General features: G+C 37.0%; 2 protein-coding genes across 4 annotated transcripts in view; both read left to right on the top strand.

The window, feature by feature from the left end:
* The window catches only part of LOC149793663 (uncharacterized), a 17,082-nt gene extending 16,500 nt beyond the window's left edge, over window positions 1–582 (top strand). The window contains exon 9 of the mRNA XM_089967649.1: window positions 1–582. This exon is cut by the window's left edge and continues 1,635 nt beyond it. The gene's annotated coding sequence lies outside the window, so the exon portion shown is untranslated.
* A 42,048-nt stretch (window positions 583–42,630) lies between these two features.
* LOC149793662 (uncharacterized) lies at window positions 42,631–119,495 on the top strand. Of its 3 annotated transcripts, XM_089967646.1 has the most exons (11): window positions 42,631–42,723; window positions 52,058–52,130; window positions 54,759–55,118; window positions 59,292–59,413; window positions 65,209–65,392; window positions 78,757–78,861; window positions 79,793–79,855; window positions 84,145–84,567; window positions 88,730–88,792; window positions 95,374–95,436; window positions 112,649–119,495. In XM_089967646.1, exons 2-11 carry the CDS (start codon window positions 52,076–52,078, stop codon window positions 112,888–112,890), a joined length of 1,680 nt encoding a protein of 559 aa, XP_089823772.1. In that variant the 5' UTR covers window positions 42,631–42,723; window positions 52,058–52,075; the 3' UTR covers window positions 112,891–119,495. The 3 variants fall into 3 exon arrangements, with proteins under 3 accessions (XP_089823772.1, XP_089823774.1, XP_089823773.1); XM_089967648.1 differs by lacking the exon at window positions 54,759–55,118; XM_089967647.1 differs by lacking the exon at window positions 78,757–78,861.
* Window positions 119,496–144,179: the final 24,684 nt, after the last annotated feature.

The following is a 144,179-nucleotide window of genomic DNA, read 5'->3' as shown; positions in this document are numbered from 1 at the left end:
CAATGTTTCAATGCTTCAATTAGAAATCATTATGTTTGATTCAAGTGACCTGAAATTTTCAAAGCAAAAAGAGAAAATATAACTGTTATGAAGAGAAACAGGTTTTAAAAGCAATATATATATGTTTTACAGAAAATAAAAGGCTAATACAAAGTGTATTATTTTCATTTCCGATGATTTATCAGATGTGGAACGGAATATTATATTGTACAATACTAGTCAATTAAAGGAAGCAAACAACAATTCCAGACAGAACTTGAATATCGACATGCAGTATTGACGAAAATCAAAGATTTAAATTTCTTTATGTATATTTATTATTTTATTCTTATTTTCATTTTGTTCTCGTGTTTCTTTACTTGTTCTTTAAGCAACAGCATTCCATTGTGTATGCTATAATGTTTGTATTTCTTGGATTGTTGTTATTTGCGATACATAATTCATGTAGGTCTGCCACTATTAGTATCGGTAGTCTTGTCATCAATATGGTACAATGACCTTTTCTATCCCAGATCGCTTGACAATTCTGATTACATATTTTAAATAAGATTGCAGTAAACATTAAAACATGTGGGAAATATACTTGCGTCAATTTCTTGCAATCTTTCAGTCAGCTGGCATATTATATGTATATAGTATCAACCATTACTTTGATATTTGTTCCTTTTCTCTATATCACTCTATTTATCTGCCCCTCAAACAATCGTTTCTGGTGGCCAATCGGTCTAATGAGCTCGCCTTTATCGATCATTGCCATCTCACCTCAGTTTGCTTAGTTCTGAGTCTCGGGCTCGGGCCAATATGGGTATGTGAAATAGTTGCCAGTAGCTTCCCGTGGGTCAGTTATTCTTACCGGGACTTTTCCAGGTTCTTTCTCCACCAACTATACTGGCCGTATTGTATGGCCTGCGTTGTTGAGAAGGAAAAAAATGGTTGTAAACCGTAAAACACCAAACAACAAGAACAAATATACCGTTATTCCTGCGTCGTATTTGTATTTCATCGCGCAAGTCCTCTCACACTTCTCTAGCTAAATTTAAATTTATATCTTCTATTTACCTCCCTGCCTATCTTTATCTCTGTCGTTATCGCTGGCTACAAAGGTAACAGAGCACGTGTCAAAGCGTCCAACTGCATCTGGACTAATTATGAAACCAACTGTTTTGCAAATACGATGATATTTATTCAAGGAAGAAGAAAGTTAAAACAAGTGTAATATCAGTAGACCCATTTTAAAAGCTGAAATGATTTTGATACCATGTGACGTACTTTCTACCGTATGAAGTAGTGTTTGCTCTCCGGGATGCTTTCAGATCATGTGCACATTTATCGAAGAGCAACATCCTAACAATTGCGTCAGAATGAATAACTGAGTAAAAGTCTTCACTGCGCATGTGTAGTTGTATACTTAGACTTCAATACAGAAGATTCAAGACAAAGTCAAGACTGTAGGAAAACCAATGGATTTTATGCGAGTTCGCATTTGCAATGAATTTTATTTTAAAATTGTGTCGAATAATTGCTAATTTTACGAGCCTTTGCGAGCAAAAGATGGAAATTAGTGGGTGAGTGTCATTCATTTCAGTTTAAATTAGAACTAATGTGAGATTATATGTATCGCATAACACAAAATAATGACTAAACCGCAAAAATGTGCAGAATAATGATTTCGAAATACATTCAGATGCCTCGTTATTTACCCCTTGCCTTCGTATGACGTAAAGAGATCTTTTGTATCATTTTGAGGTATTAAAACATGTGTTACATGTATGAAATCATGGTATATTGACATTAATTCCACATAAGGCATATTATAATGTAGAATAATAGTAGAAGAGGAAGAAAAAAATAAGAGCTTCTCTTTACGATGATAACAAACTCATAGATATATTTAAATCTTAACTGGTTTTAATGACATAATCTATTACATGAGATGAAATTAAGTAATCAATGTATCCGAATGATATTAGGTTAGATATTTAGCTTGACTTCACCGTTCTTATAAAATATATGGCCAGTTTACAAAAACGGTTTTGATTATCAATATTTCTAATGGTCACAAAACAAACATCTCTGCTTAAAATCACTTGAGACTTATTTTAACACCAATTTTATGTCCCTATTATTTATCAATAGAGGTGTATGATCTAAGCAAATCAGACAGACGCTTTACCCGCAACAGGTATATACGAGCATGGTTATTGTACAGCAACATATAAAGAAATGTGCTCGTAACATAAGGAAAAATGCACAGGATAGAAAGAAAAGTGAACATTATGTGACTAAAAGCAACGGATAATAGTAAAGAAAAAACGCAAAACCCTAAAATACAAATTAACAACATTTAAAGGTAGTGAATGACCTGAGATGCATGTTTATATATAGACTATCACATCAGAATTGCTTTGCGTTCCATTAAACACGGTTTAAATCAATTTGAATAGAAGACCAATTCAAAACTTTAAAGGTAGTGAGTGACCTGAGATGCATGTTTATAAATAAAATACCACTTCAGAATTGCTCTGTGTTCCATTAAATACGGTTTATATCAGTTTGCATAGAAGACCAATTCACAACATGTAAAGGTAGTGACTGACCTGCATGTTTAAAAGCTATCTGGCAAAATTACCAATAAAAATTCAACACAGTCCGTTGAAACATTTTGGTGACAAAATCTATATTATGAAGAAATATTTATAATAACTGGGAATCGCCTAAATGTCCATAGAAAGTCCTCAAAATACAATTCCGCCACGGAAAAAAGTCCTGGGATTAATTGTGTAATTAAGTTCAGAAACAAAAATGATAAATATCTTATGTGACTAGCAAACACGCACAAACCATTTGTACCGAATAAACTCAATAATAAGTCACATGTAGAAAGGAAAGCTCATACAAACAAATATACTAATTTCACTCTGCGGATAGTACATAAAAAGCACGCTAAAAAATCACTATGTTGACAGCATGCGCAGACTACAATGGACGATTAATAAGCGTAAATGAAATATCTACGATATAATATTTTTCATTTGACTGATTAATGTGAGTGGCATAGTTTCGATTTCCCTCAAGTAAAGATGTCAGTGAAATGACAATTTCAAAAAAGTATTCAAAGTATTGATTACCAACATTTAAATGTCGTTTCTCGAATGTGAACTTAATCTTCAGAAACTAAAGAACGAATTTCATTCATGGTTTGTTTGACTCTCTTGGGTTTGTAGTGGAAGTAGATAGTGCTGGTCAAGGTTTATTCTTGGTATCTTCAAAAGTGTTACCATGAACTTGTGCTAATACTTCACTTAGCGCATGAGGTGACACCAAAAGTCGTTGTAGTCTCTTGACTTCTTCCTGGTTTGTCATTGGCATGGTGTGATTATTTAATATTGAACTAAACTTTGATTTGAAGACGGTTTGCAGAGAGATCCGCTCACCATTTAAGATATTCTTCTTTAGCTATCGGTTTGTGAATATGAAACAATCAAAATAGAGACTTACATAACGTCATTCGAAATTACACTTCCAGCAAGAATTCGGACTGCTCCATTCGATAAAAAAGTTGAGATATCTGATATATCTGTCAAAAGAAAGGCTCAGAGTATCAGTAACGTCAAAGAACACGAACCACTAAGCGATGAGAAAAGAGAGACAAAAGTAAAGATAGCTGTTATCAATGTTAATAAATGAACATTGGCCCGCATAATGACCCAAAGTAAAAAGAACGAGGAACAACAGCGTTCAGCAGAAGAACACATACCTGTAAATGCATTCAAGGATACGAGACACTTAGAAAGATGAAAAATACGAAGTAGAACAAGCTATACCAGTAAAACAATTCACAAAAGAAACAAAAAATTAAAGGTATGAAAGAAGATATAGAAAATAAACGTACGAAGGTGAATATTTGTCGTACGTTTTGTCTATTAGTATGGATGCCATTTTCACACACACACACACACACACACGCGCGTACGTGCACGCACACACACATTTTTGATCATGGAGTGATTTAGGTTTCATTAGATTTGGCAATCATTGAATATTATCTCTTTCGAAGAGATATAGGTCGCTATGAAATGAACCTTTGGACCTTTTCTTTTGTAATATAAAATATGGACTTAACATTGTCAGTCGTAAGTGTACTAGTCCTTTTCCACGGCCATTGCCTACTCATACTGCATTTGTTCTGCTGATGATATATCAGTGGTGGTGGTGAACGTCAGTGCAGTCATATAAGTTTTAGAAGACTTGTGTCCTGAATGTCCCTTTATCATAGACTGTATTATAGAAGACTGATTCACTCAGATGATTTAACTCAACCAAACTGTCTTGTAACAGACATCGCTTTTCGCGTCACTCTTTATTTAAAGCGCACTGTTCAAAGTTTTCCTCTTGTGATTGTTGTATTTCTTATTTTCCTCTTCTTCTTGTTATTGTTGAATAAACACTTGTTCTTCTTGCTATCGTTGTAAAACTCCACCGTAACTCGTTCTCCTGTTTCTTCCTGATATCATAATATACTAGTAGAGTTGGATAAGAAGGTGAAGATGGAATTACCGCCAATAAACATGCTTGAGGAGACGATAGGAAATCGCAGAAAAGCTAAACTGAAGTCTTTCTCACTTGGAATAATGTTCGCTACAGCAACATTAGCATTCGAGGAGTAGTCATACTATCATGCTGGCAATACGGTTTATCCGCGGCAGGTGCACCACATTAAATAGTCTTCATTTTATTAGCTGTGGTTATTATACTTAAACTCCTCCTTTATGGTAAATCATAGGAACGCTCATGCGCCACGCGTCCGATTTCTTTATATCGGACGGAAGACAACATACCCTGACTAAATTATGTTACACGCTATCTGATTGGTGGAACATTATAATCCGTTCTGATTATGCTCTAGACTATAGATAAAGACGCAATGTATAACATATTCATAATACAACCTGACAATATATGAAGAAGGGTGGAGTCGCCGACAATTGTTTCAAGTGTGCTCTACAATCCGGACTTTCTGGTATATGTCGAGGAAGTGTACGGTGTTACCAGGATGATATATACAACTCTATGAAAGTAAAGAATCCATGTAGAGAGGCCACTGTGCCTGAAACATGCATTACCCTACCAAGCGGCTAAGAGGAGAAGCTTTGCTGAAAAGAACTCTGACGCGGTGTGGTATGCGTTAACCTTCAACGTTGATTAACAACCCCAGCTGCCATATCCAGGTCCACAAGTATCTCTAAAACGATAGTCCTTCTTTTTTTGTATATTTGTGTATGTGAACTTGTGTGTCCTTGTTTGCAAAGCAAATAAAAAGCCTTACCCATATCTTACGTTTGTGGATATAGTGTGTCTATAAACATTACATACCCTTAGGTGATAATATGCTTGTGTGGGTATATTGTGTCTAAAAACACGCCAACCCTTGCTTGTATATGATATTATGTACGTATTAAAGTATATGGTGTATATAAATACGCCTACCCCCTTTACTGCATAGGAGGGTGTGTATTTAATAATAATCATTCAAAGCACATGTATTGGATAGTATATCAAAAAGTCGTATCTTGGATCATATCTTAATTGTTTGTGTTATTATCTATAAATTTTAACATTATACTCGACATTGATTTCGATATATTGTCTAATATGGATTCGGTCTATAACAATCACACATTAACAAAGGATTTTCGGTATATTTACCAATTCCCCCACATGTTACACCTATGGACCATTTTTAACATAGTATTTAGCGTATAACCCGATAATTATTTGTTTCGACGTAGAAATAACCTAGAACAATTCCCAACTTAAAACGGGATTTCCCATAAAGCCCTCAAATACCCCCACCCACATGTTAAACTATGGCGCGATATTAATGTTTTGCAGATCCCTCAAGTGGCAAATATTGAGGTCGAATCTAGCAATGTAACGGTATAGCCCTATTTAAGTCAACCATGTTTTACAAGTAGCAATGCAACCTCAATAATAAACCTAAGTTTGAAAATAGTATTTTTATTAGAGTTCCCAAGCGTCTGACATTTTAACATACGACGTATTGTAATGCCCCCTTCTGCACTTAAATGCCCCTTATTTGTACTTATGTTGCAGTAGGAATGTATACATTCCAGTCGAGAAAAGAGTGCAGTTGCATGCAATTACTTGAGAACTATATTCTGAACTAATATCGTTCCCATGGAACAATATGGTGGCGGAAGGAGACAAAGCCACATTAGCTACACCGTCATCCTTTCCTGTCGTGACATGTGATACGCCATGCCAGTCTAACCATTAAACACATAAAAATTCGTATGTATTCATATAATTATTTCAGAGGTTATTTCACGACCTGACGGAAATGTCCAAGTGACGTTCTGATCGACTCGTGTTGTAGTGCTTACTGCTAGTGGTGCGTGCTATATGTATACATCATCCTTGTATATAACGAAAATTATATATTTTTTTAAAAGAACAAAAACTCGCAAACACCGGATCTCATCGAATAAGCTATCCTTAAAAATTGAGGTATAATGTGTTAATGCATATTTAGATTTCAACCCCTGAAAAAGGCATGATTTTACCACCATATATATAAAAAACAAATATCTTAAAATATTAAAAAGAGATGATGATGATAATTTCATAGACAGCCATGATGAAGCTATTGTTGCTATTCATGATGATTCTTCATAGAAACCCACTCGTTTCATTAACATTAAATCTAGCAGTAGCAGTAGTATTAGTATTAGTAGTAGAAGTAAGAGTAGTAGTAGTAGTCGAGGAATTTAGTCTGTCGGCTATTTCCAACCCAAATATATATTAATCTTCCAAGATAACAATTTACGAGTTCCAAACATTCACACGGTCGTCTTAGTGTACAATAACAAATAAGCTATATATAGTAAATTGTAATAAAGAAATCAATAGATGATGAAATCACAAATCTAAGAATTATATTATTCAGTAAACGAGTTGTGTTCAAAAAATGTATAAAGTTTGTTATCTGTTACTGTAAACACTGAATGACTAAAACTAATGCACGCATACATTATTATGATTTTGAACAAAACCTGCCAACCAAAGACTAGGGTAAACGTATCCTATTTTGATCATATTAATTGTTGAACCTAAATTGAAATGCATCAAACTCTAGGGTATCTTCATCGTCCTAACCTGTGTTTCAAAGTGCATAATGCATATACAACTGCTGCTTTATACATTGCAACTGTATCTATACTGGATATATAAATTGTATATATCCTTTCTTTTTAAATGCTAATAGTTTTAATGTTTCTATGTGTTCCGACCAAGGCAATACTATTAAATGAACTGGTATATTCTGAAAATGATAACGAAGGTATGTGTTTAATATTACATCGAACATGTAGCTTTCTTGGAGTGTCTTTATATATATATATATATATATATATATATATATATATATATATATATATATAGATATAGATATATATATAGATATATATATGTATATATATATATATGTATATATATATATATATATATATATATATATATATATATATATATATATATATATATATATATATATATATATATATATAAAGACACTCCAAGAAAGCTACATGTTCGATGTAATATTAAACACATACCTTCGTTATCATTTTCAGAATATACCAGTTCATTATATATATACATACATATACATGCATCCGGAATAACTATGTAACATTCAACACATTTCCGAATTCATTACAAAATGTGAAAAGTGGGTCTTCATGCAGTATGGCACCATGACCATGTATAGGCTTCCCCATCGACCATTTTTTTATTTATACGAAATTAGAAATCATTAGTTGCAACAACTGTTCATGCCAATATATATATATATATATATATATATATATATATATATATATATATATATATATATATATATATATATATATATATATATATATAATGCATTTGTCAATTCAAACCCGAACCATCCGTCTTAGAAAGACCTGGTAATTTTTCATAACCCCAATGGAAATATTCAAACCTCATTATATATTTTGTTTTAAACTACATTTTCTAGGGCGACGTATATGCTACAAGTAGTATACGGGGATACCCTAGCGACAATGGGAATTAGCATTACAGACCCCCTTGGGACAATCTGGCGACAAGGGAAAATTAACATGGGAGAAAAATCGTGGGACAATCTGGCGACAAGGGAAATTAACATGGAGAAAAAAATCGTGGGACTGTTGAGCGACAAGGGAAATTAACATGGGAGAAAAATCGTGGGACAATCTGGCGACAAGGGAAATTAACATGGAGAAAAAATCGTGGGACTGTTGAGCGACAAGGGAAATTGACATGGAGAAAAATCGTGGGACTGTTGAGCGACAAAGGAATTTAAACAGGTTGGGACTGTATAGCGTCAAGGGAAATTGAACATGGGATTTTTCTTAAAAAAAACAACATTTTTTTGAGAAATGTGGGTGGCCCTGAAAAGGGCCTTTGGGTTTATGTTAATATTAATATTAACATAGATGGTATCTGTCACATCTTCTTTTTCTTCTTAAATTCCTTCTAACTGCAGGTCCATACACAAGTACTCTCTTGAGACATCCTTGCCTTTCTATGTAAACTCTTCTCATCCATAGACTAGTATCTGTCCTATCAACAACAGTCCACTTGGACCGGACATACATGAGCATGTCCGTCCTAAACATCATTGAAGACACAAGGGTGGATGATTCAACTGTGGTCCACATCTTGAAGCGACGAGAACAGGTGAATCAATGCAGTGAACTGCACTTATTTATAGGTAGAGGAAGGATTGAAACGGATTGAGTTCATTCACCAATCCTAACACGCGTTACAAAATTCAGTCAGCCCGCATCCAATCCGAAGATAGCAGTATGTGACGTCACGTGGTCTATATAGATTTGCTAGCGCCTGTGTGCAGTCAGTCTATGCGATAGTGATTCAACATGACGGAAACTCAGAAAACGATCCATTAGGGTGCACCAGCAGGGGAGACCGCCCAAGGGAACCCAGACTTACTTTCAGAAGAGGTAAATTGGGATTTTGTAGATTTTCTTACCTCGCAAGAATTTGTTCCAGAACCTTCGTTACCTTCTTCATTACCGCAATTGGAGAATTTTAGACAGAGACAGAAAGAAGAATTGAAGAAATTTATACAACGACAAAAGGAAGCGGAACAAGCTTTTCTCCTACAGCAACAGCAACAGCAAGAAGAAGAGCTAAGAAAAAAACAACAACAACAAGAAGAAGTAACAGCAAAGAAACAAGAGGGTGGAAATCAAACGGTCACGGTACTGTTGGACATTTTAGCGGAGTTAAGGAGTCTGAAACAAAAGTATCAGACTTCTTTATCACGACCGAAGAGAATACGACCTTCCCGAGCTAAACACGCCAACCCTGTGACTAAGCCTACCGTACCACCCTTAGTGATTTCAACCCAATCATCATCATCAGAAGTAGGCCTCGGCCGTGGCAAAGGCTTAAGGCAGTTAAAGTTGATTGCTCAAACTCACCCTACACCAAAAAAAGGCCCTTTTCAGGGCCACCCACATTTCTCGAAAAGAAATACAATTTCAATTGCCAGTAACTCAAAGAAAATCAACCCATTTTACCCCTATAGTACGTGTCTGTGTATGAGTGCGTGGGTGTACGTTCTTATTTTAAAATCAACACTCAAAGACACTTAGCTTATATAATTAATTTATTCTTTTATCCATTGTTACAATCCAATTCACAATTCACAACAGATCACTTTAAAAAGTTCATACACTTCTTCTGTCTCCTTGTTTAGTCTCTCTGTTTTTTTTAATTGCTTCACCGTCACACTCTTTTCCTCTTCTTCCTCCTCGCTTTCTTCCCTTCTTCTTTTGTTCTCCTGTTTCTTTTTCTTCACCTGTCTGCTTTCTTCCTCTGAAAAATCCCTCTCTTCTTCCGAAGAATCCCTCTCTTCTTCTGAAGAATCCCTCTTTTCTTCTGACTCCTCTTGTTTCTTTCTTGGGCAATCTGGAGACCAATGCCATTTTTCTTGACAATAATAACAGGTATCTTGACTTTTGTCTTTTTTAGCCCCTGTTATTGTTCTTTTTTGACGGTCTGGACACTCTGAAGACCAATGCCCTTTCTTCTGACAGATATAGCATGTATCTTGACTTTTATCTCAAAAGGAAGGAGAGTAGTCCGTGGGCTGGTCTGAAGAGAATTTTCTAATGACCCCTCGCAAAGCTCTGATGAAACGTTCCATCTGGCTAGTCTCTTCCATCGTTGTGCTCGGTTAGAGAGTGAAATGAATAGTGAAAGGACAAGACACACACCCTTTTATATACGCTGGTCTGCCATGACTATAAATTAGTCTATGGTGTTTAAACTTGAGTCATTTGACGTTTTGCACTCAAGATGAAACGATCCTATTCATTTGAGAAGAAAAAAGAAGAAGAAAGTAAGAGGCAGAAATGTGATCTATCGTCTCGTACCAGAGCTGAAGTCTTGGCACAAATTCATGCCAGTGATTTTGAAGAGGACATGAGTGAACCAGAATCCGAACCCTCTAAACCAAGTTCGCCACTCTTAGTCAACCCTGAAAAATACTATTCCATTCGTGAGACGGAAAAGCGCTCCTCTAGAAAATTTAGAACCACGGCTTACAAAGACACAGTGAAGTTTAAAGATTTCAAGGCTGAAATACCGTTAGAGAAAGCGGAAGGGTTCATCACTGAGGTGTGCGATTCTTTCCTCACCACACTCAAGCGACAATGTCAACCCAAAGAAGACGATCGCTTGAGACGTTCCATACAACACGACGGTTTGAAATCCCCTGTTTGGATCGAGTTTAGCACCCCTGCAGAATTGACCACTTCCAAAGTCATGGACAAAATTCAACACGTACAACAATCTAATGATCAGTTTAACATCACCGATGGAAAAGCCACACTGGACATGACCCACGTCTCTCCTCCTCAAGGGACTGGACGCAAAAAGATATTATTGGTGGACGACCTTCGCAACACCAAAACAAGTCTCGTCCGAATTAACAACCCTCAAGACCAGATGTGTTTAGCCCGTGCCATCGTGGTGGGACGAACCTATGCCAACAGGAACGACACGGTAGAATGGAAAAGAACCTGGAAAACTATTCAACGATCCGACCGAGCCAAACAACGAAATGAAGCAGAACTCCTGTTACAACAAGCCGGACTGTCCAAAGACACACCCTGTGGCATTCCTGAGATGCAAAAATTGCAAGATGCCCTAGCTCCACGATACACCTTGAAAGTGTACCATCAAGAAGTGCGCGGACCTCTGTTGTTTCGAGGGAAAGACTTTAAGGACAGAAAATACATTCATGTCTATTATCACGATGACCATTTCGATACCATTACCAGTATCACCGGATTCCTAGGATACGGTTATTACTGTGAGAAATGTGACCATGGTTATAATAACCGAGAGCAACACAAGCATTGCGGATTGAAATGCTCAGGATGTTTGGCCTCTCCACCCTGTCTGAGCGAAGGACCAGTGCCTTGTTCAACTTGTCTGCGCACGTTTGTCAGCCCTACCTGTTACCAACAACATTTGAAGACGCAAGGTTCACAGCAGAAATGTGCTTGTCAACTGCTGAGATTGTGCCCTACGTGTGGACAAGGCATACGTACCAACAGTGCCAAGGCACACGTATGTTCAAGAAAGAAAAAATGTCACATTTGTCATGACATCGTGGACTTGGAACATCAATGCTACGTGCAAAAATACCAACCCCCACCAGAGAAAGAGGACGGTCACAAGAAGAAAGGCAATTTCATCTTTTTCGATTTCGAATGCATGCAAGAGACCGGCATTCACATTCCTAATTTCTGCGTGGCTCATCGAGCGTGCGAGAAGTGCATTCAGGAACCTATCTTCAGTCATTGCCCTCACTGCAGCAAGATTCCTGGAGGGCGTGAAAAAATCTTTCGAGGACCGAACACGCTAGTCGATTTCGCCCAATGGGTCTTAGATCCCATCGACAAGACGTGGAGCCAAGAGGACATCGAACGTTACGGAGATTGTCATCGTCATGCCACGGTGATGGCTCACAATTTTTCCGGATACGATGGACAGTTTCTTTTGAGATACTATACGGAACATGGCACCGAACGTCCTAAAGTGACTTTGAACGGAGCCAAAATCATTTTCATGCAAGTGGGACAAGTACAGTTTAAAGATTCGATGAGCTATTTGGCCATGCCTTTGAGTCGAATGCCTAAAACATTTGGAATGACATAAATGGCTAAAGGGTACTTTCCACACTTTTTCAATACGGAAGCCAATCAACACGCCGTTCTACCCCATTTACCTGAGGCTCACTATTACGACCCCGACAACATGGGTACCGAACAACGAGAAGCTTTCTACGCTTGGTACCAGGCTCACGCCTCGGACCCTTTCGACTTTCAGGAAGAAATGCTAAAGTATTGTCGTTCCGACGTGGACATTTTACGGCGTTGCTGTGGAAAATTTCGAGAACTGTTCATGGAACACGGAGGGGTCGATCCTTTGAAAGAAGCTTGCACCATTGCCAAAGCGTGTTCCTTAGTGTACCTGCAACGATTCATGCCTGAAAACACCGTAGCTGTCATCAGTCCTCAAACGACCCACTATGTCAAACGTCAATACTCGGTCAAAGCCCTACGCTGGTTACATTACTTGTGCGACAAGGAAGACAAGTGGATTCAGCATGCCCGCAACGGAGGGGACGAAAAGACCATCGGAACGCATTCGGTCGATGGCTGGGACTTAGAAAACCCCAAGATCGTGTACGAGTTTAACGGTTGCTTATTTCACGGATGTCCCGTCTGTTACCCTGATCGTAGCACTAAAAATCAGTTTTTACAACGAACCATGGAAGACTTGTACCAGGACACTTGTCAGCGATGCCTAAAGTTGGAACAGGAAGGATACCAAGTGGTGGAAATGTGGGAACACGAGTACGATCACCGTATGAAAACCGATCCCGAGTTTAAACGCCTCGTGGAAAGTTACAAGCTGATGGACCCCCTGAACCCGAGGGATAGTTTGTACGGAGGGTGGACCAATGCCACCTGTTTGCTGTACCAAGCCGATGAAGAGAAAGGAGAAGAAATCAAATACTTGGACGTGTGTTCGCTGTATCCCTACGTGTGCAAATATTGTCGCTTTCCTGCAGGGCACCCACAATTGCTGACGGAACACATCGACCTGAAAAACATTCGACAATACGAAGGTCTGATCAAGTGCAAAGTTTTGCCAAGGCAAACTGATGTTTTCTTTGTGCCGTGCTTGTGCCGAAACCTGCAACCAAGACCAGCCTTGCCATCACACCCAGGAAGAACGGGCCTTGACGGGGACGTGGGTCAGCGTAGAATTGTTCAAAGCTCTGGACATGGGATACCATCTGTTAGAAGTGTACGAAATTTGTCACTTTCCCAAGACACAACAATACCACAAGGGTGACCAAACACAGAAAGGCATTTCGCCGACTACGTGGATGCCTTTTTGAAACTGAAACAAGAAGCCAGCGGCTATCCGTCCTAGTGTCACACTCCCGACGACCAAATAAAATTCAAAGAGAAATACTATAAACAAGAAGGCATCTCTTTAGACTACATCGAGAAAAACGACGGCAGGCGATCGTTTGCAAAAGTGATGTTAAATTGCTTGTGGGGTAAAATGGCACAACGTCCGTGTTTACCCAAGACGGAATATTTGACAGAACCTTCCCGCTACTTTCAAATGATTCACGACAAAACCAAATACATGAAACACGTGGACGTCGTTCGCGAGGATTTGATCTTGGTCAATTACGAAGAAGATCTGGACTTTGTACAAGACGACCCCTTTGGAAATGTCATCATTGCGGCTTGTACGAAGCTTTAGAACTGTTTGGGGATCGCGTCCTGTACTTTGACACGGACATCGATCGACCGGGTCAGCAACACCCTAACATCGAAGGAGACCGTTTAGGAGCTTGGACAGACGAGCATCCTGACGACAAGATTCTAAGTTTCGCGAGTGGCGGTCCTAAAAATTACGGCTACGAATACCGGGACCCACAAGTAGAAGTGCACACAGAGTGTAAAGTGAAAGGATTGACTCTGAATTATCGTACCAGTCGAGTGGTCAACTTTGGGGTACTGAAAGAAGCCTTGCAATCGGGAGAGGATGGAAACTTTAAAGTGACCACTTATGAACCGAACAAGATTGTACGTTTACCCACTCACCACATCGTCAGTCGGCCCTTGGAAAAAATCTATCAAATCGTGTACCAGAAGCGAGTTCGACTTCCCAATCATTTCACCTTACCGTATGGACACGTCGGTATTGGTCTGTATATAAAAAGGAACCCTTGGCAAGATCGATAGTTCATTGTGACTACCAAGACCCAGCGAACAAGATGAATACTTTCAGAGAAACACAAAACAAGTTGTTTAGAAAGGCACAATTCAAGTGTGGGGCTTCTGAATTGGAACGCGATTGTGAGCCTTGCGATGGGTACGATGCTGTACGTTGTGACCTTAGCGATGCCGTAAAGCATCATGGGAACTTTAGTGTCACTACCCCTATCATGGAAAGTGATGCTGTGCGTGTCAAACCTGAGGGATGCGAAAGCGATGCCACTCGTCCTCTTGGACATTTTACTGGGTTTCGTTTTAAAGGGGAATGTCGACCTTCACGTTTACCTCCCTACGGATGTCATCCAGCCCTGAGCAAACTCCTGTTCATGTCACCCAACCCTCATCGAAACGAACCTGTGAAAGACGAATATTCGTTTCCTGTGCGTTTGTCGGAATACTGCGACTTTGAAAATCGTCTTCAATCGTTCAAAGGAAAATGGCCTAAGTATCTGGGAGGACCGACCCCCGAAAAATTAGCCAGAGCCGGATTTGTCTACTTGGGCGAAGGAGATAAAGTCAAGTGCTTCAGTTGCGGTGTGTCACTTCACCACTGTGAACCGCAAGATTCGGCCTACGTAGAACATGCTCGATGGTCACCGAATTGTCATTACTTACCCTTAGTGGGACCGAGACATTAAAGTAACTTACCATGTCGTTGACGAAGAAGAAACCAGTTTGGCTAGGAGTTAAATGTTGGACATCACCGAGACCAGTATTTAAACTTCATTTCAAAAACGATATTGAATCATTACCTAAAGAACTGCAAGAGAAGATTTACAAGGAAGTTTGGCAGGGACTTGCCAGAGTGAAATCTCAATGGGTGACTGTAGAACTTTTGTGCCAAGAAATTCACAAGAGGAAAGTGAAAAAAGTCAACCAGTGTGTTAGATTTCTTTGGGTCAAGTGTGCATTCGTCCTATTGTATTACTCTAGACCGTTTACATCAAAAGAGTTCAGTGACATTCTTGGACGTTACCCTGAATGGCAGTGGTCAGAAATTACTCACTATGTGGATTACTTTTGCTCTAGGAGAAGATTGTGAATTGTACGGACTGACCTATTCATGGATACTTTGCAAGAGAACATTCGTGCTTTGCCTGTGGAATTGAGAGAACGCATTTACCGAGAGCTGGTCAAAATACAAGTCGAAGATAAAGAACAGTTGCATCCGTTACGTCACCAGATCTTTAACCACTGGTATCTGAATGGTATAAGAGAACTGATTCGTCAGAAATTGTTTCAATGATCAGACCTTGTTCAATACTTCCAGGCCCCGGATGATCCACGTGTTGATCATTTTGGTTACTTCGAGATTCACCTAGTGCAACACATTGAGAAAGACAAGGTAAAAGATTACCGACATATTTTACATGGAATCTACTTAGCGGAAGAGGAAACTTCCAAACGAAGTCTGACGTTTCGGTTACAGTATGCAACATTTAGATTCCCCACTGGAGAACGAAGATGTCTGACTAGAAAGTACGTGTATTGTTTCCGAAACATAGAGACTATAAAAACAGGCTGCCATGCCACGACTTATGTCGTATGTAATCCAGCAGATTCCGTGGAATTAACTCAATGACCATATTCAAACCGTGGATCATTACCATCGATTATTACAAGAACTGTATCCATTCAATTTGGGTCGACAAGTGGTGTGTCTTAGTGACTTGTTTTCTGGGATTTCGTTTACCAGCCGATTCCTTGTGGACTCTTTACGAACAGTACTTACCACCACAATGGCCTTAAATGGTCACGAAAGACTCCTTTTGCTCAAAGCCTTGCGGTTTCATCTGGATACTTCTCGACCTCAACAGGAAAAAAAGATTCGTTAACTTTTAGTTACCCAAGACGTGTATGACGATGTGTGTGTAGCTTGTGACTTACACCCTCATTGGACAGATGTTCGTGACTGGAAAGAATGGGGTTTTGAGGCTTGGACCCAAGAAGTGGCCCAGTATGCACAAGAGTTGTTCAAGGAAAAAAGTTACTTTTCAACCTGTGTTAGTGACAGTGCCAGAAGAACCCGTCACCGAGAACAACCCCTCGCTTCAGGACAGGACTCTCATGGACATTCCTGAAAGGTCATTCCGGGAGGACACTTGTCTGACAATACCTCATGTAGAGACTGTAAGAACATTACACACCGTCCCTAGGACATCTTGGTTACCCAAAACATGTTGTACAGACACTTGTTTATATTCCACTTTGATCGTTTTGATGTGTTTTTTATTCCTGTACATCACTATTTGGGTTTTATGTATTTTTGTCTTTCGTGTTCATATTTGAAACATTCAATAAACGTGTTCTGAAAAAAGTATATAAACTCTCGTCTTATTTGTTTTCGTGTCACAAGTGACATTTCTCACACTATGGCTACCTCTGCTGTCTCTGCTCCCTCTTCCTCTACTGTCAAAGTCATCGACGAACACTTAGATCGTGCCAGTTGGGAGGCTTTGTATCTTCGCCATCCTTTTAACATGCTCATTGCTGGACCTAGCGGTTCAGGCAAAACCGAATTCGTCAAACGTTTGATCGAACATAAACATCATTTGATCGATCGCCCACCTCAAAGGATCGTGTGGTGTTACAAAGAGTGGGAATCAGCGTACAGCCTCTTGCGAGAAAGTCAAGGCGATTCCATCGTGTTTGTGGAAGGCATTCCTAAAGAAGACGACGGCATCGTCTCTGACTCCCGTCAAACCCATTTGGTCATTTTCGACGACATGTTAGGAGAAGACGAAGAAGAAATTAAACTGTGGTTCACGCGCAAAGGGCATCACCGTAATGCCAGTGTCGTTTACATCACCCAAAATTTGTTTCAACAAAGTAAAGCCCATCGCACCATCAGTCTCAATGCGCATTACGTGGTCTTGTTTAAAAGCCCTCGAGATAAATCGCAAGCGCAAAGTCTTAGCCAAACAGTTAGAAACGCCTTGGCTGACTCAGGCGTACGACGATGCCACTCAAACTCCAAACGCCTATTTACTCGTCGATTTGAAACCTACTACCCCCGAGGATTTGCGATTTCGTACCCACTTGTTTCACCACTGGTGCCAAGACGGAGGGCCTGTCCTTTACACGTCTCCGTCCTCGACTTAATTTCACTCCACATAAAAAAATCTATAAAATCCTTAGACCCTTTTCGTCTGTCTCACACACATTTTGAACATGACGTCCCTTCAGTCGCATCTTCCCGTCAAATTGATTCGTGCCTTGTATGGCATCAGTCGAGAAAAAAATCCACAAATACGAGCTCGTGTCTTAGAAGCTAGTCTCAAAGAAGTCTTACGATGGTTCACGGTGACGGCACGTCAATTACTCCAAGGAATCATTCAGATTCCTCATCAAACCAAACGCTTCTTTGATCGAAACAAAGTCGCTTTGGTCCAACTGGCCGATCTCCGCATCGACACTCAAACCAAACCTGGAGGGAGCGGTACTCTAGGAGGGGTCATCATTCGCTCTCTCTTAAGATGGGATCCTAATGCCCCCAAACTTCTCCCCAAGGAAAAAGTCGAACGAAGCCCCAAGAAGAAGAAAAGACCAGGTCCCCAAGGAGAACTTCTCCAGTGACGGGACCCACCTCTTACCAGACGTCACCCCAGAAAAAGAAAAGAAGCCCACAGAAAAAGAAACAGAGAAAAAGTCCCCAGAAAAAGAAAAATCCACAGAAGAAAACTGGTCGCAAGAGAGGCACTTCGGCCAGGACGCAACTTTACACTCGCAAACCACGACCTGCCACGGCGGTGACCGCGTCTCCGGCAGCCTCACGTTCATCCACTTCTCCGTTGATGACACCAAGAACTGAAGAGTACTTGGAGACGTTGATCACACCAAGAACTTCTCCGTTGATGACCCCAAAAAGAACTTCCCCAGTGGCAGGACCCTCCAATTTAGTGGCAGTGGCTGCTGCTCACAAAGTACCTTCTCCCAAAATCAAAGTTCAAGAAAGATCGGGCATGTTACAAAGTTTACTGGATTTGTCCAAGCAAGAACTGGCTCGATTTAGTCCGTTGCGTACCCCTGCACGACGTGTCATGCCTGTCCTGAAGTTGATACGACGTAAAGACAATCAGTGGCGACGCGTTCCAGTATAAAAAAAAGTGTGTGACCAAGTAGGGTATCAGTGTTTTTTTGGTGCTCCTGAAGACTCAAAGATGTCACCCTCCAGAAAACCCCAAGGAAAGAAAAGGAAAGGACTACCACCACGTTTAGTCAAACATGGGGACATGTTATCTGTCCTGTCCAAAGTTTCTCCACCTCTACGAAAAAAACTCATTCAATCAGCCTCCAAAGAGGTCATCGATACCGTGTGCGAATGCTGTTTGAACGTCTTGAAAGGCACGATCCCTTTGTCCAAACACCAGAAACAATGCTTAAGCAATCATCGTCACGTTCTTCGCCAAATGGTTCAAAAGAAAATTCCCATTCGTCAAAAGAAGAAGATGTTGTTTCAACGTGGAGGCATTTTACCCCTATTGTTAGGCCCCATACTGAAAGGAGTCTTGGGAACCATGTTGGGGGGACTGGTGGGAGCAAGATATAAAGGTCCTCTGAAGTCCCAAGATCTCAGAATCGACCCCTGACAACCCCATGGAAGGACGAAAATTAGCTTTAGTGCCTTACAAACGATGGATGGAATACCATCGGTGGCAAGAACAACGCACTCCGCATTTACCTCCCAATCCCAATTTGAGCGAAATGTCCCAGTTATAACACGAATTGCAGTCCTTGATGGATCGCCAAGATTTGTCCGAAACAGAAAAATCGCAAAAGTACGGTCAACTCTTGCAACGACTGCAACTCTTTCACCAGAAAGCTTTAGACGAAACAGATCTACCCACTCTGAAAGATTTTAAGACCTTGATGAAAAGTCCAACACCATCATCATCATTACCACCGCCACCACTACTACCATCCCCAGGGGTCACCAGAGATACTACCCCACGAAGGCCTGAGGAAGAAGAGATGCGAGAAGTGTTTCAAACACCGTCAGCAGCTCCCATTTCGAGTAAGATTGCAGCATCCTTGTTGACCCCGTCCCCCACACCCCAACGAGAAGAAATGAAAGCTTGGGTTAAAAAGATGATGTCCACTCCTCCTTCGAGAGAAGTGAAAAAGAAAGAAGGGAAACCAGAAGTGAAAAAAGAAAAGAAAACCAAAGCCATTCCATTGCCACCTCCACCACCACTACCTTCGACTTCTACTCCCGTAGCCCATCGGACACGTAAATCCGTTTCTAAACCACCCTTTCGACCCACCCAAAGTAGCATCACCGAAGAGTGGGTGACTTATTAACACACCAACAAACACAACAAAAGAAAAACGGAAAAAGTCTTAGCCAGCATTTACTACGATCCCTCCCATCCTGCAGGTTACGCAGGAGTTCAAAAATTGTATCGTGCTGCCAAAACTCGACTGAAAAGTCTCCGTTTACCTCAAGTGCAACGATGGTTACAAGAACAAGCTACCTACACTTTACACAAACCCATTCGACGCAAGTTTGCCAGAAGTCGCACCCGAGTGGAAGGCATCGATCATCAATGGCAAGCCGATTTAGCCGATGTCTCTCATTTGGCCAGCTACAATCGTGCTACAAATATTTGTTTTGTGTCATCGACGTCTTTTCCAAATTTGCCTGCGTCGTGCCCTTGACTTCCAAATCGAGCAGCGAGTTAGTGCGAGCCCTGCAACGGGTGTTGAAACAAAGCGGTCGTCACCCTCTTCGATGGCAAACGGACAAAGGCACCGAATTTCTGAACCAAGCTTTCCAAAAAGAATTAAAGAAACGTGACATTCATTTTTTTACCACCGAGAATCCCGAAACCAAAGCCAACATCGTGGAACGTTTTCAACGTACTTTGAAAGAACGCATGTGGAAATATTTTACGCATCACCACACTCTGAAGTACATCGACATCTTACCGCACGTGGTGCAAGCGTACAACCAATCTTACCATCGAAGCATCGGACGTGCCCCGCAAGAAGTGACTCGCGACAACGAAGTTCTGGTGTTTGAGCGCCTGTTCGGTACCTCCCCGACGAGGGCTGTCCACAAGAAAAGTGGAGAGTTGACCGTAGGAGATTGGGTGCGCATTGGCAAAACCAAACGCACTTTCGACAAAGGTTACTTACCTAACTGGACAACCGAATTGTTTCGTGTCACTGGACGAGTGCATGGCCGTCATCCTGCCGTCTATAAATTGGAAGACGTGAACGGAGAAGTGCTCAAAGGAACGTTTTATTTGCCCGAGTTACAACGTGTCACCAAAAAAGAAGACGACGTGTACGACATCGAAAGCATTCTCGAACGCAGAACCCGTAAAGTGGGCAAACGACGTGTCAAAGAAGTCAAAGTACGTTAGAAAGGATATCCACCCAGTTTTGATTCTTGGATCGACGCTTCGCAAGTCATCGACCATAAAAAGAAGTGACCATCATGCCCTTTCACACAGACGCAGCTACGTCGACCACTCCTTCACCTAGTTCTTCTGTGCAAGATTTACAAAAACAACCCTTGTGGGTGTGGTGCGGAGAACGTGTGCCTGAAACGCAAATCGTCTTTTTCTGCCAAATGTTCGTGGTGTATTGTGTCATCGGTGCAGCCATTGCTAATTTGAGTTTGCAACAAGGAGACAAACAATTGTGGACCATTTTATTGAGCAGTTGCATCGGTTACCTGCTTCTCAATCCCTCCCTGAAATTCTCTTCCAACGGGAACCACGGGAACCTTGTGTCCAGTGCCAGTGCCAGTCACCACTCCAACAACAATCACAACCAGAACCCCATTTTGGGCGGAGACACGCCTCTGACGTCCAGTAACCCCTCGGACAGCCACAGAACTCTGGAATTATGAGTCACCAAAACCAATTTTACTTAACCTTACCCAGTGACAGTTCCATGGAGGTGTTTCCCCACATCACGTTGTGCTGTTACACGGCCAAATTACTTCAGGCCATCCCCTTAGATCATGAAGCTCATTGGGAAGTGGCTTTGGTAGAAATGATTCACCCAACACAAATCAAAAACATCACTGAAACTCAAAACACTTTTGACGTGGAAATTCTGGACCCATCAGTGCAGCAACACATGACGAACAGTCCTCATGATAGATCACATCTTGCGAACGACCCAGTACCCCGCAGCAGCAGTGACACTTCTCCTCCTCTTTACGTTTATCACTTTAAAATTAACTCAGGCCATTATTTTAGTGGTCAACATCTGGTGGAGGCCATCGCTGACAAATTCTATGCAACATTTGACAAAGTTCTGACCGGACTAAAAAAACGTGTCACCATGGAGTACCACAAACAGTCTCACCGTCTACTCATCAGATTCGAAAGTGAGGAAAAAAGTATACGTATTAAATTTTGCCCTGGATTGTATGACATTTTGGGTGGAGACCTCAATGTGGTCACGGATAAGCAGACTAAAAAGATTCACATCGCAGACATTGACAACAGCGGGCATTTTGCAAGGTATTTTCGTTTCCCGGTAGAACTGAACCAGGGACTGAATTTGATCTTTGTGTACTCCGATGTGGTGGAGTACAACGTGGTGGGACACACCTCTGTGCCGTTACTGCGTGTCGTTCCTTTCAAAGTAAATTCTGCCACGGCCACTGACGAGGAAGGTGGAAACACTTATCACGTCCACCGCGAATTTGTACATCCTCACTATTTGCCTGTCAGCAAGTCGTATTTGGACACGGTCAACATTGCTATAAAAGGAGATTTGGGACAAAATATTCCATTCACCAAAGGAAAAGTCACGGTGAAACTCCATTTTCGAAAACGGTTATTTCACGATTCGTAAGTCATGTATCCAGTGTACCGAGGGGTTGCTCGACAGCGAGGACACGGTTTAGGAGATATGTTAAAATCCGCCTTTCGTTCGGTGGCCCCGGTGTTGAAACCGATGGTGACACGCGGATTGCAGGCCTTGAAAGATGCGGCACTGACACAAGGCAAAGAATTTCTCCAAAATGTCATCATCGACAAACAAAACCCCAAAGAAGCCTTCATGAGGGCAGGCAAAAATGTCTTGCTGCAAACGGGTAAAGACCTTTTGGGCCGACGAGACACACCTATAAATGCCCTGCACGCTACCGAGTCAGGCATTCAGCAAGGACAAGGCAGAAAGAGACGACGAAGAAAACATCCTTTCACCAGACTTCACACGTCTAAAGCTAGAAAGGCCAAGAAAAGAAGAACCGTTCGAGACTTAGACGTTTTCGATTATTGAGACACAGCAACAAAAAATTTGATGCACCGAGAGTCTTGTGCCTGTTCCAAGTCGGAACTGGATCTGTTTGCCATGACCCCCACCATGATGACCATGCAAGAATCCCAATGGGTGGAATTTCATCCCGTCACCTCATTGACAGATTCCGCTCCCATCGAGTTTGAAATCAAGGGACAGCCCGAAGATTACATCGATCTGAATAGCAGTTACTTGTACTTGAAAGTCAGAGTTCTAGATAAGGATAATGGTGTAGTAGAAGACACTGAGAATATAGCTCCCGTCAACAATTTCATGCATTCCTTGTTCAGCTCAGTGGACTTGTACTTGAATAACAAACTGGTCAGCAGCAGCATCGATACTTACCCTTACCGTGCCTACCTGGAAAATCTCTTGACATACGGAATAGATGCCAAGAATACTCATCCCAATGCCTGTGTGCTATGGGAACCTGACGAAGCGAAGGAGTTTGACACATTAAAAAAAGACAATGACAGCTTTGTGGAAAGTCAAAACAAAATCCTAGGTGGAAAGAGTTTAGAACTGATGGATCGTTTGCATTTGGACATGTGGTTGCAAGAGAAATATTTGCTGAACGGGGTCAATGTCCGCTTGAGACTGAATCTCAGCAGTGCCGCTTTCCATTTGTTGGCTGATGAGGATGCTACTAAGACTGGCACTCCTAAAAGCAAAATCGAGGAGGCGAAACTCTACGTACGAAGTGTGGAAGTGTTACCCAACGTGGGAAACGACATCAGTCAAACGTTGAGCAGAACGACCGCCAAATATCCCATACGACGCGTGGAAGTGAAAACGTTCACCATTCCCGCCAGCCATCATTCCATGATCGAAGATCATCTGTTTCAAGGACAGTTACCCAAACGTTTAATCCTTGGTATGGTCTCGAATTCAGCCTTCAACGGAGACTTCGAAAAAATTCTTTCAACTTTCATCACTTTTTGGTGAAGAAAATCGAAGTCAGTCGCGATGGCAAGACCTTGTGTACCCGACCTTTTGAACCTGACTTTAGTAACAAGAAGAATTACTTGAGATCGTACTTGTCCCTGTACGAAGCCACGGGACAGTTAGGAACCAACACCAGTCACGGCATTACGTACGAAGATTACGCAGAAGGCTATGCTTTGTGGGCTTTCGATTTCACTCCAGACCAAGGCAGCGACGAGGGACATTTTCACCCTATAAAATCAGGTCAGATTCGTGTGGAACTTCAGTTTGCAGAACCACTGAAAGAGACAGTCAGCGTCATCCTGTATGCAGAATTCGATAATACCATAGAAATCAACAGTTTGAAAGAAGTCATTCTAGATTATTAGAAGCCATGGAAGACTGTTATCCCTCTTTACCTAGTGGAGAAACTTTGGACATGGAATGTGAGGAGACCGTGGAAGGAGAATCCCAAGACAAAGACGAAGAAGTTGTCATGATGAAGTCGAGATGGCCAGAACAAGAAGCCCATTTAGTCTCCTGTTTTGCCAAACACTTGGTCGAAAAAATGACGGAATTGATCAAGAAAGAGTGTTATGGATGTCAAAACGATCATCCCAGTCAAATTCAACACGATAAATGCCTGATGTTGACTCAAGAAGAAAAATTGGACAAGTATCTGGACTCAGCTTGGAGTCTCATCTCGGACGAAGACGTGTGGCACCAGTGGTATAAAGACTTGCGTGAACATTCTTGTCCACCATTAACCACTCAAGAGATCCATCGTATCGAAGCTCTCCTGAATCAGAGTGAGGAGACGAAACGAAGAAACGGTTATTTGTCAGACATTTTCAACCAAAAAGTCAGGATCGAATTGATGTCATATTATTACCTGTGAAGAAGAAGAAAACGCACAAAACAATGGATACCTGGGAACTTTATTACCTTTTGAACCACAGTTCGTATACGGCTTCTTGGAATCCTGTCGTCTGTGCTAAAGATGAACTCCCTCATCGCAAACCTCAAGACCATCAAGCTTATGTGATCAACACGGACGACAGTCATCTCCCAGGAACCCACTGGGTAGCCGTCTACTTTCCTCAAGAAGGATGTGTGGAATATTTCGATTCGTACGGATTGCCCCCCTTTGGAAGACGATATGAGAAGAAATGCTCAGACCACCCGATTCAATAATGTGAAATTACAAGGCACAGATTCCTTGGTGTGCGGACAGTACTGTGTGTATTTTCTGCATCATCGCAGCCTGGGCTATTCCTTAGAACATTTAGTGACTCATTTTGATCCTCGTTCTTCTTCTAGAAATTATGTGAAAGTAGATCGATGGTTTTGTGACCATTATGCTTATCTTTTGTCTCAAGCTAGGAAACATAGTGTCCATCAATGTCCTAATGACTTCCATCAGTGGAAATCACAATTTCATTCACAACGTTGTCAGCCCTGTTTAAAGTAGAGTGTGAATTCAAAAAAATGTTTGTGATTAGAAAAAAAAAATGTTTGATAGTGCTGGATTATTGTTAAAAATGTTAGAGTTGTTGTTTAGTGTTAAGTGATTTTTGAATAAAAAATGTTGAGTTTTGAAAAAATGCCTTTGTCTTTTGTTTGGCTATAAGAATGTTGATTCATGCTCTTTGACTTCTTACTATCCCTCTCATGACACTCATTGAACGTTCCGGCTCGAAAACCGTGGAGGGATGTTTTCCTTCACGTCCGCGCTTTGACTTTAAGAACCGGGGAAATTTCCAGTCTAACCATCCATTGTCGACTCATCCTCCTACGAAGATGTGCTCCAAACTAGCTAAGCTAAACGAAGCCTACGTGAATTTGCATAGGGTCAGACACAGTCTGATACCGAAGCCAGAAGAGATAGAGAATGTGAGAATGTTAAAAGTCACTGAAGACCTGATAGAAGAGCTCTTCAGAGAAGAAGTGAACAGGGAGAAAGAAGAATGGACAGAGAAGTACAGACTTTAGAGACAGCAGCAGCAACAGCAACAACAACAACAGCAACAACAACAGCAACCTGAACCTGACAGAGGCTTTGTCGATTGTCGTATCGACACCAAAGAGTTCTTCTTCTCTTTCCGAAGAAGCAGACCTATCGCCAGAAAGTCCATCCTCAGAGGACATCGCATTCTTAGAAACTAAAAGATTGCCATAGCAAACAAAAAACAGCCCTTCTCAGGGCTACCCCAATACTCTAGAAAAGAAATAACCATCAATTTGCCAATGTGTGTAGGTAGAGTAGTGTGAATATAAACACTAACTCCTTTTTATAGTGTGAGGGTATGTGTTTGTGTATAGGATTGTGTGTTTGTAAGTGCTCAGGTACGTTGGTATGGATAGTAGATTAAGATTATATCTTTATTTTTGCTGTTAGAGGTGTGGGGAGAGTAGATTTAAGGTTAGATTACTTTGCGTATGTGGATAGAATATTGAAGTGATTAATGAAAAGTTTTTTTAGAATAGTGATGCGTAGTATAAAAAAGTGAGTGAGTGTTTCTTTTAGGTCCGCGCGTTGTGTTGGTCATGATCTAGGTAAGATCAATTTTATGTTTTTAGGGGGATGTTTTCCTTCACGTCCGCGCTTTTAGTATAAATTGAAACTCGTTCGGCAGTCCAGCTACCCTTGTTGATTGATCAACACCAGAATGAACACCAGACTAGCGAAACTATTGGAACTTCATATGCATCTGGAATATGCCAGGCGCCTGTTGAACGAACTGGCCGCGGAGGCCATTGTAGAAGAGGGAAGAATGAGAGAGGAGGAGAGAAGAAACAAAGAAGAGGAGGAAAAGGAGAGAAGAAAAAGAAATTTCAGAATCCCAGAGACAGAAAATTGGGATTCTGAAGCTATTTATCCTGCCTCTGCTCTCTCCCCCAAAAAAGTAAAAAGTAACTGGGGAACAAGATGTGTACGTGGCGCCAGGCCTGGAAGGTGCCACCATTAACCAGGTGTCCATGAAGTTAAAAAAAAAAACAGCCCTTTTCAGGGCTACCCAATACTCTAGAAAAGAAATAACCATCAATTTGCCAATGTGTGTAGGTAGAGTAGTGTGAATATAAACACTGACTCTTTTTTTCATAGTGTGAGTGTATGTGTTAGTGTGTGTTTGTGTTTGTGTTTGTAACTGATCACGTAAGTTTGTGTGAATAGTAGATTATGGGTTTGTTCATTGTTTCTTAGAGTATGTGGAGAGTATAGTTTGGGTTTTATTATATGAAATGAGAAAGTAGGGGGATGTTTTCCTTCACGTCCGCGCGTTGTTTGGTCATGATCTAGGTAATATCAATTTTTATGTCTTAGGGGGATGTTTTCCTTCACGTCCGCGCTCTAACTATAAGAACCTACAAAGTTCGTCGTTCGCACCATTCTACAGAATAATCTAGACAAGATGAGGCAAGTGACTGATTTATTTAATCAATTGAGGCATATCTATTTCTGGATGATTGATGCAGAGTATGCTATAGAAAGGATACAAAAGGAATGGAAGTATGAAGATAAAGAACACTTGGTAACCAGTCAAGTCGAACGTCTAAAGGCCGCCAGACATATAATAGAAGGAATGATAGAAGATGAAGTCAACAAATCAAGAGGATTTATTGACCCACCTTATGTCAGAGTGGGGAGTTTGAAGGAAGCACTGGATTATGTCATCCAAGTCCGGTGCTTCCTAGAACCTATAGTGCATTGGACGGAGTTGTCATACGTGAAGAGGGGGCTGGACAGGTTGAAAAAAGGAGAAGAAATAATGAAACAAGTGATGACTGAAGAGGTGAAAAAGATAAAAGAAAATGGAGTCAAGAAAGACAGGATAAGGAAACAATAAAGAAGAAAGAGGCCTTTGACAAAGTCAATCAAAATTGGATCAAGATACAAGAGAAGTTCAGGGCTATGGGTCACCCAGACTGGTTACCAGAAAAAGAAAAGAGGAAGAACAAAGGAATTTGGGGAAAGATTAGGGGCTGGATGAGGAAATGGAGGAAATAGAAGAAGAAGCAGAAGAAACCCAAAGGCCCTTTTCAGGGCCACCCACATTTCTCGAAAAGAGAATGACTTTCGATTGCCTATCCCCCTTTTAAAAAACAAAATCCCATGTTCAATTTCCCTTGACGCTATACAGTCCCACCCTGTTTAAATTCCTTTGTCGCTCAACAGTCCCACGATTTTTCTCCATGTTAATTTCCCTTGTCGCCAGATTGTCCCACGATTTTTCTCCCATGTTAATTTCCCTTGTCGCTCAACAGTCCCACGATTTTTTCTCCATGTTAATTTCCCTTGTCGCCAAATTGTCCCACGATTTTTCTCCCATGTTAATTTTCCCTTGTCGCCAGATTGTCACAAGGGGGTCTGTAATGCTAATTCCCATTGTCGCTAGGGTATCCCCATATACTACTACTACATGAGGTTATGGCATATCTAAATACTATAAAAAATCATAATACAATGCCTAACAAAAAAAAATCTTGTACACAGACGTTTAGATTTATATCACAACGAATAAAGACCTTTGTCTTAATGACCACGGTAATGACAAGGAAATGAGTACAAACAATGTAAGAAGAAACGATAAGACTAAACAATAAGAATACAAAATCCGTTGTCAGCTGGCAGGACATCCTTACGAATATTTTTCCCGTAACATGTATCGGTGTACATCGATTGTAACGAAAGTATATTGCATTGTTTTTGTAAACGGATAGCAGTAGACGAGAAAAGGTCAATTATGTTTGAGACATGATCTTTTTACCCTATTGTTTAAACTCCTAATGTATTATGGGTTTTGCTTTCCGGTGGACTGATTCATCCCTCATAATCACATACGATCAGAAATGTCATGATCCCTTAAATTGTTATTGTTTATTGTGAATTTGTAAACAAAAACATTCATCTATTCTGCTTTGCTTGTTTTATCACGCTATGTTTCTGACATCCAACTGCAGCGAAAAGGGAATGAATGTTGAAATCCGATTCCTCTCCACATAAAAAAATACTCAAATACAAGTTACTGTAAATGGGAAATGCACATCCAAAATTATGAATGCGAGTGACATAAATTTGATTTTAATGATGTTGTTACTGCAGGATAAAAAGGGAAATGCACAGCCTATCAGTAGCCTGAAAAAGCACATAAAGAAAATGAAAATGATGAAAATACAACAAAGAAAAACGAATAAGACGTGCAAAAAAGAAGAAAAAAATACACAAAGTAATGAATATTGCAGTTTATGCAAACGTATCAAAGACGACCATGTCAATCAGCTTATGTGTTCCATTAACTGTGGTTGTAATATAGTTCACCTGGAGAAGCGTTTATATGTGAATGAATTATGCATCCTATTATGGTGAAACTATCTTCCTCTGAGCAGTAAGGTGAAAAATAATTTAAGTTGAAGTTCTGTAATAAAAACTACTTTCAAGTCGCGTTTCAGTTTGACAGCGATACGGAAACAAAATGGGTCAAGCAACTATTAGTACTATATATCATTGTTTTTAATTTAAAAAAGCTCATATGGTTTAGATGGGCAGCATACGTGATCATAATTTTGACTCACATGACAGAGAGAAAAAAACCAGGAACAGAAAGAATGATTTTGGGAAAATTGTCCTAATCAGCACTATAAGGCTACAGTAATGAGAGCTTAAACAACGATTCATAAACTGTACGGTCCAGGACCATACTTCACTTAATTTCACTGTTTTGTCTTTTCTTCAAATCTACAATATCTTATTTAATTAGGATATCTTTCTATGATATGTCTGACAATATGGAATTTTTGTCAGAGCTATAGTAAAAAGAGGATAATGCTTGACCTTACTATAATGGTTTAATTAGCTGTGATGGTAAATTGTACAGTAATTGTTTTATAGCAAACATAGAAACCGCATACAATGTCTCGCCTTACCATCAAATATCCCCTCAATCTCATGGCTTTCTTTATAATAATGTTAACATCATTTGTTATAATTGGCATTATTCTGACGCTTGACCATTTTCGTAACCTTTCACAGTTGTTGTTGTTGTTGTTGAGTTTAATTATAGTGGCGTGTGCATCACTGTGCATGTGCTACTTTTTTTCTGACTGCACCGCAGCCTGCTAGTTGTTCCTAGGGAAGTGCCACCTCCCCCAGGCTTTTATGGGTTCAAGGAACCCTAATAGTTTGGCCTCAATCTGTGGGTCCATAAAGGTCCCTTACAGTTGAATGGTTGGCTGTCATTAGTGGGAAGGAGAGCTCGGGAACGGTCCTGCTTGCTTTACATCGCTGGTTTCTTGCTGCATTTGCCTGGTGCTTCTTGCGATATTTGTTTTTATTTTTCAATTTTGTTAAATATATTTTTCCAAAATGTTCTAAAAACGGGGGTTGGGTGTCCTATGCTGTTTATAGAGGTTGTTAGTAGAAATCATGTATGAAGAGAGATTTTCAAGGTTATTATGGTATTACTAGTCGAGGTGTTTAGTGTGTGCTTTCTACGTTATGTTATTTATAAGTTTTTAGATATTGCCTCCTTAAGTTATTTATTTATTAATGTTTTTAGAGACTGAATGTTATTTATACTTTATTTAGCAAGAGATCGGAGTCCTAGCCGATTACACGGTTCGTTAAGGACATCTTGGACCGGAGTCCTAGCTGATTACTCGGTTCGTTAAGGACATCTAGGACATCCGATTTTGCGGTTTCCTTAGTTTTTGATAGGTGCTTCGTAAGTGAATCATTTATTATTTTTATAAAATTGAATGATATGTTATGGATTTTAATGTGGTGGCTTCTAAATTTATTTAGCTAGTTACTGAGTCTTTTGGTTTTGTGGGGATAGTAATTATATTTTGTTCGTAAGTCCTGCCGAGTCTATGAATTTATTTATATTTTTATATGCTGATTGTTTATTTTCATTAGAACCCGTAAGTAAGTCTGGGCATGTGTGTGGTGATCCAATCTCTTTTTGGTTTTTGATAAATATTTTCCGAGCGGGTTGATATTTTGGGTATATATTGAATACGTGGTGTAGATCTTCGGTGGTGTGGCAGTTAAAGCAGTTAATGGTTGTGGTTTGGGTCCTATAAACCTTACAGAACTGATTGCTCGTTAAGTTTTGTCCAGTTATTATCCTGTTTATGGTTTCTGTTCTAAATAGGTACCCTTAGGTACGTTTCACAGGATTGTGGACCTAACTGTAGCGTCGTTTTGAATGTCTTTAATGGAAATGGTTGACTTTACTGCAACGGTAGCCCTTGTAAAGACTTATCAAACGGGTCGTGGGAATAGGGATAATTTTAAAAGGTCGATCTATAATAATTAACTAAATAGTGTAATTTTGGCTTGCTATTAGCTCATTAAATTTCACCCCCCCCCCAAAAAAAAAAAAGACTTGTTTTATTTTATACAAAGAGCTTACATAGGCGTGGTTCAATCGTTCGTGGTGACATTATTCGAAAAAAAGTTTCATAAGCTCTTTATTAAATTATGACCCATTTGAGATTCTGTATATCACTTAGCTTTAATGTTACCAGAAATAGTTTGGAGAGAGTAAGGAATAATTTCGTTCATCTTAGGCTCTAAACCTGAAATTTGTTGCGCTTAAATATAATCCTAGATGTTGGCTGAGTTAATAATGAGCAGTTCTATAACTAGTAACATTAAAAAAATTTCAAAGAGAAACTTTCCTTCCTAATCAATAGAACATTTGAAACATACATCATTTTCAACACTGAAGCATTTATGGAAATGCCAGTGATGTAACATAGTTGACTCGGGTTAGGTTAAGCGGTGCCGTATGCATTGATTTCAATGAGAACGTTTACAATGTTTCCACCTGAAGTTTGACAATTGGACTAATAGGCATTTCACTTGTTAGTCATTCATATGAAGGGATGATTGCTGAATTTCCAGACCTACTGTAATCTGTGTGTGACCGGGTATTTGCCTTATTTGATTTGCAGATAATAGATATAGACAAATGTAATTTAGAGTAAGATTTCCATCACATACTAAGAAACAGTAGTTCGTTTATCACATAAAAATGATGCGGGGAGACCGGCATATGACCACATTCTTCTCTAAATAGAGGTGAATGTATTTTTACTCTGATTTTAACTTTTGGATTATGCCTGTCATAAGATGATTACATGTTACAGGTTCAGCCATCTAACCATCTGTCCACTGACAAATGCCATTAATTTTATTTGTAAAATGTCATTGTGAGTTAAACTGGCCATATTCCGACATACATAAACTTGATCCTTTTTGTTAATCGATTCGCCACCAAAATGTTGTTATTAACAGTGAAAAGAAAAAACAACAGAATTATAGAAGGCGGGATACGGAAAATTCACACGGTATGAGCCAGTCAATCAGTAAAGAGAGAACCAAACACGAATGCCATGGACTTATTTGGACCAATAAGTCTCACATACAGTGATAAGTTAACATATTATCATATCAAAAACATTAAAATTGCACAAACTGTATATAATGTGTACTAACTACGTGATACACGTTGGACTGGAAGTTTGAGTAGTACTACTGGTAGTGGTATTGACAGAGGCGGATTAAGGCTCACTGGTGCCCTAAGCACTGACAAATCTTGGTGCCCCCCTCCTTTCCACGTACACCTGGGAAGATAACCCTAGGGTGCACCATGATCAAGAAACGGAACATTATGATCAATTTGCACTAGTTTTATCATTTTTTTTATACAAACCTACATTCGTTTTTTTTTTCTTCTTTTCACCCTTTTCTCAACTTTGTGGTGCCCCCTTTGGCCCTGGTGCCCTAAGTACGTGCTTAGTCTTCTCAATGGTCAATTCGCCATTGCGTTTTGATAATATCTGTCCTGGTGGTAACAGCTATAGTAGCGGTAACAGCATCGACATTTGTTTCTATTGTTTTGTTCTAGTGATTAGAGAAACAAATATCATTATCACAGCAGTAGTTAAGAATAAGAAGAAATTATAGTAACAGCAATAGCTATATCAGAACTAATAGCAACAACAGTGATGGCAGTGTTGTCATTATATGACAGGTATAAACAACACTAGTAGCTACAGCAGGAGCCGCATGCAATACAGTCTTACGATATGACGATATTTTTGAACAGCTAAAGCACTCTGAACTTTGGGTTTATGTATGCCATGCAATACATATCTTCTTGGATTTTTAAACAATGCATTCTTTTTTTATTTATTTTTTTTTACATTTTTATAATCGGAACCATACCAGTACTATTTAAGAGCTTATCACAATGTAAACTATTAGTGTTATTTATTGAAAGGGGAAACAATATGTTTTGTCTGAGAGTGTGGAATATGTTCTCTAATTAATTAGATACCGCTTCTTTTGAGACCAATATTAATATATTTATTTTTTGCAACTTCGATGAATCCTTTTACACTGATTTAAGAATGTTCATGTGAACAAAACCTCGGTTTCTAATAAATTACAATGTTCCGGAAATAGTGATTTTATATGTAACATTCTGACTCACGTAGCCCCATGTGCTGTATCTATAAGTGTCTACATGTATGGCTCATATATATCGATAGGTCTTTTCATCTACTGTGATATAAGCAGTTAATAGGGCATGTTTCCACCCCATACACCCTCCAAAATCAGTAGTCCGATAAATCTACCCCCAAATCAGTGATGATACTGATGGAAAATTGTGAGTCGAATGCCACTTATTTATTAACATGTGCAATTTTGCTGCATGCGGATCTTTCCGGGACACATCTGTGTACAGCGTAGACGCAATCCAGTATATGGTAATATCCATATCTAGCGCGAAATTCAATAAGGGCACATTACAGAGTGTTGTGCTATTCCACATGGATTTACAAGTCGCCAAACAAAGGATTTGGTCCGAAATAGTATGTACATATCGCCAAAAGAACGCGTTAGCTTATGGAAGATAACAGCTGCGCAGAATACGAGACGGTGTATCAAATGTGCACCCATGCCTGCAGATTTTTGCACGTTAGAATAAACAGGCGATGTCAGCCCCTAAAACCCTAATCAATATCATTAAAATTGTAAGAATTATTGATCGGCCTACTAAATCAATAGTGTTTTTGACATTTATTTCGGTACCCATTGCGCTAAATTATAATAATGTTATCGTAACTTTGGTAAGACAGTATGAAAAACGAAGGCATTAATACAAGCCCTTGGCCTTTCTTTAGCATAGGGCATACTTGATGATGCTGCTAAAGCTTCTACTGCAATGCCTTTTTTATGTATATAACTTAGTATCATGCTATATTGTACGCAGTAGTTATACATATGCCAAGTCTGATGACGAAAAATGGGCGTACGTTAAAAAGTTATTGAATGTTCAAACAAGTTAACAAAACCCCGAGAATGTCACCTCTTCCTATTGCCAGTATACTTTGAAAAGAACAAAGAAAGTTGCAAAAACCGAAATAAACTTATTTAAAAACTTCACAAGAACTACATCGCCGAGACATTACATTAATGACGTGCAACTCGGTATATAACTATCCACAATTGTGAGTTGTTAAGACTGCTTATAGAAACTTTATATATATATATATATATATATATATATATATATATATATATATATATATATATATATATATACCTTAGGATTGTTTAACTCATAAAACTAATATTTGTTTTGATTCGTCTTGTAATGTCTATTTGTATAATGAATAACAGCAGCAATGATTCCATATGACTGCGAAAACTCACTCAAGAGTGAATAAAGGACATTTAATCATGGCCTGAATACTATACGGAAATGTCGACAAAACAACTCGTATGCGATTAAAGAGCGTTTAATTACGTTTGAATAGCTATTTTATACTGCTGTGACAACAATATAAACCCGAACTAAATCATAAATGTTTGCTTTTCCCGCTTTGCTCACACGGTCTTCAGGGCCGGATCAGGTCAAAGTGTTGTTGTTGGTGGTGGTGGTGGTGTCCAACATTTCAAAAGGGCTCTGACTTTCCAAGAAAGGGCACCAAAGCAAAAGTCTATGTGTATATTTACTCAAAGTGTGCATAATACCCAAATACACGTGCATAGGAATAAAACGATGGTAAAATTTCAAGTGACAAATCACTCTGTACGTGTGTTTGCCGTTTTATTTTTTGGCGGAAGAGGTCCGCCCCCAACTCCCTGCCGCTATGTACGGGCTATATGTTTGATGAGACTATGTCTCAGTAACTGGGCCGCTAATTTATAATCGGCACTTACGGAACATACAACCATCATCTTCTTTACTGAATTATCTGAGCAAAAACGGCGCTGATAAAACTCCCCGAGATAATGAACGATAATGCTTGCAGCCGTAACACATTACATACTAAGAGTTGTGTTTCTTGATTTCTAAGTTGTGAGAAGTGCATTGATGACTACTTAGTGCCAAGTTTTAGCATTTGGTACCTCTTAGAACTTTTAGTAGTTCTTAGCGGTATTCACCAGGACCGGAATGAACTTTAGGGTCATGACCTGTGCGTATACTATTCAGTAAATTAACATATTCTTTTAAACCAGGTATGGAATGTTATTTCCCAAATGATTCGGAATGAAATTAAACTTGAGTTTAACCTCCTCGGACTGCTGTTATTCATTCTATTTATCAACGACGTATCTTTTATAATAGGAACTTCAATTTCTTCCACTGACCTCTATGCAGATGATACTACACTGTCTGAGATGAGCAAGACCAAAACGGAACTTGAAAATACTTTACAAGATGCTCTAACAGACTTAAAGTATGGTGCAAGGAAATAAGTATGATCATAAATGCAGAAAAAACGAAAGCCCTACTGGTTACAGCGCAACAAGAACTAGCAAGGCCAGATAGCGACAAACTCCAGGTTGTATTTGACAATGTGAGCTTTAATATGACCTCTCATTATAAAATTCTTGGTGTTTTCGTAGATGACAATCTTACTTGGTCTATTCACATTAAACATGTTTCAGAAATGGTTAATTCTTATATGTGACTACTGAGGAAAATCAAAACACACATTCCTCTTCAGTATAGGGTCATCTTTGATAAAAAGTCACATTCAGCCGTACCTGGAATATTGTAATATAATTTGGGGTAATACCTCTAATTCAAACATAACAATACTTTTTATGACTCCAAAACAGGGCTTGCAATTTAATTCTAGATAAAGGTATATACAGTGTCCAGGATGCAATGAATAATATAAAGATTTTAACAAATACACGAAGGAATATTTCTTAAAAAGGCCAAATTGATGCATAAAGTATCCAGAAGTGCCATTCCTGCCATTCCTGTCTATCTAAGCAATATCTTTCACCAATGAGATGCTGATGGTACTCCAAATTTGAGGTCCATAAGAAGTAAAAACTTACATCATACCAAGGCCAAAGAAAGAATTGTTTAAAAAGAAGTTCTCAACATTCTGGTCCAACGATGTGGAACAACATTCCCGGTGACATAAGGCAGGTTCCTAGCATTTCTTCTTTTCGTAATCACTGTCTCAAACGGATGAAATCTTCAGACAATTGAACAGTTCTAATAAAATTAATACCGCCTGCTTTCTGTAATTCTGTATCATTTTCACAGTATAATTTTTCAATGCAAGATGATATTTTATATTTTATACATGTTTATGTGTTCACAGATACCTGTGCATATGTTCCATGTTTGATACTTTGATTTTTAATATCACTTAATTATTTAGTGTCAAGCCAGATTTTACAAACCATGTTAGATATACTGTACATATTGTACATAACATATAGAAGGCATCAATGTAGATTACTTCTACGACTGAGTTACCTTCTCTAAATAAAGCCTTTATGATTATGATTATTATGATTATTATTATTATTATTATTACTGTTGTTTTTGTTAACTGTTTTTTTTTTTTTTTTTTTTTTTGTTTTTTTTTTGTCAGGGGCTGGGTAATTGTAGTGCACCAGTAACCAAGTAACGAGTAAGGTGGCAGGGTCCAGTTTCGTAATTTGGCCCCTGGCAAATTTCTTAACTTAAGGCTATGGTGTGACTTTTTCAGCTATTATTGTTTACTATTTATAGATATGGATATATTTGTGAACTAGGTCTTTTGGGCTTGTGTTGTTCTTGAAATTGATGTCAGTCATGTACACCTTCCATAGTTGCTCTGCAGTATGTTGATAGTGAAATACCAATAGTTGGCTAGGAAGAAGAGCTAGCCTCCCATAGCAGTAGACACGTGGGTCCAAGGCAAGCCGAGTATCTCAAAAACGGCTTGGATGACAACTATTCTGAATTGCATCAAACTATTTAGTAGACAATGTTTTTCAAAAGTTTCATCCAGGGAAAGGGCTTGCGTTTGCACTGTGAGTACTACATGCTGTCAAAAATGGCATTTGGATGTGAAAAATGCAGGTATAAAATAGGGGTTGGGGTGCATAAACCTCTTCTGCTATGAACTGCCATTGACTTCTCTGGTCAAGTAAATACTATTCTTATGCTCTGTTTTAATATAGGTATCTAAAAATATGGACCTTTTTGACCTCACTTGTGTATTTGATTTTTTATGATTTTTTATACTAGGTCACTGATTGCGGCATTAAATTTGTACATAAAAACTGGACCCTGCCCCCTTAAGGAAAATTGATCATTTTTTGATGGTGCAGTCAGCCACATCTATTACACTTTTCTGTTTCTTTGTGTATATTTAAATAATTTTTATGCATTAGCTTTATTATATCTCCTTCCTTTTTCCATATATTACATAGTGTTGTGTGTGATGCTCTTTGGAGAGGGAGGTAACTGTGTTTTGTACCTCCATGTGAGGACTGTTTACATCATGACAAAGTAGCATATTTTGGATATAACTTACTAAATATGGGAACAAAATGGTAACCATAATGTATAGTCTTGCACTTTCTGTAGCTGTCAAGGTTTTGCACCTCTATTTTTATGAATACTATTCACATTTCAATACAGACACACCTAAACAATTGCATAGCATGTCAACATGTATTCTTTAAAGTAATTTAACTCCACAGGAGCAGATAGAATTCAGAGGAATCATACATAAACATACTGTTGTGAATATTGAATGTCACCAGTGGAATAGTCTTAGAAATAATGATGCATATGGCATATTACTTGGTATATTTTGGTGAGAAGAATGAAAGTTTTAGCACACCGACATAGTTTCTACCTTCATGACCCCACTCTGAAGTTGACATAAGAGATTCATATCTCACACTTGGGTGATAGTAGAAAATGTTTCAATGTTATGTATATATCTTGAAATTTCTAGGTTCAGTTAACAAAGGGGGAAAAGCTTAAAATTAAGTGGCAGCTTCATGCATTTGACAATGCACATACAGTTTCTCCTCTGAAAGTCTTATGTTTTCACTGAATGTTAAAAGTACATCAGTATCACTTGTTTCTTTTCTTTTTGCAGGTGTCAGTTTGCATAGTGAGAGATTAGGATTAATCGGTTAGTCATGCTGAAAGAAACAATAGCTTCAATCTCATCCAGATAGTCATTCTGATCTAAGTGCACAAGAGAGTGACTTTGACGGACAGACTTAGCTTCTGCAGTTGTTTTATGGTACGTGCTTATCAAAAGCCAAGCCGGTGATATGCTTTTTACCTTGAACTGGATTTTCCACTATAAATATTTGTTCTATACCTTATCTTATTATTTACTATGATTTTGTAAACTCCAGAAAACATTAAAGTCAGTTGTAAGTAAATTAGTGTCTGAGAAGAAATTTCTCTGTTAAACTGTATTGAGTAATTTGTATATGTATGGTCAATTTCATTGGCTATGTATCAATGAATTTATTTGATATGTCACTCCTTGTAAGTTTTAGGGTCCTACACATCAGTATATCAATATTCCAGCATTGTCTAATGTTAATTGATTAAACTTTGACTTTTCCATACTAGCTAGACTTGTGTTGCGATTACCCCCCCACCCCCAATATACACTCACACAACACTGATGTTGCTATTAGCATCTCCAGAATGATAATGAAAAGTTAGGGACCACTTCTTTTATATCAGTCTAAGAGTACTTCTAAAGTTCATGATTTACTTAAATGTGTGATTTCTTTAAGTTTGCTAGAAGAGTTTAGAGAAACTTTTCACTGCTGTCACTGACACCTAACATAGCATTTCTGTTATTCCCTCCTAAAATGTATAACTTCCAGATCTCTTCTTGACATTCATGAAACATTGTAAAGGAATTTTGATTTTGTACTGATGCTATGGTGGTAAACAAAGACCAAGAGCATTGTAGGTTGCAAACAATTTGAAATCTTTCAAGAAATGCAGTCAGTCATAATTCACAATGTAAATAATGCAGTGCTTTTTGCCGCAAAGAGGTAACTTTTTTAAAAGCATAATACCATTTTTAGTTTTGTGCACAAAAAGTTTTCCTTTATACCATTGTACTAGATAATGTCTAAATATGTGATATGTACACAACTTTTGACATAAACCATTTTGAGCCAAACCCTTAAGGTGGCAGGGTCCAGTTTCGTAATTTGGCCCCTGGCAAATTTCTTAACTTAAGGCTATGGTGTGACTTTTTCAGCTATTATTGTTTACTATTTATAGATATGGATATATTTGTGAACTAGGTCTTTTGGGCTTGTGTTGTTCTTGAAATTGATGTCAGTCATGTACACCTTCCATAGTTGCTCTGCAGTATGTTGATAGTGAAATACCAATAGTTGGCTAGGAAGAAGAGCTAGCCTCCCATAGCAGTAGACACGTGGGTCCAAGGCAAGCCGAGTATCTCAAAAACGGCTTGGATGACAACTATTCTGAATTGCATCAAACTATTTAGTAGACAATGTTTTTCAAAAGTTTCATCCAGGGAAAGGGCTTGCGTTTGCACTGTGAGTACTACATGCTGTCAAAAATGGCATTTGGATGTGAAAAATGCAGGTATAAAATAGGGGTTGGGGTGCATAAACCTCTTCTGCTATGAACTGCCATTGACTTCTCTGGTCAAGTAAATACTATTCTTATGCTCTGTTTTAATATAGGTATCTAAAAATATGGACCTTTTTGACCTCACTTGTGTATTTGATTTTTTATGATTTTTTATACTAGGTCACTGATTGCGGCATTAAATTTGTACATAAAAACTGGACCCTGCCCCCTAAGGTGTTCAGCGTAGAAGCACTTGGCCTCAGATTGCAATTATTTTTCATACTTGTCTCCACTTTAATTTTTTAGTACTGAACTTTTCACTGTGTACCACTCCTAATAAACCACATGTTAATCAAAACTGCTTTGGAAGAAGAACTCGCTAAAATGCTTTAAAAGTTGAACTTGTGGTGAAGTTCTTGTCGTAGGTTATCTTATTGTTTTTTTATATTTTATTTTTATTTTTTTTTATTTTTGAGACTTAACTGTAAACAGATCAGGGTACATGTGGTCCGAACACCGCTCGGTCATTTCCGTCAGATCGTAAAAGAATACACAGTGTTTGGTGATGAGCCTCTGAGGAAATACACCACATATACTACCACAGCAAAGAGATAGGATGTTTAGATTCACTCTATATTTCCTTCCGCCGCCGTACTGTTCTGTGCGAATGAAAGAACATGTTGTCCAAAGTATATTTCCCGAGATTTCTTTCTTGACTTGTCGGAAAATACCGAAAAGGTCCGATTGCGCGCAATCGGTCACAAACCTCATGTCAGTATCTGTATTACTCAGCGTGCACTATCGCCGAAAGAAAGAGATATCCACATCATAATGCTCATATTATAAAAATAAGCAGTTAGCAATAAATCAGTACCGAGAATGACTATATATAACTCTTTGATCAATACCAAAATAATATAACAAAAAGTAGATCTCCGCGGAGATTAGTCTGGTTGCCTGCTTAGTATGCTCCCTCCGTTGCGGAATGCAAGGCAGAGAGCATTCCAAGCAGGGAACCAGACTACGCGGAGCTCTACTTCTATATTTACACCAAAATGTGGGGAAAATAGTCTAAAAATAGACTGGCTCTTGAGCTACAACTTAGAATAAGCCACTTTTTGAGAAATGAAATGCAATTAAATAAAGTGTGCGTGTGCGCGTGTGTATATTCGTGCTTTGAAATTACATTAGGTATAAAAATAAATAATCTTTACAAAATAAATTCGTAGTACTAATCTCACATATCTAATTAATTCATATTTGTTTTCAATGGATTTATATTTTTTATTTAAGAGCTGTTTATTTAGTCAGATCTTTTAATCACATAATTTTTGAAAATACTTTGCTTCAAATACGTATTTTAAACATTAATATAATTAATAAAATAATTTATTACATTTGTTATATATTTATTTATTTTTATACATTAATATTATTTCTTTTGTTTTATATTTGTAACATATATAATTCCATGTTTGCTGGAAAAGACTGAATCAAAGCATTCTGCCTAATAGTGTTGCATATAACTAGTTGTAAAATAGATAATCACTGACGAAAGTGTTTCTGATGGTAGTGACATATTACACAGTAATGAAGGTTACATCTACCTGTTAAATGATGTTTTAAGGAAATTTCAAACTTTCGTCCTAAAAAGTAAAATTGAAAGCTGCATGCATCTAAAGGGACCATTACCAAGGTCCTGTGTACTAGATTCATGGATATAAAACCTACTACATAATTGTTGCATGGTGTCTTAAAGAGAACTGTTTCATGAATATTATGTCTATACTTGGAATATAAAAAGAGAGCAGTGATAATTTAAAATGTTCTAACTTTTAATTATAGCAAATTAATTAAAATACTGTATTGGTTATAAAGTATCATTCTACTGTACCATAAAAAGGTAAAAATACTGTCACCTGTGGGGGGTTATATTTCACTGAGCTCCTAAAAATACCTCTCCATCTCTGCAACTAAAAGCTTGCATTATAAAAATCTGAATGTTCAAAAAGTATGAAAGACATACATGGATACAAACATTCATATGTTGTAAGGTAAAACCACTCAGCAATGGAGTGAAATGTTTACAGACAAATAGACTGGGGGCAATTTTTCCATTCTTAAGGTATTTTTAGTACAAGTCCTTAAAATTATGTAGATGCAGGAATACCAAGAATTATCTCGTCAAATGATGGCAACTGTACTGGTACTCTAAGGAAGGGGATCTCTTCTCCAATGGATCTTTTCCCTGAGTAGCCCAGCCTTAGCCATGAACATTACTTGGGCTGTAAATAAAAATCATTTTCACCCAAAGTGATAAAAAAAAGTATAAACATGTTTATTGCCTTATTATGATGATGTTCATCTAGGACCCAAAAGTCACTGAATATCTTATCATCTCTCTTTTACATCGATTCATTACACTTAGGACCCAACAGTCACTGAATATCTTATCATCTCTCTTTTACATCGATTCATTACACTTAGGACCCAACAGTCACTGAATATCTTATCATCTCTCTTTTACATCGATTCATTGCACTTCATCAGGCATGCCAGTTTTCACAATCATAAATAGTAGATCTATGAGTGCAACTAGCTCCATTTTGATCAAACAAATTAGACTGTTGACATGATATTAAAATTCACCTGTTGCCATAATTTATTTTTATTCTCTTCAACAGTGTTACAAACATACATCTTGCTTAACATTTGTCTGTACTTGATTTCTAGCTGAAAAATATTCGTTGAACAGCAGCATAATTCATTCATTCTGTTCATCATACAAAAGTATAATGCATTTACTAGATATTGTGCCTTAATTTTGCAAGTTTCACAGACAACTATCTTGTAAAAACCTAAAACATCTCTAAGTCCGCCATGCAAAATATAAAATACATTATTCACATAAGTCCTAGTCATGGATTTATCTATTATTGTATTAATTACTTATTTATTCCTGTTAAATAAATGACACATGTCTATCTCAACATTCTCAATTGTAAACGAACTTGAAGAACTATTTATATGATTTCGGCAGTCATGCGATTTCTATAGAAAGAGCACAATAATTTGGAATTCCGAATTCTTGGTTATTCCAAGTTGTAACCCAGCAGCTCCAGGTAGACGAGAAATAATGAAGAAACTCAGTGGCTTTTAAAAAATATCAGTATGGTACTTAAATCATAGATGAGGTAAGGTTATGGTCTGTCTTCTTTACGGTAGCGTATATGTGACTAAATGCACAGACGGTATTAGAAAACTTGTACGGAATCATTGCTCGATGACCGAGACTGACACCAGCTGCATATTCAGCTTTCACTTTTATAAAGTGACTTTAGATTTAGTTGTTGTATGTTTTAATCAGTGTCGTAATGACAATATGTATATCAACTGTTACGCGCCGTTTCTGATACTTTGAAAATAGTCTGTGCAATGGATGTTTTATTTTGTACCTGTGATTGGTAATGGGCAATTCAATACAAGTAGGTGGAGGATGGCACTTTGATTTTGATCATGAAGAAATGGCTAAAAATTATTTTCAGTTAAGTATCCTGCAACATTTAGCAGTGAGTGTGTGAAATAATAACCTACATTTAAAAAAATTCATACCATTTTATCCACAGACTTTTATGCAGTGTGCAGCAATATAGAGTCGGTATGTAGTGAATTTAAACTCCAATGACACTTATTATAGTGAAAGTCACACAGCTCATGTAAGCGCGTTTACTGATATAAATTTAAAAACTAATTCTAGTTTTAAAATTTAATCATAATATAGTTATAACAGAGTTGATTCAATCGTGATTTTGAGGGATCAAATTGTCATAACAGTTATGTCATAACAACAATTCAAAGGAAAATTATCGATCACTATGGACTTTTACTGGCATTTAGGCTTTAGACTAGGTATAAAAAGTTGATATTGGATTGAACTATTACTAGTGTGGGAGGAATTCCAGGTTTTGTCTTCCTATGCTTTGTTTATAAATGACGACGTCATGTCTGTTTATGTTTGTAGTACAACTTCTTCCCAACTGCAGGCAAGTTTCCTCTAACTTCATAGCACAGGACAAAAACTAGTTCAAACAGGATCACCCCACTTGCTTCACTGCCTAAATTGTCGAAGTATCATTGAATTTGCCGTTAAGCATTTTAAGTGGAATTTATACAATAATCTTCAATTTAATTTTGATGGTCAAGGCACAAAATGAAGTGAATGATTGTCATTTAAAGGCATGTGTAATAAAATTCTCCAAAAGAAAACCACTCCAGTGGCCTAGTGGTTAGAGCATCTGCCTCGGATGCGGGAGGTCATGGGTTCGATCCCCGGCCAAATCATACCAAAGACTTACAAAAATGGTATTAACAGCTGCCTTGCTTGGCATTCAGCATTAAGAGGTTAGTGTCAGGACTGGATGGCCTGGTGTCAGTATAATGTGACTGGGTGGAACATCATGCTACAAGTCTGCAGCATGACGCCCCATTGCTAGACATCACTATAAACTGCCACACTGCAGAAATCATAGCGATATGACTGAAAAATTGTTAAAGCTATGTTAAAAATCCAAATCACACACACATCAAAATGAAACCTATAGCTGCAAAAAGTAACTCAGAGTGCTTACATGAGCTATGTGAGTTGTGCTATTCAGTGGCAATGAGAAGTGGATTTTGTATTAAAAAAATTGGAGAAATTGAATATGAGCTGTTTTTCAGCACATAATGTTTCAGGGATTTACACATTTTATAAAAGGCAGCTTACCTGGGTCAAGCTGACTGGAAAATTGAACTTACCCTTGGAAACTTTAAGCTTGCCCCAAATATAACATCCCAACATGAGTAAAACAGCATAAAACATGGTATATTTTAAGGAATTCTCATTATATTTATTGAAACTTTCATCTCCTTTGTATCTTTTTTGCCACCTAAAAACCATATACATGTACCAATAATTAAAGTTATCCAAAATTATGTATGTAAATATACTCATACATGCAGAGTGAGAGTTAGAATGCTGCTATTGTTTCAAGAGCAAAAGCAGAATTTACATGTAATAATAAATAATGGGATTGGTAGAAAAGATTTTTGAAACAACTTCATTTTACTTGCCATGCTCAAGGTATGTTGAAAATGTACATTTTAAGGAGAACCATTAACCTTTTTAGATTTACTGGTATCTCATGATTACATATTTATACTCCACACCCCCCCCCCCCATAAACCTAAGATATTAAGCCAGGAGCTGACTAAAATTGAAATCTTAAAATAGCATTTATTCAGAGTTCCTGGTATTCAGAGATCAGCAGTTTTCTCATCAACAAAAAGGAATATGCAAACATGTTAAAATGCAAAACCATTTTTTTATAGTACCTTAAACTTAACATCAATAGCTTACTAGTGTCTTAGTGCCATGATCTATTATGTGTAAAATACAAAATCAAATTGCCTATTTTAGCTCATATAGATAAAAAGATTGTCCCTGAACATTTAAATGTTTTTTAAGTTAACAAGTTTTAACTTTTCACTTATTATGTACTGTTCATGATACTTGGCTATACAACACCCACCCACCCTGTTAAGCCTATTTATATTACCATTAGCACTTAAGATACACATGACATATTATATAATACTTAGAGAGGTCTGAAGGTTTTGGAAACTTTACTGGGTACCCATTGATCCTAACGATCAGTTACCCTGCTATCCATATAAAGGGAAATTGTATTAAATGTGAACCAGAACTGCTTTGTTGTATGTTCACAGATGCCAACCCCCAAGATAGGTATAATCATAATTATTACTAATATAAGTGGCAATAAAAAGTAATCTGAGCATAAAAAGAGCAGTCTATATATTACATGCCATAATTACAAAAAACTCTATGAAGAATGTATTTTTTTTCACATTTATCTGGATCTGCAGTTAAAAGTTTTGTCCCAAATCGGCTAAATCCATGTGGATTAGTAGTCATTAACAAGATTTTAGACAAGAAAGGAAATTGTTAAATGATGTATGCATAACACTTACTTTAATTAGTCTACATTCATCATTTGTCGTAAAGTCCACAAACAATGACAGTTTTTATTTTGTTTTGTTTTTTAAAGGGGACCTGGTTGTCCATTTTGTTACCTGGGTTATTATCAACGGGCAGGTACCCAAGTACCCGGGTACCAGTTGGTATCTTTAATAATACTTTTTATTTAACCTTAAAACAACTTTATTACGTTGAAGAAAAAGTATGTCCAACCTATTGGTTCTTGCTTATCTGTATCAGAATTCATTCCAACGTGACAATATTTTCGATTATTCAGCAGTATCAGAACCAGATTGTTTGTTTTTCAGTATTTTTAAGGCTACTGGTGGTAGACTAGAGAATATTAATGGGATTATATTTTGTCCATTCTTTGTTTGCCTATCCATTAGGACATACAGTCTAGCCACTACGATAACCCTCTTGAAAATCTTGTTATTGCTATTCCTTCGTAATGGAAAGTCATATTGATAATAACATTGGGTTTTCACCAGAAGACCCTAATCATTAAGGGTTATGCTACCAGACAAAATGCACAACTAAGTCGCCTAAAAATGTTAACTTCACTATTTTGTGTTTGGAACATAAAAACAACTTTGCCCTGTGATTGTTTTAGATGTACATTGAGTGACTAGTGTTTTAGATGTTTCCTCACACTAGCCAGGTATTTCCAGTGTTGTATGTAGCTCAAGGTGAATTGTAGGCATACATAAAGTCATCAGATAGATGGTGTTGATATCAGTTGTGCCAGAAAACAAACTTGTACATAGTTACAGGCATATGTTTTGATAACTTATTGACCATTAACTCTTTCATGAGTAAGTTAGGATCTATGACTGCCTGATTTATGTAAGTTATTATTTGATAATAAAGCCATAAAAACATTGTTTTGAAACTTAAACAATAGTATATAAATACCAATTTGTGTTTTAAGAATAGAATTGGTGATCTGAAGATTTCAACTGCCACACATGCATTATTTTCTTCATAAAATCAGTTTGAAATTGTAAGTGAACCTGTCACAGGGAAATAATGGCAGACATCACTAACTGGGAAGTACTGGTACCACTGTTTTAGCTTGTCTGTTTTTGTTAACAATTGGGCACATATATTAAAGGAAATATTCAACTCATAGAATGCAAAGTCTAAGTATTGTGTTATTGCGGATTTAGAATAAAAATGCAATTATGTTGCTCACAAATGTGGGGGACAATGCTTTGTTGTGGTATTTGAAAAGTGGATTAGGTCCAAGATGTTTTTACTCATTTTTTTGAAAATATTAAAAAAAATGCAGCAAACACAAATACAATTAACCCATGCCTGACGTTACTACACATATGTAGACAAATAATGAAACCATACTTTTGTAATACTATCCATAAACTGTTGTAACAAATCTAGAATGTGAATGGTTACATTAAGAAAACCACTATTTTAAAAAACAGTGCACTCACTTGCTGACTGTTTTGATTCAGTTGGAAAGAAGGGTTCATATCTCAAATGCTTTTTCATGTTCTGAATAATTACAATAATGTGTTATCAGCAAAAATGAAATTGGGATGAAAAGTATGGTATGTAGACAAGTGCATTTTGCTCTTCTGTAAATGTTATGAGGGTTGTTTCAAACAAGTTTAGAAATCTTTTCAACTGCCATTTTATTAACTTTTATAAGGCTAAAAACAAGTCTTGTTTAAGGGTAGTTTATTAGGCATTTTTACTAACTTGCAATTACAATACATAATCATAATCTGCACAAACAAACAGAGGCACATTTACATTCATACACCTTCACATACTTTCATATTCAGATGCATACTTTTCATATTCAGATGCATACACACATTCACATACACACACATTTACATTCATACACATTCAGATAATTTCATATTCAAATACGTACTTTCATACTCAGATGCATACACACATTCACATGCACACACACATATTTACATTCATACACATTCACATACTTTCATATTCAGATGCATACACACATTCACATACACACACACACACATTTACATTCATACACATTCAGATACTTTCATATTCAAATATGTACTTTCATACTCGGATGCATACACACATTCACATGCACACACACATATTTACATTCATACACATACATACTTTCATATTCAGATGCACACACACATATTTACATTCGTACACATACATACTTTCATATTCACATGCACACACACATTTACATTCATACACATACACATACTTTCATATTCAGATGCATACACACATTCACATACACACACACATTTACATTCATACACATTCAGTTACTTTCATATTCAGATACGTACTTTCATACTCAGATGCATACACACATTCACATGCACACACACAATCACATGAAACTGAAATTGCTGAATTAAATTAATGGTTTACATGATCAATCTACATATACATTACACAGGCAGGCCAGAAAATGTTATCAACAGAAACAGATCTAAACCAGTCACATAGATGATGGGTGTAAGGATGACACTTGGACGTACAAGCTTGCAAAAAGTACAATCAAGATAGATACAAATTTTGTTTTGATAGCAATCGATGTGTTCTCTAAATATGCTTTGGAAGATGAGTATGAAATAAAAACAGGGAGATGACATACACTATGCTATCAGAGAAATATTCATAGAGAGGAAACCTGAAAAGATATAATTTAATGAGGATAAAGAATTTCTCAACAAAGTTCAATGAGGTAAAGAGATTTATAACAAAGTTCAGTGAGGTAAAGAGATTTATAACAAAGTTCAGTGAGGTAAAGAGATTTATAACAAAGTTCAATGAGGTAAAGAGATTTACAAGATAGGTTAGGATTTACCAGCAAAGAAAACACTGCATACCTTTCACCTTTTTCAGACAATAATTACAGCATTAGCAGTGAAAAGGTTAAACAGATCCTTAAAAGATGAGAATGTTGAATTATTTCTCATAAAAGAAAAGCAGAAAATGGGCTGACATTCAGCCAAAGCTAAGTTATTGACACAATAACTGATTGAAATGAGCAAGGAAGTAAAAAGATTAAAAGTACATGTATCAATATATTTGGCTATTCAGCTACTGGTACATTTGGTCCTCCAAAATTCTAAATTGTTGAAACTGTCAAATATAAAAAGATATTTGCACAATGATAGCTTCCTAAACTTTTCAAATTAAATATTTAAATTCTGGTTCATATTCTGTAACCCAGTTGTTACAAACTGAAAGTCCCACAGAGGGTATTTTTTATGAACAAGATTTATTTCTACATGACAAAATATATGACATACAAAGTTGGAAAGATTTTAAAGATAATAAGAAGGAAATGTACAAAAGTATGTGCTTATTAATGGATGTGACTAATCATTTAACAGTTCAGAAAAACAGCAGAACAAATTATTTTGTGAAAAGAAATAAATGAAACACAAAAAGAAATAAATGAAACACAACATATACATATAAGTATTACTATAACAGTATTCAAATGAGTTTCTGAAAGATGACATTTTTTACAATGAAACAGTACAGTAGAAAGTGAAGGATTTAAAGCATTGTATGTAATGTTATGAAAAACAGAAATAAGTACATGTACATCCAGGATCATATGTAATGTTATGAAAAACAGAAATAAGTACATGTACATCCAGGATCGTCAAAGTTTAACAAAATCATGACAGACATGAAAATCATGACAATGCGACCACAGCATAGGCATAAGTGACATCACAGAAGAAATTAAAAATTAAAAAAGGTAACATTCATAGAAATGATTTTTATACTAACTTCATCTTGACAAGAGTTGCATGATTGGATTGACACTGCTGGGTAAAAAGAATTTCCATGAAATAAAGATAACACCATTTCTTCCTTTTAACTGCCGAGTGTTAAAACCATCCTCAGCATTCTTCAGTGATAAGAGATATTTTTAAATAAGGTGCTATCATGGACATACTGCATGTCATATTGGCACCATTTATTTAGTAACAAGTAGATATTATAAAAAGTCTTTAGGTGAAACATTCAAGTAGAATAGTGACCACAAGAGTTTCAAGACAGCAGTTGTGGTACAGTAGTCATATTGGACTTAAACAACCACTATTTTCATTTAGGACCAACTTGGCATAATAATTAATTTTGGTGAAAACCCAATATTGAAATAACCAACGACATGGAAGTAGTAGAGATAACAATATTTTCAAGGCAGCCACCATGGCGGCCAAACTTGTTAACAAATGTACATTATCACTTGATACTGATATTGTTACTTTAAACTCATAAAATATTTATATAGATTGTCTGAAAACTGGTACAGTATAGCTTGGTCTTCAGCAAACTTAAAATTTGCCATCTTTTTAAAGTTCAGTCAATTGATTAAAATACAGACTAGGAGTGAAAATGTGTTGATTCTGTTTTAGAAATTATAAGTGTTCTAGACAGGGTTTTGAATATGTTTAAACTGATTTGAACCAGTTGACTGAGAAATTTATCAGTGTTCTAATTTGTGTTCTCATTATGTGTTTGAAACGAGAGCCATTCCTCTGGAATAACCTTGTTTAGAGGCATTAAGATATTTAAACCAGCTTGAACTGGTTGCTGTGTTAGAACATTCTTCTGTATGGGCATGAGAATGCTTCAACCATTTTTAACCTATTTCAGAACAATCAGATATTATATACCAACAGGACATGTTTCGTTTAGTTACAGCAATGTACTGTGCGGCAGCTGTTTGATTTTTATAGGTGAGAACAAGGCCATTATATGTAAAACATATACTATTGTCACTCTTGTATATTTACCTACATTTGTGTGCTTTTCCAAGTGCAAAATATGTTTATGACCTACCAATTGTACTAGTTAATTATAAAATAAGTTTGATTGTAATGTATTTTGTCAAAGAACTTTGCTAATTCATTCCCAAGATAGTTTTGATCTGTTTGATTACAATAATGAGATCAATGAACCTGGTGTTCAAATGAACACTTAAGCAAACTCAGAAAAAAAAAAGAAAGTGAATACTACACAGAGCTTTCTATACATAGTTAAAATACTATCTTTAATTCACACAACTATTTTACATATGAGAATAGACATGTGGAAGTTTAATAAATGAACATTTGTATATCATATATCATGGGTAACTTGTGATTTAAATGTCATGAGGAAAAAAACATGGAGCATTTAATTTCAGGTTCATGCAATAAATGACATTCATCATTTTAGTGAAGATACATCAAGAGTAATTATTCAAAAATATATAGTGAATTGTCTGTTTTATTACAGTATATTATATGTTATATATAAATGTTGCAGAGTAGCTCAGGGTTTTTCCTTGACCCATACTCCTGGGTTTAATAGCATCGGTTTCATATTTTACCCGGAACTGACACATACATTCACTACTATGTGTCATTTTTACTCTCTGGTAATTGATGTAGACATCAACTTGGCTCTAACATTTTGAGATCGGAAGATAGATTGTTTGAGTGGCACTGATTAAGATAATGGGAATATAGAATCTCTTTGTAAAGTAAGATTTTGAATTGCCTGCGATGACTGGAAATTATGAATGGTGAACAGAAGTCAAAGAGAATTGTTTATTTTGCTGTAATATCTGCATCATTTGATCAAATTGTTGATGTAAATTGATTCTGGTTGCACTTGTGACATGTAAGTGAATTGTATCATATTTGATCATTTCCACTGTTACTGTTACGCTATGTACATCATTCTGTATTATTGATTGCACAACATCACATCAAGTCAGATTAATAAATATAAATACAGTTGCTTATGGAATATTTTGTCTTGTTTCTCAGGGATATGTCAGCAGAAGACTGATTCAGACTTTGAGGATGAACTTGAAGACAGCACTTTTTCACCATGACAACTGAATTGAGATAATGAGTGATCATGGCAAATTATGCATATTTCTTTTTTTTTTGAATAATTGAGGAGAGTTCAGTTATGAGTGACTTCAGTGTGAAGCAAGGTTTTGAAACAATTTGAATGACAAAAAGAGTAAAGGAAGTAATTCATTTTGTGAAGATTTGTAACTGTAATGTTTTTCTATTGTGCCTAGTGAATACTGCATTTCACTGTAATGTGCGAAGTTCAAGCTTTCTTTATGGTTTCCTCTGATTATTTTATGTTATAATTGTGTTGTTATGTAACAGAGAAGACTCTTTGATGCAAACTGTGCTTGATAATAACCATAAACTAGTTTAAAAATATGTTTTCTGTGTTGTTCTCAACTCATGGGTTTAAGATTTTTACTCATGGAAATTTTAACCTAAGAATTAATGACCCTTCACTTTCATATCCTGAATGAAACTCCGAAGCTGTTTGTTAGGTACAATGAGATTTCATGTCTGACATACTCTTGTATTAAACAGCTTTGTCATCAGCATAAATGGAAGGATGCTGTCTTTTCCTATGTGCACAGAAAAATGATAAAACAGTTATATTAATTGTAACAATTTTTATTATTTCAGAGTTTGTTTTGGGATGCAATGTGTCTCAGAGGAATTATATTGACCATCATCCTTCTAACAAATGGAACAGATGGTAAATAGAACATACCATTTCACTTGTTTACTTCAGTTATCTTATAGTATCTTTAGAAAAAGAATTTGTCGTTTTCATACAAGGCCATTGACCCAAGAACAAAAATATATAATGAATAACACACACACACACACACACACAGAGACATATATATATATATATATATGTGTGTGTGTGTGTTTGTGTGTATATAATTGGCGTAGAAACATGAGTAAACTCTAACAATGTGCATGGAAATTCCATTCTTTGTGTTTTTATGACGCACATAGATTTGGGCTGGAGTATCACTTATTTACTTTTGATTCGCCTCCAGCTTAATTTCATTACAAATTTATTTTATGTGACTGTGATTGGCATTTGCATGACTATTGTTTAAATCTTCTCAGTCAATGCATGTATGTAAAATAACTGAACTGGACAGAGCTAACATATCTCAGATGTCAGGCATAGGTGTGGATATTTGAATGAAGATTAGATTGTTTTGAGATTATCTTCAATGATTATTAGAGTTAGAGGAAGAGGAAAACAATTTTAGCATGAATGGATTAACATTTGATCCATTATAAATGTTTGTTTGATCTTGTCCATTTTTAAAAAGGATCTCCAGTACTCAACCACAACCAGACCTCCTGCTCCTTTTGCATTCCTTACTGACTGAGGAAATATCATAGAGGTTCTCTACAGGACAAAGCTGTGTTCGACAGTGTAGAGGGGGATCTGTTCCTCCCAGTACCTTGAGGCCTATGGTCTCTGCCTCTAGTTACTGGGTACATTCCCTGAGGTGGTCAATTAAGTCTCCCTAGTTGGATACAGATGTGTCTAAATTGGGTATTACAACTGAAGACTGGGCATGCCTTCCCATTAAAACAATTCAAGCCATTGAACAGAAAGTCCAGCTCCTGATCACCATACCTTCCCATGCTGACTTCTTCTGTGGTACTTTGTTTAGTTTGCGAAGGATGCTCTGAATCCAGACACATTACAACTTGACTTGGAAGCTGTGGCCAAGACAATTCTTGGTATTATGTGTTTGGGTCATGTTTGTGATGTGTTGCATGATGAACTGATTTTAGAGGATGTGAGGATTATTAATGGACTGTATTTGGGGTATTTCTGCATTTATAATAAGACACCCTCCAGTTTGCAATGACTTGTCTTGAGGAAATAGGGAAGACATTGACCTGAAACTAGCCTTACGCAGCTGTTGTTTTTTATTCATTGGGTTGTGTGACTCCTTGCATGTCACATTATTTATAATGTACTTTAGAGATGGTTATGAGGTGTTCAGAGGTGTTATGGTTCAAAAGCATACCCTATTATGTACTCATCTGAGTCACAGTCTGATGATTTTCAAGCAGCAGCAAAAACTCAGATCACTTGTATTTATTTTATGTAAGTCTGACCAAATCAAAATGTTTTGAAATTATGCATTTATTATGAATGCTCAGTAATCTCACAACCAGTCAGCAACTGTATGAAATATTTTTATAAGCCTCATGTTGGGTACTCCTTACCATATTCTTGTATGATGAAGATCGCATGATGCTACACAAGTGGTGTGGTCAAATGAGACAAGAATGTGGCACTTGTGTTTGCATGTGGCCATCAGCTTACACGATTACAGTCATAGCTGTTCCAATATGTATACTAATGTCTTGTACACTATTTATAGAACGGCTTTGCTTAAGCAAAGTTGAAACTTTGATTTTTAATATCAATATAATCCCAAATGCTATAAATGCAGTTTTTGGATAAGAAAGTTGTGTCTTTTATAAGGACATGAAATTCCTTGAGTTTTTACGTTTCTAATATTTTAGAGCAATTTTCCTATAAAAAATTCTCGTTTATGATGGATATCCTGAAACTGGACAATTCATAATGACAATCTTCAAATTGCCTTGAAAGCAAAAGTATGTCTTTGGATCAGTGAAGTTTGTAACTATGTGCAAATATCTAGAAACAGGCAGAGAGGAGAGAGCAAGGGAGAGATTGAGTCAATGGCTGCTGACTGAATGCAAATAGAGTCAGTATACATTTTTTAACATACTGACAAACTATATCGTCTTTGTATGTTGTCTTTATTTCCATCGGTAATGAGAGTTTTGGGTTAAACTTTGTTTCGATGTATTCCCGATATGAACATTTTTTAAGATTTGTAGTCAGTTGATCCATTGTAGTCTGTTCCATTGACCTCAATGCATCATTGTATGAAGAAAACCCCCACTGATTATCACTTCTGAAATAGTTTTTGAGGTGCTTGCTGTTTAGACATACCATTTTACAAAGTTTGAGATCTTGTGCCACGTCAGTCACCTCCCTCACTCACCTCCCTCACAAGTGAGACAGTCCTCTTGTGAGTTCCTTAATCTTCAAATTTATTTTATCTTCAACCTAAACTACTTTAAAATGTGAATAGATGCCTCAGTATAACTGAATGAATTACTCACTGCTGAAAGTATTCAACCTTTAGTACATTCCCTACTTGGAAGCAAAACTTGAATAAAGGTTATTATAATGATCAAAAATCAGTTTGTTTTAAACCATCTATTATTCAGTAATAATAGAAAAGTTTATTGTTTCTTAGTCAAATACATTATGTTGAATTTATTTGCTTTCTGCCTAATACAGGATCACGAATGACAGTACTACCCAAAATAGGACTACAGTTGACAAAGACAGAGGAATGTGAAGGGAAAGACAAGCTATTGTTAACAGAAGATCATTCAGCTACTGAAGACATATTAACTTATGAATGGGTCTATAGCATGAAAAATGTTTTTATCGGTACTCCTAACAAAATATTATGCCAGAAGACATCAGGTGGATTTGAGGTGAACCCATCTTACCATGGCAAAGTTGAATATTGTAATGCATCAGGAATACTTCTTAAAAATGTATCTATGAATGAGTCCGGATATTATAAATTGCAACTCTTGAGAGATAAAATGGAACACAAGGAAAGTCAGATGATATTACTTACAGTTTCAGGTCTGTAAAATATATTTGTCATCCTGCTTGCCTTGCTTACAAGTTAATTGTTTTTCAGATGTGATAAGATTGGGTTAGGAATTATTTAAGTTATCAATAAGCCCATATTATGAAATAATAAGCTTTCCTTTTTGATACAAAGGAAATTTTGTAATGAAAAATTTTGAGTCATAAATGAGTGAATATTTCTCAATCAAATACATTACCTTATCACAGTAACACTGGATTACTCTCTGCTACTTTTAAATCCAGCCCTTCTTGAGAATTAGAAAAACATTTTTCCATCTATATCAAATCAGGTTAAGGGAAGTAACTCTTACAGTTACAATTCTCTTTACACCGTCTAAGTGGCCAAAAGTATCCCAGATGTAACCTTTTTCAACTTTTACTTGCTACTGGAAACTGACTTCCTTGAATAGATCTAACACTTAATTTCATATATCCACGTATCCTTTTATTGGTATAGTAAGTCAAAATGCTATATACTGTGCATGCAACATACATGATTTCCAGTAAATTTATTTGTATTTCTGCTTTTTTCATACTGTTCATTATTATTCTTCTGATGGCAGATGGTAACATGCAGTTGTAACCTTTGAAATTGTTGCACATTATTACATTTAAGTTATTGCACTTTTTAAGTCATTCCTTAATAAGAATTATTATCTCCACAGTTTATGCACTTGCTGTATGCATTTGTTTATATATCTCTTTTCATAACAGAGATGCCAATCAAGTGCGAAAAGTGCGAACGGTTTAAGATTGTGGAGGACAAATACAGGATGTGTCTGGCTTGCACAAAGTACTCATCATCACACATGTAATGTGTGTGCAACATTTTAAAAAGGCAACTATAGGGTTGTGAAAACTGAGTACACTCAAAATCAATGAAGCGGGAAAATTTGAGCCTCCACCCCACTTCAGAATTGTTGATAATTTTGTTGATGTTGAGATGCCACCTCCATGAAGATACCAAAAACAGCACTGGTGGTAACTGTGACTGCAAATACAATCAAACCCATGACAAGTGAATCAAGTCAAGCATTGCAATCATGAACGATTCACATATTACAACACAGTTTATCTTCGAAAATGTTGCAGAGTACATTTCTTTCCCTCACTCGCAGTTTTGAGTGGATAATCATGGTAGAGTTGCTGGACCTTATCCCATGGCAACATTTTGTCTGTCCAGTAAGGTACAGAGCTCTTAATATGTTTCAGTCTGGTGTATCTTCCTCCCAAATACATCAAAACTCACATTCATGTAACAGAGAAGGTTTCAACCAAGACCTTTGTCTCAGTGAGCAAACTGATCATCTTCTTGTCCCTTTCAGTGCAGTGGCCCACCTGTTACACTTTGGCTTTCTTTACATGCACCCTGAACAGGTGCCCCTTCTGATGTAGTGGCATCTGATCTTGGATTGTTTAGATCATCATATTAAGATGTTGACCAAGATGAAACACTCCCTTTTTGATATAAGAACATGTAGTGGCTAGTGGCAGGAACATGCTTAGAAACCCCACAACCATAAATAACAATCTTTCCAGATGTTTGTTGGTTTGGGGAGCATACTTGCTATCAGACTTTATGAAAATCGACAGCCAGTATCAACAGCACATAGACACTGAAAGAGAAGGCTCATAATGTCAACCTTTTGGAAATAAGGTCGTTCTCAATGTCTTCTACACTTGGGTGGAATGTATCCAAGAAAAGACATTCCTGATATGTTGGACATCTAGGTCTTATTGAAGTATCTCTTCAGGCAGGGGGACAGGATGAAACCATTGGACCTTTGCCTCAAGGTATGGAATTATCTTTGTTGGTATTCCTAATATCAGATAAATATTTAAGTCGGTACATTCCAGGCAGACCAGTTGTCCTGACCAACTCATCAAGGAGAGGGCAACAGCTGCATAAAGCATGTTCACTCCATCCATTTCTCTTACATTGAGTCTGCATCCTATGTGGCAGATGGATGCTGGACCTATTGGTGATGAGGTGGAACAGCAAACTGCTCACCTTCATCTCCCCATTTCTGGACCGAGAAGCATGGGTCATAAAAAATGCAGGTCACAGACTGCAATTGGTTCTGATTGCCCCTCTATGATAAGACAAGCCTTAGATAAGTGATCTGCATGTTCTAGTGACAGATGCACCCAAAACAACTGTATCGACTATCCAGCTCAAGCACTTGAGGGACCACAATTCCATTCATGTCTGGAGAGATTCCTCCTAAATGCTTGACTCCTGTCAGGGATGCTCTGAGCAAATAGGAGTTTAGAGCTTCAGTTGTTGACTGGATGACAAGAGCAAGAAAAATCACCTCTCTGACAGCATATGATGGGAAAGGAAGTCTCATTGATGTCAGAAATGTTATACCACTTTCAACCTCCATTTCTCATGTGACTAGCTTCTTTCTCTTTCTCTTCAAAAACAAGATGTTGGCACCTATCACAAGGGATTCTGATTCGTGATACTAGACATATTCAGACGTCATAGAAGATATGATATTGGCTGCACAGCAACATAGACCTTTCTGACTTGCTGTCCAATTTCAATATATCCAGACTATGATCAATTACTCACCTTGTTGTCCAGATGGAATCTCTTCCTGGTCTTGGCATGGGTCAGTTTGTCTAAGTTCAAGCACCTGTCCTCCACTCACTGAAACAGCAAAAATCAAGCAAATCTTGCTTCCTGAGTGAGCTACATGCGCCCTTATTGGAGCTGAACTATGTGCAGTTCCATACCATTGGCTCACTCAATCTAGTGACACAACCTGGCTTGATTTCTGAGAACAGGTTGTTGTCACAAGGCAACCAGACAAATAACTGTTCACTTTCTCTCTCCTGGATCGCCTCACTGAGTGAAGCGAAGCTGCAGGACACCTGCCTTCAGATACTATCTTAGTTACATGGATAATATTGCAGTGGCTATAAATATATCTACCACTTAAGGCAGGAAAACAAGATGTAACCCCACAAGCACTGGCCACTTGGATAAAGGGAGTTATTAAACCAATGTTCTCTGAACTCTCATAGAATCAGGTTTGACTAATGAAGATCTCTGCTCATGAAATACAAGCAATCTTCATGAGCCTCTTCTTCAGATGTAATGTCTAATAGCGACTGTAACACCCAGTCTGTTTTCTACAGTTTCTATTTGTGTGACCCTGTCACACAAGGGAGAGAACTGAATCTTGTCAGCAACGATCCCTCTAAGCTGCACGCGCGCGTGGCCGTGCAGCTGCTCAGACATCTCCATGCAGCTGAATTGTTCTTCGTGCAGCAGATCAAAATTTCCAAATGTTCTATTCAACATTAATGCTCAAGTCACTGTAATGCTTGCACAATGCAGCACACATAGCGCGCACATCTACCATTCACTTAGAGGGAACGTTGCTTGTCAGCCCACTGGTTGCTGCCCAGACAATTACCGTACCCCATTCATGAAAGCACATTTTCAGACCAGGAATGAATTTGCTACTTTTGCTGGAATTGCTTGGAAATGTTTATTGGTAAGATTGTCGCAATAATCAGTGTGGGATCCCACAGGGATTTCCCTCTCATATGTATAAACACCTTGCTTTACTTTTTGATGAACTAGCATTAAGAAAAGTTCATCCTTTCAGTAGAATGATGATAATCTTATTGGTGACACAGATTACCCCTCCTCTTAGCTATTCTACTAAATGTTGATGTGATCAAGTGATATATATTTGACATAGAAAGCAAATTTTTTGTAATTTTTTTTATTTCTAATAATACTTACCAGATCATATTACTAAAATCCATAACACCATTCCCTGCAGTGGGAGCTTGCAGTTAAGTATTTTGCTGAAGCTGGTTACATCCAGGAAACTGGTGGCCACCTTGCAAGTATGAGTTTACCAGTAAGAGCTGCTTTACTTTGTGTGTAATGTTCTGTAGATGGAAAGACATTTTTACATCTGTCAGGGAGGGCTGGATTCTAAGGAAGCAAAGATCAGTTCTGATATTAATGTTATCAGGTAAGTTGTATTGAAGCACCATAATTTACTAAAATATTTGCTTTTTACAATCATCTTAGTTAAATGTATAAAATAAGTATCAAATCACATCAGAAAACTTTAAATTCTATTTTATGTTTATGTAATAGAAGAGCTTCACCTACTTTCTTTCCCATTTTCACAGCTACTCCAACAGAACAATGCAGGCCAGTCATTAGAAACCATTCTGGAAATGTGTTAAACTGTACAACACATTGTGGATATTTAGACCTACAGTGGATACAGAATAAAACAGAAATTGTTGTGGTACGTTGGCATGAAGACTGTATAAAAAAATAATTACAGAACATGCAATTTTTTATTTGCCATACATTTTATCTTATAATTCCATTTTTTGTTGTAGTGAGATTACTGGTGAATGCCTATTAAGATAAAATAAATCAATGTATTGAATTAGTTGTTTGAGTAGCCTACAGAAAATAATTTATTTGCTGGAGTAGTCAAAACTGATTGTATTATGAATTTCCAATAAATCTCATCAATTTCTCTATCACAGTGACTGACTTTTACATTCTGAAATATAATAATTATTTATTTATTTTATGGTAGACACTGACACTGCCCCCTTCCCCCCATGCTGATACACACACACAAGAGAAGTGTTGCAGTTTTAGTCCAAATTTGATACAAGCCTGATTAAAATATTCTTTACATGAAACGTCTTGTAATTTAGTATAATTTAGGGTCGACACAATAGCTTCTACATCAGTCCAGTTATCTATACATAGATTGTTCTTGAAAAGATTATTTAAATCAGTAATTCATGCAGGTGAAAAATTTCAATCCTTGTAAACGCATGTCACATTTTATCCATGAGTGGTTATTCCCAAAGAACAACATGGCTAAAATTATATAACTATTGCTTGAAGCACAATTACTAATGAAACACTAATTATACTAATTACTGTAGAGTATTGAAATTCAGATTTCACTAATTTATGGACAAAGCCACTGAATCAGCATCTTGCCAATAAATATGCTGCTGTACACAAATCTTTCGTCAGGTAAATAATGCTGAAATTGTTGATTTAAGTAAGTCCAGCATTTTTTTTCATGTGAGCCACAATTACCAATCAGCTTGCTTGATAAAGTTTTAAGTAAAGACTAGTGATTGAAGTTCATTTGCACATGAGACAAGCTCAAACAAAGGAGTGATTACATTGTTTTTCAATTTAGTTAGCATTTTTTCACTTAGATGGGCTCGGAACACATCAGATGTTGACACTGTTTGCTAATTTTATTGAGCAAGTGGCAGCTGGTTACATGTTTGATTCTTATGTGGAATGGTTACATTATTTGAACTGCTTTGGATCTAAGTATAATTTTACCACTTTTATGCCACTGATGATCATCAGAAAGTAATTGTGGTCAGTGTTTTATGGAAAGACAATACATACACAATTACTTTAATAACTGATTTATTTAGTTTTGATAGCTGCATTGGTTCTACGAAGTGTTGATTATAAATGATTTCTCTTGACAGGTGTTTGATTTGTGCTCATACATGTGATGGTATTGTTTTAACCTTGCAGTGACTACCAATTGTTATTTGAATGGTTTTGTTCTTTTTCATTCTTTTTTTGTGGAATTTAGATTTTAATCCATGAAATGAAACACCTACAAATAGAAAAACTTTGAAATGCAAAACCATGCACTCAAGTACCACAAAAGCACCTTTCATTACGAAACAACGAAAATTGATATCCACAAAATAAATGATACTACAGTAAGAAAATGCAAAAATTGTAACCTTTGACATGTTTATATGGAATGTTGCAGGGCCTCCCTTGGAAATATTTTTCTTTGCACCATGAAATTTGTCAAATTTTTTAAATTTGGAGCCACTATTCAGCCATGGGAGCCATTTTATGCCATGATGCAGGGACTTAAATATATGCATAATATTATATTGGCCCAATTTGTAATCTATACAGACATGACAATAAAACAGTTTTTACATGTTTTTGTTACATTTCAAAGCACAAGAATAATTATTAATAAACATAACAATACCGTTATATACTCATTAAGTTCATTGTATAGCATATGAAAAGCAAGAATGAATAAGAATGTTTATAATGGATAATACAAAATACTGCTTAGTCTTTATGAACAATGTTACTGACACTTCATAAATATGCAACTAATTTTTTTCCCAGACCATTTCTTGAATGCCTTCCTGAAATCAAAATTCGCAACATTAGGCCCATCAATAGAAATTCTCATTAAATGTTTCAGAGTAGATATACCCATAGAATTTCATAAGTTTGTTTTGATGAGATTCTGGCAACTGAACCCCCTCTCACAGTCTGCAGTAGAAATAGGGGCAACAAGTAAACCTGGCAGCTGCCTCAGATGCATCAGGATATAAATCCTTGTTTTTTGGAGCTAGATTAGCCATATTCTTTGTGCTTGATACAGACTTGTTACCACTGTCAGGTAAAGAATGAGCATAACTCATGAAGCATACTAATTTATCTTGGAAGCCAGCTATATCTATTGTACCTAGATAGTTGGTAATTACTTCAATATCGTCATATTTTAATTCTTTATTAACTAAAGGATTGAAAAAATCACTCATGGCACTGAGTAGAGCACTATTATCATTGTCTGAAACTCTGTCATTAAGACTTCTAATCAAGCCTAGGACTGGTCACAAGCACTGACGGCCTCTTGCCTTTGCTTTTCTCCATCTCTGATTGTATGGCCTTCAAACTGAAAAGTACAAAGACTGTCTGAATCTAGTTCTGGCTGTAGTGGGACCTTAATCAGGAACTGGGTCAGCCTGGTAGCATTTTTGTTGTCCCTGATTTCTTCAGGATTGTCAGTAGTTGACCTGAGCAAGGGAGTAAACTCTGAATAGTCCGAGTTGGACTTTTTGGTACATTTTAGACAAAATGGCCAGTGGTTTTCAAATATCACTTAAAAATGTATTTCAGAGAGAAACTTGAAGCAGGTTACAGGCTTGTTTAAACTTTAAGATTTGCCAGAGTTTTCCTCCAGAAACACTGAAATTAAATTACTGTAATTGGTCACCAGAGCTTCAATAGGCCCCTCAAAACTAAGCCACCTAGTATGAAAATCTTCCTTAAATCTAGAAATTTGACAAGGGATTGAGGCCAGAATAGTTTCGAACATAGCCATATTTTTAGGAGATAAGTGGAAATACTTGTACACACTATTCAAAATCTCACAAATTATGGAATGGAAGCTTGCCAGTAGCTTCTCGTGGGTCGGTGGTTCTTTCCAAGGTTTTCCTAGGTTCTTCCTCCACCAACAACTATTCAAAATCTCACAAATTATGGAATGGAATCAGCACCAGTACAGCAACTTGGTGCTAGTCTATGTGAAATACAGTGAGTTGCTAAGATACAGGAGACATTAGGATTCAGCCTAGTAAGTACACCTGATTTGTTACCAACCATTACAAGCACCATCAGTGCTCACACAAGAATGGCCTGCCAAGACTATTTTTCATCAAGCATTGAAATGGCCTTACTATATATGGTTTCTACATTTGCTTGTGGGAGACTGTCTATATCTAGAAAGTAAGTGTGGGGCTCAAAGTAACCTAGGGTGTCTGACTCTAGGTTGTGAATGTATATAATCAGATTTTGATGTACATAAATGTCAGTACTGTCACCAAACAATAAACTGTATTTGGCACTCAGTTTCATTTTCTTTAACATTTCATCCTCTATCACAGAAGCTGTTGATTCTTAGAAGTTGGCAACAGATGTTGAATGTTGTGTTGTGATTGACTTTAAGACGGCAAGTTGGGTCATACCCTGTAAAATAAGCAGTGCAAGCCATAGGATTTATTTAAGCTAAAATAAAATATAATCTCCTCTTCTCCCTATTCTCTCAAGAAAAAATAAGTACTGCACTGAATAACATTAGTGTCATTCATTAAAAATACTTATGTATTTGTGTAAGCATGAAGAAATATACAGATATCAAGTTTAAATAATAAAATGAAAATTTCACCTCCCATACTATATTTTTGATTATTTTGGATAAGAATCAAGCAGTTCATGACCTAACCAATAAGGGTAGCGACATTTCTCAGTTCTGAAGATTTAGCAAAACAAGTATTTTGTAATGTATTTGAAGCACAATTAAGAACTGAATAATGCTCAAGTGTCAGTCTTATAGTAAATCACTTACACTAATTATAATATTGAGTTAACATTATTCAATAAATATATCTCACTTTCTTTCAAATTCATACATGTACCTGATACAACATAAATTCATTTAGCTTTGGGGCCAAAGAACTTCCTTCTTCACCAGGAAGTATACATTTGCCATGGCTTTCATAACTGCAGTCTCGCTTTTCCTTAGTGATGCTTGCCTTGCTACTTCATGTTAATGCATAGTTTTGCAGCCTCAGCTGCTTAAAGTATAAAAGTATGATCAACATATAAATAATTTTTTTTAAAAATTATACTTATATGACAATCTAGAATGCTAAATTGCCCATTTTACACATTTGTGATCACAAAATCCAGTAAAGATATTTTGTGCATCACAGTGATACATTTTTGTGCTTACCTTTAGTAGAAGCATGTTTTGTCATGGATTCTGTCTTATACACTATGCAGCCAAATATTTTAATTATGTGCCTTCAAACAGGCATCACGAAACATTTTGATTTGGCATCAAATCTTAGCCAAGGTCTTCCAATTTTTCAGCTCTCTTTGAAATTCCTAACAGGTGAATTCGGTATTTCTGCAGTTTTTGAATGAGGAGATTCACATGAATCAAGGGCATGCTTTCTGCTGGTGAGGCCACTGTGTTGATGAATGATGAAAATAATTTGAAAATCGTACCTTTTGTATTAAAAATATGACTGCTATTGGTTAAATCAAACTATTGCTCTTATTCAAAGCTATTATGTTTTATTACCTCCTTTTACAAAGAAACAAAGCAAAAAACAATTACTTACCATTGTCTTCATTTGCCTTTGAGGCTGATGATGAAAGGGAGTTTAAGTTCAGTTTTTGTATATCCTAAAATTGTTACACGTTAGCTTACTAGTTTCATCTTGTTGATCCCTTTGCAATCAGTGACTGGCATCCTTGTGGCCTCATCCTGTTTTACTCAGTTAAATTCAGAAAAACGTGTTATCTGAGTAAATAATCCCTGAAACATTAAGCAGCTGAAGTGTGTCTCACACTTACAATTTGCAGTAAACATATATTAACAACACATGCAAATAACACAATGTTTTTGCCGACCTGTTCAGCAGTAGAGTATATCCCCAAGTCATTCCTCATTTCCTACTAATCACATTTAATTGCTTCTCGAAACTGACTGAGAGCTTGCAGTTAGCTGCAATCATGTTTGAATAATGTCTTATTCATCATCTACGGAGATGATCCACTGACTGACCCAGATAGTGAAAACAGGTATTAAGTGGCCAGAGTGACTTATATCAATGGAAAGTTAAAAATTTTAATTTATAAAAGTTTCTCTACAGTAAAAATTAGCGTTAATTTCTTTCACAGAAGCCCTGATGTTGAGAGAAATCTTATGAAAAATTGCAGTGAGCTGAATAATGTACTCACAAACATATTATTATTAATATTCTTAAATAATTTGAGAATATTAATAGATATACTGTACATGTATGAATTGAACACCAAATGAATTGCATTATCTCATGATTGTAAAAGATCTTGGTGGTTGTTAGTATAAAAATGTATTGCTTAGCTTCCTTTCATTTCCTAATGATAATATTTTTTGTTTTTAAAGTACCAATAATTAATAATTGATGTTATATAAATAACTAGAATGGTCTGTTCTTTTTGTGAATAAATCTTGCTGTAAATCATCACCTTTTATAACAGACTTTTTGGTCATGTTCAATAACTATTATACATCATTTATCACCTTGTGCAGATGTCATTAAAATGGCCGTAAGTGTAACTTGACTATTTATTAAGTTTATAACTTCTAAATATGTATTTATTTATTTACCTTCAGTCTTCAGCATTGATTTTGACTTGAAGATTATGGTTGTGGTTGTTTAATTACAGGGGAATCAAAGTGTTTTACCAGTTAGTTGTTTATGGAAGAATGAAGTCATCTTGTGCTGTCTACAAGGCCAGGCTATGGGGTGCTATAATGGGAGTCAATATGACTTGTGTACACCTACAATACCTAGTTCCTGCATAGAAGATACACCTGGAGATGATAGCTCTGATATCCATACTGTTAAAGGTACTGAATGTAAATGTGCTTAAAAGTTGGTGAACAACTTGGTAATGCTTTAGAGAGTTATATAATGATACCAATACAAAACAATTCAGCTGAAATATGGCATGATTTAGACTATGAATTTGCACCACAATGGTAGTGGTTTTGATTCACAGGTCTGACACTTAGGCCAAACTAAAAAAATGTGTTTCAAGTCATTTTACCATGTTTATCATTGCCGACCCTAGCACTTTTTTCCCCATGGTATAACAAAAAAATTGACCAGCCTACCCAATTTGTAAAACCAGTGCAATAGGAAGCATACATACACTTGGTTGGGGGGGGGGGCTCACAAATTTCTTCAAACTTAAAAAAGGCTATGCTTAAGCATGTGAGCCAAAGAAATACTGCTCAGTATTCAGGTTGAGCGTCATTTTGCAGTCAGTGTAAATTAAAGTGTCAGTGTTTGCTTACATGACTGCCATGACAGAGAAATTGAACTTTTGGACGGTTTATGAAGGTAAATTTTGCATTCCCCATCATTTGCTCAACTTGAAGGTGCTGAATAGATTTTTGTTGTCTCCAAAATGTATTCTGACCATCTTTAGGAGAAAGCTAAATGGACACTATTTTTAGTTTTCATTATGACTGTAATCATCCAGAGGCATCAAATTTATTCCTTCTATTGGCATTGCTGCTTATGTTAATGGTTAATTTCAACTTTGATCTGTGGTTCTAAAGATCACCGTAGAGATAATAGTTATTCAGTTCTCTTACTCAGTGATTCTTAGCTAATGTACTGGTGGGTCACTTAGATTGCTGCATTGTGATGTATGTGAATGATTACTGATTTCTCATTTCTTTCCTTAAGTTATTAATAAGCAGTTTGAATGTATCATTGGTATAATGGTGAATTCAGCACTAGATATCTCTAGAATAAAACCCCTTACAGCCAGTTTCATTAGCATTCATACATGCTCTATAAGATTGATAGTGTTCAAGTTGTTACATTTATCAATATATTTCATCTTAAAGTCTTACAAGTGTTCTTATATGTGATTGAGATACATGATGTTCAATGGCACACAATTCTTGTCTTGATTTTGTTTCTAACATTTTTAAAATAAATTTAATAAATATCAAAAACCTCCACAGTTTATTACCATCCCAGAAATTTCATAAAATATTCTTGATATTTTGACCAAGATGTAAAAATTCTTGAAATTAAGAGTTTCAGATATGGATAGTTTGAATTTTGAAGAAAATTATATTCACTCAACTGTCACACACAAATATGGAATTGAATAAGCATGATATACTCATCCAATGATCAACAATTTATATGGGTAAAATAACAGTGTGTAAAGATGCACTGGACTCAGTCAGAATAAAACAGATTAATAAAATGACTCGTTGTGTATAATTGACTGGAACTCTGCAAATTTAGCATGTAATCTGCTCAGCACCAGTCTAGCTTTAATCTTCATCAATCAAACATTTGTCGGTTTACCATATGTTCAAGTCAAGATTTTATGAGTTTGGCAGAAGGCAAGAAACAACCACAGGGAATTCATCTGCACACAAGATGTGTTCCATTGCAGGTCTTTAAAAGTACTGAGTCTGAAAACGAAGAAAATTATAACCCAAAAAATTGTTATTGGACTTTCCACGATCAGTGGAAAAAGGCTTGGCCATTGGGTGAGTATGATGATATTAGGTTGATAATATTTTGCTCAGCATGTAAAGCATATTTAATCAGTCAGTTGTTCAAGTGCCTTATTCAGAGGCACTTATAATTGTATAACTGGTCCATTGATAGCATGTGTAACAAGCAAAGAGCATATTACTTGCACCACTTGGGCTGTTGATAGTAAATAAACATACTCTTCTCATCAATAAGTCCCTGATTCTCTGAGCCTCTGCAAAACTGAGTAAACATTGAATTATTCACCGTGTTAGAGGGACCAGAACTTAGTCTAGTTGATTTCTGTCCTGATGAGACCACTTCACACAGACTGCTTTTATCTGGAAAAGCTTGAGATTTGACTGCATTCTTTGAGGGCCAAGGTAAAGTTCATCTGAGTTTGAGCACTCTATACAGTAGTCATCAGTTTTCTCTGACCTTTCCTTCCCCATGTTAGATATTTTGACAGCAAAAATGTTAAAGTATCTAAAATGAGGAGTGAAAAGTGAGAGGAAACTCAGACTCTCTGCCAGCTGAATTGTTAATATTGGGGTTACTGACTGCATACAGATTTAATTTATGGGTATTTTCCTTTCTGTTTCGCTGAAAGAGCTTTGAATGGCAAATGTGATTATTTTGTTCACTGTTTGAGATCTTTTATTTTGAGAAAATTTAGACTTGAAGTTTTAGTTACTACTGCGCTGAGATTCTAAGAGGATCCTACTATAGAACCCCTGCTCATGTGATTTGAAAATTTTAAAATGTTATGGTTAGTAAAATATTTCTAGGATTTAATAAAATCACTGGAATCTGTGTATCGTCTCCTGCTACCCAATATCAAACTGGTATTGGACAGGTCCGTGATTGGCTCCCACACTATTGTACCATTGTTCAGACTATGTCAACAAATGATTCCTGAACTCTATGTCCATAGATGATTGAATGGGTGAATGCAGAGAGATGAGAGCCATGTCCCAGCATGGCAGGGCCACAGATTTTATTCATCATTCCACTGGCTCTTCATCCCATTCATCACAGGAAGCACCTCTCATTCCACTCTTCTGTGGTTGAAGGTTCAAGCTCAGAATCTTATCTTCCTTTATCAGTTGGACTCTGTCCATAAACATGCATTGATTGAAGCGGTTAATATACAGCTTTTGCCACCTGACTACCCTAGCATTGGTTGCCTCTAAATTTTCCTTCTGGTCCAGAGAAACTGGCTGGCATTCAAACACCTACCCAAATCTTTTCAATCACTGACTACATTGTTTTGAAATGCAGTTTGAGAACCCATGTGTGAACAGATCTTTCCTTTCCCACAGGCAACTCCCATGACATTTTAACATGGCTTTCTAGGATACTTTTACAGACAGATTGTTCATGACCCAGTTTTTCTCTCTACCATCTGCCATCTTTCAGGAAGTTGTTATGCTCAACTTGTCCTTTTCTGATCTTTCATAAAAATATAGGAAAGTTGGTGAGGCAGACTCGGTCAGTTCAGTGCCATATTTACTTCTCCTGAAGGTTTGGTTTCACACATGACAGCACCTGCCATCATTGTAAAGAAAAGCCTCCATTCATTTGGAATCAGACCTTAATCTTACATCCTCTATTTATCTTGCTCGCTTCACTACTGTAAAGCACAGGCATCTACAGAGCAACATAAAGGCTCAGAAATGGTATCTAAAATGAACTGTGCTAATCAAAAGTGGGCAAATTTGCTTGTTCATATCATAGGGCTTGAAGATTTCACTTTTAACTCACTGTTGCAGCACCATTTGAGCTGCTCAGATCTGCATAAGCCAAGGACTGGTCCAAAAGCTATGTCAGTCATGCAGATATTTGTTACTGTGCATTAACATAAATGAAAGATGGGAATATATAACTAAATGAATGCGTCAGAAGATTAAATAATTACTTTGTGCTGGTGCCTTCAGGGAACAGGCTATGGAGTTGAGGAAAGATGTTCAACCATGACTGTTAATGTAATTTTGTCAGAAGTTGGATAAATTCATAGGTAGACAAACTCAGTGTCATCCATTTAGAAGATGTTGTAAACTGATACTCTTGATGATTAGTTAACTGTGGTTGAGAACAGACAAATATTTGACTGATGAAGATCAAGCATAGTCTGTGATCCACATATTGCATGCTAAACTTGCCAAATTCCAATAAAAATTGTACATCCCAGTCTCACACTATTGATTGACTTATGCTTGCTTTGGTGAACTTTTATGACTCAGGATTAAAAGGAACTTTTTCTTCAATTTGTAAGAGCAAATAAGAAACATTAAAGGTCCTGCTGACATATGACAGGTCCAGATAAAAATAATAGTTCTGGACCTTAGACTTTCGTGATTTTCAGGCTATCTAATTGTTCCAGATTAAACAAAAAGTGCTTATAATAGTTAGGGCTGTTCCAGTAAAACATATACCCCCCGGGGGGAAGGCACTTTCAAATTCAACCAACCCGCAACAGAAGCAGTTTAAAAAAATTATGATTCACGTCAGATGTTTTTTAATCAAGAAACACTGTCCCCTACAGAAGTACATTTTTTAACATCATTTCTGGCTATGGGTTAGTGGGCGGTAGAAGTGATTTTAATATTGGGTTGGGGACAGAAGCGATTTAAATGACAGCTGGCTGGAGGTAATCTACTGAATTCATATACATCATATAATCTACTGCACATTTTTTTTGTATTCATTCATTATAATCAGTCTTTTGTCCTTTTGTTTGTTTGTCTGTCAGCCAAGTATGTCTCTGATACTGTGAAATCACAGATTTTCATGGTGGCTTATTATAAGTAGATGTCATTGATCAGTCCCTTAATACCTACTAATTTAACATCCATGAATACAGATTTTATAATAGATATTTCTATTCTAATACAGAAATCATGAATTTGTATCCTTACTAAACTCTGTGTTTCCTAAAGTGATCAATATGTCTTGCTATTTTTCTTTGTTCTCAGGCATACTGCTTTTGATTAGAATAATAGTTAAATATTGTATTGCTTTAAATGTGTGGTCAGATTCTATGATTCATTGTTATTATTTTTTCCAATAAATGTTTTGGTAAACTTATATGATTTGTCAGAAGAAAAAAAGCAATGATGCCTGTGGAAGTGATGTTGCATCATTTGTCTACTTTTGCACTATATCATTTCTTGTAAGAACATCTTTTTCAGTTACCGATGTCTTACTTTTACGCCTTGTTGCAAGACTAATATAAAGTGATTAAAAAATATAGCAAGTCAAACATTTGTATATCATAGATTTAAAAAAATGGATGAAAGTCAAAGAATCATTTTTCCTAGAGCACTCATAAAATCAATGTCATTGCAGTTAACTGTATTGTCAACAGCATCATAATCGTCACAGATGGCCTAGCAGTAACATTCTGCACTTTCAATCCAGTTGTCACAGGTTCTATCTTCCACTTCTAGTCTTTCATATGAGACTTATACCTTTGGCCTGAGGGGCTTTCATGGCAGAGTGGTATAAGATGCTTGTCTTGTGATACAGATCTGAGGGGCTTCCATGGCCGTGGTACAAAATGCTTGTCATGTGATTACTTGCCTCCAAAATGTAAATGAGAATGTTGCCAGTTACTTGTGGAAGGTCAGTGGTTCTACATAAGTGGTGTTTGGTGTCTCAAAAGGACTTTGATTTTCTTCAGCAGTAAAACTAGCTGCCATATATAGATTCTCTTCATCTGAAAATGGTGTAAAGGCCATAATGATCTACTGAAACCCCGGAGATCTCATGTCTAAAGGACTTCAGCTGTTGGAGATAAACATTAAATCAGCAGAGGCTCCATGTGCCCAAGTGTACTAAGGTGCTTGCTTTACATCACTTAAACATCTCACAGAGTGAGTTTGTGTCACAGATCAACCAATTTAGGTTGGTGGTCTTTCGGGGTTCTTCCTCCACCTAATATATTATTTAAAAGAAATCACCAAAAAACCCAAAATCAAACCACACTGAATCAACCAACTAATCAACCGTGGCCACAGCAGCAAAGGTACTAGTCTGTCATTTTTGCCACAGCAGTACGAGTTTGACTAAAGTTATTTTTGCAGACCTTAGAATATCGTCAATTATGCCTTTCTGACAGTTACCTAAAAGTCATCATCAGTAGGTGTAAATGAATTTTTCATGGTGAGCATACGAGATGGAAAAGTCTTGAGCAATCCTGCATCACACACTGCTGAAAGGTTTACATTTTAGCTCACTTAGATTTTCTCTTAACAATGTTCATTGTTCCAACTAGAACTTATAACTTATTCAAGCTATATTCACCAATATCTGATGATATGCATCTGTAATAAATATTTGTAACAAAGTATGAGAATGCATCAATGTTTTTCAATAATGAATTTGAATTGAGCAACAACCACAATCAACAAACCAAGAAATAAAATTATTCACACTCTCTCAGGCAGAAGTATAATTATAATCTGCCAAAAGTTTTTTAATTTTTTAAATTTGCCAAATATTTTTTCCAACCATACTGATTCAGTGGACATATCATCAGAATGGAAAAAAACAGACCAGAAGATTAAAATCAATTTGATACAGCTTTTAAGTAGCTAAATTTATATTGGTTTAGTTAACTGTATACCCTTTATTGTCTTCCTTTTGATGAAATTTCTTACTGAAGCTGAGAAAATAATGTTGCACACAAAAGAAAAAGAGGCACACTTCTACTCATTATTGTTTTTATTATACTTCTCCATTCCAGCCTGTTCTTATGATCTTGTCCTTCCCCACATACTGTTTGTCTTGTTTATGATATGTATCTAAATTTCTCACTTTTCCTACTTCTATACAAATGTTCTGTGAATATGCATATCAGTGTGAAACACAATGGGGAGACTAAATCCAGGATTTAAAACCTCTACATTTCTGGATGTATTCTGCTTGGATTCCATATTTCTGCACAAAACTCGAGAGTTCAGGACTCTGCACTAATTCAGTTCCCACTGTAAATTTGTGCAAACACCACGATATTAAAATTCAGTAACTTTAAATTTTGAGTGCTTATGATCAAATTTATATTAGTATAGACACATCTATGATGACAGCTTTTGTGAAGAAGAAAAAAACATAACAGCCCCACCATTTTCTGGATCTATACAAATTTGAAATGTGTGCTTTCAATACTGTACCAAAGTGTCAGCTGCTGATTTCAGTAATGAGTCGTCCAAACTCGGGGCTGTAAAGGGATGGAAATTATGTTAATAAAACAATGTCCCTCACTTTTTTCAGTTACAAGTAGGACAAGCTCTCAAACGATTGCTTTTACTAAAACTTACTTTCATTATCAACCAATCACAGACAGTCAAACACATATATACTCTATTTTATCTTCACTGATTCTTAGTATGGTTCTCGTTCTTTCACATCTGTAGTGATGTGAGTCCTTAAACAACTCTCAATGGTTGTAAGCCTTTTTCGACCATGCTGACTGAACACAACGTAAGATAATGTTCAATTAACAGAAATACCATCGGATAACGAGATACCAAAAAAATTGAATAGTCAAATTATCTCCTGCAGGGATGCTGACAGGATTTCAGGATGTACTCTAAGTTTTGTGTGTGTGTGTGATCTCCAATGAGGAAGTGGTGGTGGTGGGAATAGCCATTGTTAAATATCTCCCTAACACTTAAATATCTGTCACTATTTCTTACTGTTCCACTCTGTTACAGCTCTACTGAAATCAAAATTCTCGAAGAGATGTCATCTCTAGTTGTATAGCGATTATTACTGTGAGGTCATTGGGCATGGTCATGTAGTTTTGGTGGGGTCTTGGTTGGGATGGCATAAAGACTATAGGCTTACTCCATAACTGACAGCTAATTATGATGTTGTCAAAAGAATTAAATTTCTTTTAGCAATTCAGTTGAACTCGGATACTTGATTCATAGTCAATGAACAGGTTCTAAAATTGATGTATTTATTTTGGAGCTCATAGTGTTCCTCCATCACATTCAAGTTTTGGATATACCAAAGGTGAAATTGGTACAGTTGCATCCTAAACTGCTATCGTGGCTACTTCAAATGTTATTTAATGTGAGACTCATAGCTTCAGTGATTTTTGGGTTAAAAAAGTTAATTTCTTCTCAAACAACTCAATTTGGTGCAGATTACGTTGTTTTTTAATGATACAGTGAGATCTTGATGTGTAAAAATTGCACAAGGAATGATCATCAGATCAGAAAATTACTACCACTGGGAAAATACTGATACGAATATAAGAAATAACAATATAATTATTTAAGTAGAATATGTGGTGACAATACAATCACTAGTTCTACAACTTTGTGCAAAATACATCTTGTACAACTATTCTGTTGTTTCTAACAGCATTGTAATATGGCAGTAATTTCTGTCCACTTTTTACTTTAGTCCCTTGCTAATTAATAGTTTTAGATTTTACAACACTAAGCACATTTTACCTTTTGACAATAACACATCATTACAATTATTTAGATTGCAAGAAAATAGAAGTTACAATTTTATTAAAAGCACTGGTACCAGTAAGACTAATGGTAAGACAAAAAGAATCATGATGAACAGATTAGTAGTGTAGTAAAGGGCATCAAGTATTTTTCCATCAATTTCATCATCAGTTAATGATAATGCTTAAAAATGTATTGTACTAGATAATATACATTTTTTAGTTATCCATTTTGCAATACAAATACCAAATGATGGCTTGGAACTAAGTGCCAAAAGGTCTGCAGAAAATACCACCATGATCAAAATATACATAGGAAGAACCAAACACAAACAGGACAAATTTTTATCCATCTTGCTTCGAGTTTACACAGGTCAGTCAGTCTCTTATGTTTAATGTCATTTAATTTTTGCACATAGAGAGCATGTACATCATTTGGTCATACATCTGCATGATACAAAAGTTTGTCTTTCTCTTCTTTTGTTGCTCAGTGGTTCTGCCAACTTGAAATCTACACAAACTTAATTATGTTGTATGGGGATTCTCTGATGTTCCCTACGAGCATAAATCTGTTAATTGTTTTTGAATTTAATATGATCCTTCTCTTTGGTGTACAAATATTATTCTGTGCTGTGAACTCCTTTCCTTGCCTGCTGTCTGAAACGCATATGCATAACTAGCTTGAACAAGTTACTGTTCTTTATGATTGTGCAATTTTCAACATCTCACATGTATGGCCCCATGGGTATTCTCTCTTGGATATCTCTGTCCCAAAAAGAAAAGTTTTGAACCAGAGGTCTCATTAGGATTTTAAAACTAAGTGTCCATGGCTCCCATTTTGGTTTAGAGTTTAATTTCTACATTCTTTAAAACATTGACATAGCTCTTGCTTGTCCATCAGAGTGAGTCTCAACATGTCATGATTCCGAGGTCACGTGCACTGCTTATTCCGTTACACTCAGAAAAGAACACAAGAATGAAAGCTAAAGTTGTTTATTTGATGTACTGTTATAAATGACCACATGTACATCTCTGGGTATTTCTGCCTCTGAATTCAAGCACTGTAAATATCAGTAAATTTTCCCACCCAGCTGCCAGTCAAAGCCTTTGATCTCGCTGCTTAGCTATTGCAGCCATGTTCTTTTGATGTACTCTTATAATGGTGACGACGGGGGTGGGGGGTGGGGCGTTCAACCACTAAATTCTGTCATTGTAAATATCATCACAGCTAACTGATCAACACATTTTCCCACTATACAGGTACACTCGGAAATGAACACAAGAATGAAAGCTGAAGTTGTTTATTTTGATGTACTGTTATAAATGACCACATGTACATCTCTGGGTATTTCTGCCTCTGAATTCAAGTACTGTAAATATCAGTATATTTTCCCACCCAGCTGCCAGTCAAAGCCTTTGATCTCGCCGCTTAGCTATTGCAGCATGTTCTTTTGATGTACTCTTATAATGGTGATGGTGGGGGGGGGGTCGGCCACTAAATTCTGTCATTGTAAATATCATCACAGCTAACTGATCAACACATTTTTCCACTATACAGGTGACTGAAGCAGGACTGGCAAGACTTGAATTTTACCGCCCACCTAAATAAAAAAAATTGGCGTCCAAATACACGTGATTATAAGCGTTTCCGAGACCTCTGTCAGTTTTCACTAACATGAACCCTGCCAAAGATTCACTTCCTTGAATCAGTGTTTTGCTGCCTCTTATGCCATATTTTTCTCTTCCATAATGCTGTATTAGGGTTTTAAGTCCAACATTCCCATAGTCTGCTTGTTTAGACATGGGTATATTTAATAAATGTAACCGGTATATTGTCCATCCAACACGTACATCGGACTCGCACTCAACATAAATTTTAGGCTCAAAATCACACTCTGGTATTTCCAGTGAAATTTTTCCAATGTCCAACAGCCCGATATACATGAAATTCATTGTCATCATAGCTATCACCAGCCAGTATTTGCCGACGAAAACTTCCGTCTGAAGACATACCATGTTGTGATTCAACCATTTTGGTTTCCTGTGTGGCCCTTATTGGAAACACGCATTTGTAAAACTTCCACGATGAAAATAAGGCTAAAACTCCATAAAATGCTTGTTCCTGGGCCAAAGAACGAATCAGATTTAGTTTAACAGCCATTCATGTCGAACCGAAGTATCCAAATATCTGGATGTTGCATCAAGCGATGTGAGACAGCTGCAACAGCGCCAATTACGTCGCGAAATGCACTTTTAAAGTTAAATTTTAAAGTTTAATAAAAATTGCATACTGCGCAAAGCACTTTTTTTATATCCGCTGCGTTGACGTAATTTCCCGAACGTGTATCACTGCTTTAAAAGTACGCATTATCTGACCCAATGTTTTATTCACGTTAGACCGCTAGGAGAGGGTAGATGCAATTTAAATTATATATTCATTTTTTATTATTATCTTCTTTCTGACAACCCCACTAGCGATTTCTCATTTTGTTAGCACAACCCACAACAGAAGTTGTTTTCCTAACCAACCTTCCACTGTCAGAATCAAAATAGTCCGAAACACATCCTCCTACAGAAGTTTTTTTGAAGTGCTGTCCCCGGGGGGGGGGGATATATGTTTTACTGGAACAGCCCTTATTTAATATTTATTTGTATGTATACAAAATCTGCAACATAAGCATAAATAGTTGTGTAGGTGTACTCACCAGTTGAATCTGTTTTTATCCATAATAGTAATTCCATAAAAAAGCACATTTACATGGCTGAAAATTCACATGGAAGATCAAAGGTATTGACCTCATAATGCTTTTGTGTAAACTCTCTGAGCTGAGTGATGAGAATTCAACAGGTGTATGTGTGTACTGTACACATAAAGTGCCTGAACCCAGTCAGGGAGTAAACCTTTCGACTGTAGTTTAGAGCAAGTTCCTTAAAAAAATGTTGAGTCATTCTCTAAAGAACAGAAGAAAAAATAAGTTAACCCAGTATTCATTGAAAAATTTTGTTTATAAGCAAACATCATAGAATAGAATATTTGATTATACTAGCCAATCCCACAACCCCTATAACTTAAATGGTTTGTTCCAATCAGTGTTAACACTGGCAGGACAGTTTACTGTGTATGTGTGAATGACTTGAAGCTAGAGAATAAAAGAGTTAAGATGGAGGTGGAATTGACATGCGTGACAATGACCAGGGCTGTTGACACTTCAGTCCATAAGATTTTTTTACAGCAGATATGTATGATGGTTGATTGAGCTGATATCAGTACAGTAATCTAATATATAAATTTGGGTAAGAAGTCTTGACCACCACATTGTTTGCTTTACTTGTTAACACTAAATTTTGAATCTAATTGCATTTTTTCAGCTTTGGATTTAGTTCTGCCCAGGACTTCACACTTGAACAGTTAAAACTTTACATTCTGTTTCCCGTTATCCACTGTAAATACCCGATGATTAACACTTTGACCTATTTGTTTGAACTAAGAGAGCAAGAATAATTGTCATTAAAGGAACAACTAGGTCATTTTTTATTGGAGATGCAGAATAATAATCACTGGTCAGCTGACTGCAGGACAATTAATTACAACACAATGCAAGTGTTGGCAGCTGTGTCATTTTTTTTAATTTTATTTTTATTTTTTATAAATCATTGTCCCATTGTTTGAACAACCTTTATTAGTGAGATTAACTCTGATGATTAGCAATTAACATAATTATTTGAGTTACAAAATTGGATGAGAATGCACAGAAGAAAAATGGAGAAGACTTGCTAAATTTATTATTCATATTTTTAATCAGCTGACTTTCTTTTAAAACTAAGCTAATCTTTTTTTTGAACTTATTCAGGAAGTTGGTGAAATTATTGTAAAATCATGTGAGCCATGTTATGAATTCATGTATGATCTCTTCCCCAAAATGATCATGTACTTTTTCACATTAGATTTTGTGCTTTGAGTTGTTTTTGTTTTTCATGAACGAACAAATATACAAATTTTCAGGAGCCATACTATGATCGTGTTATATTCAAACTCGTATGTGATTTCTTCCCCAAAATGATAATAAACATTTTACACATTATTTCTCGTAATTTGAAACATGTACAAAAAAATATATAAAATTTCGGGAGCCACACCACAATCATGTTATATCTGAATTCATGTTATAATGGAGCATGCTATAGCGGGGTCACACTGTATTTATGAATTGTGTTGACAGTCTTCACGGAAGAGTTTATTCAGGGTTCCTTCTTGCACTTCCTGCTGACTATTTGATGAGTTTACAGTTGGTTTTGTTCATATGTCCATAAATGGAAAAACTTTACGTGGAAGACATGGTTACCATTTCTACAAAGTGAGGATATGCCAAGTTGACTCCTCATCTGTAATTTTTTCTCTCACACAAAACCTCTTGGCTTGATCCAGAAACAACAAAACTAATACTTTTGAAGGAAAATTATAATTATTTATTAAGATATAGTCTATTTTATTTGTTTTCATTCAAGCCTTTCTAAATCCCATAGGCAGGTTATAGATTAGCACAGTGTCTCATCCTTTGAAATTTGATAAAGGTTCATATAAAATTTCTTTTCATTTTTTGTATAATTTTTTCTGCCTCAATCAAACCTATGCTATTTATGTCACAGCTGGTAATGTTAGCGTCTTTAATTGGGTGGACCTGTGCTTTTAAATTCCAGCGAGTCAGCAAGTGGCTACTGATGCTTTTTTCCCACCATTTCTTTCCAATGTTCAATCCCTATGAGGTGACAAATGGGGAAAGGGTAGCTTGCTATCTAATCCACTTTTATCACTTGCATATTGTTTATATTTTAATTTAAAATCCTTATGTACATTACAGGTGTTGTTTATTACTGGTAGATTATGAAAATATTTCATACACAAGAACAATATTTGAAGTGGGAGACTTGTATCATTTCTGGAAGAAGAACTTGAAAACAAAAATGCTTGCCAAACAATTTCATCGTTTTTAAATATGAATGCCACATAAATCAATGTTGTCGTGTTGAATGTGTAGAATATTTGATGGTCATGATTGGCACGAAACTTTGACAATGAATAAGCACTTTTTGCAATGTGTAACCCTTTTTAACATCTGTACACTTTTGTTTATTATCACTGTTCAATCTTCCAAGCAGTGACTGATGAGTTCTTTGTTAGTATACGAAATTGATCTAATTTTTATAAAATTAACCAAGCTATTTTGTCTTTTTCAGCTCCAGACAAGTTTGACAGTAACCTGTTGGTCCTTCTGACACTTGTAATAATCCCATTAATACTAGTAATCATGTCGATTTTTTATTGGACTAAAATCAAGTCATGTAAGATATCTTTCCTTTCATATACACAAATTTTATAATTTAAGGATTTTATTTACCTCAATGCCAGTTTTATTTGCTTTCATTTAAAGTTGAAAATAACTTGATTGAAGTTTTTGGTGAATTCAAAGTTCAGGTATTTTCAATCCATACCTAGACAGCTCAATACAGCATTGGCAGTTCACTGCATTTACAGGCAGAAACTATTGTCAACAAACATGCCGATATTGGGTTCAAATTCTATATATAATAAAGAATTTATATTTTCCATCAATGGATAGTTCACATTGAACTCACTAAAATGTAATATCATGTGCTATTAATGTTTTATTTGATCAAACATGCTTTCTTGTGAAAGAGAGAGAGAAATAATAATCTTATATTTGCTGTAAGTTTCCAGTATGGGCAGCAGGTATTAATTTTACCAAATGTGTGTAAGGCAAAGCTTTGGCTGTTGTGTACGTTGTGTAAACCTTTAGTGTGCCAGTTGTTCACAAATGTCCACATTTGAGTGTTCAAATAGTTATGGTTCATGAATGATACATGTGTGAAAGTTATCAGTATAGTATCATTATCTGAAACTTTTGATGAGGATTTCACCGCTAATTGATCGAAGTGTTTCGTAATAAAACTTAACAAATTGTGGACTGTCATGGATTATGGATGAGAATGAAGACAGATGATATTTAATTTTGTCCAAGGAAAACTGTTTGGATAATAATATTTAAAACTTTTATATATGAAGATCTGTAGCATCTACAGTCTGTAAAAAAGATGGCATTATTATTGTCAGTGTAGAAGAATATGGATTCCTGAGGCACTTTGAGCTTACCACTAACCTTTTGAAACTTTTCTTTCTTTCACATTTAAATTTTTCACTGCCTATCTGTCTGTTTACATGTGTGCATTTACATTTTGTTTCATATTATTCCAGGGATAACAGTGTGTCACAATAGAAAAAATAAATCCACGCTGAGCGGTCATGTGAATACACAAGGTACAGTTTTATTTATTGTTTTTCTAAAACAAACGTGTACCATAATCTCTTTAATTCACAAATATGAGGGGAAATTAGTTTGATATGTGATAAATGAATTTGATGCACAACATATAAAAATATATTGAATTTCATCAGTGTTTTGAGTTTCCTAAAGCACAAGCAAAATAGAATATATCATGTACAGTAGAATACACCCCCCCAACTGCTTTATTATATATTTTTTTTAATTGTATTAACCTTTGATAAATACTGAAAGCTTTCTCCAGTCTTCATAAAAAATATTGTGCATTTTATTTTAATGAACATTGATTTAGTGAAGCAATCATTCATCAACTTTTAAAGCCAGAAAATTTAAAGACCTTGAATCAAAATCTGCATAAAAAATAATATTAAAATCATGAAAATTATACTTTGTTTTTCTAATTCCCTGTCAAATGATAATTCATTTTCGTGGTTATCTGTTAAGTATCCAAGATAAATATTTAGAGAACTTTAATTCTCTGATCACCTGGCTTTCCCAGTTGTGAAACCACTTCCATCTCTGGAGCTTTATGAATAAGAATAGACGTTGGGGGTCAATAGTAGCATGCTGAAATATGAGTATTCATTTTGTGTATTGAGTAGGATGTAAATAGTTCTTGAAATCTCAATAGTTTCTGAGTACCCATGGAATAGATACATTCCCTAGGGAGTATATTTGTCAGTACAGACTTATGGAATAAAAGGATAAGTTACGGAAGTATGATTGTTTACAGTAAACTCTGGATAATATCATGTCTGTATTTGATTTGGAACAGAGCTTCATGTTCTATTCAGTAGAGTTAGTTAGGGAACAGACTAACTTTACTATGGTACTTTAGATGCTTTAAACTGCACATATTTTGTGCTAAAACTGTCTGCATGATCAGGCTTTTGCTTATTAGTTTTATTAATTTTTTATTTGTCAAATGGCATCCTACAAGCGACAGGTAAGAAAGAAAGGGATAATAAACCTCTTAAAAAATTGTTGTAGAACAGACGAATGAAATGGAACATTTAGATTCTTGGGGAAGAAAGCAGGAAGGAACAGTTACATTTAGTGTATATCATGTTGATTTGAGTACGTCACTTGGCGGGAAAGATGCAGATATTTTATTTTGTTATGGATTACATCAAGTTGAGACATGAAGCCACCATTGAGCTCCATAGCGTTTGGAACTGCAGTTTGTGAAACTGTACTGGAAGTAATTAAGGTTCAAGTAAAATTTACCAACTTTTGAAATGAACGCGATGTTTGCCTTGGCTGTCAGTCCTGAATAAAATATTAGGACTTTTCAGTGCATGTTTTCCAGCTTGACAGTATTGGCACATGATATTTTGTTCCACCTTTTTGAAAATAGGTCCAATTTATGGAAAAAATTTGACTGACTTACTCAGAATGTTTTTTTTAAGGGTTGGCAGGCCTAGGGTAGTGAAATATTTCAGGTGAATAAGTAGGTCAGAAGCTAGTTTCCCAGGGTAGTGAAACTTTATAGCAGAATAAGTAGGTCACGCTATGAAATTTAAGTATTAAATCTTACCCATCAGATGTTGTGTGTATTAGGTAAACTCATTGGTCTGACTAAGGGAGTATCTGACCCATGAATTTAATGGGGAATTAGAGGTTTAGACATAGTGTCTTGAAACAGTTGAAAAAATGATTTTTGTGAGGATTTGATGGCTCTCTCCCTCTCTCTCTCTGAAAATAAAACATCAAGCAACTGGAAGGAAACCCCAGAGAATATCAGAAACATGATTGTGAAATTATTCTTCTTCTTCATCTTAGCATTACATACTCAAATGTTAGCAAATGACTTTCAGAATGCGTTACAGTAGATATGTGTCGATATAATGTTATACTTTTTGACCTTGAACACAAATTTCATCTGTCAGTCTCTCTTACATGGTTATTATGGCAGCAGTAAGCACTCATGAGTGAAGGTTATCCTGAGATCCGTATGGTACAAAATCAATATAAATAATCTGTTTTACACATTTTAATTACATCGTTTAATCATGAAACACTTTTGGTATGTTTAAGAAAGCCATTTTTGTTTCAAGGATATAAGAATACCCCTTTTGGATACCATAATTCCTAGACCTTTTCACAGGGGAATGCCCAAAGGTGCTGAAAAGTTTGGCAGATAAAGTACAATCATATCCCCATCAATGACTCAAGTTTGAAGTCTCTTGCTTGAAGAGTGCATGTGTGATTAGGAATATTTCACACCTACTTAAGTGTCTACGAAGGTACAGACAGAGTATGTAATATTATTTTCTGGCTTATTTTGTTTAACTCGATATGCATGTCATCTCCCATTTTTGTTTTTCAGCCCAGGTAAAGTCGAATATATATATATATATATATATATATATATATATATATATATATATATATATATGTATATAGAGAGAGAGAGAGAGAGAAATATTCAACATTACTATTTATGTCATTTGGCTTGGATGTCAAAAATGTTTAATCCATGTAACTATCTTAAACCCTTGATATAAACACTTCTTTTCCCTTACTGGGATAGCTAGATTGTTAAAGGAAACAATGTTACAATTTAGCACATGTTACATTTTCGTCATTTAGAATTTATTTTACTTTGCAGACACATTTATTCCATGGTATAGTTGGCCCTAAATGAAAGTGGTGTCAATATGACATCCATTATGGCTACCATGACAGCCATCTTGAAAATCTTATTATTGCTGTTCTTTCTGAATTGGTGGTCATATCACAATGGGGCTTTCACTAAAAGATTTCTGATGATGTCTAGGTTGTCTGATTTCCAGTTGATCTTAAACAAAAATGGTACTGATCTGATGTCCAGTATGGCCACCACAGCAGACGTCTTGAAAATCTTGTTATTGCAGGATGGTTATATATCTTGAAAATATTGTTATCTCTACTCCTGTCAGCATGGAGTTTTCACCAATATATTTCTTATGTACTAAGCTGAACCTCAATGAAAATGGTGCCAGTTATACATCCAATATATCTGCCATGATAACCATCAAAAAATCCTGTTATCCACCAGAATGGATGACCATTATGACAAGAGGTTGTCATCAAAAGACTTCTAATAATGTCTGCTTTGACCTAAATGAAAATGGTGACAAGCTGACATCCAATATATGTACCACAGCAGCTCAGTTGAAAATTTTGTTATAGCAGAAGAACACTGGAGATAGTCTCAACACTTGATAGCTAAAAGAAAGATATGGTCTTTGTTTAAATCAGTTGGATTCCTGGAAATTCTTTTCACACAATAGATCATCAGTCTGTTCAAGGAAATCTTGTTTGGTAAGAGAATTCCAGTCTACCAGAAAATATCTTAAGCTTTGCATTACTTTAGGTCGTTTTATTCAGGCACTGTTAGAGGGATATGTAGTTTTTGGTATATGAATGCAGAATTGGAGAAATCTAAATCATTTGAAAGGAAGGTCATCATGGTTAACATTTCACACTTCACTGACTTCTTATACCTGGGGCATGGTCTACAGCCCCTTGTGTTGAGTATTACCTCATCCAACATTTATGCATCAGTGACCGTGAATGAGATACTAATTGAAGACAATTTCTTAGGCTTGGGCAAGATTACTTGCTTCTTGGTGTGGATTCTCCATGAAATTATGACATCATCATTCCACAATTAAGTCTCTGTGTCCAATATTTCCTACTTCATTGTCCTCGCTCAAAGTGTTTTGGGGGGATTAGTGTCTTGTGCACTGCTCACTTAATAGACATATGTATATAATTTATAATAACATTCCATTTATTTATTATGATAAGAGAGTAATCTTGTAAATCCCTGTTGAATGAGTGCTTTATCTGTACTGCCCAATTCACTGATGCATAATAATTCTTAAAATTTCTGTAGAAACTTTCTTTTGTCTATTAGGCAAGTTAGGTTTTTTGTAGGAATGCTGTTATGTTTACACTTACTTAGAAATCTGTTTTGTAAAGGAGAAGTTCAGTTTGTTCTGAGAATGAAACTAGAATTTTATTGTAAATTGGATCAGTTTGTTCTTTGTTAAATATTATCAGTTGTCCATTCTGTATATGCAGCTGTGCTGTCCTCTGTTGGCTCTTGTTATCATACAGGGGCAGGTCTCTTCCTTACTTATGTCATGCTGGTTTTTGTTAGAGTAAAATAATGGAGCAGGCAACCAGCTTCTTTATGTTATTTTGTGATTTTATGTCTGAATGATCTGGTAGATCTGTAAAAATACAAATGACATTTTATCTTACATTTCTCCAGAGGAAGCTCTTAACTTTTTAGAAGTGGTGGAGGAACCAGAGTCTACACCTACTGTAGAAGTGATGGAAGAACCAGAGTCTACGCCTACTGTAGAAGTGGTGGAGGAACCAGAGTCTACACCTACTGTAGAAGTGATGGAGGAACCAGAGTCTACACCTACTGTAGAAGTGATGGAGGAACCAGAGTCTACACCTACTGTAGAAGTGCTGGAGGAGCCAGAGTCTACACCTACTGTAGAAGTGATGGAGGAACCAGAGACTACACCTACTGTAGAAGTGAAGGAGCAACCAGAGTCTACACCTACTGTAGAAGTGAAGGAGCAACCAGAGTCTACACCTACTGTAGGAGTGAAGGGGAAACCAGAGTTTACACCTACTGTAGAAGTGAAGGAGAAATCAGATTCCACGCCTACTCACTCATTCAGTAAATTAATACTTTTTCCATTATTAAAGATTCTTGAATTATTGCATGTGTTTTATCAGCAATAAAGTTTTGGTATAGTCCTTTTATGACCATTACTGTATAGAAGACATGCTTTTACATTTCATTTAATGTTAGATACATACAGTGAATCACTTTGCATTTGTGTGTATCAGATTGTGAATGTTAATGATCAAATGTTTTCTTATGTTTGTTTAGATTTCTGTTGCTTATGTACCCAATATCTTGCACCCTATTTCCCCAATACCCAGGAAATTAATATTTTAATGCATTTCAAAGAGAGGAACTGAGCCACACCAAAAACAGATCTCACTGACCCAATTCTCATGCTTGATTGACTTTTGTCTTTTCACCAATTGATTTGTTATACTTGTTTTACTTCTGCCCATGACAATGGCATGGCAGATACATATTAAAGAGTATATCAGCCTTACCAAAACTTGGTCACTGTAACCTAACTGCTGTGGTCGCAGTATTGGTATTTTCAGCTGGTTGTCATGTCTTCACTATCATTGGCCCAATTTTATTTGAACCAGTCAAACTTGGTCATGATCATAAACTGATGAAACTATTGTTGTATCTAAATGAGTTGGTTGTTGTGACAATATTTACATTATGTAGATAATGGCTTTTTCATTATGTCTGGCTCACAACTAATAGGTAATGGATTTGAATTACAATCAAAACTTGGTTATCTCTATCACATTTGGGGTGTTAAAAGATTGTTGACATAAACGGGTCCTGAGATATCAGGGTTTAGTTGACAAATCAACTGCAGAACAATGATTATGCATCTAAAGTACCAAAAATGAGGAGTTTTGTTTTTAAAAACAAATGGCATTTCTAATGCTAAATAAAAATAAGTCAGTCATGCCAGATTGCAAAAAGAAAAAAGATTGGAGGTCTTTTGAATGAGATTAAGTAACAAGTCACACATTTTTACAAGACTTAAGTTACTGTAACAATGTCAGTGGTTCTAAGTTGTTTTTATTTTGTTGTGAATAGCTTCATCCTTTTGCCTCAGCAAGGGAATAGTTTTCTCGTGCTAACCAAACTCTAGGCCAGTTTAAGTACATGTACATGTAGGACTTTACTTTTTTAAAATGTATTTTCTTTTGTTAGTGTTGACTTTAACTAGTAGCAAAATGTAACTGAAAATCAATCACTTTTGTTGATCATCAGAGGTTCCTTTACACTGGTATGCCGGTTTTTACTGATACATTGTGTCTGTTCCAGAAAAAAGATGATGCTGTCAGTATTTATGTACCAAAAACCTGTAAAATGTGTTTAAAGTCTTTCAAGTTAACTGTTTCAACATCAAATTCTGTAAGAAGCCAACTTGTTCCATTCATTCAGTTTTAGTCATATATCCCTGCCAACTTTGACCTGTGACCATTAGCAACAACACAGCACCAGAAGGAGAGGCACAAAGCTGCCAACCTTCCGGGCTTGCAGTTAGTGAAAATAGGGATAAAAATTAGTGAATTTGGACATGAATTAGTGAAACATACCATAACACTAACTCCATCCACTCTGACCGTCATTACTACACTATATCAAGATCGCAATATAAAACTAAAACACTACATATATGCAAAAATATATGTGCATTTCTATTTATTATGGTTTTACTAAACTTCACTTGTTCTTGTGATTATTTATCAAGACATGATACTGTGGCAGACTTGAACTTCCTCAACTGCAAGATCGTAAATTTGTTTTCAAAACAGTTCAGACTTCTTGCCTGCTGGTTGATCTTGGTGACTAAAATTGCTGACATATTTTCTGCACCTAAGGAGGTCCTAAAATCCCTTACTTTTCCTCACTTGAGAAAATACTCCTTCACTGTCTTTGTTGCTGTAAGGAATGTACAGGAGCTGCAGCACTTTTGGTTCTTCCACTGAAAAATTTGGAAGTGATCTTCGAGTCCGGGAACATTTATCGGAACAAATGTTTAGCATGGTCTCCAGCTGATAAAGATAGAGTGTGTTCAACAAGAAAACTCACAAATAATGCTTCAGCGCTGGTAGCTTGCAGGTCTTCCTTTGATATCTTAAAATATTCCAGAGCTGAAATCTGCGAATTCTTTATTTTTCCAACTTCTACGTGTTTTTTGCAACCGATGTGCTTCCGCACACCGTCTCTGCCTCCATGCCCAATAATAAAATTTGTGGCACACTGTGTAAAAAGCATGATGTATTTCAGTGTTTAAAGGCAGAATGCATGGCCAATTCGAAATCAAACTTACCTTTTCTTATTTTTTTGAGCAATACATTTCTTTTCCTTGGTGGTGAAGCCATTTGCAAGATCTTACGTGCAATGCCGAATGGTACTTCAAATCAGTGTTGGTGACGCTTACGTGGAACAAAATTCTGGTTAGGTCCCAGTTTCTTTCAAAAGCATTTGTAAAACTACTCTTATACATATAGATTAAAATAGGCTAAAATGCTTGCTACGGGGCCAACTTTACCAATCGGCTGTAGTTCTACTAAAATTGCAACCAGCAGTACCGGACCGTTTTGGCAACTGCCACTATCACGACTAGTGCTTAATGGGGAATCATTTATTTTATTAAAGACTTAAAATAATTGAGAATTGGAGAATTCATGAATATTTTGCTTGCGGCATGAATCTATGAATCTGTGAATCGTTGAAAAAAGTTTTGAAATTCACGCCAAAATCATGAGGGTTGGCAGCTCTAGAGGCAGTGTATCACTTTGACGGATTGCAAGGCTTTGATATTCAATTTAAGTTAAAGCAATATAAATGAAAGCACTTCTTTTACTGTTTCATAAACGTTAATTCTAGCAGTCACTTTTGGCTTCATTCCAGTTCGTTGAAGAATTTGTAATCATGGCAAAGCAAATGACCAAATTCATTAAAAAGAAATACTGGGCTTTATGGGTTTTTTTTTATACCACTGGTACGTTTATTACTTTTTTTCAAAACAAATTAATAACCAAGTATTTGTTTGCTGGGGGCTGTGCTTGGTTTGGAATTTTGTCAGTTTCTGTTTATAGATGACTGTAAGTTATATGATCTAGCCATGCTGAAGTTGAAGGCTTTCCCTCACACCAAGCATGGAAACATTTGAACTGTTTACTTGATAAGTGAACTCTGAACCAAAGTTGTTAATTGTATATGGACTCAGCTGGTGACTGACATTGATGATGTTGGAATGCAATTACACTGTAGTTTGTTCCACACAGCATTTTTGAATTTTATACTATCTGTAACTGAAATTTTCATGTCAGTGTCATTTAATGTAGCTAAAAGTAGCTAATTCATTTTAAATATATCATGTGCAACAAATTTTTTATACATTTAATGACGTTGATCTGATAATTTACGGAGTTACAGATGAAATAAAATGTGTGATGCTTTGTGGAATGAACTGTATTATCTTGGTGTTGACTTGCCTTGAAAGAGTGCATTGTCTATACAACCTAGTATTGATATCATCATATTTTTTGAAATTCAAATTGAAAATTAATTGTTTGTTGTTGTTTGAAAGGCAAGCTTTGTTGTCAGTATGAGTGCACATACTATTGACTGACAACTGCAGATACGCTTAAACAGAGTTAAGAAATGGGCAGAAGAGAATGGTTTCAAATTTTTGACATCTAAAACTCAGTGTACATCTGCCAGTTATTTCAAAATCATGATGATCCATAGCTTTATTTTGATGTTTGTATTATTCATAATGTGGAGGAGACCACATTTGTATGGCATATTTTTTTTACCATAACTAACTTACCTTCTCCATAAAAGATGAACAAAATTTCCTTTGAATATACTACCAAAGCATCCTATAATTACACAAATGATGTGGTCTTTAGGTCCATTTATTAAACCATGTACACTCATGACCATTCATTTTTACAGTTTTCGTACTTTATGTTTTTTTGGCACAATATAGTAAAAAAATTTCTCCTATGCCGTATAGTGCTCCTACATATATGTGTACTGTCATTCTGGCAACTACTAGCCAGGTCCACTTCCATGCTTCTTTCTTGTTCCTTTTTGTCAAAGGAAGAAAACAGAATCAGAAAAACAACAGTTTTGTGATAATTGCTCATTTTATGTTTCATTAATCAGGTATGTCAGTTTACAAATGACATTTAGTCTTTTTTTTTTTCTTCAGATGAAACTGTTCCCATGTTAAAAGAGAAGGAGGCAGCTGATTGTAATCCTACCCAATTGTCAGGTAAACTTATCCTTTTGTTACATTTTAAGGGGTTCCATTATAATATAGACATGTATGGCCATCATTCTCATCAACCCTGTATATATGAGCTTAACTGCACTGTTGTTAAATCTTGAAGTTATCTCAGGGATCACATAAATAATACTGACTTAAGTTACAATTTGTATCATATGACAAGTGTTAGAAGTCTGTGTGATGTTTACTGGTAAACTGGTTCATGATTTCGAAACTGTTAATTTTACCCAGCAAAATATAAAAAGAAAGTAGCACAAAGAAGGAATTCCATATTTTATCACAGGAATATCATATAGATGTAAAATATTGACATGCTGGAATTTTTGTAATATGGATGCCAACAATTATATGAATGTAAGTGGTATGTTTAAAGAAATTTAATTTTTGACAGTTTCTTTCTTTTCGAAAGAGCACTATTTCCTACATGTTCCTGGCAACTGTTTTTTTCTCTTTGATTCACGGTGTCAATGTTATGAAAAGAAACTTGTGTTTATAGTTGTGGTTTAAAAGACAGTCACAGCATATGAAGGATTGTTGTGCTTTAAATATTTAGCCCCGAAGCTTGCAGCATGTTCATGTGCCACCAGAAAGTATTAGTTCAGCATCTAATGGCATGTGGACTATGTGTGAGAATATGCTTTCAGATAATTTCTGTAACTATAATAGAAAGATGTTGGAGTGAGTGATCTGACACCAAGACTATTGAAGATATTCTGAAACATTGGTACATGCATTACCCTAGTGGTGTAGATGAGCTTTATGCAATTGAGAATTCTTTTGGATTTGAATGTTGATCTTTTTTTGTCAGTTTATCTCAATCCATCCAACCATGTTTCACATATTCTGAGAAAATCTAAAATTGAAAAACAAACATTATGTCAGTTACAAGCCTGAACTGCCAGAAATACACAATATACAAAGTAATAATCTAGTGTTTAGCAGTGCAGTCTCTTGATACCATGATATGACATCCCTAGCCAATATATATTTATATTCTAATTCTCTAACCAGTTGAACATTTCAGTTTAAATTTGACATGCATACAGAAGATTAGTACAAAAGATTATGACTTTTATGGATCATGTGTATGAAAAGTTGTGAAGAGTTATATGACATACAATACATCTTGAACCCTGTTTAACCTACACATAAAATTTGGCTAGTTGCATCCAGCCAAACAATTCTTGTGACCTAATGTTGATGCTAAAGTGATTCCTGTATGTTAAGTTTTCTGTTGCTTATGCCACTAATACCTTGCACCTTATTTCACCAACACTCGAGAAATTGATGACTGAAGGCATCTCAAGGAGAGCTAAACAGCCACACAAAAAAGCATGTCACTGACCCAGTTTTCACATTTGAGTGATTTCTGTCTTTTTACTCATATATTTGTTACACCTGTTAATATTCTACCTCCACCCATGAAAATTGCTTTACAGATGCATGTTAAATAGAGGATTTCAGCATTTATAAGACTTTGTAACTGTAACCTAATTTCCATGCCTTTGCAATATTAGTATTTTCAGCTGTTTCCATGCCCCTTTTGTACACAAGAGCTATCTTATCATTTGATGTAGACCATCTTAATAAACAGCTCGACAATAACAGGTGTTTCACAAACTATGTGTTCCGTTTTTTGTTTTTTGTTGTGTTTTTTTTATTTTTGTTGTTTTGTTTTTTATAAAAGGAATCTGGTTTGATTATGAATTTGAATCAATAAGTAGTCTGGTTCCCTGATTAGTATGCCCCATGCTTTGCATTCCACTATCGTAGAGAGCAAAGCAGGGAGCATACAGATCAGGGAACCAGGCTACTCAACAACAACTTAAAGCAGTGATGTAATACTCAATGTTTTCGCGTACACGTGATAGTTGTTGAAACTAGTTGGAATATTGTTAATGATCTCTCAGTGGTTGGGCATCTTGAAAATAAAGGTCTTTTTGTTTTTGCACAAAACAGATAACTTCATTAGAAAAAGCAGTTTATTGAAAATGATTCCCAATGTGACTTAAAAATGATTATTCAGCCATTTAACATCAGTTTGCCCCCCCCCCACCTTTGTGGTTTTCTCTAGTTCCAGCGAGGATGGCAACATTTCATATTGTTTTGGATGTTCCTCGATAATTCATGCCCTCACTTACAGTGCGGTCAATGTTTTTGGACCTTGTTGTACGTGAGTTATCGAGGGAGCAGTGTATTTTTAATTCATGATTATCCATAGCTTTATTTTGATGTTTGTCTTATTCATATTGTGGAGAAGATCACTTTTGTATGGCTTATTTTTTTACCATTATTAACTTTCCTTCTCCATAATAGACATATCAGTGTCAGATGTTAAAGAATTGTTGCAAAACATATTAGAGAGAAGACTGGAAGGTCCTGCTGGTTAGATAGCTCATTAGTAACAACTAAACTTGACAATGGCTCCAATGTGCATGGATCAGCCTGTAAATCCTACCTCCACATGCTAGATCTGGTACAACTTTGGGTACATTTAGAACTTTCCCCTCAGAAAGCCTCTGTTTTGAGCCAAATGAACCAGCATTTTATTCGGGATGAACAAAATTGCTTCTGAGTATACTACCAAAGCATTCTGTAATTATATTAATTACACAAATGATGTGGTCTTTAAGTCCATTTACTAAATCATGTACACTCATAAACCAAGATACATTCCACTCTCTGGCATACAAATTCATCTACAGTAAGAAGCAGGAGAAATCAGTGTTGGAAATACTGTATTAATTGTATGTTCCAAAACCATTCATTTTTACAGTTGTCATACTTAATTTTTTGTTGGCACAATATAGCAACAATTTTTCTCTTGTGCCATACAGTGCTCCTACATATATGCATACTGTCTTTCAGGCAGCTACACCTCTCCTTCGATAACTTGCACACAACGGGTTCACAAACATAGACCGCACTATAAGCGAGAGCACGAGTTACCGAGGGACCTCCAAAAATTAAAAAAATCATCTTAGCTATACTTTGAGAAAACTGCGGGTGGGTGTGGGTGTAGGGAACTGGGCTGTTTAATGACTGAATCCTCGTTTTGCAATCACATTGATAATAATTGTTAATAACTCGCTTTTTCTAATGAAGATGTTCGTTTATCTGTATAAATAACATTTATTTTCAAAATATCCAGCATGTGAAAGATCGTTCCTTTTTGTTTTAAACAATCAGCACGTGTATGTGAAAACATCTGTGTATTATGTCACTGCCTTTTGTTTTGTTGATTAGTCTGGTTCCCAGAGTGGTGTGTAACATTATCCTGCAAAGTCAGGAGTCCAAGTAGCAGGGAACTAGACTAACTGTTGATACACCACCAAGCAAGTTTCCTCTTTTAAAATAACTAGTGACATTTATTTTGTTAGACAATCATCTATCTCAAAACTCAAATTTTGTATTGTTCAGTTAGTACAGTGTGACCCTGCTATAACACGGCAGTTGGGAGCCATAGAACCCTACCACGTTATAGACCGAACCGTGTTATAAGCAACCAGGTCAGTTAGCTGAAGAAAATGTACCCCAAGAAATTGTAGGGGGTGTAAGTAATAAATGCAGGCGGTAAAATACGTCATCACACATCTTAAATTGATGCATATTAAATGAGAAATACACCTGTAGTGAAAACAGAGAAGACATATATAATAGTTTATTTAGAGAATTATGAATTGGTACATATACATGAATCTTGTTTATATATAAATGTTTAATGTATAGCATGAAAAGATTACCAACACCGTGTATTCACCTGTGAACCTCATCATATACATTGAATCCATAATACAAGTGATTCCATCAAAAATATGCACACACACGGCTTTAAAATATTAAATAATTTTGTAACAGGTCATATTGGTCTGAATTACTGGAAAAACAGCATAATCACATAACAAATGACGAAGCACATTTACATTTCAATACATTCCAAGTCGGTAAAAGTTAGTTTGCGTTTTAAGCCACCATTGGTAGCATTCATAAGCACAAACTTTTTCCCTACAAAAACGAAACTTTCACAGCACAGTTAACATGTTCCAGTCACGTTGGAAAATGCAAAAATCTATCAGATTCCATCACTTTTATTTAAGTTATTTAAGTTAACTGACTTCCTTTGAAGAAAAGTTCTTTGCTATTATTGAAAGATTGTAGTCAGCTTTCTTTGACAAAGGGTGCATGCGGTATTGAAGTCACCGCTAAAGGTCATTGGAGAACCAAACAAATGCCCATTTCTTATTGTGGTGGCAACATCAAATAATTGTATTAAATGATTGAGACTGGTATCTATTTCCATATGCTGAGTACGTTTTCATAACGGTCAGTGCTTCAGAGGTAATCTGTTAACTTTGAAATTTCAGGAGACTATTTTATCTAGGTACATTTTTAAAAAGAAATTGGCCGTCATTTGGACTATTCTAGTTACTGTCCCTCCATGCCTATTGAATAATCCAATAAGTAAATGTATTTTTTTTAATTTTATTTTTTAAATTTGTGGTAGCAGCATGATGCTGCCTTCCACATATGCTTCTGAAAAAGGTTCAACAAACAATAAAGGCGCAGGTATTCTGATGACAGGGATTATTACAGAAAATGTGAGTGTTCTGAAGGATTTAATTCTGAGTCAAAAGAAAAGGAATTTTAATTACCATCCACATACAAATATCAGTCTTTGTAAATATATTAATTACTAGCAAGTGGCCAAACATCCGATGAAAGATATATTATGAGACAATCCCTCGTCTATTTAATCTCCATTACAGAAATGTCAACAACAAAAAAACGGATATTTCACAACATATAGAACTCATTCTAGATGTCAAGATAAGTGGATTATGATATAAAAATGCACTATTTAAATGGTTGGTCAGTATGGACAAAGAATTTGTTTATGTAACAATAGATAAATTTCAATGCATTTTATATCCAGTTTGCGGCTTCCTTTCATGGGGCCTCCAATTTTCTGCACTCCAAACCAATGTTTGTATATAAAAGTGTAAACAGCCAACAGTGTCGCCAATAAAAAAAAAGCCGCATGGTATGTTTTGCAGCCAATAAGGAAAAACAATCCAAGTTTGTGACATTGGTAAAGACCTACGCGATCCCAGAATAAACTTTTTATGCTGTTTTTTTCCGTACTTTTGAGAAGAAAAATACTTTTTCATGTACGAGAAAAATACATTAAAATTTCAGGATCCAAGCCACTTTGTCTTGTATTATTCATACTCAATCTCTTCCCCAAAATGATAACAAACTTTTTATGTTTTTTTTTTTTTTTTTGTACTTTTTAAGAAAGAATTTTTTGTGCACAAGAAAAATACAAGTATATGAAATTTCGGGAGCCACGCCACGACTGTGTTATATCCGAATATGTGTTATAATGGAGCACGCTGTAGCTGGGTCACACTGTGCAGTATTGATGTCGTGATTTCATTGGAAGTGATAGTGAAACTTCTTATCATCCTTGATGATATCTTTTAAGTGCCAGTTCAGGAATTCTCTGAAACTTACTTGCCCACAATGGTCCGTATCTGTGAAACCAAGCTTTTTATTTTGCGAAGTATTCATTTCGCTTGGTTGCCTTGCTGTCTTTGATCACAATTATGAATGAGTTGGTTAAATTAAGGTAGTTTATGTTGCATACACAATGACATTTATAACAGTGTTTGATTGATCAACTGAAGTGAGTTCACCTGACATATGACCGGGGCTGCTAGATTTTAAGTAGGATGGATTTTTGTGCCTTTTAACTTTCCTTTTATTCCAGCTCCTTTATTTGATTCAAAAGGCATAATTGGCATGATAATACAAGGGAGGCCAGCTTTTAATTCAATGCAACAGTACAACCAATACTTCTGCAAGTCAGTTATCAAAACACGGACAGGACTTAATTGGGTTCTCAGAGAAATGCCTGCGGACATAGCTGATACATGTTATGTTTGAATACACATTGCATTTATGATGATTACACTTAAGAGGAACTAAAGATAGAATTAAAACACAAATTTCACTTAATAAAATTATTTAATTGACATTTAATAATGTACTGCCTACACTAGGTGTAAGTGACATTTTCAGTCATCAAAATTCCTTGAATATCTTTAATTATGATGTACTAAGAATGTTGTTTGGAAAGAAAATGAAACCAATTATGACTCCTTATGAAAAGCTGATAATTTCACATTGATTAAAATTTCCAGGTCCTCTCTACCGTTTTCAACCATAAAACAAGTGTTATATCATCGTTTCAGTTAGCAATTTTGATGGCGATTTTCTTTAAGTTCAGTAAATAGGGATCAATTGGGGGGGGCTATTTTCTGGTTTTAAAAAATGGGATCCATGTCTAACCCCGCGTTATAAGCAGGTTCGCGAGTTATTGATGGAGTGGTGTACTAAAATGTGTAGCCAGGTTCTCTTCCATGCTTCATTCTTGTTCCTTTTTGTCAAAGAAAGAAACAGAATCAGATAAACAACAGTTTTGTGATAATTGCTCAGTTAATGTTTCACTAATCAGGTGTGTCAGTTTAAAAATGACATTTAGTCATTTCTTGTTTTTCCATTAGATGAAGCTGTTCCCATGTTAAAAGAGAAGGAGGCAGCTGATTGTATATCTACCCAATCATCAGGTAAACTTAACCTTTTCTTCCATTTTAGAGATTCCATTATAAAATAGACATGTATGGTCATCATTCTTGTCAACAATGCAGTTTTGGCATAGCTTTTTTAGGACCATTCCTGTAGAGAAGACATATTTATATTTCATGTAACATTTATTACATACTGTGAATCACTTGAGGTTTGTGTAAATCAGATGTTATGGTTTGGTTGAAAGATACTTCATGAATTGTCATTTGAAAATGAATTATTGACTGATGATGCATATATCTTTGTTAAAATTTTTACTGACATTCAGAGAGGCTTACCCCACTGTTGTTATGTCTAACTCAGGAACCACATAAATAATACTGACTTTACAATTTGTATCATATTGACAAGTATTAAAAGTGTGTGTGATGTCTCCTGGTAAACTGGTTCATCGTTTCTAAACTGACAATTTTACCTAGCAAAATATAAAGTGATGGTAGCACAAAGAAGGAGTTCTATATTTTATGACAGGTGATCACATTCCTATAGAGGGGCCCCAAGTGGCCGAGTGGTCTAAAGCACTTTCCGTTACGGATCACTGCCATCTTACCTCTGTCTGCGTGAGTTCGAGTCTAGGATTCGGCTAATGTGGGTATGTGAGAAAGCTTGCCAGTAGCTTCTCTTGGGTCGGTGGTTCTTCCTGGGGTTTTCCAGGGTTCTTCTCCACCATTAATACTGGCCGCCATGCATAGCCTATCGTGTGCTGAAAAATGGCACTAAACACCACAACAACAACAACAACAAACAACATTCCTATAGATGTAAAATATTGACATGCAGGAATTTTTATAATATGAATGCCAACAATTATATGAATGTAAGTGGTGTATTTAAAGAAGTTTAATTTTTGAATGAAACTTTCATAATGAAAGAACACTATTTCATACATTTTCCTTGCACGTGTTTTTTCTCTTTGATTCGCAATATCACTGTTGTGGAAAGAAACTTGTGTTCACAGTTGTGGTTTAAAAGACAGTCAGAGCATATGAAGGATTGTTGTGCTCTATATATTTAGCCACAAGCTTGCAGCTTGGTCATGTGCCACCTGAAAGTATTAGTTATCAAATGGCAAGTGGACCATGTGTGAGAATTTGCTTTCAGATAAATTTTTTAATAATAAAAAGGTGATGGAGTGATTGAAGATATTCACTAACATTGATTGATGCTTGAGTACTTCCTGTATGTTATGTTTTCTGTTGCTTATGCCCCCAATATCTTGCACCTTATTTCAACAACACTCGAGAAATTGATGTCTGAAGGCATCTCAAGGAGAATAAGGAACTTGCACTAAAAAGCATGTCACTGTGACCCAGTTTTCACACTTTTGTGATCGACTTATTCTGAATGCATCACATTAAAAAAATGTCGTTCTCTCTAAAAATCAATGTCATTTTCTAAATCTACAGAAGAGGCTACTGAAGAACATTTTCTAACATTGCTGTAGTATTTTTTCATGTATTATGCCTTGCTATTCTTCAGCAATCTTTTGAAAGAATTATGACATATATGTTTTTATGTGCCATGTGCTGTCTCTCGTATATGCTGTAAACCATACAGCATTCATTTGTAATTCTTATTGGTCATAATTATCAGTCTTCACATTTATCTTCATGCTCAAAAATTATTATTGCCATTTGTGTCTTTGAAAAGAGAATCCAGATCACTTCAACAAGAATAATAATGACAACATGTTGATTTTTAGTCTATTCTGGTGCATTAATTGGCTTATTTGAGGGGATGGTTGTTGCTTTTGTTATGGGGTTAACACTATTTATCAGCACACACTATGCTGTGCATGTTGGCCAGTCTAACTGGTGGAGGAAGAACCCAGGAAAAGCCCTGTATGAACCACCAACCCATGAGAAGCTACCGGCAAGCTTTCTCACATAACTACATTGGCCAGACTTGAGACTCAAACCCATGCGGACAGAGGTGAGGCAATGATTAGTAGAGGTGAGTGCTATAGACAACTCAGCCATCCAGGGCCCCTATTTTTGTTTGTAGTTTGAAATCTATTTTAAGTATTAAAATATGTTGAATATTTGTTGCTTTAGATTAAAAGGATGATTTCTGTTCAGTTTTGGCAAATTGTTTAAATACATTGTGCGCTTATAAAATCTTGTTGCAGATCTTGTTTAAATGATAAAGGCAATAATAGTCTCTTAATATATGAATCTCTTACACATTTGTCATAAGATGAGGCTCTTTTTGTGGGCTTTTGGTGGGGTATAGTTGTATTTATTTTAATGTTTTCTAAAATTTGTTATAAATTGATCTTGGAAATAGTATGAACATTAAAAAGAATCAGTTGAACATTTTTGTGAAAAATAATTTGAGAAAGAGCATAGAAATAGTAGTTGATGCAGAACTTAACATAGATTTTAAAACAGGCTTATGTTTGTAGATAAATGGCTTTGTTCATTTTCTGATGTACATGTGTGCAGTCATTGTCAATGGGTGGAAGGATATCCAAGAAATTTAAAACCAGATATTTTCACAATTTTAATTTAGGTACATATATCTGTTCAAATGCCTAGGTAGGCCACTGATAAATACTACAAGCAATGCTACTATAGTTTTGTACAGATGTGAAATTGGCATATGGTAATGTTGTTACTTTTGTGATGCCCGAGATCTCCTTGCTTAATGTGTGAACTTCCATGGCAGGAGCAATACAATCAACAGCAGGCTTTATTCAAATCTGTGATTGAGTCTCGTGATATGGAGTGGGTACCACTCAATGTAGTGAACTCCAAGTTAAGTTTAGTTTCATTTCCTTTTTCCATGACTGTAGATAGAGTGGACAACCCAAAATCCATGATGTGTATACTGCATCTCTTTTCTGTGAGAGCTGTTCCAGTAAAACATATACCCCTCAGGGGGAAGGCGCTTTCAAATTCAACCAACCCACAACAGAAGCAATTTTAAAAAATTATGATCCACCATCAGATATGTTTTAATCGAAAAACACTGCCCCCTGCAGCAGCATATTTTTTAAACATAATTTCTGGCTGTGGGTTAGTGGGTGGTAGAAGCGATTTTAATATTGGGTTGGGGACAGAAGCAATTTAAATGACAGCTGGCTGGAGGTAATCTGCTGAATTCTTATAGATCATATAAACTACTGCATATTTTTATTTTTATTCATTCATTATAATCAATCTTTTGCCTTTTTGTTTGTTTGTCTGTCAGCCATGTATGTCTCTGATACTGTGAAATCACAAATTTTCTTGGTGGCTTATTATTTGTATATGTCACTGATCAGTTTCTTAATACCTACTAATTAAACGTCCATGAATATAGATTTTATAATAGGGATTTCTAATACAGAAATTGTGAATTTGTATCCTTACTAAATTGTGTGTTTACTAAAGTGATCACTATTTTACTATATTTCTTTGTTCTCAGGCATGCTGCTTTTGATTAGAATAATAGTTAAATCTTGTATTACTTTAACTGTATGGTCAGATGCTAAGATTCCTTGTTATTGTTTTTCAGTAAATGTTTTGGTAATCTTATACTTCATGATTTGTCAGAAGAAAAAAACCCATTAATGCCTGTTGAAGTGATGTTGCATTATTTCTGCCTAGTTTTACACTATATCATTTCTTGTAAGAACATATAATTCAGTTACCGATGTCTTATTTTTATGCTTGTTGCAAGATTAATATAAAGTTTAAAAAAACAAAAGAAATATAGCAAGTCAAAGATTTTTATATCATTAGATTTTTAAAAACGGATGAAAGTCATGGAATAATTTTCCCCAGAGTACTCATAAAATCAATGTCATTGCAGTTAACTGTATTGTCAACAGCATCGTCATCATCATTGATGGCCTAACAGTAACATTCTGCACTTTCAATCCAGTTGTCACAGGTTCTATCTCCCACTTCGAGTCTTTCATATGAGACTTATACCTATGGCCTGAGGGGCTTTCATGGCAGAGTGGTATAAGATGCTTGTCTTGTGATTATACAGATCTGAGGGGCTTCCATGGCAGTGGTACAAAATGCTTGTCATGTGATTACTTGCCTCCAAATATGTGTAAATGAGAATGTTGCCAGTTACTTGTGGAAGGTCAGTGGTTCTACATAAGTGGTGTTTGGTGTCTCAAAAGGACTTGGATTTTCTTCAACATTAAAACTGGCTGCCATATATAGATTCTTTTCATCTGAAAATGGTGTAAAGGCCATAATGATCTACCGAAACCCGAGATCTCATGTCTAAATGACTTCGGCTGTTGGAGATAACATCAAAAAAACAGAGACTCGATGTTCCCTAGTGTACTAAGGTGCTTGCTTTTACATCACTTGCACATCTCACAGAGTGGTTTTCTTTTCACAGAACAACCAATATGGTTTGGTGGTCTTTCTGGGTTCTTCCTCCACCCAATATATTGTTAACTCCCCCCCCCCAAAAAAGCCAAACTAAATCAACCAACTAATCAACTGTGGCAACAGCAGCAAAGATACTAGTCCATCATTTCTGCCACAGCTATATGAGTTTATAAATTTTGCCTCTAGTAATTTTTGTAGACCTTAGGATATCATCAGTTATGCCTTTCTGACAGTTACCAAAAAGTCATCATCAGTTTGTACAAATGGACTTTTCATGGTGAACATATGAGAAGTCTTAAGCAATCCTGCATCATGCGCTGCCAAAAAGTTTACATTTTAGCTCACTTAAAGTTTCTCTAACAATGTCCTCTGTTATAACTTATTCAAGCTATATTCACCAATATCTGGAGATATACATCTGTAATAAATATTTTTAACTAAGTATGAGAATGCATCAATGATTTTCAATGATGCATTTGAACTTAGCAACAACCAGAATCAACAAACCAAGAACAGAACCTTAATATCTACTAATTGAACATCCATGAATACAGATTTTATCATAGGGAATTCTTTTCTAATACAGACATCATGAATTTGTATCCTTACTAAACTGTGTGTTTACTAAAGTGATCACCATGTTTTGCTATTTTTCTTTGTTCTCAGGCATGCTGCTTTTGATTAAAAATAATAGTTAAATCTTGTATTGCTTTGTATTGCTTTGAATGTGTGGTCAGATGCTATGATTCCTTGTTATTATTGTTTTTCAATAAATGTTTTGGTCAGCTTATAATACATGATTTGTCAGAAAAAAAAAACCATTAATGCCTGTGGAAGTGATGTTGCATTATTTCTGCCTACTTTTACACTATATCATTTCTTGTAAGGACATATATTTCAGTTACCGATGACTTATTTTTATGCTTGTTGCATAACTAATATAAAGTTTAAAAAAACAAAAGAAATATAGCAAGTCAGACATTTTTATATCATTAATTAGACTTTAAAAAATGGATGAAAGTCAAGGAATCATTTTTCCCAGAGTACTCGTCAGAAACAATGTCATTGCAGTTAACTGTATTGTCAACAGCATCATCATCATCACTGATGGCCTAGCAGTAACATTCTGCACTTTCAGTCCAGTTGTCACAGGTTCTATCTCCCACTTCTAGTCTTTCATATGAGACTTGTACCTATGGTCTGAGGGGCTTTCATGGCAGAGTGGTATAAGATGCTTGTCTTGTGATACAGATCTGAGGGGCTTCCATGGCAGTGGTACAAAATGCTTGTCATGTGATTACTTGCCTCCAATGTGTAAATGAGAATGTTGCCAGTTACTTGTGGAAGGTCAGTGGTTCTACAAAAGTGGTGTTTGGTGTCTCAAAAAGACTTGGATTTTCTTCAGCAGTAAAACTGGCTGCCATATATAGTCTTCATTTGAAAATGGTGTAAAGGCCATAATGATCTACCGAAACTTGAGATCTCATGTCTAAATGACTTCGGCTGTTGGAGATAAACGTCAAATCAACAGAGGCTTCATGTGCCCAAGTGTACTAAGGTGCTTGCTTTTACATCACTTGCACATCTCAGAGTTTTTGTCACAAATCAACCAGTTTGGATTGGTGGTCTTTGGGGTTCTTCTTCCACCTAATATATTGTTGCCCCCCCAAAAAAGAAAACACAACAACAACAGACCCAAAGAAATCAACCAACTAATCCACTGTGGTAACAACAGCAAAGGTACTGGACCATCATTTTTGCCACAGCTGTATGAGTTTATAAATTTTGACTCTAGTAATTTTTGCAGACCTTTGAATATCATCTATGAATTATGCCTTTCTGACAGTTACTAAAAAGTCATCATCAGCTGGTACAAATGGATTTTTCATGGTGAGCATATGAGCTGGAGAAGTCTTAAGCAATCCTGCACTACACACTGCCAAAAGTTTACATTTTAGCTCACTTATAGTTTCTCTAACAATGACCATTATTCCAACTAGAACTGTTATAACTTATTCAAACTATATTCACCAATATCTGGAGATATGCATCTGGAATAAATATTTGTAACAAAGTGTGAGAATGCATCAATGTTTTTTCAGTGATACATTTAAATTGAGCAACAACCAGAATCAAGAAACCAATAAATAAAATTATTCACATTCTCAGGCAGAAGTACAGTGTATACTGGTAATTATAATCTGCCAATTTTTTTTCCAACCATACTGATTCAGTGGACATAATCACCAGAATGGACAGAAACAGACCAGATATAACCGGAAAGTTAAAATCGATTTGATACATCTTTTATGTAGCTAAATTCACATTTGTTTAGTTAACTGTACACCCATTATTGTCTTCCCTTTGATGTAATTTCTTTCTAAAGCTGAGAAAATAATGTTGCACACATAAAAAAGAGGCACACTTCTACTTATTATTGTTTTATTATACTTCTCCATTCCAGCCTGTTCTTATGATCTTGTCCCCCCACATACTGTTTGTCTTGTTTATGATATGTATGTAAATTTGTCACTTACTTTTCTTACAACTATACTAACTGTGAATATGCATATCAGTGTGAAATGCAATGGGGAGACTAAATCCAAGATTGAAAACTTCTATATTTCTGGATGTATTCTGCTTGGATTCCATATTTCTGCAAAAAACTCAAGAATTCAGGACTCACTGTACTAATTCAATTCCCACTGTAAATCTGTGCAAACACCATGACATTAAAATTCAATAACTTAAAATTTTGAGTGCTCATAATCAAATTTATATCAATATAGACACATCTATGATGACAGATTTTGTGAAAAGAAAACCATAACAGCTGCACTATTTTCTGGACCTACACAAACTTGAAATGGCTGCATTCAATACTGCACCAAAGAGTCAGCTGCTGATTTCAGGAATGAGTCTTCCAAACTCGGGTCTGTAAAGGGATGGAAATTATGTTAATAAAACATTGTCCCTCACTTTTTTCAGTTACAAGTAGAACAAGCTCTCAAAAGATTCTTTGTACTAAAATCTTACTTTCATTATCAACCAATCATTGACAGTCAAACCCATATATACTCTATTTTATCTTCACTGATTTATAGTATGGTTCTCATTCTTTCATATCTGTAGTGAGTCCTTCAGCAACTCTCAATGGTTGTAAGCCTTTTTCGACCATGCTGACTGGACACATTGTAAGATAATGTTCACGCAACAGAAATACCATCGGATAGCCAAGGACTAATAAAATCAATTAAGATAGTCAAGTTATCTCCCCTGCAGGGATGCTGCCAGGATTTCAGGATTTGCTTTAAGTTTTGTGTGTGTGTGATCTCCAATGAGGGAGTGGTGGCAGGAGGAATAGCCATTGTTAAATATCTCCCAGCAAGAGAAATAGCCATTGTTAAGTATCTCCCTAATACTTAAATATCTGTCACTCTTTCTTACTGTTCCACTCTGTTAAGGCTCTACTGAAATCAAAATACTCAGAGATGTCATCTCTTGTTGTATAGTGACTATTACTGTGATGTCATTGGGCAAGGTCATGTGGTTGTGGTGGGGTCTTGGTTGGGATGGCAGAAAGACCATAGGCTTACTTCATATTTGACAGCTAATTACGATGCTATCAGAAGAATTAAAATTTTTCTAACAATTCATTTGGATTCGGATTATATATTTGGTTCATAGTCAGTGAACAGGTTCTAAACTTGATGTGTTTATTTTGGAGCCATGTTCCTCCATCAATTCGATCTTTGAATATACCAAAAGTGAAAGTAGTACAGATGCATCCTAAATTTACTTTCATGGCTACTTCAAATGTTATTTAATGTGAAACTTTAATGCCAGAATTCATAGCTTCAGTGATTTCTGGGTTTAAAAAATGAATTTCTTCTCAAATACTCAGTTTGGTGCAGATTACATTTTTTTTTTTTTAATGATACTTTGAGAATTCTTGATATGTATTGCACAAGAAACGAACAACATCAGATCAGAAAATTATTACCACTGGGAAAATACTGATAGGAATATGCAGAAATAATTATATTATTATTTAAATGGAATATGTGGTGACAGTACAAGTGCTGGTTCTACAACTTTTCAAATTACATCTTGTACAACTATTCTGTTTCTAACACTGTAATATGGCAATAATTTCTACACATAAAGTTGACCAACTTTTTACTTTAGTCCCTTGCTAATTAATAGTTTTAGATTTTACAACAAAAAAAGCACATTTTACCTTTTGACAATAATACATGATTACAAATATTTAGATTGCAAGAAAATAGAAGTTACAATTTTATTAAAAGTACTGGTATCAGTAAAACTAAAGGAGATGGTAAAAAAGAATCATGATGAACAGTGTAGTAAAAAAATCCATATATCAGAATGACATCAAATATTTTGTCATCGGTTTCATGATCAGTTAATGACACTGCTTAAAAATGTTGTATACTAGATAATAGTAATCCAGTTTGTAATAAAAATACCAAATGATGGCTTGGAACTAAGTGCCAAAAGGTCTGCAGAAAATATCACCATGATCAAAATACAAATAGGAAGAACTGAACACAAACAGGACAAATTTTATCCATCTTGCTTTGAGTTTACACAGATCAGTCAGTCTCTTATGTTTAATGCCATTTAATTTTTGCCTGTACAGAGCATGTACTTCATTTGGTAATACATCTGCATGATATGAAAATTCGTCTTGTTACGTTTTTGTTGCCATAGTGGTTCTGCCAACTAGAGATCTACACACACATAATTATGTTGTATGTGGATTCTCTGATGTTCCCTATGAGCATTAATCTGTTAATTGTTTCTGAATTTAATATGATCCTCCTCCTCTGTGTACGAATATTATTCTGTGCTGTGAACTCCTTTCATTACCTGCTGTCTGAAACGCATATGCATAACTAGCTTGAACAAGTTACTGTTATTTACGGTTGTGCAATTTTCAACATTTCACAGGTATGGCCCCATGGGTATTCTGTCTTGGATATCTCTGTTCCAAAAACAAAAATTTTCCAGAGATCTCTCTAGGATTTTAAAACTAGGAGTCCAGGACACCCATTTTGGTAAAAATAGGAGTCCCACCAGCAAAAGTTCCAGTCCCCTCCCAGAAAACTTTGCAAATTATAAGAACTATTGTTTGCCATTGAGTTTAATTTCTACATTCTTTATAAAACTGACATAGCTCTTCTTTGTCCGTCAGAGTGAGTCTGAATTTTTTCGATCCAAGGAAGGTCTTATTCAAGGCACTAAGCTAGGCATCACACACTTTCTTACACTTGGCTACTGTCCCATCCAAACTGTCAGTTCTAGCAGCTTGAGCACTCTCCTGAACCTCGTTACAATCTTCGTCAGTTTGCCTTTGAACCCCAAAATACTCTGGGCTGTTCCAGTAAAACATATACTCCCCCCCCCCCCGGGGGACGGCGCTTCAAAAAAACTTCTGTAGGAGGTTGTGTTTCGAACTATTTTGATTCTGACAGAGGATGGTTGTTTAGGAAAATCACTTCTGTTGTGGGTTGTGTTAACAAAATTAGAAATCGCTGGTGGGGTTGTCAGAAAGAATAAAAAAAAAACGAATATATATTTAGAATCGCATCTAATCCCCTCCTAGCGATCTAACGTGAATAAAACATTGGGTCAGAAAATGATGCCAGTGCACGCGAATGCACGTAATTTGTACGAATTCGCGTACTTTTAAAGCAGTGATACGCGTTCAAGCAAATTACGTCAACGTCGCGGATAAAAAAAAAATGCTTTGCGCAGTATGCAATTTTTATTAAACTTTTAACTTTAAAAGTGCATTTCGCGACGTAATTCGCGCTGCTGCAGCTGTCTCACGGCGCTTGATGCGACATCCAGATATCTGAACACTTCGGTTCGACATGAATGGCTGTTAAACTAAATTTAATTGGTTCATTGGCCCTGGAACACGCATTTTATGGATTTTTAGCCTTATATTCATCGTGAAGTTTTACAAATTCGTGTTTCCAATAAGGGCCACACAGGAAACCAAAATGGTTGAATCACAACACGGTTTGACTTCAGAATCGTTTGCGGTCGGCAAATACTGGATGGTGATAGCTATGATGACAATGAATTTCATGTATATCGGTCTATTGGACATCGGAAAAATGTCACTGGAAATACCAATGTGTGATTTTGAGCCCAAAATTGATGTTGAGTGCGAGTCCGATGTACGTATTGGATGGACAATATGCCGGTTATATTTATTCAAGATACCCATGTCTAAACAAGCAGACTATGGGAATGTTGGACTTAAAACCCTAATACAACATTATGGAAGAGAAAAATCTGGCATAAGAGGCAGCAAAACACTGATTGAAGGAAGTGAATCTTTGGCAGGGTTCATATTAGTGAAACTGACAGAGGTCTCGGAGACGCTTATAATCACGCGTATTTTGACGCCACTATTTTATTTAGGTGGGCGGTAAAATTCAAAGACTTGCCAGTCCTGCTTCAGTCACCTGCATAGTGGGAAAATGTGTTGATCAGTTAGCTGTGCTGATATTTACAATGACAGAATTTAGTGGTTGATAGCCCCCGTCGTCACCATTATAAGAGTACATCAAAAGAACAAGCTGCAATTGCTAAGCGGCAAGATCAAAGGCTTTGACTGGCAGCTTCGTGGGAAAATCTACTGATATTTACAGTGCTTGAATTGAGAGGCAAAAATACCCAGAGATGTACATGTGGTCATTTATAACAGTATATCAAATAAACAACTTTAGCTTTAATTATTGTGTTCATTTCCGAGTGTAACGGAATAAGCAGTGCACGAGACCTCGGAATCATGACATGTTGAGACAGACTTCAATGAGTATTTTGGGGTTCAACGGCAAACTGACGAAGATTGTGAGATTCAGGAGTGTGCTTAAGTTGCTAGACCTGATAGTATGGAAGGGACAGTAGCCAAGTGTAAGAAAGTGTGTGATGCCTAGCTTAGTGCTTTGAATAAGACCTTCTTTGGATCGAAATAAATTCAGACTCACTGTGATGGACAAGCAAGAGCTATGTCAGTGTTATCAAGAATGTGGAAATTAAACTCTATGGCAACCAACAGTTCTTATAATTTGCATAGTTTTCTGAGAGGGGACTGCAACTTTTCCAGGTGGACTCATATTTTTACAAAAATGGGAGCCATGGACTCTTAGTTTTAAAATCCTAACGAGACCTCTGGTTCAAAACTTTTCTTTTTGGAACAGAGATATCCAAGAGAATACACATGGGACCATACATGTGAGATGTTGAAAATTGCACAACCATAAAGAACAGTAACTTGTTCAAGCTAGTTATGCAAATGCGTTTCAGACAGCAGGCAATGAAAGGAGTTCACAGCACAGAATAATATTCGTACACAGAGGATTAGGATCATACTAAATTCAGAAACAATTAACAGATTAATGCTCATAGGGAACATCAAAGAATCCCCACACAACATAATTAAGTGTGTAGATCTCTAGTTGGCAGAACCACTGAGCAACAGAAAAATAAAAAGACAAACTTTTATGTCATGCAGATGTATGACCAAATGATGTACATGCTCTCTATGTGCAAAAATTAAATGACATTAAACATAAGAGACTGACTGATCTGTGTAAACTCAAAGAAAGATGGATAAAATTTGTCCTGTTTGTGTTCAGTTCTTCCTATGTATATTTTGATCATGGTGGTATTTTCTGCAGACTTTTTGGCACTTAGTTCCAAGCCATCATTTGGTATTTGTATTGCAAAATGGATAACTAAAAAAGCCTATTATCTAGTACAATACATTTTTAAGCAGTATCATTAACTGATGATGAAATTGATGAAAAAATACTTGATGTCATTCTGATATATGGATTATTTGCTACACTACTAATCTGTTCATCCTGATTCTGTTTTTTACCATCTCCTTTAGTCTTACTGGTACCAGTGCTTTTAATAAAATTGTAACTTCTATTTTCTTATAATCTAATTATTTGTAATGATGTGTTATTGTCAAAAGGTAAAATGTGCTTAGTGTTGTAAAATCTAAAACTATTAATTAGTAAGGGACTAAAGTAAAAAGTGGACACAAATTATTGCCATATTACAGTGTTGTTAGAAACAACAGAATAGTTGTACAAGATGTATTTTGCACAAAGTTGTAGAACTAGCACTTGTATTGTCACCACACATTCTACTTAAATAATTATATCTTTATTTCTGTATATTCCAATCAGTATTTTCCCAGTGGTAGTAATTTTCTGATCTGATGTTGTTCATTTCTTGCGCAATTTTTACACATCAAAAATTCTCACTTTATCTTTGGAAAACAATGCAATCTGCACCAAATTGAGTTGTTTGAGAAGAATTTAATTTTTTTAACCCAAAAATCACTGAAGCTACGAGTTCTTGCATTAAAGTCTCACATTAAATAACATTTGAAGTAGCCACAATAGTAGTTTAGGATGCAACTGTACCAATTTCACCTTTGGTGTATCCAAATCTTGAATGTGATGGAGGAACATAGCTCCAAAATAAACACATCAGTTTTAGAACCTGTTCATTGACTATGAATCAAGTATCCGAGTCCAACTGAAGTGCTAGAAATTTTCTAATTCTTTTGACAACATCATAATTAGCTGTCAGATATGGAGTAAGTCTATGGTCTGTATGCCATCCCAACCAAGACGCCACCACAACCACATGACCATGCCCAATGACATCACAGTAATACTTGGTATACAACTAGAGATGACATCTCTTCGAGAATATTGATTTCAGTAGAGCCGTAACAGAATGGAACAATAAGAAAGAGTGACAGATATTTAAGTGTTAGGGAGATATTTAACAATGGCTATTCCCACCACCACCACTTCCTCATTGGAGATCACACACACACAAAACTTAGAGTACATCCTGAAATCCTGGCAGCATCCTTCGATTTTATTGGTCTCTGGTTATCCCATGGTATTTCTGTTACTTGAACATTATTTTACAGTGTGTCCATGCAGCATGGTCGAAAAAGGCTTGCAACCATTGAGAGTTGCTAAAGGACTCGCATTACTACAGATGTGAAAGAACGTGTAGCATACTAGAAATCAGTGAAGATAAAATAGAGTATATTTGGGTTTGACTGTCCCTGATTGGTTGATAATGAAAGTAAGATTTTAGTAAAAACAATCTTTTGAGAGCTTGTCCTACTTAGAAATTTAGATACATATCATAAACAAGACACAGTATGTGGGGGGATAAGATCATAAGAAGAGGCTGGAATGGAGAAGTATAATAAATACAACAATGAGTAGAAGTGTGCCTCTGTTTTTTGTGTACAACATTATTTTCTCAGCTTCAGTAAGAAATTTCATCAAAAGGAAGACAATAAACTAAACCAATATGAATTTAGCTACTTAACAGATGTATCAAATCGATTTTAACCTTCTGGTCTGTTTCTGTCCATTCTGGTGATATGTCCACTGAATCAGTATGGTTAGAAAAATATTTGGCAAATTTAAAAATTGAAAAATCTTTTGGCAGATTATGATTATACACTACTTCTGCCTGAGAGATGTGAATAATTTTATTTCTTGGTTTGGTGATTGTGGTTGTTGCTCAGTTCAAATGCATCATTGAAAAACATTGATGCATTCTCACACTTTGTTACAAATATTTATTACAGACGCATATCTCCAGGTATCGGTGAATATAGCTTGAATAACAGTTCTAGCTGGAACAATGGACACTGTTAGAGAAGCTTTAATTCAGCTAAAATGTAAACTTTTCGGCAGTGTGTGATGCAGGATTGCTCAAGACTTTTCCATCTCGTATGCTCACCATGAAAAATCCATTTGTACCAACTGATGATGACTTTAAGGTAACTGTCAGAAAGGCATAGTTGATGATATTCAAAGGTCTACAGAAATTACTCGAGTCAAAAGTTATAAACTCATACAGCTGAGGCAAAAATGATTGACTAGTACCTTTGCTGCTGTTGCCACAGTGGATTAGTTGGTTGATTTAGTTTGGTTTGATTTGTGTTTTTAAATATTTTTTAACAATATTATGTTAAGTGGAGGAAGAACCCCGAAAGACCACCAACCTAAATTGGTTGATCTGTGACACAAACTCACTTGGCGAGATGTGCAAGTGATGTAAAAGCAAGCACCTTAGTACACTTGGGCACATGGAGCCTCTGTTGATTTGACGTTTATCTCCAACAGCCGAAGTCATTTAGACATGAGATCTCGGGGTTTCAGTAGATCATTATGGCCTTTACACCATTTTCAGATGAAGAGAATCTATATGTGGCAGCCAGTTTTACTGCTGAAGAAAATCCAAGTCCTTTTGAGACACCAAACGCCACTTATGTAGAACCACTGACCTTCCACAAGTAACTGGCAACATTCTCATTTACACATTGGAGGCAAGTAATCACATGACAAGCATCTTGTACCACTGCCATGGAAGCCCCCCAGATCTGTATCACAAAACAAGCATCTTATACCACTCTGCCATGAAAGCCCCTGATGCCATAGGTATAAGTCTCATATGAAAGACTAGAAGTGGGAGATAGAACCTGTGACAACTGGATTGATAGTGCAGAATGTTACTACTAGGCCATCAGTGATGATGATGATGCTGTTGACAATACAGTTAACTGCAATGACATTGATTTTATGAGTGCTCTAGGAAAAATGATTCCTTGGCTTTCATCCATTTTTTAAAATCGAACTTATGATATAAAAATGTTTGACTTGCTATATTTTTTTTATAACTTTATATTAGTCTTGCAAAAAGTTGTAAAAGTAAGACATCGGTAACTGAAAAAGATGTTCTTACAAAACATGGTATAGTGTAAAAGTAGACAAATGTTGCAACATCACTTCCACAGGCATCAGTTTTTTTTCTGACAAATCATATAAGTATATCAAAACATTACTGAAAAAAATAATAACAAGGAATCATAGATCTGACCACACATTTAAAGCAATAGAAGATTTAACTATTGTTCTAATCAAAAGCAGCATGCCTGAGAACAAAGAAAAATAGCAAGACAGTGATCACTTTAGGAAACACAAAGTTTAGTAAGGATACAAATTCATGATTTCTGTATTAGAAGAGAAATATCTATTATAAAATCTGTATTCATGGATGTTAAATCTACAAATAATAAGCCACCATGAAAATTTGTGATTTCACAGTATCAGAGACATACTTGGCTGATAGACAAACAAAAGGACAAAAGACTGATTATAATGACTGAATACAAAGAAAAAATATGCAGTAGATTATATGATTTATAAGAATTAAGTAGATTACCTCCAGCCAGTTGTCATTTAAATCGCTTCTGTCCCCAACCCAATATTAAAATCTCTTCTACTGCCCACTAACCCATAGCCAGAAATTATGTTAATAAAACATACTTCTGTAGGGGGCAGTGTTTCTTGATTAAAACACATCTGATGGTGGATCATCATTTTTTTTAATTGCTTCTGTTGTGGGTTGGTTGAATTTGAAAGTGCCTTCCCCCCGGGGGGTATATGTTTTACTGGGACAGCCCTCATTCAGTTCTAAGTGTCAACATGTCATGATTCCTAGGTCACATGCACTGCTTATTCCGCTAAACTCAGAAGTGAACACAATAATGAAAGCTCAAGTTGTTTCTTTGATGCACTGTTATAAATGACTACAGGTACATCTCTGGGTCTTTCTGCCTCTGAATTTAAGCACTGTAAATATCAATAGTTTTTCACACCCACCTGCCAGTCAAAGCCCTTGATCTTGTAGCCCAGCTATTGCTGCATGCTCTTTTGATGTACTCTTATAATGGTGATATGTACTGGGGGGGGAGGGGTTCAGCCTCTAAATTCTGTCATTGTAAATATCAGCACAACTAATTGATCAACACATTTTCCCACTAAGCAGGTGGCTGAAGCAGGACTGGCAAGTCTTGAATTTTGCTGCCCACCTATTACATGCATACGGAGGACTCTCGCCTAAGTGATTTTCTGCATCCCCAATAAAAAATTGACATCCAATATCCGTGATTAAGCATTTCCAAGACCTCTGAGTTTTCACTAACATGAACTCTGCCAAAGATTTACTTCCTTGAATCACTGTTTTGCTGCCTCTTATGCCAGATTTTTCTCTTCCATAATGTTGTATTAGGGTTTTAAATCCAACATTTCCATAGTTTGCTTGTTCAGACATGGGTATGTTGAATAAATATAACTGGTTCATCCAACACGTACGTTGGACTCGCACTCACCATCAATTTTGGGCTCAAAATCACACACTGGTATTTCCAGTGACATTTTCCCAATGTCCAACAGACCAATATACATGAAATTCATTGTCATCATAGCTATCACCAGCCAGTATTTGCTGACTGAAAACGTCATCTGAAGACAAACCTGTTGTAATTCAGCCAATTTGGTTTGCTGTGTGGCCCTTACTTGAAACACACATTTGTAAAACTTCCATGATGAAAATAAGTTTAAAACGACCAATAAACCAATCAAATTTAGTTTAACAGCCATTCATGTTGAACCGTAGTATCCATCTATCTAGATGTTGCATCAAGCACTGCGAGACCACTACTGGCAGTGTGAATTAAGTAAGTTAATATTGGTCTTCATTGTGCTACATGGATTAAATATTAACAATTCACCTGCTTACTAAGTCATTGATATTTTTTGTATTTTTCTAAATGCATTTAATAAAATTTACATTGATACTTATATAACAAAGTTTTACGAACTTGTTGCTTAAGCTGTTTTTAGAATTTGAAACAGAATTTAAGGCTAGTTTTGTTTCACCTTTAAAATTTGCAGAGCACTTTATATTTTCTTTGTAGACCCAGAACTTGAGACAAGGGAGGAAACCACTGAGCATGAACCAAATATTGATTCAGAAACTATGAGAGAGCTCCAGGAACTGCGTCGTGCATCTCTTTGTAAGATCTGCTTTGCAAACAAAATAAATATGCTTTATTTGCCCTGTAACCATGTAGCGACCTGTGCCAACTGCAGTACATCTTTACAGTGGTGTCCAGTCTGCAGAGCATCAATTACTGGGAAGATGATTATAATTTTATAATAAGTTCCAGTAAATATATTGATTATGAAAAAATTTAAATGTTTTCCTATATTGAAATCTTGTTATTAGTGAAAACCAAAATTAGCACAAAAATTTAAAGGCCTAGCAATCAGTCATGATCCATCAATATAGAGAATATGATCTCACTCGCTTAATGAAGTATTGAATCAGTGGCCAGAATGTAACAAGCAAAATCAAATAATAAAAATTTATACATGCATAATTACATGAATTCACAGTACATTATCAACTTTAGACACATTGTGTATATATTTAAAAGAAAATGTTTGCATACAAAAAGCATGATAGCTTTTAAGATACAGAATTGAATTTTTAAAAGAACAATTCCATATTTGATTTTTAGCTTACCAGGTTAAAGGCCAATTGGGGTATGGGTAGGCCTTGTGTCATCATGCAACATGATTATCCATCATCTGCCTGCCTGTAAATACTTACTTGTATATACACCTCTCCCTCGATAACTCGTGCACAAAAGGGTCCACAGACATAGACTGCACTATATGTGAGGCGCGAGTTACTGATGGACCTCTGGGGCCCCAAGTAGCCGAGTGGTCTAAAGCATTCTCTGTTACGGATCACTGCCATCTCACCTCTGTCTGCATGGGTTCGAATCTCAGTATGTGAGAAAGCTTGCCAGTAGCTTCTCGTGAGTCGGTGGTTCTTTCCGGGGTTTTCCCCGGTTCTTCTTCCACCATTAATACTGACCGCCATGTATAACCTATCGGGTGCTGAAAAATGGCATTAAACCCCACAAAACAAAACAAACCGATGGAGCTCCAAAAATTAAAAAAAATTGCTTTGACATCGAGAAAACCATGGGGGAGGAGCGGCATTAATTTTTAATAACGCGCTTTTCTAATGAAGCTGTTCATTATTCTCTTTAAATAACATTTATTTCTAAAATGTCCAACTTATGAAAGATCGTTCCAGCTGGTTTCAACAACCATCACGTGTAGGGGAAAAAAATCTGTGTATTACGTCACTGCTTTTTATTTTCTTGATGAGTCTGGTTCCCGTAGGGGTGTTTAATATTATCCTGCCAAATCAGGAATCCACAGAGCAGGGAACTAGACTAACTGTTCATACACCACCAAACAAGATTCTTATTTTTTTCAAAAGTACACAACATTTATTTTGTGAGACAATTGTCTATGTTGAAATTCAATTTTCATATTGCTCAGTTAGTACAATATTGATGTCATGAATTAATTAATTTTGAATTAATAATGAAACTTCTCATCATCCTTGAGGATATCTCTAAGTGCCAGTTAAGAATTCTCTGAGACTCGTTTGGTCTCTATCTGTGAAATCAAACTCTTTATTTTACGAATTATTCATTTCACTTGGCTGCCTTGTTATCTTTGATCACAGTTATGAAAGAATTGGTAATTTAAGTTAGTTTATGTTACGTACACAATAACATTTAGAAGCATTCGATTGAGTTCACCCAACACACAACCGGGACCGCTAGATTTTAAGTTTGTAGGATTTTCTTGCCTTTTAACTTTTCTTTTATTCCACGTCCATTATTTGATTCAAAAGACATAATTAGTGTGATAATACAGAGGAGGTCAGCTTTTAATTCAGTGCAACAATACAACAAATACTTCCAGAAGTCAGTTATCAAAACACAGTTGGCACTTAATTAGGTTCTCAGAGAAACGCTCGCGGACATAGCTGTCACGGTAGATTGACGCATGTTACGTTTAATTACAAGAGGACCCATTGCATTTATGACCATTACACTTAAAAGGAACTTAAAGATAGAACTAGAACGCAAATTTCAGTTGATAAAGAAATTATTTAATTTGTGTTTATTTATTAAAATACTGCCTCCACTCAGCGTGAGTGACATCATTTATTGAAATTTCCTTACATATCATTAATTGTAGTGTACTAGGAATGTCATTTGGAAAGAAAATGTCAAATATTGTGTGAACTATTTTTAAATTTGATATTTCATAGTGTTGATTAAAATTTCCAGTTCCTATATACCGTTTTAGATAATAAAATGAGCGATACATCAAAGTTTCCATTACCAAATTTAATCGTGATTTTCTTCAAGTTCAACAAATAGGGATCAAGTTTTGGGATATTTTCTGGTTTAAAAAATGGGCTCCACGCCTGACCCTGCATTATAAGCGGGTTCGTGAGTTATCAGGGCGTGAGTTATTGAGGGAGTGTTTTACATGAGAGGCTTCTGTTTTAATCATATTTGAATCAGTCTTTGAGTTTAAGTTCATATCATTAAGCTCTTGGAAGACTTTGATTATGAACAACATCTGTATTGAGGATGATCTTGCATCTGATTGCTGTAGCTTGTGCACACTGTAGAATTCATATACCTGATCAGATTTGGTATTTAATGTCATATCATCAAGGTCACAGAGGTGTTTGATTATGAGCATAATCCAAACGTGTTAAAGAGGTGATTTTACATCTGAGTGAGGTTATGAATACTCACACACGCACACGTTTATATGTATATATAATGTATGTATATTGATCAGATTTTAGTTAAACTAGGTACCCAAGTTTGTATGATTGTATCATGAATGACTAGATGAGTTTGATTGTGAGCAAGGTCATGCACATTAATGAGTATCCAGGCTGGTTAGATGGCAGGAATCAAACTAGCAACCTTCTAGTTTTAGTTGCCGATATTCTGTTGAGATTTCTAATAGCTTGTACAACAATATAATAACTGCAGTGTTTTCCTCTTTCCTAGTTTCAATTTGTATTTGTAAGGGATGACCCAATAATTTTGTAACTCATATATGTAACCTTGTGATGTTTACTTTACACACTAGTTAAACATTTTCCAGGAAAAATAGGAATATTATTTATTTAAGAAGTGTAATATGCTGATTTTGGTTTTTGTAAATACATGTGAAATGAATAATGTGTTATCCTGGAGAAATAGAAATGTCAATTTTATTTTTAAAAACTTTTGATCCAAAGTATTTAATTGCAATAATTGGAAATGATAAAGGATGTACACTATTCATTTGAATACAATTGTAAATCACACAATTTTAGCAAATGTTTTGAAGAAAATATATTTTTAAAATATCTTTTGTGAAAAACTGACAGAACAAAGTTTTTTTAAAAATATGCATATTGCTTATATATCGATTTAACTGTGTTCCTGATAATTACTGCACATGGGGATACCAACCCTAGTTATTTTATACACAACTGAATCATCTACATTTGGTAGGGATCAGATTCTCTGCTAAATGAAGTTCAGCCATTTTTATTTTTATCAAATTTAAATTAGTCTTCAGTGTTACATGACTTGATTTGTGTGACCTTTTCTTTAAAACCTTTATCTCATGCATACGTCTTTGGACACCTCTACTCCTCTCACATGGAAGCGCCCTTTGATGCCTCTACTCCATTTGCATGGAAGCGCCTTTTGACGCCTGCTGTAAACATCAGCCATTTTGAGCTGGTTTTCTTTGCGCCACCTTCGGGGAAAACCCCCTATTAGATAATACATTCATTTCTGCGAATGACAATTACGTCAGATCACATGGTCACTGTTATGCACTGATCAATATCTGCTATTTAAAGTAATTGAGTCGTAATCTCCACTCTCCAGAATGGTGGTCGTGGATTTCATTCAGTACTTAAGAAGTTTTTACGATGAGAATTACAACTATGAAAGATTCAATAACTTAGGTAAAGGCTCTGATATTGATGTAGGCAGCAATTAGTTTTTATAAATTTTCAAATTCAGATGACCGCTCCGGTGGCCTAGTGGTTAGAGCGTCCGCCTCGGATGCGGGAGGTCGTGGGTTCGATCCCTGGCCGAGTCATACCAAAGACTTACATAAATGGTACTAACAGCTGCCTCGCTTGGCTCTCAGCATTAAGAGGTTAGTGTTAGGACTGGTTGGCCTGGTGTCAGGATAATGTGACTGGGTGGGACATCATGCCACATGTATGCAGCATGATGCCCCAGCGCTAGACATCACTAAAAACTGCCACACTGCAGACATCATAGAGATATGACTGAAAAATTGTTAAAGCTACGTTAAAAATCCAAATCACACACACACACACAAATTCAGATGACTAAGTGATGTAGATGCAGACGAAAAACTTGTAAATTTCGAGTATGAGAAATGGCAGCTATGGTTGGTCACTTGGCCTCGCTGACATGACAGTGAACAAATTCACTCAAGATTTTAAAGCGCATATAAAAAATCTTCCGTGGAGAATAGATACACAGCTATAACAATCGGACTTTACTCTTAAATTTTTCCACACATTATAGACATGTACCAAAAATGTAAAAACTTTTCTCAGACATTCTTCATACTTTTGTAAATATGCAGTGTCTGTCTCTTTGAATCAAAATATTGTAAACTGATTCTTATCATCACAAATTACTTATTGTTTTGAGAAATTGATCCTGAAGGGTAAGACTGTGAGATAAGATAGAAAGAGAGAGAGAGAAAACAACTATTAGAATTCCAAAATTTCCTATTATAAAGGTTACCCTTGAATTAAAGTCAGTCTATACATAAAGAAGTATTTGATGTATAAAGTTGACACATTTATTGTTTACAATGAATGAAGCAATATACACTTGGAAATGTAAAAGATTTTAATTGTTTAGGTAGTGGTTTTATTATTAAATACCACAATGTCAGCCTACTCTGTTAGTTGTGTAATTCTGCACAACAATACGTCATTTCTGTAAACACTGAATCACTTGATATTTTTTTTAATTGAAAATCCAATTTGTATAAAGAGAGAACAATCATCTTTTAATTAAGGAATGTGCTATTCATTAAGTGTATAAAAATATCCCAGATTTCTATTCTGAATGCATATGAAAAATGTCAGCATGAAAACCCAGTCCATGACCTTCTTGAACTTGTAACTCAGAGAAACCTATTTAAATTCTGTCATTTAGAATCATACAAATAAATGCATTATTTAAAAGATGGAAATGTTTACCTTAGAACAATACTGGATCTTAATCCAAGTTTCTAATTTTGCCACTAAAATGGATTCTCACGAAATTCCTGGACATATGGTCTGTTTCTAAATTCTTTGGTCATTTTTTTTCCCCATAATTGAGACATTGTAAGCACATTACTTCTTATTCATTGTTTTTTCTCTTAAGCATTATAACTTATTTTTATTAAATGTTGAACTTTCACTGATTTTTTACAAGATCAGTTTAGTTTGCTTAATATCTCTTGCCATTTACTGGCATTGTTACATTGAATTTTGTAAAACTATAGCTATAAACATGGGGGCCCCGAGTGGTCTAAAGCGCTCACCATTACGGATCACTGCCATCTCACCTCTGTCTGTGTGAGTTCGAGTCTCAGCCTTGGCTAACGTTGGTACGTGAGAAAGCCTGCCAGTAGCTTCTCGTGGGTCGGTGGTTCTTCCCGGGGTTTTCCATGGTTCTTTCTCCACCAATTATACTGGCCGCCATGTATAGCCTATCTTGTGCTGAAAAATGGTGTTAAACCCTACAACAACAACAACAGCTATAAACATGACCTAGTTCCTTGGCCAAAATGCTGATGGAAAGAGTCCAAAGTAATGCATTTCATTTCCATAGCTTGATGCATAAATATTACATATTTTCAAAGCTATGCGCAGAACAGGCTGACATATCACAGGTCATAAAAACACGGGTGGTATCCTGTGTATGCAAAGTTAGCATTATTTTAAACAGAATGTTTTGGTGAAAATTGATGCTATTCAAATGGTGAGCATTGCAGTATCTTATTTTCATCAGTCAGTCAAATTCAGTATGTGTTTTGTGCCAATATTGGCGATGGAAATATTACATGAACAGAATAGCCAGACAGTGGTGTATTTATTATTTCTGACAAGGTTTAAAAATTGCTCATAATTACCCAAGTATGTAACGGATTTTACAAAATTTAATATTGTTTTCTTTTTCCTTTTGTTACTTTGTAACAGGTATGCTTCTTTATAATTTTTATCTTCATCACAAATGTAATATGATGTTTATTATCAATAAAGCTATCATCAAAGCACATGCCTGATTTTCATCAGGAATAACAGAAGCATTAAATTTATCCTTCAGTATTATAATCCACTTTATATTGCAGCTCGTTTGGCTCATAAAGTCATGGTGGCTGTTTAGTATGCCAGAATCATCTATGACTGGGTTGAAATTCTACCATTGGGTCAGCATGGTTTGGCTACTCTAGTGTGCCTTTACTCCATCTGCCTCAGCGCTATATAAGCTATGTGTGTTGCTCTTTCATCAAATACAAATCTAAAATAACTTAGCTGAAGGCCAAATGAGCTTTAAGCTTTAGGAAATATTTCATTGTGATTCATATCACTGGCTGGCTGCAGTTCTTGTGCCACATTATTACTTTGTGTTTATCCAGAAATACTCTCCAAGATCCATGATTGTTCAACTTGTGCTCTTGCAGAATGGGGTATGAATTCCTCAAAATCAGCTTTGTTTTCTCTCTCACTCTGCAGTAGTAGAAACTTGTGTTAACCACCCTAAAAATCTACCATAATTCACTCTCATGTGTGCTGAAATCAGGAAATTAGATCTGTAAAATTATTGCACATTGCTTTTCTTTTGTTTTAACTCATATGGCCAAAGATCAAGTGAGTTTATGGTGTGGTCAAGCATACCTCATGCATCACATATTGTGATCTGATCTTTTGCAGACAATCAATATTTTAAGCTTATTCTAAAATAAAATGAAATAATTTTGACTGAATTTGGTTGAAGGGCTTTTTGATTGTACAAAAAAGATGATGATATGCCATGACCATCCAAACCCTCCCCCCATCCCTCCCCCAAGAATCCATTGAACAGATTTTAATCATATTTGACAGAAAACATCCTGGCAGGAAGTCTTTCCAGATTTGTGCAAAATGATGAAAATCTGTTCTTAAATATGGTCACTGTTGCAAAAACTATGCAAGCCACTCTTACTGAAAATATATAAATCTTCTCCAAAGTTTGGGGAATAGAATTTGACTAAACTTGAAAGAAAGTATTCTGGTATAAAGACCTTTCAAATATGTGCCAAGTCGGCCTTCAAAATTAGCCACTGTTACTAAAAATGGAGAAAAAACATAAAGAACATTAAATGCCTTATTCAAAACCTCTGAATAAAATTTATTATAAACATTCTGATATGAAGTTCATTTCAGATTTGTACAAAAGATGTATGTTCACCATCAAATATGTCTCCTGTTACTAAAAAAGAAATTGAAAAACATTTAAGCAACTTCAGAAATAAATGTCACAGAAAGCATCCCAGCATAAAAGTCTTTCAAGTTTATACAAATAATGCCAATATTCCCTTGCATGTCACCACTGATGATTAAAATAGAAAAAACAATAAAAAACAGAACAAAAACATTAAATGACTTCTGAAACAATGATGAGCAGACTATGACTAGACTTTATAGAAAGCAACTTGTCATAACAAGCTTTCTGAGTTATATAAAATTATGCCCATCTGCCACTAAAAGTACAAATAAACATTAACACAGCTGTATTAAAACAAAAATGAAAATATTAAAAAAATATGCTAAACAGAATTTGACCAACTTTGAAACAATGCTTCTTGGCCTGTAAATATTGTATAAGTCATGCTTTTATGCAGTCAAGTATGGGTAAAGATAAACAACTTTAGAAGCCTTGAGGCAGTTGTTTCAACAACATACAAGCAACAACATTGGAAGAAATATCAACAAAATGTGTCCTGCCGACCCAGATATCCTGGCCAACTGTCCATACATTTGGCTATTAGGCCAACCAGTTAAGCTTTCTGTTACCTGCTTGGACCTCTTGTTTTAAAAACAGAATGATTCTTTTTTGTATGATTGTGAGGGGGCAAATTTCTGTAGATCTACGAAAAGCACATTAGTTCGGGCCAGAGAACAATTAATTAGATCTGTGGGGACAGGCGCTTGTTAAATCGCTATACAGCAGTGATTCGAAATGTCTGGTCGCACTGGTAGAGATTTTTAATTCAAGCATTCGTTCACTAAACCGTGAGACGGACTATTAGGGACACGGCTAACTTGATTTTCATAGTGGAACTGTCAAACTTGGAAAATTTCCAGAAACTGTTATTCAAAAACCTGGAAGGTCAAGTTGACCCCAATTTTGGAACCATCAGATAAAAGGCGGTAAATATATTTCATCCTGATTGGTTACGCTAAATAGGGGCGTGTTTTCCACACGAAATTTCCTAGCTGTAAATATTCCCCCCATCAAGACATCTAATTAAGCTTTGCTGCAAGAGTAAAGGTACACGGGACTCCGAGAGTCATTTTGGAAAAAATTCTCTCGTAAAATATTTGTCCAAGGGACTGGATATCTGGAAGGTTGACAGACACAATTTTGGCGGTATAAATGAACAACACTTGAAAGCACAAAAGGGGAAAATAGCTCTTCAGATGTATCCTCAGATGTACCTCCGCACTGACCTAAGTATCTGTGTATCTACATGCTTACATATCCATCTACCCACACAAGGTTTGAGGGCCAAAAGGAGGTAGGGCAGTAGGGAGGTTGGGAGAGAAAAAGCAAAGAAAAAAGCGAAAGGACAGAGAACAGCTACAGTGGAATTTTTAGTGAACCAGAGCTAAGCAGGTTATGCAATTGTATAAGGCAACGACTTTGATTGTTCACTCAATCTTATGATGAAATAATACTATCAGTAAAACAGATGAGCTATTTTTATAAATATATTTGTGTTTGGAAATTTGGTGAAAGATTTATTCGGAGAAGAAGTGTATCTTCCTAATGTATTGTGTTATTGATTAAGTTTTGATTTTCTATGTACGGGAGCTCGAGTCGTTCTGTTCTATATATCTGCTCAGAGATCTATTTATTCTACATATAAGTTTACTGGATCCGGGCAACAACACCGAGGGCGATCATCTCCTAGATAACGAGAACCGAATAAAATGGGTACTTTGAAAGAAGGTACAATCCTCCAATCAACCTTCACCCTTTACAAAGAGAGGGGGTGTTTTATAATGATGTAGTGCTTGATTTAAAGGATGACTGTGCACAATAGAAATACAGGGATCGTCCTGGGCTTCGCCAATGTCGCAAATTGCGATTTTTTTTCCTTATTGGCGACAAAAATATCCCATCTGGCGATTTTTTTGGCGACAGACTTTTTGGTTATTTAATTTGTACATACAATCATGGATTTGGACTGAATAAATTTAAAGCCAGAACGAAAGGAAGCCACAAACTTGACTAAGTAATGCATTGGAATCAATCTGTTAAACAAACGATCCTTTGTTCTTATTGACAACCCCATCTTTACAGTGCATTGTTACATCATAATCTGCTTATGCTGACATCTGGGCTGAGTACTGTATGCTGTGATACAGTCATTCATGCTACCGCACTATACCTACAACTGACCGACTTCTGAAGACGCGAATAGAACAGATACAATTAATTGAATGACTAATCCTTCTGTTTTTTTTGTTGTTTTTTTTACATATACCAATACAATAGTTTTGTTGAACCTTCATAGAAAACTGATAACCTTTGAAGTACCGACTACTGCGTATATATACAAAGCAAATGGAAAAAATCTCAATCACAATTATATCTGTCGCCAGTGCAGCATTTTACTCATTGATCTTTTCCTTTTGCCATCAATCCCGTGTTACGGCTACAGAGACTTAAACTCCGCAACAAAAAATAGCTAAAAAGAAAACAGTTTTGCATAATTAATAATAATTATTTATTTCTCAAAATACAGGAGTGAAAGAATACCTAAATAGGGTGTGAATTTATGCTTATATATACGGTACAATATTGCCAAGTGTTGACTCATGTAAGTTTCATTCGTGGGAATGGAGATCCTATTTTGTTTGTTGAGAAAATTTATACAGCATTCAGTGATCATTCTTGGGATTTAGGAAGCAATTCACTACAAGCTTTGTGAAGTTAGCCATAAGGGTGTGGGGGGGGGGGGCTGCTGAGAGACTACTGGTGTCACCTGTCAGCACTTTAGACTGTGAATGTGGATTCAGTAAGATGAACCTCATACAAACTGACATCAGAAATAAACTCTGCATCTCATCTCTCGAGAATTTAATAAGAATCAGCATGTACAGATGTGAAAAATTAGACTTTGAAACTGCGTTCAACAAGTGGGCAGCCCTAAAATCGCGACGTATCTTCATGTAACACTTTGTAACATTTTGTTAATGCTTGTTGTAATTAGAGTATTAACCAACCCATCTTTTGTAATTTTCATTGCCTGTTACATTAACAGACTAAATTAACACTTGAAAAAATGTACACTACTTGTTCTGGCGACACTTTTTGAAAATTGGCGACAAAATATTGAGGTTGGCGATTTTTTTGGCGACAGCTTTTTAAAAGCCAGGACCATCCCTGGAAATAGATATATAGAATTAAGAATGACTAAAAATTATTCAGTGGTTCCATATTCAGCTTGACTATTGTGTGTGTGTGTGTGTGTGTATATTTGAAAAGACGAAATACACCATGTGATACTTTTGTCAAACAAGACCAATATTTGATATCAATATAGTTTTTCAACCAAAATTATTGTAGCAAAGTATCTGTTTGAGCAATAAACCTATACAAGCTGGAATATTTATACAAAAGCCAAATAAAATTTCTTGGGATATGCAACCATTCGTCGCATAGTACACATTTTGTAGAATATCTGGCATATAAACCAACTGCTTGTAAGGAAGGACAAGCATCACATATTACCAACACACTATTTGTGGAAAACATTTTTAGATGATGATCAGAGGAAGAAAGATCCTTTATTTTGTAGTGATAACTAGCTTTCATGCATCAGTATGGGCAGACATAGTCCACAGTGATGCAAAATTAGATGTGACAGTTTGTGCAAAGGATCATTTCTCTTGATTTTAGCAAAGGAGGTGGAGCATGAACTTTTAAAAAATAGTTTGGTTAAATACATATACTCTGATTTGTACAAGAAAAAATTAATATATGTTGTATTAGTTAAAGAAAACTATCTTGAGGTAGAAGACAAATCTATCCTGGTTTGAAAAACCCTGCCCCAAAACTACCCCCCCCCCCCCCGATGTTATATGGTAATCAATATAGACATGGTATGTGTTTGGTTACACCACAATACACAATTTCAAACTTTGCTTATGGTTCTCAGTATCAAATAATGCACCTGGGGATGTGGTTCATGCTATTTAAGAAAAGTAAACCATGTCAGAATAGAAAAATGAAAACGCTCGACATTCACTTAAAATTCAATGACATTTCCATTCATTCTCTTAAAATTCAATGACATTTCCATTCATTCAGTGGTACTTTTGGAAATTAATATTGATGATGGGGATAGAAATAGAAGCAAAAGAAGAAAAATAAAAGAGCATTGCTATATTACTTTTCAAATACAGATTTGCCATTAGGATGATAATCTTGCATTTTGTGAAACCATTCCATATTGTATACATAAACAAAGGATGTTCAATGGATGAGGGAAAGACCATGTTTAGAAATTGTTTAGGGGAAATGTTATCAGAAATCAAGCAATGCCTATATGGCACTAGCAGTGAACTATCAAAGGACAACCATCATGAACTTCTTACTTATTATCTGAAACTGAAGATGAATATCCATTACTGAGAGAAAGCTTTGTATAGTCTATGTGCTTCATAATTCTTTGGTTAAATAGACCAAGCAAAGATCAACTATCAAATTTCTATAAATGAGAAGGGCAGTCATAAGATGGCTTTCTGCAAGGAATTATAGGTTTCTACAAATATGTATAGGCATCGGTAGATGTTTGCAACTTTGGGCTAGATTCTAGAAATTGATGGAAACTTCAGTTATCCTAGGAAACATTACCTCAAATTTAAGCTATTAAGATAGCATATCATGCAGAAAAATTATAAGATACAGAGAACATTTTGACTCAGAAAGTGGAGTTGGAACTGACCCAGAGTTCCCAAATTAAGAAGTAATCCACTGCTACTAAAATGTGCGAAGTCATAGATTAAAATGGAATTTTTTCCCATTGAAACCTTCCTGGTAAATTTTTTAAAAAGCAAATGCTTTGATGGTTTCAAACTCTAGTAGTAAAGATCTTTTTACAACGCTGTTGAATCAACTTTGCTGAGAGCTTTGAGCAATGGGTAGGAACCAGAAGGTGTGGAGTAGGCATCAAGTTGAAAGTGGCGTTTATCAGGGATGTTGATACAACACGGCAAAGAAAAAAAAATACAATTCAGACGAGAATAGAAGTCCATGGTGGGGTGTTTAATGAGGATGCTGGCTTTGTATGGTGGAAAACTTATTTGACTGACAATGGATACTAAACTTTTCTTCGTGTAGGGGTGGACACAGGATAGTTTGCAGAGATACAGTAGGCATTATTGCTGGACCAACAAGTTTTTTTGACATGGTCAGGCCGTCTTTGGATCTAAGAGGCTTATCACAGCTTGAAGCTCCAGGTGCCATTAACAAACCCATGCACAATCCTCAGTCCATTTCTAGTCATGAGGAGCTCGCGAGGATGAGTGTCACGAGGTAGGCCAAGAAGCCCTACATGAAGTGAATGTCAGTTGACATGTGGTCTCTCCTACTTAAGATATAAGCATGTCGGCACCACATTGTGAAGCTTTCTGAAGGCATATAAGCATACGTTCGCAGATAGCCGCATCATTGTTGAGTATTATCAGGCATCGGTCGCGTATGCAAGTCGCAAAATGATGAGAGCTAAAGCGTGTAGCTATTGTATTTGAGACTGTTAGCCTAAAAGTTAGGGAAGGAGGGTGCTGTTGGTCGTAACGCGTCTATTTGATGTGCAGGGTAATCCAAGAGGTGCTTTACAGCATGATGACTTGGCAAGTCTGAAGGTGAGGAGTATGAATGCTACGATCTTGACGATCAAGTAGTGCCACCCAGGCAAGCTTCTGGCATAAATTGGAGATCCTGCCGCCGATGATGCTATTAATAGCACCCATGCTGGATACATCAGGGAGATGGACGTAAAGGGCAATCTTAGAAAGCTAGAGGGCATCAGCAACAGAACCAAGAACATTAGGACCATAATCGATGTGAAGAAATGTTTGGTGTTCGTCTCGAGTTTTTAATGAATATCGACATGTACCTATTTCTGACAAGTTGGTTCGAAAGAGGTATGTTAATATTCAGCAAATGGCATGCGAAGGCCAACAACCAATCATTTCCCAATTACCATTCTGGAAAGCCAACAAGCTTTCTCAGCTTCCAATATCATGGATTATGATGCTGAGCCTGCTAATGGCTGGTCTCCAGCTGACCGACTAGTCTGGTCTCACAGGTAAGGAGACATGGAACTCCATGTCAACAGACTTCCACGAAGTTGCATCTATGAGGTGAACATGGAATGTGAAAAGGAGCTACACGATGCGCTCAGCGACTACCTACTGATGACCCTTGTCCCGAAAGTTCCAGAAAGCTAACTCACAACCTGTAAGGTTGTATGTGTGAGTGTGCGTGCATGACACTTGTCTGATGATGTGGTTTATGGAGCGATGCGTGGTCCACTACCAAAATCTGCAACCTGACACCCTGCTTGGGATGCGCGTTATGAAGGTCCACCATGCGTTGGAGTTATGAGTACAGTGAAAGGTCGGCACCCTACAAGCTCGAAGTTTGAGAAAGACGTCTTCAATTTGAATAATAATTCTATCTTCAGGGCGACTATAGAAAACGTGCTGGTGCTGATACTGGTAAACTGTGTGCGACTGAAGGGTGACGTCGTTAAACGGGGACGGCTTAGCCAAATCGGCTTTCGAGTTGCGGAAAGTGTGGGGCTAAGCACTGCAGTGTAGCCTTCGGTAAGCAAATCTCCTGGGCATGCTGGGACACAAGCAGCTACTGGGCCAGTGCACGGTTGAAATCCTCTGCAATACCCCGTTCATAGTGACCGCAGGTCATGCCTCGCTTTACAGCATGCTTGCTTATCCAAGAGTTGCAACACATAGTTCATAAACTCCCAGTAGGAGTCAACCTGCATTAGTTTGGGCCACCTCGGTAGTACTCTCTTGTTGGTAAACTGACAATCTTGGAAGCATCTGTTATGGTCAGGAATAGCTTTATGCTAACAATTGGCTTTATCAACAATGGTGAGCGGATACTGGTACATGTATTGCCCAACTTCGTACGACACGGGCAAGATGTCTGTCTGATGCATCTTTTTCAGGTTTGGATTGTTAAATAGCCATCAGTGCTACACGACCTGCTTCTTGAGCTATTCCTTGGCGGCAATTAGCTATACCGTGGCAGCTTCTGCCCGCTTGCTGATTGTCACTACCGCCCCTCCATTAACGCCACTGGCTGTAGAATATTGCCGCGAGTTCACTTCAGCATTAATCTGCTTTTTCAACTGTTCTGCAGACGAGCAGTACACTCTCCAACTTTATAGTACATAAAGTGGCATGCACTTGCTTGGCTAGAAATATGTGTAGGCCTCATAAATGACCGACTAGCCCACCGATGGTAAATGTAATTTCGTATGTTTGCTGAGTGGGCGAGGACTGGGGCTCTGCTAGTCGCCAGGTTATCCTCGCATGATTTTCGATTATTATTTGGTAACTTAATTCGCCACGCTTTTCGTCATGAAACCTTTCATCGAGGTAATCGAGATACCCGTTGTACTTACGTTGGCCTGTGCAGCTTTGATATCGACCCACGTCTTGTCGTTGTGGACTCGTTTGGCATTGCTGCAAGTCGGAGAAGATAAAGTTTGAGCCAGAGAATGCGAGGAAGTTAAAATTTGCATCTACACTGCCACGTATAAATCGAATGCTTCCTTCCGAATGATATCAGCAGGAGTCTGTTTAATTAGCATGTTGCCAAACCGATCAACTGCCAAATTTTATTCGCTCTTGGATTGAAATGTTCATCAATCTGCCATGCTCATTTTCTATATCTGCCCTAGATCATTAGGTTTCGGAGTATTGATCCTTTAATATAACAGAAAATGGTTCCTACCACAGATGCCGTCACCAGCTTCGAAATAAAAATCAAACAGAAGAGGTGGATTACAGATGATGATATATACAAACAAATACTAACATTAGTATCTTTACAGCCCTGAAGTCACAAAATGTATAGTGATCATTAACGTCACCAAGTAAAACAAAAGGTGCTGGTAACTGCTCAGAAATGTTGCCAAAATTAGACTGATTGATTGTAATGCTGGCTGGAGGTGTATTGAACAAAAGTGGGAATAGTCTACATGGCAGTATAGAGATTAATTCAGTTGTGAGGAGTCTTGTTATTTATGATGCTAAACACACATCCAATAGCAGTAGTATAGTGGGAGTGTATAGCGTCAAGGGGACTTTAATGTTAAAAAAGTGTATATCCACTATAGCATCTATGTAAATTTAACATGGGAGCACAGGATATCCACTATAGCGTCAAGGGAAATTTAACATGGGAATATATCGTGGAACTGTATAGAATCAAGGGAAATTGAAATGGGAATATATTTTGGGTCTGTATAGTGTCAAGGGAAATTGAACATGGGAGATGGATATAACACAGACAATAGACAACAGACATTTTTTTAAAGAAATTAGGCAAGTAAGTCAGTTTCTTTTCGAGATATAGGAGGGGCCCTGAAAAGGGCCTTTGGGTTTATGTTAACCTTATTCCATGTTAACATAGAGGGCATCGCTTAGGTCTTCTTCTTTTCCTCGAACATTATCTCACGTCTGGTCTGTAAATTAAAATCCTCTTTAAACAGCCTTGTCTTTCTACATAGATTTTCTTTTCCACACACTTGTATCTGTCATCCTGACAATAGTCCATGATGATCGGATATACATGGGTAAGTCCGTACGAAACAGCATTGAAGAGACGAGAGCAGAGGATTCTACGTCAGACCACATGTTGGTGACGAGAACAAGTGAAGGAATGCAGCGAACTGCAGTTACTTATAGGGGAAGGGAGGATCGAAACGGATTGATTTCATTGACCAATCCAAACACGCGTTACAAAATTCAGTCATCACTCGTCCAATCCGATGAGAGCAGTCTGTGATGTCACATTCCCTATATAGAGCTGCTAGCGTCTGTGCGCAGTCAATCCATGCGACACAGTTTTCAAACATGACGGAAACTCAAAAGACGATGAATTGGGGTGCACCGGCCGTGGCAACGAAAAGCGACGGAATTGCATTGACTACCCAAGGGAACCCAGACTTACTTCCAGAAGAGGTGAATTTGAATTAGGATTTTGTGGATTTTCTTACCTCGCAACAATTTGTTCTGGAATCAGTACCTTCGCCACTTTCTCCTTCTTTAACACACGTGGAAAATTTTAAACAGAGAGAGAAAGAAGAATTGGAGTAATTTATACAGCAGTAAAAGAAAGCAGAACAAGCTTTTCTCCTTCAGCAACAGCAGCAAGAAGAAGAGGTAAGAAAGAAACAAGAAGAAGAAGCAGCAAAGAAACAATGGTGCAAAAGTCAAACTGTCACGGTACTGTTAGACATTTTAGCGAACTTAAGAAGTCTGAAACAAATGTATCAGACTTCTTTATTACGACCGAAGAGAAAAAGACCTTCCTGAGCTAAACAACCCAACCCTGTGACTGCACCTACCATATCACCCTTATTGATTTCTACCAAATCATCATCGATAGTACACAGTCCAGAGGTAGGCCTTGGCTGTGGCAAAGGCTTAAGACAGTTAAAGTTGATTGTTTAAATCAACAAATTACCCAAAGATCCTTTTCAGGACCACCCATTTCTCTCGAAAAGAGATAGTATTTCAATTGCCAACATCAATTAAAACTCAAAAAGCTCTTTTTACCTTATTGTGTGTGTGAGTGCGTGAGTGTAGGTTCTTATTCTAAAAATCACAACTAAGAGACACTTACGTTTTATGCCTCTTCTATTCTGGTAGAAATTTTTTACAATTCAATTCACAACATAATCACTATAAAAAGTTCATAAACTTCTTCTGTCTGTCTTCACTCTGATTTTTGAATTTCTTCACTTTCACAGTTTTTTCCTCCAATTCTTCAATTTCTCCCCTTCTTCTTTTCTTCTCCTGTTTCTCTTTCTGCACGTGTCTGGGTTCTTCTTTGGGGGAAGGTACCTCTTCTTTCTCTTCATAATTCCTCTCTTCTTCTTCTTGCTTCTGTTGTTTCTTATGGTAATCTGGAGACCAATGTCCTTTTTCTTGACAATGATGATAGGTATCTTGACTTTTGTCTCTTCTAACCCCTGTTTTGCTTTTTTGACGGTCTGGACACTCTGAAGACCAATGCCCTTTATTCTTACAGATATAGCAAGTATCTTGACTTTTATCTCGAAAGGAGGGAGAGTAGTCCGTCGGCTTGTCTGAAGAACATTTTCTGATGACCCCTCGCAAATCTGATGAAAAGTTCGATCTGTGTAGGCTCTTCCATTGTTCTGATCGGTTTGAGAGTGAAATGAATAGTGGAGGGACAAGAAAGACACCCTTTATAAATGTATGATGGGCTGCCATGGATATAAAGTGACCCATGGTGTTTAACATGTAGTCATTTGACTTTTTGCAGTCAAGATGAAACGATCGAATCAATTCGTGAAGAAAGAAGAAGAAAGTAAGAGGCAGAAACGTGATCTATCGCCTCGTACCATCGCTGAAGTCTTGGCACAAATTCATGCCAGTGATTTTGAAAATGACATGAGTGAACCAGATTCCAAACCCAGCGATTCTGCACCCAGTTCAAGTTCACCACCCTTAGTAAACCCTGGAAAGTGCTATCATATTCGAGAGACCGAAAAGCGCTCCTCTAGACAATTTAGAACCATGGCTTACACCTACACGGTGAAGTTTAAATATTTAAAGTCCGACGTACCATTGGAGAAAGCAGAGGGCTTCATCACCGAAATGTGGGATTCTTTGCTAACCACACTGAAACGACAATGTGAGGCCAAAGAAGACGATCGCTTGAGCCTTTCCATACAACAAGACAGTTTGAAATCCCCGGTTTGGATCGAGTTTAGCAGCCCTGCAGAATTGATTCCATCCAAAGTCATGGACAAGATCCAACACATACAATAATCCAATGACCAGTTTCACATCATCGATGGCAAAGCCACACTGTCCGTGACCCACGTCTCTCCTCCTCAAGGGACCGGACAACGCAAAAAGGTGTTATTGGTGGACGACCTTCGTAACATTAAGCGTAGACTCGTCCGAATTAACAACCCTCAAGACCAGATGTGTTTAGCCAGGGATATCGTGGTGGGACGAACCTATGCCAACAAGAACGACACGGCAGAATGGAAAAGAGCCTTGAAAACTATTCAACAATCGGACCGAGCCAAACAACGAAATGAAGCAGAACTCCTGTTACAACAAGCCGGGCAGTCCAAATACACACCCTGTGGCATTCCTGAAATGCAAAAATTGAAAGATGTCCTAGCTCCACGCTACACCTTGAAAGTGCACCCTCAAGAAGTGCGCGGGTCTCTGTTGTTTCGAGGCCAAGATTTTAAGGACGGAAAATACATTCATGTCTATCATCACAACAAGCATTTCGATACCATTACCACCATCACCGGATTCCTGGGATACAAATATTACTGTGAGAAATGTGACTATGGCTATAACAATCGAGAGCAACACAAACGTTGTAGATCGAAATGCTCAGGATGTTTGGCCTCTCAACCCTGTCTGGACGAAGAACAAGAACGAGTACATTGTTCAGCTTGTCAGCGCACTTTTGTCAGCCCTGCCTGTTACCAAAAACATTTAAAGACGAAAGGTTCACAACAGAAATGTGCTTGTCAACTGCTGAGATTGTGTCCTACCTGTGGACAAGGCATACGTACCAATAATGCCAAGGCACACGTATGTCCAGGAAAGAAAAAATGTCACATTTGTCACCAAATCATGGACTTGGAACACCAATGCTACATGCCAAAAATATCAACCCCAACAAGAGGAAAATGAGGACCACAAGAAGAAAGGGAATTTCATCTTTTTCGATTTTGAATGCATGCAAGAGACCGGCATACACATTCCTAATTTCTGCATGGCTCATCGGACGTGCGAGAATTGCATCCAAGAACCTATCTTTAGTCATTGCCCTCACTGCAACAAGATTCCTGGAGGACGTGAAAAAATCTTTCGGGGACCGAACACGTTAGCCGATTTCGCTCAATTGATCTTAGACCCCATCGACGATACGTGGAGCCAAGAGGACATCGAACGTTATGGAGATTGTCATCGCCATGCCACGGTGATGGCCCACAATGTCTCGGGATACGATGGACAGTTTCTTTTGAGGTACTATACGGAACAAGGCATGCAGATGGGACAAGTACAGTTTAAAGATTCGATGAGCTACTTGGTCATGCCTTTGAGTCGAATTCCTAAAACGTTGGGAATGACAGAAATGGCTAAAGGGTATTTTCCTCACTTTTTCAATATCGAAGCCAATCAACTTACCTTTCTACCTCATTTGCCTGAGACTAAAGACTACGACCGCAACAACATGCGTACCGAACAATGGGAAGCTGTCTACGCTTCGTACCAGGACCATGCCTCTGACCCTTTGGACTTTCAGGAAGAAATGTTAAAGTATTGTCGTTCCGACGTGGACATTTTACGGCGTTGCTGTGGAAAATTTCGAGAACTGTTCATGGAACACGGTGGGGTCATCCTTTGAAAGAAGCTTGCACCATTGTCAAAGCGTGCTCCTTAGTGTACAGACAACGATTCATGCCCGAAAACACCCTGGCTGTCATCATCCCTCAAACGACCAACTTTGTCAAACGTCAATACTCGGTCAAAACCCTACGTTGGTTACATTACTTGTGTGACAAGGAAGACAAATGGATTCAGCTCGCCCGCAACGCAAGAGGCGAAAAGACCATCGGAACGTATTTCATGGATGGCTGGGACTTAGAAAACCCCAAGATCGTGTACGAGTTTAACGGTTGCTTATTTCACGGATGTCCCCTCTGCTACCCTAAAAATTAGTTTTTACAAGAAACCATGGAAGACTTGTACCAGTCCACTTGTCAGCTACGTTTGAAGTTAGAACAGCAAGGATACCAAGTGGTGGAAATGTGGGAACAAAGTACGAACGTTTGAAAACCGATCCCGAGTTTAAACGTATCGTGGAAAGTTACCAGTGGGTGGACCTGTTTGCTGTACCAAGCCGACGAAGAGAAAGGAGAAGAAATCAAATACTTGGACGTGTGCTCACTGTATCCCTACGTGTGTAAATATTGTCGCTTTCCTTCAGGCCACCCGCAATTGCTGACGGAACACATCGACCTGGACCACATTCGACAATAAAAGGCTTGATCAAGTACAAAGTCTTGCCTCCCACGGACTTGTACCATCCCGTGATACCTCACCATTGCCAAGGCAAACTGATGTTTCCCTTGTGCCGTACATGTGCCGAAACGTGTAACCAAGACCAGTCTTGTCAGCACACTCAGGAAGAACGCGCCTTGACGGGAACGTGGGTCAGCGTAGAATTGTTTAAAGCTCTGGACATGGGATACCAACCGTTAGAAGTGTACGAAATTTACCATTTTCCCAAGACACAACAATACCAGAGGGGTGACCCTACTCAGAAAGGCATTTTCGCAGACTACGTGGATACTTTTTTGAAAATGAAGCAAGAGGCCAGTGGCTATCCTTCCTGGTGTCACACTCCCGAAGACGAAAGGAAATTCAAATACTGGTCACAAGAAGGCATCGCTTTAGACTACATCGAGAAAAACGAAGGCAGGCGATCGTTTTGCCAAAGTGATGTTAAATTGCTTGTGGGGCAAAATGGCACAACGACCGTGTTTACCCAAGACGGAGTATTTGACAGAACCTTCTCGCTACTTCCAGATGATTCACTACCAAACCAAATACATGAAACACGTGGACGTCGTTCGCGAGGATTTGATCTTAGTCAATTACGAAGAAGATCTGGACTTTGTAGACGCCGACGAATTTGGAAATGTCATCATTGCGGCTTACATGACAGCTCATGCTCGTTTAAAATTGTACGAAGCTTTAGAACTGTTAGGGGAACGCGTCCTGTACTTTGACACAGACAGTTGCATTTACATCGAGTGCTCAGGTCAACATCACCCTGACATCGAAGGAGACCGTTTAGGAGCCTGGACAGACGAGCAGCCCAACGAGAAAATTTTAAGTTTCGCGAGTGGCGGTCCTAAAAATTACGGTTACGAATACCGGGACAAACAAGGAGAAGTGCACACGGAGTGTAAAGTGAAAGGATTGACTCTGAATTATCGCACCAGTCGAGTGGTCAACTTTGGGGTATTGAAAGAAGCCTTGCAATCTGGAGAGGATGAACACTTTAAAGTGACCACCCGTGAACCGCATAAGATTGTACGTTTACCCACTCACCAAATCGTCAGTCAAACTTTGGAAAAAAGTTTATCAAATTGTGTACCAGAAGCGAGTGAGGCTTCCCAATCATTTTACGTTGCCGTATGGACATGTTGGTATAAAACATTGGTTGTAAGAGGATATCCACCCACCAGAAGAATGACTTCGCCACAGAAAGAATCGAGTGAGAGACACAATGAGAACTCCAAGTTCAAACCCTACCATTTTCCGGTCTTCTTGCCTGACTGTTGTGATTGTGCCCATCGATTGGAAAGGTTTCAAAAACGGCCCATGGATAGGGAAGGATTTTACCTACTTCGAATGTTTTAGTTAGAACAGGATTTGTCTACTTGGGACCTGAGACTGGATTGGGATACGAAGTACAGTGTTTCAGTTGTGGCCTGAAGTTACGAATGGATCTATGTATCTATAAAGATTGAGCCATTCTGGAACATACTCGATAGTCTCCGTACTGTCCTTACTTTTCTATCGCCTTTCCACCCATTACACTACGGTACAATTATGACGGTACCTTAGAGATGATACCTTCCAAACTAGACATAAAAAAGGAACGATGTACAAGCTTGAGACTTCATTGCGACTAGTATAAAAAGAGACAATATGCAAGATCGATAGTTCATTGTGACTACCAAGACCAAGCGAACAAGATGAATACTTTCAGAGAAAAAACGAAACAGGTTCAGACAGGCACAATTCAAGTTTGGGGCCTCTGAGGTGGAATGCGATCCTGAACCTTGCGATGTGAGCGATGCTGGATGCTGTGACCTCATTGATGCAGTAAAGCATTATGGGAACTTTAGTGTCACTACCCCTATCATGGAAAGTGATGATGTGCTTGTCAAACCTGATGGATGCGAAAGAGATGCCACCGGTCATCGTGGACACTTTACAGGGTTTCATGGTAAATGTGGATGTCGACCTTCACGTTTACCACCCTACGGATGTCATCCAGCCCTGAGCAAACTCCTGTCGATGTCACCCTACCCTCATCGAAACGAACCTGTGAGAGACGTTCCCTGTGCATTTGCCTGAATACTGCAACTTTGAAAATCGTTTCCAATCGTTCAAAGGGAAATGGCCTAATCATCTGGGAGGACCGACCCCCGAAGAATTAGCCAGAGCCGGATTTTTCTACTTGGGCGAAGGGGATAAAGTGAAGTGCTTCAGCTGCGGTGTGTCACTTCACCGCTGGGAACCACGAGATTCGGCCTACCTGGAACATGCTCGATGGTCTCCCAGTTGTCACTCTTTACCTTTAGTGGGACGATATCAGTAATCCCTGAATGGATACTTTACAAGAGAACATTCGTGGTTTGCCTGCGGAGTTGAGAGAACGCATTTACCGAGAACTGTTCAAAATTCAAGTGAAACGTGAAGAACAATTGCATCCGTTACGTCACCGGTGTTTAAACCACTGGTACCTGAATGCTATAAGAGGACTGATTCACACGAAAGTGTTCCAGTGGTCATACCTTGTTAAACGGTTCGAGGACGAGAAGGAACGGTATGTTAATTATTTTCGTTACTTCGAGATTCACATACTGCAACGAATTCCAGAAGAAGTGTTAGAGAGTTACCAAAATCTTTTACGCAACGTCAACTTAGTGGAAGAGGAAATTGCTGAACGAACTGTGATTTGTAGGTTAGTGATTGAACCTTTTAGATTCGCTACTGTAGTAAAATCATCTCTGTGTAGACAGTACATTTATTGCTTCCAAAAAAGAGGATTTAGTATGACCTATTATGGGTACTTTACAAGAGAACATTCGTGGTTTGCCTGTAGAATTGAGAGAACGAATTTACCGAGAACTGGTCAAAATTCAAGTCAAACGTAAAGAACAATTGCATCCGTTACGTCACCGGTGTTTGAACCACTGGTACCTGAATGGTATAAGGGCACTGATTCATTTCAAAGTGTTTCATTGGTCGGACATTGATGATTCTCATGAGATTCATAAAGTTTTGGATGACACTAATTCTACTTACAAGACGATCATAATACACCGAATTCCAACGGACGAGACAGAGGATTACCAACATCCTTTACACCAAGAAATCTTGGTTGAAGAGGAAACCTCTGTACGACGTGTGGTGTGTGAGTTAGTGACTAAATCATATTGGTACGGAATTAAAATAAAACCGATGCTGTTCAGAAAGTACGCTTATTACCTCCAACAAAAGAGAGTATAAAAACAGGCTGCCATGCCAAGGCTTTTATCAAAAGTGATTCAACAGATGCTGTTCAGAAAGTACGCTTATTACCTCCAACAAAAGAGAGTATAAAAACAGGCTGCCATGCCAAGGCTTTTATCAAAAGTGATTCAACAGATTCCGTGGAAGGAACTCAATGACAGTATTCAAACCGTGAATCTTTACCATCAATTATTACAAGAACTGTTTCCGTTGAATTTGGGTCGACAAGTGGTGTGTGTCTTTGTGACTTGTTTTCTGGGATTTCGTTTCTCCGCCGATTCCTTGTGGACTCTTTACGAAAGTACTTACCACCCGAATGGCCTTAAATTGTCACGAGAGACTCATTTTGCTCAAAGCCTTGCGTTTTCATCTAGATACTTCTCGATATCTACGGGAAAAAAAGAATCGTCAACTTTTAGCTAACGAAGACGTGTATGACGATGTGTATGTAGCTTGTGACTTACACCCCCATTGGACAGATGTACGTGACTGGAAAAAATGGGGTTTTGAGACTTGGACCCAAGAAGTGGCCCAGTATACCCGAGAATTGTAATCCTTCCTTTCAGCGTCCAAAGAAAAAAGTAACTTTTCAACCTGTGTTAGAGTCAGTGTCAGAAGAACCCGTCACCCAGGACAGGACTGTCATGGACATTCCTGAAAGACCCTTTCAGGAGGACACATGTGTGACATTACCCCCTGTAGAACTTGTCAAACCATTACCCAAAACATGTACAGAGACTTGTTTCTGTTCCATTTTGATCGTTTTCATGTGCATTTTATCGTTGTCCTTAAGCCTTTGGCTTTTATGTATTTTTGTCTTTCGTGTTCATTTTTAAAACATCCATAAACGTGTCCTGAAAAAGTAGAAAAACTCTTGTCTTGTTTGTTTTCGCGTCACAAGTGACATTTCTCACACCATGGCTACCTCTGCTGTCTATGCTCCTTCTTCATCTACTGTCAAAGTCATCGACGAACACTTAGATCGTGCCAGTTGGGAGGCTTTGTATCTTCGCCATCCCTTTAACATGCTCATTGCTGGACCTAGCGGTTCAGGCAAAACCGAATTTGTCAAACGTTTGATCGAACATAAACATAATTTGATCGATCGTCCGACTCAACGCATCGAGTGGCGTACAGCCTCTTGCGAGAAAGTCACAGCGATTCCATCGTGTTTGTGGAAGGCATTCCTGACGAAGACGACGGAATGGTGTCTGACCCCTTCAAACCCATTTGGTCATTTTCGACGACGTGTTAGGAGAAGACGAAAAAGAAATTAAACTGTGGTTTACGCGCAAACGGCATCATCGTAATGCCAGTGTCATTTACATTACTCAACATGTGTTTCAACAAAGGAAAGCCCATCGAACCATCAGTCTCAATGCTCACTACGTGGTCGTCTTTAAAAGCCCTCGAGATAAATCGCAAGTGCAAGTCTTAGCCAAACAGGAACGTCTTGGCTGACTCATGCGTATGACGATGCCACTGAAATTCCACACGCCTATTTACTCTTCCATTTGAAACCCACTAACCCCGATTATTTGCGATTTCGTACCCATTTGTTTCACCACTGGTGTCAAGACGGAGGGCCTGTCCTGTACACGTCTCCGTCCTCGACTTAACCCCCTAAAAATCTATAAAAAAAACCTCGGACATTTTACGTCCGTCTCACACCGTCAACATTACGTCCCTTCAATCTCATCTTCCCGTCAAATTGATTGGTGCCTTGTATGGCATCAGTCGCGAAAACAATATACAAATACGTGCTCGTGTCTTAGAAGCCAGTCTTAGAGAAGTCTTACTATGGTTTACGGTGAGATCACGTCAATTACTGCAAGGTGTCTTTCAGATTCCTCATCAAACCAAACGCTTTTTTGATAGAAACAAAGTAGCTTTGACCAACTGGCCGATTCCCGCATCGACACTCAAACCAAAAAGCAAATCATTTTGAAACCTGGAGGGAGCGGTACTCTAGGAGGTGCCATCATTCGCTCCCTCTTAAGATGGGATCCTAATGCTTCCAAAGTTCTCCCCAAGGAAAAAAGACCAGGTCACAATCCCAGAAAAAGAAAAGTCCCCAGAAAAAGAAACAGAGAAGAAGCCCCCAGAAAAAGAAAGCCCACATAAAACTAGTCGCAAGGGAGGCACTTCAGCCAGGACGTAACCTTACATTCGCAAACCACGACCTGCAACGACGGTGACCGCGTCTCCGGTAGCCTCAGGTTCATCCACTTCTCCATTGATGACACCATGGAAGCTCGTGTCTCCAAGAACTTCTCCTCCAGTGTCGACACCCTCCTCTTTAGTTGCAGTGGCATCTACTCACCAAGTACCTGCTCCCAAAATCAAAGTCCAAGAGAGATCGGGCATGTTACAGAGTTTACTGGATTTGTCCAAGCAAGAACTGGCTCGATTTAGTCCGTTGCTAACCCCTGCACGACGTGTGATGCCTGTCCTCAAATCGATATGACGTAAAGACAATCAGGGGCGACGCGTTCCGGTATAAAAAAGACCTGAGATAAAGCAGGGGTATCAGTGTTTTTGTGCTCCTGAAGACTCAAAGATGTCACCCAAACAAAAGCATCGCTCATCTAAACCCAAAAGAAAGAAAAGGAAAGGACTGCCTCCTCGTTTAGTCAAACATGGGGACAAGTTATCTCTCCTGTCCAAAGCTTGTCAACCCCTGCAAAAAAACCTCATTCAAACAGCCTCCAAAGAGGTCATCGATACCGTGTGCGAACGTTGTTTGAACGTTTCGAAAGGCACAATCCCTTTGTCCAAACACAAGAAAAAATGCTTAGGCAAACCTCGTCACGTTCTTCGCCAAATGGTTCAAAAGAAGATGTTGGTCCAACGTGGAGGAATTTTGCCGCTCTTGTTAGGACCTTTGCTGAAAGGAGTCTTGGGAACCATGTTGGGACGACTCGTGGAAGCAAGACAAAAGGACCTCTGAGTCCCAAGATCTCAGACGTGACCCTGGACATCGAATGGAAGGAAGAAAACTAGCTTTAGTGCCTTACAAACGATGGATGGAATACTATCGTTGGCAACAACAGCGGACCCCGCATTTGCCTCCCAGTCCCCACTTGACCGAGATGTCCCAGTTACAACACGAATTGCAGTCATTGATGGATCGCCAAGATTTGTCCGAAACAGAAAATTCGCAAAAGTACGGTCAACTCTTGCAACGACTGCAACTCTTTCACCAGAAAACCTCAGACTAAACAGCTCTACCCACTCTGAAAGATTTTAAGACCTTGATGAAAAGTCCAGTACCACCACTACCACCACTACTACTGCCAGTGACCAAGACAGAAACAAGAGAAGAAGAAGAAGAAAAAGGGTTTCAAACTCCACCAGAAAAAGTACGCAAGTTAACAACACCACCTACCTCCAGAATTGGATGGATTAAAAAGATGATGGCCACCCCTTCTTCATCAGAAGAGAAAAAAAAGGTGAAGACAGAAATGAAACAAGAACCGATATCCCCTGTTCAGACATCCTTCTCCTCGACACCTATCGCTGGTCGCACACGCAAAGCATTACAAACCAAGAAAATACCACACGAGAAAAAGAGTAGCATCATCAAAGAGTGGGTGCCGTATTAAAAAAAAAATGGAAAAGGAGTTAGCCGGCATTTACTACGATCCATCCCATCCTGCCGGTTACGGAGGAGTTCAAAAATTGTATCGTGCTGCAAAAACTCGACTGAAAAGTCTCCGTTTACCTCAAGTGCAACGATGGTTACAAGAACAAGCTACCTACACTTTACACAAACCCATTCGACGCAACTTTTCCAGAAGTCGCACCCAAGTGGAAGGCATCGATCATCAATGGCAAGCCGATTTAGCCGATGTCTCTCATTTGGCCACCTACAATGGCCGCTACAAATATTTGTTTTGTGTCATCCACGTCTTTTTCAAATTTGCCTGGGTCGTGCCATTGACTTCCAAATCGAGCAAAGAGTTACTGTGAGCCCTGCAACGTGTGCTGAAACAAAGTGGTCGTCAGCCTCTTCGATGGCAACCGGACAAAGGTACCGAATTTCTGAACCAAGCTTTCCAAAACGAATTAAAGAAACGTGACATTCATTTTTTTACCACCGAGAATCCTGAAACCAAAGCCAGAATCGTGGAACTTTTTTCAACGTACCTTGAAAGAACGCATGTGGAAATATTTTACGCATCACCATACTCTGAAGTACATCGACATCTTACCGCACCTGGTGCAAGCGTACAACCAATCTTACCATCGAAGCATTGGACGTGCCCCGCAAGAGGTGACTCCCGACAACCAAGTGCTGGTTTCCGATCGCCTGTTTGTTACGTCCCGACGGGGGCTGTCCCCAAGAAAAGTGGAGTGTTGGTCGTAGGAGATTGGGTGCGCATTAGCAAAAGCAAATGTACTTTTGACAAAGGTTACTTACCTAATTTGACCACCGAATTGTTTTGTGTCACTGGACGAGTGCAAGGCCGTCATCCTGCCGTCTATAAATTGGAAGACATGAACGGAGAAGTGTTAAAAGGAACGTTTTACTTACCCGAGTTACAACGTGTCACCAAAAAAGAAGACGTGTACGACATCGAAAGCATTCTCGAACGCAGAATCCGTAAAGTGGGCAAACGACGTGTCAAAGAAGTTAAAGTACGTTGGAAAAGATATCCATCCAGTTTTTATTCTTGGATCGACGCTTCACAAGTCATCGACTATAAAAAAGTGACCATCATGCCCTTTCACACAGACTCAGCTACTGCTACCACTCCTTCACCCATTTCTTGTCTGCAAGATTTACAGAAACAACCCATGTGAGTGTGGTGTCGAGAACGTGTGCCTCAAACGCAAATCGTCTTTTTCTGCCAAATCGTTGCGGTGTATTGTGTCATCGGTTCAGCCATTGCCAATTTGAGTTTGCAACAAGGAGACAAAAACTTGTGGACCATTTTATTGAGCAGTTGCATCGGTAACCTGCTTCCCAATCCCTCTCTGAAATTCTCCTCGAACGGGAACAACGGGAATCTTGCGTCCAGTTCCAGTCACCACTCCAACAACAACAACAACCCCATTTTGGGCGGAGACACGCCTCTGACTTCCAATAACCCCTCGGACAGCCACAGAGTCACCATAACCAATTTTACTGAACCTTACCCAGTGACAGTTCCATGGACGTGTTTCCCAATAAAACGTTGTGCTGTTACACAGATAAATTACCTCAGGCCATCCAATTAGATCACGAAGCCTATTGGTAAGTAGCTTTAGTGGAAATTATTCACGCGACCCAAGTCCTCAATGTCCTTCCCAATCAAAATTATTTTACGGTCGAAGTTCATGACGAGCAAATGTAAAAGTACTTGAATAATTTAAAAAGTTACAATAAAACATATCATGAGCAAGCTTAAAAGTGGACCTATCACTTGATCATTCCCCCAGGCTATTATTTTAGTGGTCAACATTTGGTGAGCACCATTGCCTCCAGGTTTAATATCGTGTTTCTTAAAGCTTTGGAAAGTATCAGAAAAAGTGTCACACTTGAGTACCACAAAGTAGCTCGACGCTTCCTGATGAAATTTGACGGGGGTAAAATCATGTCCTGAATTGTTTGACATTTTGGGCGGGGACGTGGAGATGAGGATGGCAATGATGAAGAAAAACGAATTACCAGTCATTTCCGACAACGATTCTTTTAGCAAGTTATTTCGTTTCCCAGTAGAAATGAACCAAGGACTGAATTTGATCTTTGTATACTCCGATGTGGTGAAGTAAAACGTGGTGGGACACACCTCGGTACCGTTACTGCGTGTCATTCCTTTCAAAGTGGATTCTGCCACGGCCACGGACGAGGAAAGTGGAAACACCTATCACGTTCACCGCGTATTTATGCATCCGTATTATTTGCCGGTCAGTAAGTCGTATTTTGCCACTGTTAACATTGCTATAAAAGGAGATCTGGGACAAAATATTTCATTCACCAATGGAAAAGTCACGGTGAAACTCCATTTTCGAAAACGGTTCTCTAACGAGTTGTAAGTCATGTATCCAGTGTACTGACGTGTTGCTAGACAGCGAGGATATGGTTTAGGAGATATGTTAAAATCGGCCTTTCGTTCGGTGGCCCCGGTGTTTAAACCGATGGTGACACGCGAATTGCACGCCTTGAAAGATGCCGCATTGACACAAGGTAAAGAATTTCTCCAAAATGTCATCATCGACAAACAAAACCCTAAAGAAGCATTCTTGAGAGCAGGCAAAAATGTCTTGTTGCAAACGGGTAAAGACCTTTTGGGTCGGCGAGAAACTCCTATAAATGCCCTGAGCGGTAGTGAGTCAGGCATTCCTACTTCCCTGACGAGACAGCAAGGACAAGGCAGAAAAAGACGACGAGAAAAACACCCTTTCACAAGACTTCACACTTCTAAAGCTAGAAAGACAAATAAAAGAAGAACTGCTCGAGACTTAGCCGTTTTTTATTTTTAAAGTATTGAGAAACAGAAAAATGATGCACCGAGAGTCTTGCGTCTGTTCCAAGTCGGAACTGGATCTGTTTGCCATGCCACCTACCATGATGACGATGAAAGAATCCCAGTGGGTCGAATTTCATCCCGTCTCCTCTTTGACGGATTCAGCTCCCATCGAATTTGATATCAAAGGTCAGCCCGAAGATTACATTGATCTGAATAGCAGTTACCTGTACTTGAAAGTCAAAGTGATCAAAACGGACAACACTAATCCCGCAGACGTTGCTAGAGTAGCTCCTGTCAACAATTTCATTAATTCCTTGTTCAGCGAAGTAGACTTGTACTTGAATAACAAACTGGTCAGCAGCAGCATTGATACTTACCCTTATCAATCGTAGCTGGGAAATCTCTCGACGTACGGAAAAGAAGCCAAGAATACTCATATGGATGCTTGCGTGGTATGGAAACCTGACACGTTTAACGACACAACCCTGACAGCAGATGACGATCATCACAATGTAGGGTTCAATGACCGTCGTAAGAAAATTCTGCAAGGACGTAGTTTAAGACTGTTAGATCTCTTTGCATTTGGACGTGTGGTTACAAGAAAAGTATTTGCTGAATGGAGTGGATATCCGCCTGAGACTGAATCGTAGCACAATGATGAAATCCCGATGGCCAGAACAAGAAGTACATTTAGCCGGCTGTTTTGCTACAGTCCTGGGAGATAAAAAAAGGAATTGATCAAAAAAGATTGCTATGGATGTCACAACGATCATCCCAGCCAAATTCAACACGATAAATGTCTGATGTTGAGTCAAGAAGAAAAATTGGAGGAGCATCTGCAAAAAACTTGGAGTCTCATCTCGGAAGAATTCGTGTTGAATGAGTGGTATAAAGGCTTCCGTGAACATTCGTGTCCTCCATTAACGCCTCTGGAGATCCGTCGCATCGAAACTCTCTTGGACAAGGGTACGAAGTCGGAGCTAACACCCTTTTACTTGTCAGACATTTTCCAAGAGAAAGTCAGGATCGAATTGATCACTTATTATCACCTGTTTTAATGTTATATTGAATGGTTATTGTTGAACACAAAATTGGGTATTGTTAGTGATGAGTTATTTTTGAATAAACATGTTGTGTTTTGAAGAAGAAAAAATGCCTTTGTCGTTTGTTTTGCTATGGGTATCATGATTCATGCTCTTTGAT

This window comes from Sinohyriopsis cumingii, chromosome 8 (genome assembly GCF_028554795.1).
Source record: "Sinohyriopsis cumingii isolate HCF-2022 chromosome 8, ASM2855479v2, whole genome shotgun sequence".
In the NCBI taxonomy this organism is placed as follows: Eukaryota; Metazoa; Mollusca; class Bivalvia; order Unionida; family Unionidae; genus Sinohyriopsis; species Sinohyriopsis cumingii.
Note: the sequence above shows the minus strand (reverse complement) of the source record. Positions and strands in the feature narration are given on the sequence as shown.

Excerpts from the sequence above, each read along its gene's own strand:
- LOC149793662 (XM_089967646.1), top strand. The coding sequence starts at position 52,076 with ATGTGTCTCAGAGGAATTATATTGACCATCATCCTTCTAACAAATGGA. Across the intron at positions 52,131-54,758 it reads TCTAACAAATGGAACAGATG|GATCACGAATGACAGTACTA; the intron begins GTAAATAGAACA and ends TGCCTAATACAG. Across the intron at positions 79,856-84,144 it reads CGGTCATGTGAATACACAAG|AGGAAGCTCTTAACTTTTTA; the intron begins GTACAGTTTTAT and ends ACATTTCTCCAG.